This window comes from Triturus cristatus, chromosome 7 (genome assembly GCF_964204655.1).
Source record: "Triturus cristatus chromosome 7, aTriCri1.1, whole genome shotgun sequence".
Classification (NCBI taxonomy): Eukaryota; Metazoa; Chordata; class Amphibia; order Caudata; family Salamandridae; genus Triturus; species Triturus cristatus.
This window is the reverse complement of record NC_140590.1, coordinates 1,125,251,469-1,125,395,647: the sequence shown is the minus strand read 5'-3', so window position 1 is coordinate 1,125,395,647 and position 144,179 is coordinate 1,125,251,469. Positions and strand designations below refer to the sequence as shown.

General features: G+C 44.4%; 1 long non-coding RNA gene across 2 annotated transcripts; it reads left to right on the top strand.

Annotated features, from left to right (window-relative positions):
- Nucleotides 1–32,263: 32,263 nt before the first annotated feature.
- On the top strand, nt 32,264–134,041 carry LOC146811206 (uncharacterized). 2 transcript variants are annotated; one of them, XR_014965798.1, is made up of 4 exons: nt 32,264–32,283; nt 106,508–106,540; nt 106,701–106,733; nt 133,978–134,041. It is a non-coding gene; the product is annotated as an uncharacterized LOC146811206 (long non-coding RNA). The 2 variants fall into 2 exon arrangements; XR_014965797.1 differs by lacking the exon at nt 32,264–32,283 and adding an exon at nt 105,760–105,800.
- Nucleotides 134,042–144,179: the final 10,138 nt, after the last annotated feature.

Here is a 144,179-nt window from a genome sequence, read left to right as displayed (position 1 = left end):
GGGCTGGACTGTTCCCATGAGGCACAGGGTCAAGACTGATTTGCATATGGCTGGGTTCAAACTGGAATGGTATGGTGAGCAAAATAACGATGGATTTAGACAAAGATCTCTGTACTGGGGTGAAAGTACGACATTGTTCTTCATTCTGTCCATCAACTATTGTTTTTGCATTTGTCACCCCGAGTGGGACGGGTATGCTCAAACGTGAGTCCCGTTTTCTCCATGCCACTGGAATCAAGCTATCCTGGCTGAAGAGGGGTGAAACCCCGAAACCGGTCCTAGGATGCTTGGTTTCAGTCCAACTTGGCAGTTCGGGCTGGACTGTTCCCATGAGGCACAGGGTCATGACTGATTTGCATATGGCTGGGTTCAAACTGGAATGGCATGGTGAGCAAAAAAACGATGGATTTAGGCCCAGATCTCTGTACTGGGGTGAGTGTATGACATTGTTCTGCATTCTGTCCATCAACTGTTGTTTTTGCATTTGTCAGCCCGAGTGGGACGGGTATGCTCAGACGTGAGTCCCGTGCTCTCCATGCCACTGGAATCAAGCTATCCTGGCTGAAGTGGGGTGAAACCCCGAAACCGGTCCTAGGATGCTTAGTTTCAGTCCAGGGAGGACCTGGCTTGGCAGTTCGGGCTGGACTGTTCCCATGAGGCACAGGGTCAAGACTGATTTGCATATGGCTGGGTTCAACCTGAAATGGCATGGTGATCACAAAAACGATGGGTTTAGGCCCAGATCTCTGTACTGGGGTGAATGTATGACATTGTTCTGCATTCTGTCCATCAACTGTTGTTTTTGCATTTGTCACCCCGAGTGGGACGGGTCTGCTCGGACGTGAGTCCCGTGCTTTCCATGCCACTGGAATCAAGCTATCCTGGCTGAAGAGGGGTAAAACCCCGAAACCGGTCCTAGGATGCTTGGTTTCAGTCCAGGGAGGACCTGGCTTGGCAGTTTGGGCTGGACTGTTCCCATGAGGCACAGGGTCAAGACTGATTTGCATATGGCTGGGTTCAAACTGGAATGGCATGGTGAGCAAAATAACGATGGATTTAGACCCAGATCTCTGTACTGGGGTGAATGTATGACATTGTTCTTCATTCTGTCCATCAACTGTTGTTTTTGCATTTGTCACCCCGAGTGGGACCGGTATGCTCAAACGTGAGTCCCGTTTTCTCCATGCCACTGGAATCAAGCTATCCTGGCTGAAGAGGGGTGAAACCCCGAAACCGGTCCTAGGATGCTTGGTTTCAGTCCAACTTGGCAGTTCGGGCTGGACTGTTCCCATGAGGCACAGGGTCATGACTGATTTGCATATGGCTGGGTTCAAACTGGAATGGCATGGTGAGCAAAAAAACGATGGATTTAGGCCCAGATCTCTGTACTGGGGTGAGTGTATGACATTGTTCTGCATTCTGTCCATCAACTGTTGTTTTTGCATTTGTCACCCCGAGTGGGACGGGTATGCTCAGACGTGAGTCCCGTGCTCTCCATGCCACTGAAATCAAGCTATCCTGGCTGAAGAGGGGTGAAACCCCGAAACCGGTCCTAGGATGCTTAGTTTCAGTCCAGGGAGGACCTGGCTTGGCAGTTCGGGCTGGACTGTTCCCATGAGGCACAGGGTCAAGACTGATTTGCATATGGCTGGGTTCAAACTGGAATGGCATGGTGAGCAAAATAACGATGGATTTAGACCCAGATCTCTGTACTGGGGTGAATGTACGACATTGTTCTTCATTCTGTCCATCAACTGTTGTTTTTGCATTTGTCACCCCGAGTGGGACCGGTATGCTCAAACGTGAGTCCCGTTTTCTCCATGTCACTGGAATCAAGCTATCCTGGCTGAAGAGGGGTGAAACCCCGAAACCGGTCCTAGGATGCTTGGTTTCAGTCCAACTTGGCAGTTCGGGCTGGACTGTTCCCATGAGGCACAGGGTCATGACTGATTTGCATATGGCTGGGTTCAAACTGGAATGGCATGGTGAGCAAAAAAACGATGGATTTAGGCCCAGATCTCTGTACTGGGGTGAGTGTATGACATTGTTCTGCATTCTGTCCATCAACTGTTGTTTTTGCATTTGTCACCTCGAGTGGGACGGGTATGCTCAGACGTGAATCCCGTGCTCTCCATGCCACTGAAATCAAGCTATCCTGGCTGAAGAGGGGTGAAACCCCGAAACCGGTCCTAGGATTCTTAGTTTCAGTCCAGGGAGGACCTGGCTTGGCAGTTCGGGCTGGACTGTTCCCATGAGGCACAGGGTCAAGACTGATTTGCATATGGCTGGGTACAACCTGAAATGGCATGGTGATCAAAAAAACGATGGGTTTAGGCCCAGATCTGTGTACTGGGGTGAATGTATGACATTGTTCTGCATTCTGTCCATCAACTGTTGTTTTTGCATTTGTCACCCCGAGTGGGACGTATATTCTCAGACGTGAGTCCTGTGCTCTCCAAGCCACTGGAATCAAGCTATCCTGGCTAGGGAGGGGTGAAACCCCGAAACCGGCGCTAGGATGCTTGGTTTCAGTCCAGGGAGGACCTGGCTTGGCAGTTCGGGCTGGACTGTTCCCATGAGGCACAGGGTCAAGACTGATTTGCATATGGCTGGGTTCAAACTGGAATGGCATGGTGAGCAAAATAACGATGGATTTAGACCCAGATCTCTGTACTGGGGTGAATGTACGACATTGTTCTTCATTCTGTCCATCAACTGTTGTTTTTGCATTTGTCACCCTGAGTGGGACGGGTATGCTCAAACGTGAGTCCCGTTTTCTCCATGCCACTGGAATCAAGCTATCCTGGCTGAAGAGGGGTGAAACCCCGAAACCGGTCGTAGGATGCTTGGTTTCAGTCCAACTTGGCAGTTCGGGCTGGACTGTTCCCATGAGGCACAGGGTCATGACTGATTTGTACATGGCTGGGTTCAAACTAGAATGGCATGGTGAGCAAAAAAACGATGGATTTAGGCCCAGATCTCTGTACTGGGGTGAGTGTATGACATTGTTCTGCATTCTGTCCATCAACTGTTGTTTTTGCATTTGTCACCCCGAGTGGGACGGGTATGCTCAGACGCGAGTCCCGTGCTCTCCATGCCACTGGAATCATGCTATCCTGGCTGAAGAGGGGTGAAACCCCGAAACCGGTCCTAGGATGCTTAGTTTCAGTCCAGGGAGGACCTGGCTTGGCAGTTCGGGCTGGACTGTTCCCATGAGGCACAGGGTCAAGACTGATTTGCATATGGCTGGGTACAACCCGAAATGGCATGGTGATCAAAAAAACGATGGGTTTAGGCCCAGATCTCTGTACTGGGGTGAATGTATGACATTGTTCTGCATTCTGTCCATCAACTGTTGTTTTTGCATTTGTCACCACGAGTGGGACGTATATTCTCAGACGTGAGTCCTGTGCTCTCCATGCCACTGGAATCAAGCTATCCTGGCTGAAGAGGGGTGAAACCCCGAAACCGGCGCTAGGATACTTGGTTTCAGTCCAGGGAGGACCTGGCTTGGCAGTTCGGGCTGGACTGCTCCCATGAGGCACAGGGTCAAGACTGATTTGCATATGGCTAGGTTCAACCTGAAATGGCATGGTGATCAAAAAAACGATGGGTTTACGCCCAGATCTCTGTACTGGGGTGAATGTATGACATAGTTCTGCATTTTGTCCATCAACTGTTGTTTTTGCATTTGTCACCCCGAGTGGGACGTGTATGCTCAGACGTGAGTCCCGTGCTCTCCATGCCACTGGAATCAAGCTATCCTGGCTGAAGAGGGGTGAAACCCCGAAACCGGTCCTAGGATGCTTAGTTTCAGTCCAGGGAGGACCTGGCTTGGCAGTTCGGGCTGGACTGTTCCCATGAGGCACAGGGTCAAGACTGATTTGCATATGGCTGGGTTCAACCTGAAATGGCATGGTGATCAAAAAAACGATGGGTTTAGGCCCAGATCTCTGTACTGGGGTGAATGTATGACATTGTTCTGCATTCTGTCCATCAACTGTTGTTTTTGCATTTGTCACCCCGAGTGGGACGTATATTCTCAGACGTGAGTCCTGTGCTCTCCATGCCACTGGAATCAAGCTATCCTGGCTGAAGAGGGGTGAAACCCCGAAACCGGCGCTAGGATGCTTGGTTTCAGTCCAGGGAGGACCTGGCTTGGCAGTTCGGGCTGGACTGCTCCCATGAGGCACAGGGTCAAGACTGATTTGCATATGGCTAGGTTCAACCTGAAATGGCATGGTGAGCAAAAAAACAATGGGTTTACGCCCAGATCTCTGTACTGGGGTGAATGTATGACATAGTTCTGCATTTTGTCCATCAACTGTTGTTTTTGCATTTGTCACCCCGAGTGGAACGTGTATGCTCAGACGTGAGTCCCGTGCTCTCCATGCCACTGGAATCAAGCTATCCTGGCTGAAGAGGGGTGAAACCCCGAAACCTGTCCTAGCATGCTTGGTTTCAGTCCAGGGAGGACCTGGCTTGGCAGTTCGGGCTGGACTGTCCCCACGAGGCACAGGGTCAAGACTGATTTGCATATGGCTGGGTTGAAACTGGAATGGCATGGTGAGCAAAAAAACGATGGATTTAGGCCCAGATCTCTGTACTGGGGTGAATGTATGACATTGTTCTGCATTCTGTTCATCAACTGTTGTTTTTGCATTTGTCACCCCGAGTGGGACGGGTATGCTCAGACGTGAGTCCCGTGCTCTCCATGCCACTGGAATCAAGCTATCCTGGCTGAAGAGGGGTGAAACCCCGAAACCAGTCCTAGGATACTTGGTTTCAGTCCAGGGAGGACCTGGCTTGGCAGTTCGGGCTAGACTGTCCCCATGAGGCACAGGGTCAAGACTGATTTGCATATGGCTGGGTTCAAACTGGAATGGCATGGTGAGCAAAAAAACGATGGATTTAGGCCCACATCTCTGTACTGGGGTGAATGTATGACATTGTTCTGCATTATGTTCATCAACTGTTGTTTTTGCATTCATCACCCCGAGTGGGACAGGTATGCTCAGACGTGAGTCCCGTGCTCTCCATGCCACTGGAATCAAGCTATCCTGGCTGAAGAGGGGTGAAACCCTGAAACCGGTCCTAGGATGCTTGGTTTCAGTCCAGGGAGGACCTGGCTTGGCAGTTCGGGCTGGACTGTTCCCATGAGGCACAGGGTCAAGACTGATTTGCATATGGCTGGGCTCAAACTGGAATGGCATGGTGATCAAAAAAACGATGGATTTAGGCCCAGATCTCCATACTGGGGTGAATGTGTGACATTGTTCTGCATTCTGTCCATCAACTGTTGTTTTTGCATTTGTCACCCCGAGTGGGACGGGTATGCTCAGATGTGAGTCCCGTGCTCTCCATGCCACTTTTGCATTGATAATAAACTGAGCATCAGCTGTAGGCCGATAGTTATTCTGGCAAAAAGGGCATCCTCATCCGGGTAAAGTAAAATGGCTTTGGGACGATTCCCAATTAGGGGTACAGCCTTATCTCTATGTAATAAAAAATGCTCCACCCCATTGATGTATAATAAAAGCAAAAAGGCCGCAAAATACAACCTTGGCTTACCCTATGATTAGCTAATATCCGGGGAACACTGTCCCCTGTGGGCAAGAATGCACCCTCAGTGAGGCACCACAATGTCAGTGCCTGATCAAGATTAGTACTTTCTTTTCCACCCCATATTCTCCATAATAGGCAAAATTTGGAATGGTTGATCAGATCAAAGGCACAGGAGAAGTCCATAAAGGCTAGATCTAAGGCTCCTCTCCTGGCCCTGACATATTTACCAGTTAACAAATAAAGATTGAAACACTCCTCAAACATGCCTATACTGTAGTCAGGACCCGAACTAAACCTCTGATATGAAGTGATATTCTACCGCCCACTGTTCCAGATGTGATAATAAGAATCACCCCAAAATGTTAGCTGTAGAATCTGATAAATAAATTGGGTGGTAGCAGCTGCATTGCTTCCTATCACACGCCTGCCCTCTTATTACAGTTTTCCGTTCAGCAAAAATGACTTTGTACTTCTTTCTTGCCTTTTTAATCCTTAATGAAGATCTGGGATAAATGCTTGGAATTAGTGTTCGCCTCAAAATCTAAACAGTTAAACAGGGGAGCAAAACTACATACTTTTTAAAAATTATTTCAAATAAAAAATACTCAGGTCAACTTTGTCCCATTTTATCCTTACTGACTTATGTGCTATTTACCTAATTTGCCCAATCTTTTTTAAAGGGCATTTATTCTTCAAATTTATATTTAGGGAGATGACAAGTGGATTTTGGTCACTAACACAGTTGCTTAAAGTTGAATATGGGGTTCAGGGGAGACTTAAATGAAGTCTATAATACATCTTTACCATTACCATTAAAAGTTGGAATACGGGGAATTGCCCCATGTCCTATATCACTGGCTAATAATGATGAGTGACTAAAGTGTGATCAGTCCTGCTTCCTGGACAGTTGACCACCTGACCCCAGGGCTTTGGATCTCTGGTGCAGGAGAATACTGCTGAATTATTCCTAAGACACCTTGCACCAGTTCCGCTGCCGTTTTCACTTCCATTTTGTTCGAACTCGAGAGCAGAGCTTGGACCCTGAGCAGCATGCGGTGAGCCTCACCGTAATCCTTGGAAGCCTGCAGCTGCGGGCAGCATGCCGCCTTGGAGAGGACGCTCCGCACTCTCTGCTGGTCTCTCGCTGCTGGCACTGTTCTTCTGGGAGTCAGGCGAGAGTCGGACGCTGCAGGCCGGGCAAGGTGCGCTCTTGGTATCTCTCCCGACCCCTCTCCTCATGGGAGCAGCTGGGGGATGGCGTTGCTGGGGCGGCGGGACTGGATTGAGCCGAGCGCTGCTCCTGCTGCTGGCGTTGACATTGACCTGGGCATGCGTGCTGACGGCCCTGGGAGGGGCAAGCTCGGCAGGACCCATCAGAGTATCTGGAGACTGACGGAGTGGAGGAGGCTCCGTCATTGCTGCTGCACCGCAGGCAGTCTCAGCCCCAGCAAGGAAAGGCAGCCCCTGGGCGGGCCGGCAGGTAACTGGACCCCCTTCCTGAGACGCGATCTTGGCCTTCCCGCTCCCCTGCCCCTCTGCGCGCCCCTCACACGTCAGTGGCTCCTGGTGCCTGGTCCCTTCTTCGCTTTGCAGTGGGAGCTCTGTGCTTACGGGAGAGGAAGGTAGAGGAAATCACCAGGAGGCAAGGGGGGCTCAACAGAGCCACAGCCGCCTAGCCAACTAGCCACCATGACCCCACGGCCCCTGCCATGTTTCCCCTTGGGCTCAGAGGCCCCACACATCGCCTGGGGATACACTTTTCAGCCCAGACCGGGCCACAGTGGCCAGGACTGCCACCAGAGCATGAACGGAGCCAAGGGAGGCCCCCAGAAACAGCCCAACTCTCGAGGCATCCCCCACTTATCCCAGGGCTCTCAATACATCTGGGGCCAACAGGAGCAAGACGGGGTGTCAGCTGGGAAGTGTTCACAGGGGTGTGAGACCCCACAGGCAAGCCAAGTGAAACCAGTGAAACAGTTTCCACTGCCCCCAGATGAGCTGGACCTAGAATAGCGCAAGGCAAAGGGACCAGATGATTCCAAACAACCCGCGAAAGAACCCCGATAGCAGAGCAGCTTGGAGGAGAGCGACCACCATCGATAAAGAACGCAAAGAACGCAAACACCATGTATACTCCTGGAAGTTGGGATACAAGCTACCTTTCAAACTGGGGGATAGGCCTCAATTAGGAAAAATCAAACAAGCAAGCAGGACACAGGGCTGCAAAATGACAAAAAAGGGGCCAGGGCCCAAAACAGCCACTAGTAAAATGAACAGAGGAAGAACGCTGTTATAAAGACCTTGGAGACCCAAGCCTGCCATGAGTCCACCCCCCATCGCATACCCAAACGTTAACGCCACGTCAATCCACAAGTACTTCACCCCAACACCGGCCATGCCAAGTACACAAGCAAAAGGGGAGATATGCAGCAATGCCGCACCAACTGAACAACCGTTTGCAAACCAAGGAAACTACACAAAGCTACAGACAGAGGATGGCCAGAGTCAGGCTCCCCACTCGCAAACCTGCAAAAGGAAGGGAAGTGTGAGCTCTTTCTGTTCAATGAACAGCTGTGCAGACCATCACCTGACTCAGGAACTCCCACAGGGAGAGACAGGGCTGGGAAAATCTGAGGTCCTAGAAATATTGTCAGCATTGGACTCCCCAAAGGGGGAATACAAGTCAACCCCTCAAAAGAGAGACAGAAACCTTCACTACGATCTCTCCCTCCCACAAAGCTCAGCAGCATAGAAGCCCCTCACCTTCAATCAAAGCCTCAACCAAAGTTCACATTGTCTGGGTCCGAGAGATAACTCTTTCTCGGGGGACCAGACAACCCACCATTTATTGGGGGCAGCAAAGCTCACAGCACATTCTGGGTGCCCTCAGCAAAATTCTCTTCTATTTTCAATAAACACAACATTGTCAACTGCAATCAATTCCCTTACATGGCAAACACAAAAACTCAAAATCCAAATGGACACCATGCAGGCAATAGCAACGGCCATAACAAATACAGCAGCCAAAATGGATAATCTAGAGGGGAGTCTGAAAATGCTGAAGAAGCAGCACTCTGCGAGATGTTCCTGCCTTCCAACTGTTGAGAAGCTCAACTCACTGCAAGAAGTTTTTACATCGCTAGTCTCAGAGCTCAAACAAAGAAGATTATCGATCGTAGACCACCCGTACCACTGCACAGAGGAAAATAACCCAACTAAAGCAAAAAAAAGGACTGCACAAAAAGCTACGAATCAACGTGCCGAAGTTGGGCCCTCCACCAACTCCAACTATCAAGTTAATAACTCAACTGAAGGCCCAGACACGCCTCCAATGTCTTCACAGCTGGCAGCAGCAACAAGCTCAAATAAAATCCAATATGAATTGCCAAACACGGGCACAGTCGGGTCCTTCTGCCAAGGCCCAATGGAAAGCCCTAAAGGGAACAGTAAACTGCTTTCCAGAAGAGCGAAAAAATGCCTCAAGAAACAAACAAAAAACATCAAACTCAGGCGAGGTGCAAGAGAGCTACAGTTGAGCCTGGCAGCATCAGACAGTAACTTAGGCTGCAAAATGGACCCAAAGACTGATCAACAAGTGAAACTGCACAGGACACAGAAACTCTACCCAATCTTCCAAAATGCAAAGCTCATCACCAGCGAAGGGAATGCTGAGCTAACAACAGCAATGGAAGCACTTCCTCCTATAAACTTGCCCTGTGGTCCAGGCCGGGCAGACAAATGGCAAAAGCAAACTGCACACGAGACCGCCTTCCTCCACAAACAGACAGCAAACCACTAAAGCGCCACAGCCAGGAGCAAGCCAAGTCCCCATCCAAAATGGAAAACACAAGAATGCCTTCCACTCCACCAAACGGAGCAGGGGCACGAGACAACACAGCAGCCCAAATAGACAACAGAGCAAACATAACAAACAGCATTCGCCTGGAAATAAACCCAGGAATCATAAGGCCAAGGGATCCCGCCCAAAGGGAATCAGAAAACACCATCATAGTGTTCACACCTGAATACACATCCAGAGGAGGCTCAGACTTATTAAATAAGGGGCAAACATTTTACAAATCCTCTATCATATCCCAGAGGTGGTACATCTTACAATGCAAGACCTAACCCGAGTTCAATTTAAGGCGCTGAACACTAATGCAACAAGAGAATCTACAATACCAACATGGGAAACCAGTAAGACAGCCCAAAATCATGACAGAAAAGCCTCAGTTTGCAAAATGAGGGATTAATATACACGAACCCACAGTGGAAAAATACCCGCACATGCTAACAGGCCAACATAGTAGCAGGCAAATACAGTCACAGCGAAAGTCCATTCTAATAGGCACTTCTGAAGCCATCCATTCTATATCATTCTCAGACCTGAGAATACACTTCTCATCTACTTCAGGAGCTACTGAACGTAAATTCATTGAAAGTGGGAATGCCACAACGCACACACACATCCAGGATAGAGCAGTAACAACCTCACCACGGCAACAACCAAACTGCTCCTAGCGCAGAAAGATTCAACGAGCTTGCAAGTGGACTAAACAAAACAATAAAAATAATCTCATGGAACGTCTTCGGGCTTACAACTACGCTACAGAACAGGGACGCTTTTGAATTCCTACAGAAGGGGGACCTGCTGTGTCTCCAGGAAACCTGGTTACTTGCCCCCCTGCGTATACCAGGATTCGAGGAATTCCAACATCCAGCAAAAAAGTTCAATGTCTTCGGAAGGCCATCAGGGGGCCTATCCATATACGTAAACTTGGGTATCTCTATAACTTCGGTCAAATTGCCAATAAGTACGGGCATGGTTCAAGCATTATACTTGCAAGGCCTGAAACTGAACGGATCCTCCATAATGATCCTACTGCTGAACATCTATTTAAATTGCAAAGACAGCCCAAGATATGGAAAGATGAGAGAACTAGTCATTACATTAGAGGCATTGCTCGCTAATTACTCAAACTGCGGGATAATAATAGACGGCTAATACAATACGTATAACCTGGGGCTAGAAAAAGATGTCTCTTGTACCAGGGACTGCGCTGGTAATTTGTTTAACAGATTTCTAAACACCTACAGCCTAAGGTCTGTGCAAGAGGCACGTCTCGCAAACCACAACATGCAGAGAGACCCCCAGAGAAAACTCAAACCGACTATAGACTACATTTTCTTGAGCCACTGCCTCCACGAACAAGGAGTGGACTTTCAAAAGCCAGTACAATTAACTAGTGACCACCTTCTACTGTTCACCGTTATATCACTGCAAACGGTTACTTTTAGACACATCACACTTTTGGGTGCATCCAACGGGGATGAAATCCATACACTTCTAAGCCGACTGAAATGGAATAAAATCAACACATCCGGCCTGACAATTTGGAAAAAAAACTCAATAGCGACTACGCTGCAGGGAATATACCAGCGAAAAGGTCAAACCTGCTCCCAGAGCTGCACCGTTTACTGTTAGGCACAAAACCAGGAATCAGGAATCCACCCGAATTCAAGGAAAGGGTGTGCTGCCATTCCAACCCACGGTGAAAAGCAATCCAACAAAGTAAAAAGGCACTGGGCAAGCAACTACACGCGGGCGAGGGATAAAACCACTCTGCAGACATGACTGACAGCCAGGCACACGCACAAGAGAAACATATGGAACTTTAAAAGGCAACAAAAAGATTCTCAATGGCTGTACATCCATAGTCTTCTAATTCCAAGCAGACAAGCAGAATTCTGGCTATTCATCAACAATTCTGTCTGGACATGGCAACGATCAGCGAAACAGAGTTCCAGGGCACACATGGGTAAACCATGTGAAAACACTCTACTGCGACCCTTCTCACAACTTTCCTTTAGCCCACAAACGACCACACATGAGTATCAGTCCATATAAAAACACAGACAATAAAAAACGGGTAAATCAAATAAACATGGAGGAAGCAAGTGAATCCCTGGATGTTTACAATCGAGTGTAAAAATTTCTAAACAACATGAGAAGCAACGGTGCCCCGGGGCCCAATGCCCTCCCTGGACAATTGTTCAAGGAGGACATTGTTTTCTGGGCAACAATACTTACCCCATTATACAAGTTCTGCATGATTAACTCAATAGTCCCGGAAACCTGGAAAGGATCTCTGCTCCACCCAATACATAAAAAAGGCGATACTGGAGATCCCACGAACCACAGGATGATAGCCCTCCTAGACATCGAGGGAAAGGCATATGCAAACTTGCTTCTACAAGATTTACAAACTTGGGCTAACGAGGACGGAATATTACCTGTTTTTCAATCTGGCTTTAGGCCAGGAGCATCAACACTGGATAACATTCTAGCCCTAGCCTATCTGGTAGACCAGTCCACTTGGTAAAACCAGCGCCCCATCTTTGTCTACTTTGTTGATTACTCAGCGGCGTTTGACTGTGTAAACAGAAACCTACTTTGGCGAAAATTACAATATTGGGAGATTTCAAACAGGTTGCTGACTGCGATTAGAAAATATCAACAACAAACAAATATACCTACCTGGGGGCATGGATTATGAGCAACGGTAAGCCGACGGCACACATTGCAACTATAGAAGCTAAAGCCAAGGCGGTAACGTACGCCCTTTGTAAACTCAACTCAAAACTATGCAGTGCATCAACCGGACCTATCTGAAAGGTCATAAGAGCCACGCTAATCCCTTCAATCTCCTATGGGCAACTAGTATTTCCCGGGGCCCTAATCAATATCATGGAGACTGCCAACTGCTGTGCATTCAGATTTTCCAGATACCGGCCTATGCCAGAAATGCGCTAGTAAGGCTAGAATTTGGATTAAGCAAACAAATTTATGAATACTGGCAGCAGTCATCCATTATTATTGAGAGACATGCGCCCCCTCCCCCCCCCCACAGTCACAATGGCCCTGAAAGAAATTTTCACGAAAGGGAAAAACCCATAGGCAGACGCGTCATCAACTGCCCTTAAGGAGCTGCACCTAGACCTGTCTGATTGGGGCAATTTTATTCATCAACCAGAACTGCTTAAAACAAGTCAGAACACTATCAAAGCAAGATGACATAGAGACTATTGAGTCCTCCAGCAGCAATATTGTGATACTAGTCAGCTCTTATGAAAACAAATTAAGGCAGCCTTACCTTGATTGGGCACTGAACAAACAAATACTAAAGCAAATCATTTCAATCATGGCCATTTCACTAAAAGACATCAATACCCGCTGGAAACAACTAGAGGCGGTCACTCCTAGAGTTTATGGACTCATCCTGTACATTTTTCGAAGGGTCACGAATAAGATTGTTCATAGCCACGGCTGTAGAACAGTTTATGAAATGGAAAAGTGTTGATCTGTCATTGAAATAGTTGAAACAGGTTTTTCATAAACAAATCAATGCATTAAGAACATTTGAGGCAACCTGGGGCAAGTACCAGAAGGGTGAATTGTGAGCTATAAGAATTTCGATGTTTTGGGTTTCTGACAGCTAATGAAATTAATACCATATTATTCTTAAATTATGACTGATATACAGAGCTCAAGTAGTTAAGGGAATTTCCATACCGTTATCAGCTGTAAAGTTATTTTAATACCCTTTCTTATTTTGTATAGCTATTGTATTTCTTTTTAATATACTTTTGCTGTGTTCTGCTTTGGGTGCACTATTATGTAGTGTGTCCAGTGGAGATCATAACAGGGCACGTGAAACAATGTGCTTCTCCCAGAAGAGGTGCAAAGTTCGCATAGGGAAAGCATATCAAGACAGTGACAGAACCACCGTTTAGAACTGTGGCCAAATAACGCACTGACATGGGATCTGCCATGACTTGGCTTGATTTTCCTTGTGCCCATTTCTGTAATGCAGGCCAAGCTCATAGGCAAACGACTTGACCTCATTTGCATGTGGTCACACACCCATGCAAATCACGGAACTCTTTCTCTAGATCATGTCAGTGCACATTTAGAGTGGGATCAATCACTATTACGGATGGAGCTGAGTAGGTGATTTTAGCAGCTTTTGTAGCACTAAAGTGTCTTGGAGCACAAAATGTGGCAGAAATGCACATTCTGGGGCAATTTGTGTAATACCACTAAGTGATTTTCCACGAGGTTGTTTTGCATATACCAAATGTTCCACCAAAGTAAGTTTTGTTAACACTGGAAATGGTATTATTATTATTATTATTGTATTTATTATTATTATTAGTAGTAGTAGTAGTAGCAGTAGGAGTAGTCGTAGTAATAGTAATAGTAGTTGTAGTTGCATTTAGGGTATTTATTAGGTGCTTAACATAATCAAATTGACCCTCAAGACTCCATCTTATAAAGTTCCATTTGATATTTTTCAATAACCATTTAAGTATCTTGACATCACGTTATTCTCAAAGGTTTCCTAATGGGTGCTCCAAAGCAGGCCCCAAGATGTCGCAGCCTATATCCTTCAGTGGAGGCACATTTCTGTATGTGTGAAGGGCATGCAGTTTATTTCATAGGACTAGAGACCTTTTGTTGGAACGGATGGCTTGACATATCTGGGGGGATAATTCCAAATATTTCACACAATACAGGGCAGCAAACAATGTTTCTCTGCTGCATTGCATAAAATGGAGAAAGCAGAAATGTTCCACATTAACAAAAATGTGGAGAGATTTTGCTCTCTCCTTGCACTTGTGCACTGTGTGCTGCCTAGCACCAACACAGAAACACTTCCAGAAAAGTGTAAGGATGCCTCCATTATTAGAAGGATTGTCTTTGTGCTGAGCAGCTACGGCATGTCTGCAGCACGTAGCTGCTAGTGAGCTCTTGCTCCTTCCCCGGCCTTCAGACCACTCTTACTTCCTGATGGACGGCACGGCGGTGAGATCCTGAGGCATCAGTGGCGTGCCTCCCACAGGTTTCACTTCCCGAGGTCCGGCTGGCGATCACCGGGAGCTGGATTCCGCGCCTCCTTCCTGGCTCCTTGTGCCCAACATAAGGCTGATGGCTAGGGGCGGTGGTGGAGCCAATGAAGAATGGTTCAGCTTGGTGGGGAGGTGAGCCGGAGAAGTGCCGCGTCCATCGGAGAAAAGGAGGAGGTGAACTTCCCTGCAGTTTGCTGGCAGTGTGGGCAGCAGTTTGCGGGGGGGGGGGTGCTATGGACAAAGCCTTGACTTTCTTTGATGTTTGTTTTTGGCATCTGCAAGACCTGCGTGGCCAAGGTCCGAGAGGCTGAAAGGGAGAGGGGAGTGAGGGTTGCTCATCCCCCTAGAGTGCGGATGGACGTTCAGGGCCCTCCTCCTCCCCTCACTCATAATTCTGCCTTGAATTGTAGCTAAAGGAGTGGAACAAAGGAGTAGGGGAGGGGAAAGAAAGAATCAAAAAGGAATAAAAGAGGGCGAGAAATAACTAAATCTACCAGAAAATATATAAAAAGGTGGGCGGGACAACAGAGGACTGAGCACAGTTCCGGATTGGCCCTGATTGACCAAAGCTGGGTGTTGTTGTTGGAAGAGGTCCCTGCTTTCTAAGGAAAAAATGGGAAAGCAATTAAAATTGTCAAATTTAATGGGCAAGGTAGGCTTAGCTGCGAGCCTCAAAGCAAAAACGCGATTAGCTCAATCGAAAGCAGCATCAGCCGCGGCAAGAGTGGAGCACAATCTAAAAGCATGACCCGGCTCTATTATAAACTCTAGTTTTGAGAGCTCACAAGAGGAGTCGCCAGAACCTAGCCAAGACTTCGGAGCGAGGGATCCAGTCATAGAGAAAATAGCGCAAGGTGGGCCGGAGCAAGGAATAAGACCAGAGGAAGACCTGGGTCCTTATGACAAAATATCGGAAAATCATGATCCAACTGTCTGGGCTCGGAAGGGTGGAAAGAAAAACACTAAGGAGTATCCGCTATTTTTCAAAGGCAAAGCATCCCTGGCCACTCTGGATGCATCTGTGAGACTAGAAGTGCATCTTGATGAGACAGGAAACAGACCCTCTCAAAATGTGCAATCCCATGTGGGACAATCAGTTACTCTAGAAGGAAAGGGCAAACATAGCTCCCTTCAAAAGGACAACAACCTCTCCATGGACTTGCAGCCGCAGGATCTGTCATCTCCATAATTGCCACAGCCACAATTACAGTTGCCTCCATAGGGTTCGACACTCCCACAGCTGCTGCCACAACATCAGCCCCGGCAGTCAAATAAAGCAGGACCAGAAGTACCAGGGCAGCAAGCATGGATTCAGAAATAAATTGGAGGGCCCCAATGCAGACCGTCTGTACAACATCAAGAAGAAGGAACTCTCCCACAATGCAATATAAAAACCATGCTGAATCTCATTCTAGACGAGATAAGAGAGCTTAAGTCATCCTGATGTCACAGTTTTCACCCACCGGTTTGTTCCTTCCAGGGTGCTGACTGTTCCCGACTCCCTCCGGAAACTACCAGCACGGCAAGGAAGACCAACACTTACCGTCCTTACAGTTCCCTGGGGGAAGGGGGGAATGGGAGTGAGGGACAAAGAAAAAACAAGAGACTGGATTCTGCTGTTCACTCTTGTTGACGATGCCACTAGACTGTCTCTCAGGGTTAAGGATGTTCTGGATATCCGTGGATTTTTTGGCGCATGTATCTAGGGAACACATACAATGCACACTTACTACTGAAATACTATACAAGCATTTGAAGGAACTCTCACAATTATGTATGTAAACCTACCATGTTAATATAGTGCCTAACATAAGCCTCTTCTACTCAGAAGCGTCCACAGTGTAACTTCTTGTATATATGGATATGAACACCAGATTTACCTTTCTAAACGTAAAACAAAGAATAACTTTTACTTTATGATCCATTCACTATTTGCAAAGTTTCTATTTCACTAGATTTAAACAAGAAAATCTTTGTCATGCACATACCTTGCATTAGCTCGTGCTTGTTGTAAAGGGTTCTTCAACTGAAAGATAAATATTAACATAGACACAGCACAGAGCAATATTGTAAATTGGCAGTTCTGATTAACAGAAAGTAAATTGAAGGTTCATACAATCAGTGTTGCACTATAAGGCTTAATTCTTGAAAGTCTTTTGCAATGTCCTTTGTTTCGTAAAATGAAGTTCTTTTAACCCCTTCGATGCTCATGACGGAACGGTTCCGTCATGAGCATCGGTTGGGCTGTGCTCATGACGGAACCGCTCCGTCATGAGCACAGCCCCCAGGGGAAGCGCTGGCGCTCCCCCCCGGGGCATCGATAGTGCCCCCACAGAGGGTGGTGGCAGCGGAAGATCTTTCGCTGCCACCCCCGAGCCCCCCCACGCTTCCCCATGACGTCAGCGCACACAGCGCGCGCCGGCGTCTTCAGGAAGCGCTGGGATGCCTGGAAGCCATTTGTTTCCAGGCGTCCCTGGGAGGAGACGGTGAGTTTTGTGCTCTGGTGGGGCCGCGGGGGGGATTTTCAAAGTATTGAGGCATCGGGGGAGAGGAAAGAGTATTTCCTCTCCCCTGATGTCTCAATACAGGGCATTCCTGCTCCACGATCGCGCACAGCGTCGCGATCGTGGAGCAGGGATGCCCCACTAGACACCAGGGATGTGTGTTTCCGTATTTGGGGAGCGACCCCTTGGGCAAGGGTCGCTTCCTTTGCCCCCATAATAATTGGAAGTCTTTTCTGCCCCCTCTGGGGGCAGATCGGTTTATTTTTTTGCCGTTTCTGCTCCCAGGGGGGGGGCAGAAAAGCCCACTGGACACCAGGGATATAAATGTTATTGTAGGAAGCGACCCCTTGGGCAAGGGTCGCTTCCTTGGGCCCCTAATTTTTTTGAAGACTTTTCTGCCCCCTCTGGGGGCAGATCAGTTTAATTTTTTTGCCGTTTCCGCTCCCAGGGGGGGCAGAAAAGCCCACTAGACACCAGGGATCTGTTTGTTATTGTAGGAAGCGACCCCTTGGGCAAGGGTCGCTTCCTGGGCCCCCAACTTTTTTTGAAGACTTTTCTGCCCCCTCTGGGGGCAGATCGGTTTATTTTTTTGCCGTTTCTGCTCCCAGGGGGGGGGCAGAAAAGCCCACTGGACACCAGGGATATAAATGTTATTGTAGGAAGCGACCCCTTGGGCAAGGGTCGCTTCCTTGGGCCCCTAATTTTTTTGAAGACTTTTCTGCCCCCTCTGGGGGCAGATCAGTTTAATTTTTTTGCCGTTTCCGCTCCCAGGGGGGGCAGAAAAGCCCACTAGACACCAGGGATCTGTTTGTTATTGTAGGAAGCGACCCCTTGGGCAAGGGTCGCTTCCTGGGCCCCCAACTTTTTTTGAAGACTTTTCTGCCCCCTCTGGGGGCAGATCGGTTTATTTTTTTGCCGTTTCTGCTCCCAGGGGGGGGGCAGAAAAGCCCACTGGACACCAGGGATATAAATGTTATTGTAGGAAGCGACCCCTTGGGCAAGGGTCGCTTCCTTGGGCCCCTAATTTTTTGGAAGACTTTTCTGCCCCCTCTGGGGGCAGATCAGTTTAATTTTTTTGCCGTTTCCGCTCCCAGGGGGGGCAGAAAAGCCCACTAGACACCAGGGATCTGTTTGTTATTGTAGGAAGCGACCCCTTGGGCAAGGGTCGCTTCCTGGGCCCCCAACTTTTTTTGAAGACTTTTCTGCCCCCTCTGGGGGCAGATCGGTTTAATTTTGTTGCCGTTTCTGCTCCCAGGGGGGGCAGAAAAGCCCACTAGACCCCTCACTTCCAGGGTGCAATTTTTTATAATATGTATTTGGCTCACCCGCCCCGGGACTGAGTAGCCGCACCTGGCACACAATCCGATTGACCATTTGGGTAGTGACATAGCATGTTATAATGTTTATTGTTATATTTTTTGTGAATTGCAATTGTAATGTTTTTTTTTTTACTTTTTTGTTCTAGGTGAAGGCTTTTGCTCTTTTCAGTTTGCCGTTTTGTTCTGCTGTTTGATTAGTTTGGTAAGAGACTTTTTTTTGTACAATGTAAATGTGTTTGATTTCTCTCCCTGTTTTTTTTTTGCAAATGGTGTAATAATAGCAGTATGTTTGGTTTTTGAGTGTCAAAAACTTTTTGCATTGGTGCTCGATGTGTATTTTGTTGTCTTGTGAGTAATTTGTTTTTTTTTCTTCTTTCTAGTTGGATATCGTTGGTTTTTGCTGTGTCACTGCAGAGTTGGTTTCTGGTGAGTGCAGCTGTCTCTTGTAATTGAATTGTATAGTTTTTGAGTACATTGATCTTTGTGATAAAGGTACACATTTCTTTACTTACTTGGTTTGCACATTGTTGGTTGTTGTTGACTTGTTTGTGCAGTCTTCTATCTTAGTAAGTGTAATGGCTAACCGCAGGATTACTGCTCAGCAGGTTGTTGGTTTGCTGTTTGAGTCTTCCTCTGATATTGATTCAGAGACTGACTCTGCATCTGAGGGAGAGGAGGCAGGGGACGATTCTGGCAGTGAGTTGTCTCTCCGTATGGAGTCATCGGATGATGAAGATACTCTTAGTGCGGATGAAGTGCCTGTGTTAGCGGAGGAGACTGATGTGCCGATAGTGCGGCAAGAGGCATCTGGGCTGCAGCCTGGGGCTGCAAGGCTTCCCGTTGGTGTAGTGCGGCAAGAGGCTTCTGGGCTGCAGCCTGCGGCTGCAAGGCTTCCCATTGGTGTAGTGCGTCAAGAGGCATCTGGGCTGCAGGCTGGGGCTGCAAGGCTTCCCTTTGAAAGTGATGACCTCTGGGTTGCCCCTGGCATGGTGCAGCCGGCATTGCTAGAGTTTACTGGTGTTCCAGGGTCTAGAGTGAATACTGAAAACTTTTTGCCGGTAAATTTTTTTCAGTTGTTTATGGACGATGTGTTTTTTGCAGAGATTGTTGAGCAGACTAATTTGTATGCCGAACAGTTTTTGAGGGACAACTGTGCCAGTCTTAAGCCACACTCTAGAGCTACCCGGTGGACTCCCACAAATGTTGAAGAGATGAAGAAGTTCTTGGGTTTAACTTTTTTGATGGGCTTGCTAAGGAAGCCATCAATGTCTTCATATTGGTCTAGCAGTCCCTTGATGGCAACGTCTATTTTTCCGGCAGTCATGAGTCATGACAGGTATTTGCTTCTGCTTCGGATGATGCATTTTGTTGATAATGGTTTAGCGTTGCCACGAGATCACCCTGACTGTGACCGTCTTTTTAAGATTAGGCCTGTCCTTGATCACTTTGTTGATCGATTTTCTGAGATTTATGCCCCTGGGAAAGAAATTGCAGTGGATGAGTCTTTGGTGTTGTTCAAGGGCCGCTTGGTTTTTAGGCAATACATTCCTAGCTATGGAATAAAGCTGTATATGCTGTGTGACAGTAGGACTGGATATGTCTCTAATTTCAGGGTGTACACCGGTAAGGAATCTAGGTTTAACCTCCCTGGTTGTCCGTCCACTTTTGGAGTGACTGAGAAAATTGTTTGGGAACTTGGAAGAGGATTTTTTAACAAAGGCCGCCATTTATATGTAGATAACTTCTACACTGGTGTGCGGTTGTTCAGGGAATTGGCCAAAGTGGACACTCTTGCTTGTGGCACAATCCGATCTAACCGTAAAGGTTTCCCGAAAGAACTTGTTTGTCAAAAGCTTGTGCGGGGACAGTGCAGTGCGTTGCGTTGCCAGGAGCTTCTTGCTGTGAAGTTTACAGACAGGAGAGATGTCTACATGCTAACTACCATCCATGATGAAAGCACTGCACCTGTGACTGTTTGGGGTCAGGTCGCTGAAGTGTGCAAACCTGTGTGCATTTTAGACTATAATAGGCACAGGGGTGGTGTTGACAGAGTAGATCAGAGGTTGGAACCTTACACTGCTCTTCGTAAGGCTTACATTTGGTACAAGAAGTTGGCTATCCATCTTTTCCACTTGGCAATGTTTAATGCTTTTGTTGTGTTCCAGGATTCTTGCCCTGAGTCAAAGATGACTTTTGCTAAGTTTCAGGAGTCTGTAATAGGCAGCCTTGTTGTAGTGGAACAGGCAAGTGTTCCTAGAGTTGGACTGGTGGAGGATGTTGCTAGATTGAAAGAACGCCACTTTCCAGATCACATTCCTCCCACACCCGCAAAAGATTTTCCCAGTAGGAGATGTAGAGTCTGTTGGCGAAAAGGTTTGCGAAAGGAGAGTCATATGTACTGCCCCGACTGTCCTTCTCATCCTGCACTGTGTCTCTCTGCTTGTTTTAGAGCGTACCACACACGAAAGAATTTTTGGGAGGATTCTTGAGTGGTAAAGTGAACTGCCTGGTCTGTATTCTTTGGATAATTTGATTCTGTTTCAAGGTTGGTGTTAGTGCAATGTATTTAGTTGCTGATTTTCTGTTAGAAGATTTGTATCTATTTGCAATTTGTTTGTGTTTTTATTTTTTTCTAAAAAAATCCTAAATGTGATGGCGGTGTGTGTAGGCTTGCTCTTGGCTGTTGGTGTGTGTGGACTGGTGCGTGGCTGGTGGTGTGCGTGGACTGGAGCTTGGCTGGCAGTGTGCGTGGAATGGTGCTTGGCAGGCGGTGTGCATGGACTGGTACTTGGATGGCGGTGTGCGTGGACTGGTGGTGTGTGTGGACTGGTGCTTGGCTGGTGGTGTCCGTGGACTGGAGCTTGGCTGGTGGTGTGCGTGTACTGGAGCGTGGCTGGCGGTGTGCGTGGAATGGTGCTTGGCTGGCGGTGTGCGTGGACTGGTACTTGGCTGGCGGTGTGCGTGGACTGGTGGTGTGTGCGGACTGGTGCTTGGCTGGTGGTGTCCGTGGACTGGCGCTTGGCTAGCGGTGTGCGTGGACTGGTGTTTGGCTAGCGGTGTGTGTGGACTGGTGCTTGGCTGTGTGTGAGTAGTGACTTTCTGCTGGTCACTACACACACTGCTAGCTGAGTGCCACTCCACGCAATCCATCAGCCTGTGTAGTTGCTGTGTCTGGATTGTGGGCGTGTGAAAGTGATGGGCCCTTGAATGGCGCTGTGTGCTGGTGTGAGTTTTGTTATGTGATGGGCCCGCGGCTGACGGTGTGAATGGTTTTGTATGTCTCACACGTATGAAAGGTGTATGAATGGCCTGTAAAGAGGTTGGTGCCTTGTCGTGGCTTTACAGCTCACGAGCTGTGAGTCAATGGTTCAGTTTCTCGCCCTTTCAATTATTACCAGTGCATTTCATTTCTGTGAAATCACTTGCTAATACAATTGTATCTACTGAACCATCACTCACCCTCGTGCCAAATCCAACCAGTATGTGTGTGTGCTTGCGGATTAGATGGCTGTGCAGTAATATTTGTCTTTCTGAAGCAGGGTGTACCTTGTCCCTTTTTGGTGAATTTTGTTGCTTTTGTGCCTGGTGGTGCGAATGGTCTTGTTTGTATCACGTATGAAAGGTGTGTGAATGGCCTGTAAAGTGGTTGGTGCCTTGACGTGGCTTTACAGCTCACGAGCTGTGAGTCATTGGTTTGGTTTTTTGTGAATTTAATTATTGACAGTGCATTTCATTTTTGTGAAATCTCTTGTTAATAAAATTTAATACATTGAACCATGACTCGCCCTCGTGCCAAATCCAACCAGTATGTGTGTGTGTTTGAGGAATAGATGGTTGTGCAGGAATCTTTGTCTTTAGTTTCTCTGCCAAGGTACACTTTTCATGCAAGAATAACCCACCAACTGTAGATATTGTCGAAAACCCATGGGAGTTCATGGTGATGTCTCTCTTGTGAATTCAAATTTTTTTTTTATCCCCAATGTCCTGCAAACCTCAAAATGTCTGCCACATTTTCTTTGCAATATTATTCCAAAATTCTCACACTGTAGGAACAATAGATAATCTGGTTTTGCAAGGGGGGTCACTTTGGTTTTTGGCCCGGTGCTCGGCGGCCATCTAGGGAAACCTACCAAACCCACACATTTCTGAAAACTAGACACCCGGCGGCTTCCAAGGAAGTATGGCTTGCGTGGATCCCCCGACGTTTCCTTACCCAGAATCCCCTGCAAACCTCAATTTTTGCTGAAAAAATCACTTTTTTCACACATTTTGGGGTGGGAAAGTAGTGGCATCACCGGGCTCACACAAATTTACCACCACCCAGCCTTCCCCCAGGTCTCCCGGTAAAAATGGTGCCTCACTTGTGTGGGAGGCCCAAGTGCCCGCGGCAGGCAAGGGCCCAAAACATAGTGAGGCGACATCAAAATGGCCTATTGCAAAACCACCTGGTTTTGCAAGGGGGGTCACTTTGGTTTTTGGCCCGGTATGAGGTTCTGGACTTTTAAGAGTCCAGAGGTGTCAGGGAAACAACACCCAAAGACCCCTGAGTTCCTTCCTGCCTTGGTGCACAAATAAACAGAGACGCGGGCTTCTCGATGGTGGCGTCAGAGACCAAGATTTATTTACTGCAGGGACACAGAAGTCATAGGAACCACACAAAGGCAGAATCTACGAGACTGTTCGATTTGCAAAAAGTGGGTTGCACCTTAAATACATAAAATATGCCTTCAGGCAACATTACACGAATATCTTTCATGCCCAACCCAGTATCCCAAACAGACAATAAACATACACCAAACAATAATTAGTCGTAGGTTTTCAGTATTCGATCAAGTCCCTTTGTCAGTTTCCCATTCTTTGACCGATCGTCCCCATCATAAAAATCGTATCCTCCCCATTGTAAAAGCCCAGAAGGAGAGGAGCAGAGCCAGGTGTAGGAGATAGAAAAGTAGGATAGAGATGTTTATGGATCATTAACGGGCATGGCTACCGTCTTCGGCCTCTCAATCAGGACAATGGACACGAGAACCAGTATAGCAGGGCTGGCCTCAGGCAGGGGAGGCAGCTTGATTCTGCCTAGTCACGCAGCGTCAGCTTCCTCGGGCTCGGTCTTACGTGTCCTTAACAAGGTGATTCTGCCGGGGTCATTGCTCGTCCATTGACTATGTGAGGGCAAGAAACAAAATGGGTGCCGTATCTAAAATGGATGCCATGGCTTTACAACAGAATGCCCTATTTCTCAGTGAATTCATGCTCGTAGCGCAGCAAAAACACTGTCATATATTAAATGGATCATTTACGGTTCATTGATACCAAAATCGTGTCAGTACTACGATACCGAATACACGGGTTCGGATCGCTGTAGAACCTCAGGTGCTCGGCGGCCATCTACGGAAACCTACCAAACCCATGCATTTCTGAAAACTAGACACCCGGCGGCTTCCAGGGAGGTATGGCTTGTGTGGATCCCCCAACTTTTCCTTACCCAGAATCCCCTGCAAACCTCAATTTTTGCTGAAAAAATCACTTTTTTCACACATTTTGGGGTGGGAAAGTAGTGGCATCACCGGGCTCACACAAATTTACCACCACCCAGCGTTCCCCCAGGTCTCCCGGTAAAATTGGTGCCTCACTTCTGTGGGAGGCCCAAGTACCCGTGGCAGGCAAGGGCCTAAAACGTAGTGAGGCGACATCAAAATGGCCTATCGCAAAACCACCTGGTTTTGAAAGGGGGGTCACTTTGGTTTTTGGCCCGGTGCTCGGCGGCCATCTAGGGAAACCTACCAAACCCATGCATTTCTGAAAACTAGACACCCGGCGGCTTCCAGGGAGGTATGGCTTGTGTGGATCCCCCAACGTTTCCTTACCCAGAATCCCCTGCAAACCTCAATTTTTGCTGAAAAAATCACTTTTTTCACACATTTTGGGGTGGGAAAGTAGTGGCATCACTGGGCTCACACAAATTTACCACCACCCAGCGTTCCCCCAGGTCTCCCGGTAAAAATGGTGCCTCACTTGTGTGGGAGGGCCCAAGTACCCGCGGCAGGCAAGGGCCCAAAACGTAGTGAGGCGACATCAAAATGGCCTATTGCAAAACCACCTGGTTTTGCAAGGGGGGGTCACTTTGGTTTTTGGCCTGGTGCTCGGCGGCCATCTAGGGAAACCTACCAAACCCACGCATTTCTGAAAACTAGACACCCGGCGGCTTCCAGGGAGGTATGGCTTGCATGGATCCCCCAACGTTTCCTTTCCCAGAATCCCCTGCAAACCTCAATTTTTGCTGAAAAAATCACTTTTTTCACACATTTTGGGGTGGGAAAGTAGTGGCATCACCGGGCTCACACAAATTTACCACCCCCCAGTGTTCCCCCAGGTCTCCCGGTAAAAATGGTGCCTCACTTGTGTGGGAGGCCCAAGTACCCGCGGCAGGCAAGGGCCCAAAACGTAGTGAGGCGACATCAAAATGGCCTATGGCAAAACCACCTGGTTTTGCAAGGGTGGTCACTTTGGTTTTTGGCCCGGTGCTCGGCGGCCATCTAGGGAAACCTACCAAACCCACACATTTCTGAAAACTAGACACCCGGCGGCTTCCAGGGAGGTATGGCTTGCGTGGATCCCCCAACGTTTCCTTACCCAGAATCCCCTGCAAACCTCAATTTTTGCTGAAAAAAATCACTTTTTTCACACATTTTGGGGTGGCAAAGTAGTGGCATCACTGGGCTCACACAAATTTACCATTACCCAGCGTTCCCCCAGGTCTCCCGGTAAAAATGGTGCCTCACTTGTGTGGGAGGCCCAAGTACCCGCGGCAGGCAAGGGCCCAAAACGTAGTGAGGCGACATCAAAATGGCCTATCGCAAAACCACCTGGTTTTGCAAGGGGGGTCACTTTGGTTTTTGGCCCGGTGCTCGGCGGCCATCTAGGGAAACCTACCAAACCCACGCATTTCTGAAAACTAGACACCCAGCGGCTTCCAGGGAGGTATGGCTTGCGTGGATCCCCCAACGTTTCCTTACCCAGAATCCCCTGCAAACCTCAATTTTTGCTGAAAAAATCACTTTTTTCACACATTTTGGGGTGGGAAAGTAGTGGCATCACGGGGCTCACACAAATTTACCACCACCCAGCGTTCCCCCAGGTCTCCCGGTAAAAATGGTGCCTCACTTGTGTGGGAGGCCCAAGTACCCGCGGCAGGCAAGGGCCTAAAACGTAGTGAGGCGACATCAAAATGGCCTATCGCAAAACCACCTGGTTTTGCAAGGGGGGTCACTTTGGTTTTTGGCCCGGTGCTCGGCGGCCATCTAGGGAAACCTACCAAACCCATGCATTTCTGAAAACTAGACACCCAGCGGCTTCCAGGGAGGTATGGCTTGCGTGGGACATTTGGGATAGGCAATGTTGATGTCGCCTCAGGTTTCCCTAGATGGCCGCCGAGCACCAGGCCAAAAACCAAAGTGACCCCCCCTTGCAAAACCAGGTGGTTTTGCAATAGGCCATTTTGATGTCGCCTCACTACGTTTTGGGCCCTTGCCTGCCGCGGGTACTTGGGCCCTCCCACACAAGTGAGGCACCATTTTTACCGGGAGACCTGAGGGAACGCTGGGTGGTGGTAAATTTGTGTGAGCCCAGTGATGCCACTACTTTCCCACCCCAAAATGTGTGAAAAAAGTGATTTTTTCAGCAAAAATTGAGGTTTGCAGGGGATTCTGGGTAAGGAAACGTTGGGGGATCCACGCAAGCCATACCTCCCTGGAAGCCACCGGGTGTCTAGTTTTCAGAAATGCATGGGTTTGGTAGGTTTCCCTAGATGGCCGCCGAGCACCGGGCCAAAAACCAAAGTGACCCCCCTTGCAAAACCAGGTGGTTTTGCAATAGGCCATTTTGATGTCGCCTCACTACATTTTGGGCCCTTGCCTGCCGCGGGTACTTGGGCCTCCCACACAAGTGAGGCACCATTTTTACCGGGAGACCTGGGGGAACGCTGGGTGGTGGTAAATTTGTGTGAGCCCGGTGATGCCACTACTTTCCCACCCCAAAATGTGTGAAAAAAGTGATTTTTTCAGCAAAAATTGAGGTTTGCAGGGGATTCTGGGTAAGGAAACGTTGGGGGATCCACGCAAGCCATACCTCCCTGGAAGCCGCCGGGTGTCTAGTTTTCAGAAATGCGTGGGTTTTATGGGTTTCCCTAGATGGCCGCCGAGCACCGGGCCAAGAATCAAAGTGACCCCCCTTGCAAAACCAGGTGGTTTTGCCATAGGCCATTTTGATGTCGCCTCACTACGTTTTGGGCCCTTGCCTGCCGCGGGTACTTGGGCCTCCCACACAAGTGAGGCACCATTTTTACCAGGAGACCTGGGGGAACGCTGGGTGGTGGTAAATTTGTGTGAGCCCGGTGATGCCACTACTTTCCCACCCCAAAATGTGTGAAAAAAGTGATTTTTTCAGCAAAAATTGAGGTTTGCAGGGGATTCTGGGTAAGGAAACGTTGGGGGATCCACGCAAGCCATACCTCCCTGGAAGCCGCCGGGTGTCTAGTTTTCAGAAACATGTGGGTTTGGTAGGTTTCCCTAGATGGCCGCCGAGCACCGGGCCAAAAACCAAAGTGACCCCCCTTGCAAAACCAGGTGGTTTTGCGATAGGCCATTTTGATGTCGCCTCACTACGTTTTGGGCCCTTGCCTGCTGCGGGTACTTGGGCCTCCCACACAAGTGAGGCACCATTTTTACCGGGAGACCTGGGGGAACGCTGGGTGGTGGTAAATTTGTGTGAGCCCGGTGATGCCACTACTTTTCCACCCCAAAATGTGTGAAAAAAGTGATTTTTTCAGCAAAAATAGAGGTTTGCAGGGGATTCTGGGTAAGGAAACGTTGGGGGATCCATGCAAGCCATACCTCCCTGGAAGCCGACGGGTGTCTAGTTTTCAGAAATGCATGGGTTTGGTAGGTTTCCCTAGATGGCTGCCGAGCACCTGGCCAAAAACCAAAGTGACCCCCCTTGCAAAACCAGGTGGTTTTGCGATAGGCCATTTTGATGTCGCCTCACTACGTTTTGGGCCCTTGCCTGCCGCGGGTACTTGGGCCTCCCACACAAGTGAGGCACCATTTTTACCGGGAGACCTGGGGGAACGCTGGGTGGTGGTAAATTTGTGTGAGCCCGGTGATGCCACTACTTTCCCACCCCAAAATGTGTGAAAAAAGTGATTTTTTCAGCAAAAATTGAGGTTTGCAGGGGATTCTGGGTAAGGAAACGTTGGGGGATCCACGCAAGCCATACTTCCTTGGAAGCCGCCGGGTGTCTAGTTTTCAGAAATGTCTGGGTTTGGTAGGTTTCCCTAGGTGCCGGCAGGGCTAGAGTTAAAAAACTACAGCTAGTCACTTAGCCAAAAAAGGGTCATTTTTCACTGCAAAATTGAGGTGTGACCACCTTGCGTTTTGCGCCATTTCCTGTCACAGGCACCAGGCCGACCCGCACAAGTGAGGTACCATTTTTCTCGTATGACTTTGGGGAATGCGGGGTGGGTGGAAATTTGTGGATCCACGCAGATTCCAGAACTTTCCATCGGAGAAATGTGGGGAAAATGTGTTTTTTTGGTCATTTTTTTACGCTTGCAAGGGATTCTGGGTAACAGACCATGGTGGGAGGCAGTCAAGTCACCCCATCCTGGATTCCCCTGGGTGTCTAGTTTTCAAAAATGTATAGCTTTGCTAGGTTTCCCTAATTGCCGGCAGGGCTAGGGTTCAAAAACTACAGCTAGTCACTTTGCCAAAAAAGGGTCATTTTTCACTGCAAAATTGAGGTGTGACCACGTTGCGTTTTGCGCCGTTTCCTGTCGCGGGCACTAGGCCGACCCGCACAAGTGAGGTACTATTTTTCTCGTAGGACTTTGGGGAACGCGGGGTGGGTGGAAATTTGTGGATCCACGCAGATTCCAGAACTTTCCATCCCAGAAATGTGGGGAAAATGTGTTTTTTTTGTCATTTTTTTACGTTTGCAAGGGATTCTGGGTAACAGACCATGGTGGGAGGCAGTCAAGTCACCCCATCCTGGATTCCCCTGGGTGTCTAGTTTTTCAAAAATGTATAGGTTTGCTAGGTTTCCCTAGGTGCCGGCAGGGCTAGGGTTCAAAAACTACAGCTAGTCACTTTGCCAAAAAAGGGTCATTTTTCACTGCAAAATTGAGGTGTGACCACGTTGCGTTTTGCACCGTTTCCTGTCGCGGGCACTAGGCCGACCCTCACAAGTGAGGTACCATTTTTCTCGTAGGACTTTGGGGAACGCGGGGTGGGTGGAAATTTGTGGATCCACGCAGATTCCAGAACTTTCCATCCCAGAAATGTGGGGAAAATGTGTTTTTTTGTCTTTTTTTTACGTTTGCAAGGGATTCTGGGTAACAGACCATGGTGGGAGGCAGTCAAGTCACCCCATCCTGGATTCCCCTGGGTGTCTAGTTTTCAAAAATGTATAGGTTTGCTAGGTTTCCCTAAGTACCGACAGGGCTAGGGTTCAAAAACTACAGCTAGTCACTTTGCCAAAAAAGGGTCATTTTTCACTGCAAAATTGAGGTGTGACCACGTTGTGTTTTGCGCCGTTTCCTGTCGCGGGCACTAGGCCGACCCGCACAAGTGAGGTACCATTTTTCTCGTATGACTTTGGGGAATGCGGGGTGGGTGGAAATTTGTGGATCCACGCAGATTCCAGAACTTTCCATCCCAGAAAATTGGGGAAAATGTGTTTTTTTTGTCATTTTTTTACGTTTGCAAGGGATTCTGGGTAACAGACCATGGTGGGAGGCAGTCAAGTCACCCCATCCTGGATTCCCCTGGGTGTCTAGTTTTCAAAAATGTATAGCTTTGCTAGGTTTCCCTAATTGCCGGCAGGGCTAGGGTTCAAAAACTACAGCTAGTCACTTTGCCAAAAAAGGGTCATTTTTCACTGCAAAATTGAGGTGTGACCACGTTGCGTTTTGCGCCGTTTCCTGTCGCGGGCACTAGGCCGACCCGCACAAGTGAGGTACCATTTTTCTCGTAGGACTTTGGGGAACGCGGGGTGGGTGGAAATTTGTGGATCCACGCAGATTCCAGAACTTTCCATCCCAGAAATGTGGGGAAAATGTGTTTTTTTTGTCATTTTTTTACGTTTGCAAGGGATTCTGGGTAACAGACCATGGTGGGAGGCAGTCAAGTCACCCCATCCTGGATTCCCCTGGGTGTCTAGTTTTTCAAAAATGTATAGGTTTGCTAGGTTTCCCTAGGTGCCGGCAGGGCTAGGGTTCAAAAACTACAGCTAGTCACTTTGCCAAAAAAGGGTCATTTTTCACTGCAAAATTGAGGTGTGACCACGTTGCGTTTTGCACCGTTTCCTGTCGCGGGCACTAGGCCGACCCTCACAAGTGAGGTACCATTTTTCTCGTAGGACTTTGGGGAACGCGGGGTGGGTGGAAATTTGTGGATCCACGCAGATTCCAGAACTTTCCATCCCAGAAATGTGGGGAAAATGTGTTTTTTTGTCTTTTTTTTACGTTTGCAAGGGATTCTGGGTAACAGACCATGGTGGGAGGCAGTCAAGTCACCCCATCCTGGATTCCCCTGGGTGTCTAGTTTTCAAAAATGTATAGGTTTGCTAGGTTTCCCTAAGTGCCGACAGGGCTAGGGTTCAAAAACTACAGCTAGTCACTTTGCCAAAAAAGGGTCATTTTTCACTGCAAAATTGAGGTGTGACCACGTTGTGTTTTGCGCCGTTTCCTGTCGCGGGCACTAGGCCGACCCGCACAAGTGAGGTACCATTTTTCTCGTAGGACTTTGGGGAATGCGGGGTGGGTGGAAATTTGTGGATCCACGCAGATTCCAGAACTTTCCATCCCAGAAATGTGGGGAAAATTTGTTTTTTTGTCTTTTTTTACGTTTGCAAGGGATTCTGGGTAACAGACAATGGTGGGAGGCAGTCAAGTCACCCCATCCTGGATTCCCCTGGGTGTCTAGTTTTCAAAAATGTATAGGTTTGCTAGGTTTCCCTAAGTGCCGGCAGGGCTAGGGTTCAAAAACTACAGCTAGTCACTTTGCCAAAAAAGGGTCATTTTTCACTGCAAAATTTAGGTGTGACCACGTTGCGTTTTGCGCCGTTTCCTGTCGCGGGCACTAGGCCGACCCGCACAAGTGAGGTACCATTTTTCTCGTAGGACTATGGGGAACGCGGGGTGCGTGGAAATTTGTGGATCCACGCAGATTCCAGAACTTTCCATCCCAGAAATATGGGGAAAATGTGTTTTTTTTGTCATTTTTTTACGTTTGCAAGGGATTCTGGGTAACAGACCATGGTGGGAGGCATTCAAGTCACCCCATCCTGGATTCCCCTGCGTGTCTAATTTTCAAAAATGTATAGGTTTGCTAGGTTTCCCTAGGTGCCGGCAGGGCTAGGGTTCAAAAACCACAGCTAGACTCTTCGCAAAAAAAAGTGTAAATTTTCAGTGTGAAAATGTGGTGTGTTCAGCTTAGGTTTTGAGCCACTTCCTGTCGTGGGCACTATGCCTACCCACACAAGTGAGGTACCATTTTTATCGGGAGACTTAGGGTAGTTCAGATTTGTAAAGCAACTGTTATTACCTATTGATTTTGGATGCATTTCTCCCTTCCAAATGAAAGACATTGTGTAAAAAAAAAGTCATTTTGAAAAATGACCAATAATTGTCATGCAAGTATAAGTATTCCCAATTTCGAAAATGTGCAAATATGCACTGTTTCTAAACTTTGTAGTTTGTTCCCATTTCATAAATACATAGGTGTCTTTCGTACCGATTTTTCCATGTATACATTTTCCCACAATAATTGCTATAGACCCGGAACAAAAAAAAAATCCATTACAAAATGCTGCTCAGTTTTTTACTCTGGGTTCGTTGGGCTCTTGGTGAACCTACAAGTCCTATATATCCCCACAACCAGGAAGGTCCAGTGGATGTAACGGTTCATTGCTTTCTAAGAGATGAGTTACAGGTGAAAACGTTGACTCAAAAGGCTGCTTTTTTCAACTAATTTTTAATTTTTCCTATATTTAACTGTTAGTTTCTATAAAGAAACCTTGATGGATCTACACAAATGACCCCTTGCTGAATTCAGAATTTTGTCTACTTTTCAAAAATGTATAGCTGTCCAGGGTCCATTATTGTTTTTGTACCCATTTCTACCATTAACTGGAAGGAGGTTGAAAGCACAAAAAATCGCAAAAAGAGGGTATGTCCCAGAAAAATGCCAAAACTGTGTAAAAAATGTTCGTTTTCTGACAAAATTCTGTCATTCCCTAAAATCTGGAGAAATGGTGATTTCAGCCCCACAAACCCTTTTTTGATACCATTTGCAGAGAAAAACCCAGAAGCTTTCATTTGCAGCCCGTTTTTCCCATTTTTCACAAAAAAAACAAAATTTTGCTGTATTTTGACTAATTTCTGGGAACCCTCTAGGAGAATCCACAAACCCTGGGTACCTTTAGAATCCCCATGATGTTGGAAGAAAAGGACTTGGCGTGGATACCTAATGTGGTCAAAAAGTTACAGGGGCCTAAGCGCGCACTACCCCAAATAGCCCAAAAAAGGCTTAGCACAGGAGGGGGAAAGGCCTAGCAGCGAAGGGGTTAAGTTGCAGCAGATCGAGTGTCCTTTCACTCAAACATACCAAATCAGTCTTTACGTGCTCTAAATACCTTAAATAAGCCAGCCGCTTATTTATACACTAACCAGGCATTTATTTCCTCTTCTCTCGTGATTGTCCACGTTTTGTTAATGAAGAAAAATAAATGCAAAAGCTTACCGCAAGTCTTTCAATACTTTCTCTTTTGGGCCTGAAAAGGGGGTTGCCTAGCAACCGGAATAACCTTGCCTTTCCTTTTCTTTGTAGGAATGAAGCCAGGGACTGGAATCAAGAAGGGACAGGAAGCAGCAAAAGCCGGATGTGTTCTGAGAACAGCTTCGACAGGATGCCTTGCAGGACCGGAGTCAGGTAAGCTGTCTGGATGCATTGCCAATGCGACGAAACGAAGCGTTAGTTAGACACAAGTGCTTCCTTAAATAGCCTGGTGCTTACAAAGTTCTAGAAGACACGTGTGCACTGGGGAGCTGTTGACACGTGCGCTTGTCTTTCAATGTAACGGGGCACACCCTGCAGTATTAAACCTAACAAGCATTGGCCAATGCAAGAAAACTAACATTGGCAAAGCCAAGTGTGTACATAATTCAACAGTTTTGTCCATATTATAACCCAGATACTGATAATACATATTCAGGATATGATTCAGAACAGTTATGTGGAATCACAACATTTATGGGACATACTGGGAATACTGGCAAGCATTCCTTAAGGCATACAACAATTACAGAGAAACCAAACCCTGTACTAGGTGGGCATATCATGACAAAACAGCACAATTCCGTTTACCCATAACAGTCCCCCCCCCCAAAGGTCTTCTCAAGGGGCGGGGTTTAGCAGGATTTCGAGCATGAAAGAGCTTAACCAGTCGAGGGGCATGGACATGTGATTCTGGTTCCCATGATCTCTCCGAGTCATCATAACCTTTCCAGTCTATTAGATAATACAAGCAACCTTGTAAGCTTTTTGCATCCAAGACACGATGTACCTCATATTCTTCATGGTCACCAATAATCACCGGTGGGGGTTTTTGATCTTTTCGCGTAGATGGGTTATATGGTTTCATAAGGGATACATGAAAAACAGGGTGAATGGCATAGTCATCAGGGAGAGTGAGTTTCATGGACACTGGATTCAAAATCTTGTTGATGGGGAACGGGCCAATATATCTTGGTTTTAACTTCTTTGGGCCTTCCAATTGTATGTTTCTTGTGGATAACCAAACAAGGTCACCCACCTTGTAAGATGGTTCTGGAGTCCTGTGCTTGTCAGTAATCAATTTTGTATGCAGTTTGCTTTTAGCTAAACTTACTTTAGCTTTTTCTTGGAAATCCCGTAACTGTGTCAATCTGTCACTAACTGCTGGCATTGTGTCAGCAGGAGTGAGAAGAGTACTGGGTAGGGCTCGTGGATGTAAACCTGTCATAAAATAAAACGGGGAACATCCTAGTGCTGCATGAATGCTATTGTTATATGTAAACTCAGCAAGTGGAAGAACAGCATCCCACTGTGATCTTAGCGTAGTGGTCAGGCCCCTTAAACTCTACTCAAGATATTGATTTACTTTTTCTGTCTGACCATCTGTTTGAGGGTGACAAGCCGATGAGAGTGCGATTTCCATCCCTAAATGAGTACACAATTGTTTCCAAAATTTTGACACAAATTGGGGGCCCCTATCGGAAATAATCGTACTCGGAAGGCCGTGAAGTTTCACAATATTGTTAACAAAGATATCACTGAATTCACTAGCAGTTGGTATTTTTTTTAACGGAATTAAATGACTCATTTTAGACAAAAGGTCAACTACTACTAAGATTGTAGTGAAATTGGTAGACTTTGGGAGGTCAGTAATAAAATCTAAGCTAATCTTGTGCCAAGGAAGTGGTGGTATGGGTAGTGGCTGTAAAAGACCTGTTGGTGTTAAATGAGAGGCCTTTTGTCGGGCACAGACAGGACAGGCGTTTATGTAGTTTTGTACATCTTGTCTTAAATTTTCCCACCAGAAATTCCGTAGGCATAATTCCAATTTTTTAGTGATTCCAGGAAGTCCTGCGGTACTTGCTTCATGGGACCATTGTAACACCGGTTGCTGTAAGCTCTCGTGAGGAAGATACAGTGTTTTATCATGGACGAAATAACCATCATGGATTGTGTGTAGTCTATGCGACAACCATTTCTGTTGGTCTAAAGTCTGCACCTTTTGTTTTACTTCTTGAAGAAAAGAATTGGAGTGAATAACAGCCACTGTCTTTTCTGGAGGAATAATGTGTTGTGGATTTTTATTTTCCTCTTGCTGATTATCACCAATTAACCCAGACAATGTATCAGAGATCAATTGTTTTTGTCCTGGACGGTACGTTATTAAAAAATCAAATTCACTGAAGAACTGTAAACAGCGCATTTGTCTGGGAGTGAGAGCCTTAACAGAAGTAAAGAAATTAAGGTTTTTGTTGTCAGAGAAGATGGTGATGGTGTGTTTTGCCCCCAATAGATGATGACTCCATTCCGAAAATACTGCTTTAATTGCTAACAGTTCGCGTTCCGCAATCGTATAATTCTGTTCTGCAGGTAACAGTTTTCGTGAATAGAAGGCAATTGGATGTAGGTGACCCGTGAAGTCATCTTTTTGCATTAACACGCCTCCCAATGCACTTTGCGAAGCGTCCGCTTCCACAAAAAAGGGTCTGTCTGGGTCAGGATGAATTAAAACTGGTGCTGAGGTGAAGGCTTGTTTTAATTTTGAGAAAGCATTGTCAGCATCCGTAGTCCATTGAAACCGCTGCCCCTTGCGAAGCAACTGGGTAATAGGTGTCACTATGTCAGAGAATTTAGCAATAAAGCGCCTATAGAAGTTAGGAAAACCAAGTATCCATTGGGTGTCTTTGACTGAAGAGGGAATGGGCCAATTCAAAATAGCTTCGACTTTCTTTGGGTCCATTGTTATGCCCTCAGGAGAAAGCCAATACCCTAAAAATTCCACTCTTCTGGAGTTAAACTCACATTTCTCAAGTTTGGCATATAATGCATGGTCTCTCAAACGTTGTAATACACAACGGACATGCTGAACATGTTCTTGTTCTGATTTGGAAAATATAAGTATATCATCGATATACACGATGACGCAAATGTCAAGAAAATCATGAAGGACTTCATTTATGAAATATTGAAACGCAGCTGGGGCGTTACAGAGACCGAATGGCATTACCGTATATTCGAACAGACCGAATTTTGTCCGAAACGCGATCTTCCATTCGTCTCCCTCCTTAATGCGAATCAGGTGATATGCACCCCTTAGGTCCAGCTTGGTGTAAATGGTGGATCCCTTGACTTGGTCAATAGGACTGGGATTAGTGGCAATGGGTAGCGATTTTTAATTGTGGCTTTATTAATGGCGCGATAGTCAATGCACGCTCTGAGATCGCCAGATTTCTTTGCCACAAAAAAGAGTGGCGAAGAGACTGGGGACGTGGAATGTCGAATAAACCCGATTTCCAATAACTCGTCAAGGTATTTCTTTAGATATTGATTTTCTGGCTCAGTTAGAGCATAAATCCTGCTGCAGAGTAGGACTGCACCTGGAAATAAATCTATCCTGCAGTCATAGACTCTGTGAGGTTGTAGAGTGGTAGCTTGTACAGGATCAAACACATCAGCAAAATCTAAAAACTCTTTAGGCAACTGTGGGGACTCAAACTGCGATGCACCACATGTCATTTGATAAATTACATTTATTAAAATGCCATCTTCTTGATGCACTATCATCCAAGCTCCCTACAACGACTTCCGTTTTAATTAGGGCATGATCTGAAAGGACATTTAAAATATGTTCATATTTGCTAACTACAAGATTATGTGAGGTCAGAAAAAAGTCTATTCTTGATACTGAATCACATTTTGCTGAGTAACACAAGTACCCACGTTTAGCTGGATTGTTGAGTCGCCAATAGTCTACAATATCTAGATCAAGTTTACAGCTAGACAGGGCGATAGAGACTTGGGAATTATTTTGTTTTTGTTCTATCTTTGTTGAGTCAACTGAGGGATCCTGTAGAAAATTAAAATCACCTCCTCATATGATCTGACCTGGAATACCCAATAGAGCGTGCTTTAGTTGTAGAATGAGGAGTGGGCCAGTATAAGATCTAACTGATTTAGTTTTCCATGCGCAAATGTCCATCTTCCACCCAGATCTGAGTGTGAAACATTAACATAAAATTGAACATGCTTCCCTAAAAAAATACTCACTTCTCTCTGCGCAGAGCCCGAAACAGATGAACAATAAAAACCCGCCCAATTCTTAAGAATTTTCGGGGCATCTGATAAACTTTGGAAATGCGTCTCTTGAAAAAAGATAACATCGGTAAAAAGCCCTTTGAGCCAGCTCCCTACAGCATAGGCTTTACGTCTGTTGTTTAGGCCATTAGCATTAAAAGACAAAATTGTTCATTTATTCCTATTCAACATTCAACAATAAATGGGATTCATAAAGTGACTTGTGCCAGCTCTGAACGGGGCCAGAGGTTTAATATGATATTAATTATAACATATTGAACGTACCATCCTAGCCTTAACTCTGATCCTGATAGGGATATAACTTAAAATACATAGAAGTCCTTCGTATAAAATCCCTTTCTAGAAGTTAGGAAACTAAAAAATGCGAATTGTACAAAATGTGCATTGAGCAGCAGTTTTAGATAGCAGTTGAAACATAGCACTACAATAGCATAGATGCCTACTCTTTCTATAGGATAGCAAAAAGTGTGAATTGTGCAAATTATGCATTTGAGCAGCAGTTGTAGATAGCAGCTGAAACATAACACTACAATACCATAGGTGCCTAAGAGACATTCTTCATTTAACATATCTGGCAGCATAGAAAACTAATAAAAAACACTTCGAAGAAGCTAGTGTGCTAAAACATAAGCAGCAGATCATAATAGCAGCCGACATGTAAAGTGCAAAGAAGTATATATATACCTGAGAAAAAACATAAAGTGCCTAGTGCTCAATCTCCACCTAAAGTGCATACTGCGTTTCAGTAAAATTTACCCGTATATTGACAATTTCTCTGCCAAGTCTATTTATATTCTGAAACAATGATACTTTGCCTAAGAACTCTCTTTTTTCTGAATGCTTCACCCCCACTACCTCCCCCATGACCCACCCCTTGAAGGAAGAAAAACCCCGCTATTCCCACTATTCCCTCCTTCACCCTCTTTTTGCTGGATGCCATTTTGTTGCATCCTTTGCGTCTCCTGATTCACCTCCTACCCGCCCTAAAATGTCCTCAACTAGGAGATCTAATAACAGATCATATTATAATCCGATGCAAACTTTTGACTACAGAGTTCCTTTCAATATGCAGCACTCAGATCTTCCAAAAGGGTTTGTGCCTCTGATGTATCCGTAAAGACAAAACCTTTTCCTTTAGCCAGGACTTTTAGTTTAGATTGGTGTACAATTGATGCTTGTGCTCTTTTAGCCTTAAAGGAGTAAATCATTTTAATAAAATCCTCTAGTCTATGTGCTGAGGCTGCAGACATATCAGAAAAAAATTCTAAAATGTTGGATCTCAGAAGTGGAAAATGATCTCTTGGCTATTGCTGTATTTAAAAAAAAATCTTTAATTCTGTAGTCTGAGAAGTTCATTGGAATCGTACGTGGGTATTTGGCATTTAGATTTTTCTGTGCAGGAACTCTGTGTGCTCTGGTGACTGTGAGATCCCCTTGCAGCTATGGTATTACCTTTCTTAGGAGTGACTCAGAACACTTTACCATATCAGTGTTTTCCATGCCTTCCGGAATTCCGACCAAGCGCAGATTAGATCTTCTGTTATAGTTTTCAAGTCCTTGAAGTTTTTGCGCAAGTGTAGCGCATGGAGATCCTTATGCATAGCTGCGATATTGTCCTCTAGGTCTGAGACATGGTTCTCAACTACCATAATCCTTTTAGGGATGTTAAAAAAGTTTTCATAAAGCTTAGACAGCCTTTCATGTAACTGTGAGATTTCAAGCATTTGGGAAACTTTAAAATCTCTTAGTTCTTGTAAGTTGATTGTAAGCATGTTTTTTATTGAAGAATTTCCTTTAGTTTCCTCACCTGCTATTGCTTAGAATAGATCTAATTCTGATTCAGAAGAAGACTCAGACACTAATACTTCTGTCCTTGATTGAGTGTCGTTTGTTGCCCTTTCGGCGGGCTGTAGAAATTTTTGGTCTTCTTGGATAGAAGGAGGATTATCAGGGGTCAATTCTAAAGAGACTATTTCAGGTTGCAAATGTGAATAAGGCTGTAGATGAACTACCTAGACAGGTGGAGTAGGCTGAGCAGGATAGCATTGTAGAGTCTGCTGATCTGAGTGGCCTAATTGAGATTCAAGACTTGGGCTCTCAGAGCTAGAGTGTAGCATGTTTTTTGACTTGCCTTGTGTGGATAGATGCTTACTAAAAAGAGGATATTGCTTGGGACTGAACAGGTTGTCATCACCCCTGTTAGCTCTATCTCCTGTTCCGCAGTCTCCACCTATAGCCAGTGCATTTAAGTCTGCTGGGTCTGCTGGGTCCACTGAGTGTTCAAATGGGGTTTCATCCTCATCTGAGGGTTTGTAGATAGTATTCTGATCAGACTGTTTTTCTTTTTCAGCTAGAGCCTTTGCCTTAAGCTCCATTCTCTGCTTAGCATTCCTTTGCCCCCTCCGCATTCCTCGGGGGCAGGTGAAGGTGTTAACGCTGTTTGACCCAGCGGCCCGGAGAGCTCTTTCCCCTTCTCAGCTTTACTCGGTTTACCTCGCATTTTCCAGGTATGAACTTTCTCACTACCTTGCCTCTTTTCCCCCGACTTCTTCTCCTCGCCTCTTCCTCTTCCCCTTCCCTCAGCTCCTCTCTGCCACTGAAGACGGAGTACGCAGGATATAGAGGCCATGTGCAACAGGCTTTTCTGCAATCTACGCGTTAAAAGGGAAAGTATTGGACAATGAGCAGTGGACAGTAAAGCAGTCTTTTCTTTTTTTACAGCATAGGAGACAGGGGCAGTGGGGAAAAGCTTTTCAGCACACTGTACTTATGCAGGTGGTGGACAGCAGGCGAACAGCTGGTGCATGGCAGCCTTTCTTTCTTTTAATCAATATGTCACAGGCGTTTTGTGATGCTTTGGTGTTTTTGGCGCTTGGGACTAATCGTTTAAAGTTTTTACTACTTTGGTGTTTTTGGCTTTTTTTGGGGTGCGTTTGGCATTAGGGCGAGGCAGCAGGGACGCTAGAATTAAATCTTTAATTTGGCCCTTCATGCCTTTCACTTTTCTTGCGCCGAAGCTGGCCGAGACTCACTGGGTTTCTTATCCTCCAAACTTGCTGGTCCCGCAGCTCCCGCAACCCTTGCCGCTCACTGCTCGCTTGCTTTATTTGCTTAATAGTCCTTTCCAGGTGCTGCCGGTGTCCTTCGATCCCTTTTTCCTCCAACCTCGCTTGTTCACTTTGCTTTAATCGCTTCCGTTTAGGAATCGGAGTCATCGGAGCTTTGGAAACGCAGCGGCCATTCTTCTCCAGAGCGTCTCGTGGGCGGGGCATCAGTGAATCAGGTGATGCTGACGGCATCGTGTGTGGGTCACGTCAGTCTCATCCCCAAACTCCTGTACCATCCCCAAACTCCTGTACTATAAAGATTTTAAATATTTGAAATTCAGGACTAGCCAAAATGCTGAACCAAAAAGATTGTGCTAATGAAGCCCTGTTAATATAGATCTGTCTGTACTATAGCCCTTTTTGAAAGGAGCGGTTGAATTTTGTCGTCTATGAAATTGCTTCCTTATTGGGAAACAGAAGAGAAGTTGGGAGCATTCCCTGCCAGGGATGGAGTAAAACTCAAATCTGGACCGTCTGCAACACCTTAGGGTGTTGAATGATAATCTCCCAATTGTACAAATACAACTGTAATGGTTTCCCTACCAAGGCCCCAGAGGCTGGATTAACTCCTACCTGCATAAGTGGAATTGGCGGCATTGCTACCACCCCGATATCTGCCTCGCTAGGCATCATAATCAGCTCCTCTATTGTGGGTGGGGTAGAAGTTGGAGGAACCAGAGGGAGCACCTCTTGCCCTCTGATAGTAACCTCTGGAAGCCTGGTTGAATCCATGGCCTAGTGCTTGGCCTCAAAACCGCCTGGCCCTGACAAAAAGGCGACCCTGGAACACTTTCTTCATAGATGGCTGGGCCTTGTCCAAGGCAACACAAGTCCTTAGATCTTTTACACATTTTTCACCAAATAACAAGTCATTCACTATAGTGCTCACATTTGGGGAGGCCAACTCTGCCAGTTTCGGCTCAATCCTCATCAGAAACAATTTCCTATGCTTGGTGGACATAGCACAGTTATCATTGCTGAGGAGGCAAAATGCCCTTTGGGCCCATTTGAGGATTTTACTAATATTCAACAGTGAATGAGCTTCCTTCTCCTGAAAAGCCAGTTCAAAAACTTGTCTGAGAGGCCTGGAAAGGCCAAGCAATGTATCTTGCCATACAGGCCATGTCCTGTCTAGACCTATTTTGGCATCTGTCCCAAACTTCTTAAGGAAGGTCCCATGTTAGAATCTAATTCCGGCATTTCCACCACTTTGCCAACGAGAGATGGCCTAGGGCATTCCGACCTCAGTGCATGGCACACCTCACACTCAAAGCCATTGTGCAGCCTGTTCTAAATATAGTGCACCACCTCCATACAGGGCACCAATTCTGTGGATCTAGGATGAACAATATTTTCTAATAGCAGGTTCTTATGATCTATCTGTGGTAAAACAGCAGTGGCATGGTGCATCTTGTGTTTGCGTTTTTAATGCTGGCTGTGGATCATAATGGGGAATGTCCGGATCTGACGGTGGGGAAGAAGACGTAGAAGACAAGTTTGTCCGGGGGAAGTTGAACCCGCTTAGATACCTGAAGGACCCTTGGATGGAATGCTCCTATACTCAGGACAGAGGCCGCAATCTGAGAGCGGACGTCCGAAGTAGAAGAGGAAACCCTACCTGAGGCTCTTTGGGTGAAGCCCACATCATTGATCATAACATTGCCATAAATGGAGTCCCCAGGGTACCCTCACAACTCTTGCAGTACGTATTTGACTAGGGGTTGTGAGAAAGGCATCAAAGCCCTGATTAGGGCTCAATTAATGGAATCCTCCACTTGAGCATCAAGTGCTTCCACCAACCTCTCTTCCAAATGGAGCTCATAAGGAACTTATGTGTATTCAATATATCCTTCATCCTCATCAGTGTAGTACACCATGCTGTTTTGGGAAAAATGCAGTGAATGGCTGGGAGAAGTTCAGGGAGTGGTATAATCCCCAGAGAAGGTATATTAAATCCTAATAGGCATAAACCCAAAACCAAATGGCCCAAAAAACAGCCAAATTCAAGTGGATGGATCCACCTGCATTTATCCCTAGGGCAGAGCCCTTAATTCGTGCTTATTTACCCTGTCGGTCCTTCTCAGGGGACTGGAGTGTTGCACGCATTGTGCAAAGCCATTCGGATAGTCCGAGGACCTGGATTGGCTTTATGTGCATGTGCTAGCACAACAACAAAAAGAGGACTGTGCCAAGTGGACCTTCCTCTCTTATTCCCTGCTCCTGCTCCACACTGTAAGGTGCCAGGCAGTGTTAAAACAATGAGCCCTGAGGAGCACCATTCTGAGAGGTGGTTACAGTAGATAATTTTGGATAGGTATGTTTGTGACATGTAAGATTTATGAAGCCACGTGCCCCTCCTCGCTGAGACAGGCCGCATAGATTTACTATCCCCAGGAATAAGAAAATCTGCACATATGCCGTGGTGGGCAGGTAGAGAAGTCACCACCATGGTGTGGGATTGTTGACTGCCACATGGAGCTGGTAGTCCGGAGCAAAGGTAGGTATGTGGGAGGCAATATAGAGAGCAGAAAATGGGAGCAGGCATGGTACGTGCAACACCCACAATGTCGGCCAGCGTTAATTTTTGTGAAGGGGAAAGAGGGAGGGGACCGGGCTAGCAAGGCCTCACTGGGACAGGAATGAGCAATAAACCAGCAGGGACCATAGGAAGCATGTCCTTGCAGGCAGACATATAACTGAGAGGTGGCAGCAGGAACCACAGGAGATGTGGTCCCAGTAGTGATTGCAGAAGAAAGTATGGAGGCAATGCAGGTTGTGCCTAGGAATAAAGTGGCTGAGGGCCCAAAAAGGAGCATGGAAGTGGGGCAGTATACCTGGGAGGCAGGTAGAGAGAGGGCAATCAGGTGGTAGTTGAACTTTGCAACAGATAACACAAAGGGACAAAGGACAGATGCCGGAGCTGTGATGCTAGAATTGGGTGGGGGAGGAGGAGGAGGAGTTAAAGGTGGCAGATAGTTGAGTTTTCAGAAGGGCAGAGCAATGGCTAAAAATGCCTCTATTCAGGACTTATGGATGCAAGGGGGAATGGGGTATGGCACCGGTACAAAGGGGGGGCATTTCACAGTAGCTGGGAGGGGATGGCTGGGGCCACATGTTAAACTCACAATGGGAGCAGCCATGGCAGGAATGTGGGTGGTGGACCAGGAGCAGGATCAAGAAGGACAATGGAAATGACTGCCAGGTTAAATAAAGGGTCAGACAGGCAGGGATATTAACCCCAACATGCTGGGCCTTCCTTTCTCTTTGTAGGCACCAGCACACAGTGGTAGGGCGGACTCAGGAGAAGTGGGTGTGGCTCATCTACCCTGAGGTGAATAGAAGGTAGGGTCATAGGCTGCTAGCTGAATGATGGTTGGGGATTGTGCATCCACTGGCATATGAAAGTCTGGGGTGGCCTCAGTAGTTTGTTGGTCCGGATGGATTGGTGCAGTTCCCGGGGTTGAGGAGTGCAGCATGGATAGGCACAAACAAAAGGTACAGTCAGCAGGCCGCAATACAGCCCCCTGGCACAGTCTGGATTGCACAAGGAGACAGCAGCATGCAGGTTACAAGGCCGTGGACATGCAGGTGGTGTTGCATGCTTGTCACTTGAGTAGAGGGAGGAGGTCATGCAGCTGCATTATGACAAAATGAGCTTAGAAGAAGGTGAAGTGGTAGACGACAGTCCTCCTGGGCAGGAGGAAAATAATTGGTGGAAGGGCGGTGCATGCAGGGTGAGGGGAAATTAACACAATTGTAACTAGCGTTTTTCAGACAATGGTTCAGAGGGAACGTGGTGCTATGCTGCATGGTGATGGCCCTTCATGACTGGTTAGGTGAATGGATCCGGAGCAGCGGCCTACCTTACTACCCGGTAAGGTTGATGAACTCGCAGGTGCAGGGAGGTGCAGAGTCACAAGAGTGTTGACCTGCGTAGGTGCTGGAGCACAGGTATAGCGGGGAAGTGAGATGACAGAAAGGTTTATATGTTAAAGATGCAGGAGTTTGGAATAAAGGTGCAGACAACAAACAGTAGGAGTGGAACATTTCAAAACACGTCAGACAAACCGGTGAGGCAGGAGGAGACAGCACAGGCAGAGACACAAAATTGAGGGACAAGGGCAGTCAGGACAAGAGAGCACACAAACCAGAAGGGAAGAGAGGGCAGCAGCACCAAGACAAAGGAGACAGATAAGAGATGGGGATTGAGGAAAGCAAGGAACTCAAAATACAGCAATTGCTTTTTTGGTGTTGAAAGAGCCTCTGGGCGCCAATCTAATATTAGCAACCAAGGAGAGGATATGGAAGGGGAGAATGTTGAAATGATGACGATACTAAACAGCGATATCTGAGGTAAAGAAGGTTTCCAAGGAGGAAGAATATGAGTTGTCAAACCGGCTGTGAGTGCAGATGACAACAGAGAACTGGACGACAGGAATTTTAATTTTCGCAAGAGTATACTGCAATAAATTTAAAAAACGGTGTGTTTCATTGTTCAAATATATAGATGTGATCCGAAAGGCACAAATAAACTATAGGGGGTGCTCATGGGTTCAATCTGATGAGGGGTTCTGGGATCAGGATGGCGTGGGACACCAAAGCAAAGTGGGGTGAAATTTACAATGATCTGTGGCAACAGACAATGGGACCATCCAAGATCGGTAAAACCATATTTACAGCAAGTGGTTTTCCTTTTGTGTACCATCCCTTTCAGCCCTGTCCTACCCGAGAGGGGGTGGGAGTGACACCACAGAATCTGGGGGCACTCGAGACTTGTTGGGATTTCAAAAAAGGTTGCTGTGTAAGAGAATATTGCAAATGTCAGTATGTGTGCTCGAAGTGCACAGGTAGACAACCCCTGGTACAGCGCCATGGGGCTCGGGCAGCAGACATGGACAGCACACAGTACAGTGGACAACACAAGCAGGCAACACAGGTTTCCCTCTAAGAAATGCAGCTTGGGGCTTTCGGGAGGACGAGGCGCACAAGTATATATGGGCAAGGCCTGATACTCCAATTGATGTGGAGCGTTTGGGCTTTTGGGTGAGCAAATGTGACAACAGGCAGGATGCCATGCTGCTACTCAGGGGTTTTTGGGAGGGTTTCAGGCTGGGGCACAAGGACCTAAAGGTGTGTAGAATGGCCGGAAACCTGAAATCGGCACAAACACACAAGCAATAGGTAAGAGCAGAACTACAAAAGGAGGGAAGAATGATTGGCACCTTCAAAGAATTGCCTCAGCCGGATTGGATTTTATCACCTATTGGAGTGGTGCTGAAAAAGGATTCAGGCAGTATTGGCTCGTAAAACATCTGTCATGGCTGAGAGGGAACTCAGGCAATGATTTTAGGAGGCTGCATCAGTCTCTTATTCCTCAGTTGACTGAGCCATGGATTTTGTAGAAAGGGTAGGGCAGGGGGCCTAAGTGGCACAGTGCAATGTCATTGAGTCAGTTATTGCCTCTTACCAGTGCAACCGGAAGACTTTCATTTGTTTGGTACGCAGTTCAAAGGACAATGGTATGTGGATAAAGCATTACCCAAGGGATGTTCCATATCATGGGCATCGTTTGAGCATGTTGTATGCCATACAAGTCACTGAACTATGGTGGATTATCTGGATGATTTTATTTTTGTGTGGCTATGTGGTTCTGTGGACTGCCAGCAAATGTTGGCAAGTTTTGAAGAGCTCATGGGTGAGTTGGCAGTGCCATTGGCCTCGAAGAAGACAACAGGCCCAGTACAGTTCTGGGGCTGGCTTTCATCAGGACCAAGAAAGTGGAAGGTGAGAGGACAGGTCTAACAGAGTGTGTATAGCCGTCTATGTGAGGCGCACGCTAAGGCGCCTTAACTGGCAGAGGGGGTATTCCTCTTATTTCCAATCACCAAAGATTAATGGGACAGGCTCCATGAGTCAGGAGTAGGGGTATTCTGTCACAGCTACCATTTGTAGCTGACAGAGCTCATACCGCAAACCTGTGTGGCCTCTCTCCGACTTCGACCACGGAGTCGGAGAGAGGCCACACAGGTTTGCGGTATGAGCTCTGTCAGCTACAAATGGTAGCTGTGACAGCATACCCTACTCCTGACTCATGGAGCCTGTCCCATTAATCTTTGGTGATTGGAAATAAGAGGAATACCCCCTCTGCCAGTTAAGGCGCCTTAGCGTGCGCCTCACATAGACGGCTATACACACTCTGTTAGACCTGTCCTCTCACCTTCCACTTTCTTGGTCCTGATGAAAGCCAGCCCCAGTTTCCAGGCACTGGCTGAAATATGTTGACCCCACTGGATGGTGGCGGCCATTGATACCTCCTTAGCCATCCCCTGCCTCCTTTTAATGCTGCCCATGGTCCATTATGAAATAATTCTAATTGGTATTTGGGACCATAGGGACAGCTTTTAAATATACACGCACTACACCATCACTGCACACTCACCTTGACAATAAACCAGCTCCGATGCAATTGCAGGCGTCGCAGCACACTTGGGGTACATTCGGTACCCCAAGTGGGGGCCGATGAGGAAGCATGCCACCAACTAGGTTGGTGGGTGAGGCCTTTCTTCAAAACCTAAATGGTTTCCCTTGACTAAGAGACTATTCTGTTTCTTCATATCTACATACACATATCCCCCTCGACCGTGGGGCTAGTTCCTTTTGATTTTCCACATTCGTACTCAGGGGAATTGAACCAGCTTCCTTTTTTTCTCTCTCTCTCTTTAATTTATATGACCAGTACAGTACTCTCATTCCTAGAAATCCAACTGGATTCTAACTCTATGGAGGAAAAGTCGCAGAGGGACAACCAGATGCACATGCAATTACTATTGGATACAATGTTGGTAAAGAATAAGATGACAGTCAAGAAAGTACAGGTCTTGCTAGGACATTAAAAAAATGAACATGCAGAGAAGTGAGGGTAGGTAGGATGTTCTGCTAGAGATTGGGCAGGTCACTTTCAGGTGTTTTGCAATCACATCACCACATACAGTTGACAGTCGGCACAAAGGAGGATTTACACACCTGGCACAGGTTTCTGGCAGAGTTCAATGGCATACACATAGTGGTCCCAAAAGAGATTGAATGGGAGGTATTGATTTATAATTATGCAGTGGGGGCATGGGGTTTGGTTGTTACTGGCAGGACAGGTGCTGTGCCGAAGAATAGCCTGAAGGCTGGAAACAGGGGGGCGGGAGCATTGGTTTTCTGAAATTCTTCCCGCTGGTGTTGGTGGTGATGATATGGGGTCAAGAAGCAGCTCACAGGAAGGTCCTGATGAGTGTAGATAACATGGCAGTGGTTCATATTGTTAACAACAATCCACCAGAGATGTGAATGTTATCAAGCTGTTGCGGGTGTTTGAGCTGGTTTGTCTGAGACATGATTTGGCGTTCAGGGCTTAACACATTCCGGGGCTGGACAATAGCAATGTAGCTGCTTTGTATAGTTTGCAGTAGGATAGGTTCCATGTGCAGGTCACGGAGGCAGCCAAAGTCAAGACACCCATGCTGGTGGACATGTGGAACATAGGTGAAAAAAAATGCTTCAGTTGGTGGTTGGGTTGCTGGCGGAATCCACCAGTTGGTATTACAATCAAGCATGGGAGGAATTTATTACCAGGGGTGCACAAAAGACATTTGAGTGCTGGAACAGGGACAAGGATGTGGCCCAGTTTATATTAGCAATGACTGTCAATGGTCTTTCTCATGTCACGATTACAGGAAATTTGGGTGGGAAAGCATGTATAGGCACTTTCCTGTGTGGGAATGCTCCATTAGCTAGATAGTTAGGGAGGGGGAGATTAGAAGCTTGGGACAGAGAAGGAGGGGTAGTAGGACCAGGGCGAGGAAACCTCTGACAAGACACCTTTTGGCAATATATTGGGAGCACTGCCCACCATCTGCTATGGGAGAGAGGAGACGTTGTTCTTTGTAACTCTGATGTCATAGATGTTCTTTGGTGCCTTCAGGGTGTCAGAATTGGTGGGTTAGGAAAGAGGTCAAGGGTTTAGAATGGGGAGAAGTGGTCATAAGGACCCCCAAGAAAGACATCCTCATGCACCATTCCAAGACAGACTAAAGGTCCAGGGGAAAGACAGCGGTCTTGAAAGAATTCCCAGTTCCAGCATTATGCCCTGTTATCCTGGCCAAAGAAATGAAGGCAGCAATGGGGTACGTAGAGGGTGTGGTTTTTCAGTATACCAGCAGGACCAGGATCACCTTTCAACAGCTGTGTGTGCTAAGGAAAGCATTAACTAGTGTGGCAGAACCCCAAAAGATTATGGAACACGTTCTATCAGAATTGGGGTGGCCATGTATGCGGCAAGACTGGGTTGGGGCAGGGATGGTTTGATGCAGCTGGGCAGATGGTCATCGGAGTGCTTTAGAGATTGGTGGGGTGGGAGCAGTGAAAGGAGGGATATGTGGTGGCATCTGACATATTTTGTTTTTTCAGGTGCAGTGCCTGGTCCAGTAGCAGTCGACCTGTCCATTTGGATCATGGGACATTCTTTAATAAAATGGGCTGAGAGACATGAACTTCAAAAAGGTCAAGGCGTTAACCTTGGGTTCGATGACAGCTTGTTCAAGGTCACATGGCAGGGAAAAGTGGGGATGCCATGGTGAGAGTTACTGCATTATTTAAACAAAATGTTGAGGTGCCATAGATGTCCGGATGTGTTCATTATTTATTTAGGGGAAAACAACATTATGTTTTCGAAAGGGTTAGCGTTATTGAAAGAAATGAAGAAGGATATGTGGGAGATCAAACAACAATGGGCAGGATGTTAGGTGATCTGGACAGAATTAATTCTGAGAAGAGAGTGTAGGGGGGCAGACAACCTGCCACAAAAGATAAGGCTCGACACAAGGTGAACAGGGATATGAGGTTACAAAACAGAAGCAACAAGAATGACTGACCAAGGTCCAGCTCAACCAATACACAGGTATTAAAGACAATCTGTCAAATAGGTGCAAAAACACTTCCTACATCCGTCATCCAGAGATGTGAAATGAATCAAAACATAAGACCAAAGATGGAAGGTGCACTCATTGTATCTGGACACATTCAATCAAATAGTCCAAACGGTATAGTATTTCTCTTCTTTTTATTCTTGAAATTCTTTTCATTTCGATCATTCAGACACGAGCAATGTACAGCCAAAGCGTTTCGTTCCGTACAGGAACTTCATCAGGGCTCTTTCAAAGAGAGTAGAATATAGATGAGGTACTCCTAGGGCAGTATGTGCTCCTTTATGACTCGTTGCGTCACAAACAGAATTAATAGGCCATAGGAAAGTTATTTCATTCCTTGCGTATTATCATCCCATGTGTGAAATGATACAAATTGGACCCTCATACGATCCAAATGATGAGAAGCATTCAGAGTAGTAAAATTCCTATAGGACGTGCAGTATAAGCCTTGTATCCGGCGTTCGGTCCAAGCAGGGTAGCTGTCGAGTACTCGACAGCTACCCTGCTTGGACCGAACGCAACGTGACGCAACGAGTCATAAAGGAGCACATATGGAGAAGTGTGGCTCACTGGTTAGAGTTGCAGACCTGGAAGCAGAAGCAGACCTGGAAGCAGAGTTCAGCCTGGGACCAGGGTTCAATTCCCGGCTCGGCTGGGTCTTGAGTCCATAAATTGTCCATGGACTCGATAATTCTCGCTCCAGTGCATACTTGATTCATGGGTTCACACTCTGTGACTCTGGGCAATAGCTTGCTTAATCTCCACAATGGCCCCTCGCGGCGGGATGCCTGGCTTTCACCTTGTGGATGCCCTGCTGGGTTATCTCACAGGGGAATACCAGGACGGGTTCCCTAAGCAAGCGCTTAGAGACCGGTTGGTGATTTGCGCTATATAAATATCTGCACATTTACATTTACATTTACATACTGCCCTAGGAGTACCTCATCTATATTCTACTCTCTTTGAAAGAGCCCTGATGAAGTTCCTGTACGGAACAAAACGCGTTGGCTATACATTGCTCGTGTCTGAATGATCGAAATGAAAAGAATTTCAAGAATAAAAAGAAGAGAAATACTATACCGTTTGGACTATTTGATTGAATGTGTCCAGACACAATGAGTGCACCTTCCATCTTTGGTCTTAGGGATATGAGGTTATTTTATGGGGACAAGATTTCAGGAGAGTAGAACATCTGGATTTGAGGTATGATGTACCAGAATTATTTAGAGGGTGCGGAGTGCATTTGTCTTGCTACAAGATGGAGTTATATCTATGCCAGGAGCAAGCGGCTTTGGATTGAGCTCTGAACGTGCTTAGATGAAATAGTGGATCCTATTTGTGGGGTCAGAAAAGTCAGGGATACCTTAATTGAGTGGTGGTTGGGAGATAAGTTGCCATGGTTATTGATTCAGATTATTGTTGGGCAAATAGAGAAGCAGGAAAATGGCGCTGCCAATAAAATTACACCTGAAGGAAATAATAAATAAATGTGAAGATGTAGGATTTGTTAATAGTTAGATGTTAATAGATGGATTGAAACTCAATCAATCAATCAATCAAACAATCAATCAGGGTTCTTGTAAAGTGAGACTACTCACCCATAATGGCCTCAAGACGCGAAGTGGTAAGAGAGTTAAAGTTCAACAATTCAATAACAGGGTAGGAGTTAGATAGTTTGCAAGATGAATAAGTAAAGGAGGGTGCAAAGATTAGGGGTGGGGTAAGGAGTCATAGGTAACTGGTTGTATAGCGAGGTCTAGTTTTGTTAGGCAAGGACCAAGGGGCTTCTGGTTGTAATGCGTGCCTGTTTTGAATAAAGCAGCCTTTTACACACAATAAAGCACAATTGTGGTCTGTGCTGCTCCCTTTTTACCCAATATGAATGCTAATACTTAGAGTAAATTACTTGTGTTATATGGTGGCTGCTAAACCAAACTCGATGTATGTGATAATGAGATCTCATCTAAAAGTGAACCAATGTCTTAAGACAGCATATGACTGGGTGGAATGTTTATAAGACACATATCATTTCCAACTTGTTATTCAGACCATTCAGGAAAGACTGTCCAAATACTTAATCCAAAATGTTTCCCTCTGTGAGGGAGCCTTCTATATGTTAGTGTTTGGATTATTAACAATGATCTTTTTGATGACAGTAAAATGAGGATGGGCTGTGTTACAGTGGTGGTCCAACCAGTGAACTATAAAACTGCAATTTCTGTTCCTCAGGATCCCATAACAATTGATCTATTGCTTGGAATGAGGGGTGAGATTGATTATACCTTTTTCAAATGCCGCCAGCACCTGACCGTCCACTTGTTCAACTGAATCCCCTAGAAGACTACAATGCCTGCCCCTCTGTTGGAATGAAGGATCCAGAGATTCAGAGCCTATAGATATCTTACCACCACCCAAATTAAAACATCAGTGAATCAGCTGATTGATCCAGGCACTCCTCCTGATCACTACCCAAGAGATCAGAAGAGGAAAAAAAGCCTCTTGACCATCCCCCTATGGTCATCTGCTCCAAGCTGCCAGGGCACAGAACTGAGAAGCTTGAAGATGCTGTGATATAGATTGTGAGCTCAAAGTCGTGGGGGTACTGGCTTCAGAATGCAGAGGGTGCCCGCATCCAGCAGGAGCTTCTTGCAGATCACATAGAGGTGGTAAGATAAATAAAGAGGGAGCCAATGTATCACTGGAATATGTAGCTTCCTTAAGGCCAGGGCAAGAGGGGTTACTCACATATGCATCAGGCAGGCTGAATCACTTGCCCAGGGTTGCTGCAGCAGCATTCGGAGGCAGACCAGTTGTTAAAAATGCATCCATTGTGCACTGAGTATGGGGTAACCTAGTATAGTTTGCAGATCCTGTAATGCCAATCTCGTCTGAAGTGGATGAGCCCAATGGAACCTTTACTTTTTTCTCAGTGTTCGAAGAGGGAACAGAAGATGTGTGTGCTTTATCTCCTTTCAACCCACTGTGGTAGTCACCAAGCCATTGCCCCCTTAACCGGTATTAGGCGTATTTTCTCCAGCTTAGGGGAGGATTCAGAACCTGCTGTACAAAGTTTCTTTGTTTTTTTGTGGGCATCCTGACTGAGTTCCTTATAGTGCCTCTGCTGTGTCACTTCCTCTATGCCCAGGGCTTCCACCTCTGTGTGGCCTCTATTCTTACCACCCACATGCAAAGTATTCACCGCCAAGCTAAAAAATTTTAAACAGGCAGTCCTGTAGCAGAGGTAATGCATCTGGAAATTCAGACCTGCTATAATGTTGCCATGCAACCTGGAGGCAGAGCCAGTCCCCCTGTACCTTGGGGAGGGTGCCAACTGGACTTCCGGCACCAGGATGCAGAGCAGAGTTTCCGTTCTCCCTCCTTTGCCTACATGCAAGGCGAAATAGCCAAAACAGAAGAGGGCCAATAGCACGCCACCACACTCTAGTGCTGGTGTCTGAGCAAAAGTTAGTCAGCACCCAGTCACTGCTGGCTCCTGTCCTCACGGCAGCTAAGTCAAGCGAGATCTGCTGAAGACCAAAGGCAGAGGGAGGCTGAGGAATCCACTGGTAGAGAAGTGGTAATCTGGGGATTCAGGGTGGATTGATGGGTTAACTCAAGCCGGCATAGGTGAACCAGGCGGGATCTTGAGCGCCAGGCCTTAGCAGCAGTCTAACTGGAGGCCACAATCTTTTCTGCCCAAGTGTGACTGAGTTCACTTCACCGAATTGCTGTCCCCTCTGGGCAGATCTCTCATCTATGTCATCTTCATTTTCTGATTTGGATGTGGGGGGACACAAGGCTCCTGCCTCTGGAGGCTAGCTATCATCTTCTCCTGCAACACAGAGAGGACAATTGAAAGCACTAGCTTTGAAGGCCGCACATCTTAAAACTCAAGTGATTCTACCGAAGCTTTCTAAAAACATGGGTATTGTTCAGTCATGACTCAGAGTACTCTAAGCTTCCCAGTCAATTCTTCAGAAGGTAGTGGAAACTATTAGCTCGGAGCTTACCCAGCATGAAAGGCAGATCACTACTTTATCTTCAAGGGTGGAGGACTTGGAAAATCGGTCTTGTAGGAACAATTTGCAGGTGTTAGGGATTCCTGAGGGGGCTGAAGGGGATGATCCCTGAGGTTTCTTAGTTTCTCTGTTCCAAGAAGCCTTCCCTGCACTAAACAATTGGGATATGGATTGTTTGATCCAACGTGCACACCGTTTCCCTTTTCCACTTCCCAATAAGCCCTCCAGGTATCATCAGGCTATATTGATATACAGTGGCAATTTCATTCTTCGGCAAGAGATCTATAGAGTAGCCACTCCTAAGCAGAAGCATCAACATTTTTGTTCGATCAGATTTCTGCCACCAAACAGTCATGAGGCACTGACAACTCCAGAAGCACATGCCAGCACTACAGAAGCTTAGGGCCTGTGTCTCTTTTATGGAACCTGCAGCTCTGTGGATTCAGAAGGATGGCCACACCTTTTATTGTTATGATAGTGTAAAGGTCCATGAACTGCTAACTAAGTGGCAACCAGTGGGCTGAGGATATTCCATCTTGTTCTGCCCTTTTCTCTTCCTTTCCTTTTTCTTCCTTTCTTTTCACTGTCTCTCTCTCTCTTGTTGGGTTGAAAGGGCTCCTTCGGTATTTGCATTATGGTTTCTGTATGTCGGGGGCAGAAGAGTAAAGGAAGAGGAGGAGGGAGTAAAAGAGGGGGGAGGTTGAGGGAGATAAGAAAGAAAAAGAAAGAGAAATCTTAAGATTTAACAGGGAGAGGGATCACCCTTTCTGTGTAGGGAAACTTAAGTACAAGTCCTAGGGCAGTCAAGGCAGGGCTTTCTTTTTGGCTATTTATTTTTTTGTAGGGATTTTGGCCTTGGTCTGTCTCGTACTTCTTTCTTTGTTAGTTGGCTCTTTTCTATCCCTTAAATCTTCTCTTCAAGTGGTCCTCATCTTTAGATAATCCGTGGGGGTAGGGGCATGGACCCTTGGTATAGTGGGCATATAACTAGGGGGCAGGGGTGAAAGCTAGGGTGGGTTGGGGAGAGGGGTGGGGAAGAGGGGTCACTTTTTTGTCATGCTGAGTATGTGGGCCAACTTGTTTGGTAATTGACTTTGAGCAAGGCCACTTACAGCTATAAAAACTGTTATCAGAATATTTGCTTATATCTTTTTTTTACAAACTGTAAGGTGGTGGATTAGTTTGTGGATATTATGGACTAATAACAGCAGGTAGGATTATTGGTGGTCCTGTCCAACAGCTACATAGCCTCTCATATACTCTCATGGAACATTAATGGGGTTAAATCACTATGAAACCAGAAACGGATATGGGAGGAACTCAATATACTCCAGCCTCTAAATCTCTGTCTACAGGAGACTTATATGTCTCAGACGGAAGGCCTACTATTGAAATAGCTTGATTATCAGATGCTATCCCTCACTTTCTACTCTTCCGCTCAGAGGGAAGTCGCACAGTTCAGGATAGCAGGTGGGGGGTACTAAGGCAAAAGACAGATCTAGGGGGGTGTTGGTTTATAGCTACTATTCAGTAGGATAGTTAACAGCTCGCAATTTGTGTGCTATACGGCCCGGATACAGATGATCTACAGGTCTTTGACCCCCTCTCATCTGAACTTCATCTCTAGATCCCGCCCTATATCATCTGTGGTTATTTTATTGTGACACTATGTCCTAAAAAAGACATGGCATCCCAGCATGTATCCTCTGATCAGTTTTCTGGTGATCCTGCTCGGCGGGGCAAGTATCAGCTCCAAGGGGCAGTTCAGCAGTCACTCTCTTCAAATGCGTTCGTAGACTTTTGGCGGTTTAAGCATCCTCGGGATCCGGGGTTTACATTTTACTCTGTACCCCACAAAGCTTCGTCCAGCCTGGATATGTTTTTGGTTAGCAGTCATTTGGTTTCTTCCTCAAGTATTATACATAATGCGCGGGTCCTTTCAGATCATAAATCTCTGTCATTGTTTATGTCATTAGAAGTGGGCAATCAGACATTAGTTCCTCATTGGTGGAAATTTGAATGCAATCTTCTGTTGGAATATGGTTATGTTAGCTCTATTAATTCACATGTAAGTGAATTGCTTGAATTCAGTTTCAGATCAGCTCCACTCCAGGTGGTTTGGGATGCTCTTATGGCCTTGTTTTAAGGACAGACTCCAATTTGCCTCCCGTCGACATAAGGTTGAAATGACTGAGGAAATTGCAGCCAGGTAGTCTCTCAATGCTTTCGAAACTGATCTGAGTTATTGTCTGATGTTTGAGGATGGGCGACGGGCCACTCAGCTCTGGGAGCAGGCTACTATTCATAGAGCCTCTCTTAGAAAACAAATCTGCAATTGAGCAGTAAAATATGCCAGGGCTCAGCAGAAAATCTATTATGAAAAAAGTGAGGAACTGGGGTGTGTCTTATCATTTAGAGTAAGAAACAGATAGCTCAAATAATATTCAGCAGATCATGGATGAGACTGGGTCCTTAGAAACTGACCCTGAAGCAATCCTTCCCTGAGGGTATATCTTAATTTAACCAGCAGTATCTTGAATGCATGGCAATTTGTATCCAGTGATCCAAGTTAGAGTTACCCATCACACTTGGTGAGGTTAAAGACGCCATTACCTCTCTGACCAGATGCCATTAGCATTTTATGTTACCTTCTCGCAGTACATGACACCAGTTTGGAGGGATTTTCTTTAATTCTCAGAATTAGCTGGATATGATTCCTGAGTTGTGGAGGGAAACAAACATTATTACCTTCCCTAAAGTGGGCAAAGATTCCACACCTTGTGGGTCATACCGCCCTATCTCGCTACTCAATACTGATTCAAAGATTTATACATGCGTCCCCGCTAGGTTGCTGTATTTTTGCTGATTTGGTAGATCCTAACCAGCATTGTTTCATCCCAGGATGGGACACAACATCTCATGTCAATACTGCTATCATAGCACTGGGGTTATCTCCGGTTGGGGAGGGTCAATTGGAATGATATGTCTGTACGCAGGGAAGACCTTTTTTATAGGGTCTCCTGGCCCTTCCAATGGGGGATCATGGAGACCATATGCTTAGGATCAGTTTTTTTTCTCAGGAGTTAGACGTCTCTACTTGGGTCTCAAGTCTAGGTCATGTAGTGCGGGGCAATCAGATCTCATTGCTATACTCTGTGGGACGAGGCAGGGGTGTCCTCTCTCCACTCAGTTATTCACTCTTTCTATTGAACCATTTATTCACTCTCTAAAATGAACATTGGAGGTGTAACCCTTTAGACTTCATCATTTTGAGGGCAATATTTTAGCTTACATGGAAGACATTGCTGTTATGGCCCTACCCCGATTAAACGTCTATGTTAGACCTGGCACCATTGGCGTGGATCTCCTTTCCATTTTTCACTGTTTTCTCCTCTGGTTTTGCTGGTATTAGATGCTCTGGGTGCTGTGCCACTGCCATTCAGTGCCACAGCGTGAATGCTCCCTGTGTAAATATGACATGTGAATTGGTATATCTGTGATTGGCTTATTTGCTTTGCCTGTTAGTCCCTAGTAGCGTGGCCTGTGTGTGCCCAGGGCTGGTAAACCAAATGCTGCTGGTTGGCCTGCAGCACTGGTTTGCCCCACCCACAGAAGCAGCTTGTAAAGTGTATCTCAGACCTGCCACTGCAGAATCTGTGTGCAGTCCAGAACTGCCATCTTGGCTGTGAAGTGCACCCACTTCCCAGCCCCTGAACCTTCCCTTGGCATCATGTAAGTCACCCCTATGGTAGGGTGCATTGTATGTGTAAGGTAGGACATGCCCTGGTGTGTGTAGTATGTCCTGGTAGTGAATTACACCCAATTTCGGTAATTTCACTACTGTAAGGCTACCCGTTCTCCATAGGCCAGAATGGGCAGTTTGACTATTACACTCTATAGTCCTAACTGACCCCAGGAACATGGTAGGAAAACGAATTTAGTATGCCTGAGCTCAGAATATTAAAATACATTGTTTAGTGAAGTTTATTTTTATATTCTGTGTTTGAAAACGCCACTTTTAGAAAGTAGGTATTTTCTTGCCTTAGCCTTCCAGTGTGCTCTGCTGTTATGTGTATTGGCTGTCTGGTTTTGGAGGGACAGGGCAGGCTGAGTCAGACCTGGGTTGAATTGAGAGATCTGCATTTGGAGCATGGGAAAGGGTACCTCCTTGACCTGAATAGGGCTGTGCCTGACAAGGTGAATGCTGGCTCCACCTCCTACTGTGCGTCTGATGGCAGACCCCCTCTTTCTGAAAGGAAGGATGAAGCCTGGTAAACAAAGTGCTCCAGGACTGAGCAGAACTGGTTCTGGCTAGGTTCAGTGACTTGTAGCTTTTGAGAACAAAGACTTTTGGGGTATAAATACCTGTGCCAAAACCCCTACAATTTGTATTGCTCCTGGACCACAAGAAGAACCTCTGTCCGTGTAGCTGAAGGAATCTGCAGGAGGTGACTATCCTTGTGCTTGTGTGCTGTTTCTTGAATTGGCCTGCAGTGGTTACTACTGGACATGGAAGAGGAAGAAAAGGACTTTGAGAGAACTTTTTATTCATCTTGCTAAAGCAATCACCCAAGGGCTAGAAGAGAGCTAGCCTCCTGCTGAAGTCTCAGGCACATCAGACTTCACCACCAGCCTCCTGTTTCCTCCCAGCAAGGATTTCTATCTGCAGGAGAGGCTCCTGTGAGTTCCAGGGCCTCTAGTTCTACTACAGAGAAGAGAGTGCTGAAATCGTCTGCGAGCCGCCACAGCCGAAAGTGCTCGGAAAATCTTCGCGCTGCTGCCGCTGAGTGCTCGCAACCCAAGATCAACTCATTGCACGTTTGCGGGCCGCCAAGTGCTCGCTAAACCCGAAGATCGCCGCATCGTAATGTTTGCGAACCGCCAAACGCTCGCTAACCAAAGATCATCGCATCGAGTTCATCGCTTCACGACATAGCAGCACGGACGCCAGGTGTCCGCCATTTGCATCGCATCAGGATCATTGCTCCCTCGCAGAGCGCCATTTTCTCGCATCGCAACCTGATCGCACATGCAACAGGATCGTTGCATCGTCTCCTCCCTCGCGGCAAGGAGTCATCGCATCAACGTCCTAGCGTGCAGAAGTTTGTCGCTTTGTCCCCGCACGCTTCCGCAGATCAGCGCATCATCCTCCCTTGCGGCAAGGATTCAGCGCATCGCCGGCCTCGCGTGTGGAAAATCATCGCTACTGCTCCTTTGCGACATTTTGGTTGTTTTGCTACGAAATCCAGGTACTTTGTAAGTAAAAGGGTTGCAGAGACCACTGCTTTGAACTGAACGCCTCTTTGCACACTTTGAACTATTTTTGCAGCATTTCAAGAATAACCCTATTTTACAGTATTGTGGCTTTTTACCAGTATTGGTCTTGTGTTAAGTCTATATATAAAGATACTTATTTTTCTACAAATACTTGTGTGGTGTCCCTTTGTAGTGTTCTTCACTGTGTTACTGTGTATGGTCATAAATGCTTCTCACTGCCTCTGTGATAAGCCTTGCAACTCATGCTACGTTACCACAGGGTTGAGCAGGGGTTATCACAGGGTGTAGCCCCCTTACTCTGACTTAGGAAGAAGGGTCCCTACTTGGACAGTGGCCAGCCATTGCCAACTAGAGACCCCCATTTCTCACATTGGTGGTCAGCGATGAGGATATAGTGTACACTACTAGTGAGTGCAGACCATAACGCAACCACATACGTTTTGAGGTTTTTTTATTCTATTTTTGATTGATATTGCCAGTTATTGCTACAATGGGCAAGCCCAGATCCAATGCCTCAGAGGATCTCTCCTGGGAAGAAGAGAAATTAGAAACCTACAGTGACAAGCAGCTCAAATATTTCTGCTATCAATTCACAGTCCCTATCACAGGTCTCACTTGAAGCGAGAAGTATTAAAAGGTGCTGAAGGCCTGGCTAGAGGCCAGGGATGCCCCAAGGAATGTGGGAGAGCCTATGGAGGGGGAAGAGAATGCAGGAGAGCAGCAGGGTGAAGTAGTAGATTTGGTGGGAGATAAAGCAATTTCCAGCCCGGGCACTAGTGTGTCTGCAAGGGGTCTGTCCCCAGAAGAGATGGAGGACAGGGAGAGAGATAGGCGGCATAATATGGAGATGGCTAAGCTTAAAATGGATGGTCAGAGGGACCTAGAGAACAAGAAGTTGGAATTTGAGATTATGAAAATGAAACTTGAGCATGAGAGATTATTGAGGGAGTTGGAGATTAAGGCAAAGAGTGTAGAGATATCCGTCCCTCTGGTGACAGCATACCTGTAGTGCATACTGAGAGTAGAGTGTATATACCCAAGGACGTTATTAAGGATTTCCACAAAAGTGAAGATATTGGGCAATGGTTTGCCGCTTATGAATGAGCCATGGTGTCCCACTGGGTCCCTGGGAAGGATTGGGGAGCGGGGTTGTGGGGACGCTTTGTGAGTGAGGGGAGGGATACCTTGTTGGACCTGCCCCCAGAAAGTAGGATGGTTTATGACCATATGAAAGAAGCTTTGATTACCCGCTATGGTTTGACCCCTGAGATGTATAGTCAGAGATTTAGGACCTGCAAGAAGCTAGAGAGTACCATGTGGGTTGAATATGTGTCTTTTTTTTGCAGAGCAATGGAATGCTGGGTAAAAGGTAGCAAAGTAGAACCTTTTGAGCAGCTTTATGATTTGATTGCATAGGAGCATTTATCTAGTAACTGTTTTCCTGAGCTACGCCAGCACCTGATTAATTGCAAGCTAACTAACCCTAGGAAGCTTGCTGAGGAGGCCGACAGCTGGTTGAGCACCCGGGTTCGCAAGGATCCAGTGGGAGACTTTGCCAAAGGTGGGCAGGGTCCCCAGCAGAGAAGTGTTGCGGACAGGGGTAAACCAAGGGAAATCCAAAGAGGGCCCCAAAGTAATTCCCAAGGGAACCAAGCAGTGGTGTCCCAGCCTCCCCAAGAGAAGAAGCCAGTGCCCCCGACAGGTAGGCCTGTTCAGAGGGGGCCCCTTGTTATAAGTGTGGTCAAGTGGGCCACAGATTCTATGATCTCCAGTGTCCTCAGAGGGATACTAATGCACTGGGAGGGAAGGAGATGGGTGCCCAAGGTGGGTGGGATTCCGTAGAATTGACCCTTGTCTCATTAGGAGACTTTGAGATGGTCCCTAAGCCTGCACTGCCTGATAACACAAAAAATACAGGCAGTGGGTGACCATCAATGGCCATAGAGTGGAGGCTCTAAGGGACACAGGAGCCAGTGTAACTTCTGTTAGCTCCCGGTTGATGTCCAAAGAGCAGGTTGTGCCCCATGCATTCTACCCAGTAGTGTCTGCAGACAACTCAGAGAGCCAATGTGAGGTGGCTCAGGTTCCCTTTGAGTGGGGGGGGTCTCAGGAACTCTTCAGGTGGCTGTGAGGCCCGCCATGTCTGTAGACTGTCTGTTGGGCAATGATTTAGAGAACTCCCCGTGAGCTACGGTAGAGAGGAGATCTCACTTAGAAATGTAGGGTCTGCCTGAGTGGGCTTGTGCTACCACTCGGTCCATGGCAGCCAAGGAGGTTGTTGAGAAGGACCTGAAGCCTGAGAGTATGGCCCAGATCCCTGCCTTAGAGAGAAGGGGCAGGGGGTGCAGGAAGTCAGCCCCCTTGGTTCCCACGGCCCAGGAAGGAGCAGACCCTGAGGGTGATGCCCTGGAGCCTACCGGGGAGCAGAGTGCCAACCTGGGAGACCATCCTGAGCTGACCCATTGGCAGCAGGAAGGAGAGCCCACCAGGGAGGAATTTTGTGAGCAGCAAAGAGTTTGCCCTTCTCTTGAGGGTATGTGGTGACAGGCTGCAGCCCAGGCAGCAGATGACTTGTCTGGTACACATCTGATTTATTAGGAGAACAGTCTCCTGTATAGCGAACCTAAGGCTGCTGAGCCGGGGTCAGCCCGTGTGCTGGTGGTACCCGAGTGCTTCAGAGCCTTCCTACTGGGGTTGGCTCATGACATTCCATTGGCAGAACATCTGGGGCAGACCAAGACCTCTGAAAGGCTGGCTAACCTCTTTTATTGGCCCCAGATGCGCAAGAGCTCAGATACTTATTGCAGAACCAGTGAGACTTGCGAGGCAAGTGGGAAGAGTGGGGGGAAGATCAAGGCCCCACTCCAGCCCTTTCCAGTTGTTCGTACCCCATTCGAGCGAGTGGGCATTGACATTGTGGGGCCTCTGGACCCAAAGACAGCCATGGGCAACAGGTACATCCTGGTCTTGGTGAACCATGCCACCCGGTACCCTGAAGCCATCCCGCTCAGGACAGTGACGGCCCCCGTGATGGGACGTGCAGTGATGGGGATTTTCTCCTGTGTGGGGTACCCCAGAGAGGTGGTGTTTGACTGGGGGACCAACTTCATCTCCCAGTATATGAAGTCTCTGTGGAAGGAGTGTGGGGTAACTTAGACGCTCATCACTCCTTACCACCCCAAGTTAATGATCTGGTTGAAAGGTTCAACCGGACCTTGAAGGGCATGATTATGGGCCTAGAAGAGCCCATGAGGCGAAAGTGGGACATCCTCTTGCCATGCCTGTTGGTTGCCTACCGTGAGGTGCCACTGAAGTCCTTAGGGTTCAGTCCCTTGGAACTGCTCTATGGCCATCCGGTAAGAGGACCTCTGAGTCTGGTCAAGGAGGGCTGGGAGCAATCTCCCAGGAAACCTTCCCAGGATGTATTTTGCTACATGTTGGCCCTCAGGAACCAGACTCGGCGTTTCAGAAAAATTGCTTATGCAAATCTGGAAGCCAGCCAGGAGGAGATGAAACGTTGGCATGACCAGAAATCCACTCTAGTTGAGTTTCAGCCTGGTCAGAAGGTTTGGGTACTGGCCCCAGTGGAGCCTTGTGCGCTCCAAGATAAGTGGACCGGTCCATTTGAGGTGGTGGAGCGCAAAAGTCCAGTTACCTACTTGGTGGACTTTCAGTCTCCCAGGAAACCCTTGCGGGTCCTGCATGTGAATCGCCTGAAGCCCCACTTTGAGAGGTCTGAAGTGGGCATGCTTCTTGCCACAGATGCTGGGATGGAGGAGGAGAGTGAGCCTCTTCCTGACCTCCTGTGTGCAGGAGAGAAGGATGGGTCAGTGGAGGGAGTGGTCCTCTCCACCACACTGACCCCTGAGCAGCAGAGAGATTGTCAGCAGCTGTTGGGGCAATTTTCTGATTTGTTTTCCCTGGTGCCTGGTGTCACTGATTGGTGCGTCCATGAGGTAGACACCGGGGATAGTCCTGCTGTCAAGGCCAAGGCTTACAGAGTGACTGACAGGGTCAGGGCCAACATTAAGGAGGAGGTCTCCAAAATGTTGGCCCTAGGGGTGATTGAGTCCTCTAGCAGCCCCTGGTCCAGCCCCGTAGTCTTGGTACCAAAAGCTGCAGTGCCTGGTGCTACCCCTGAACGTAGGCTCTGTGTGGACTACCGAGGTCTCAATTCGGTCACGAAGACCGACGCGTACCCCATCCCCAGAGCTGATGAGCTCATAGATCGGTTAGGGACTGCCCGGTACATCACCACGTTTGATCTAACATCTGGTTATTGGCAGATCGCCTTAACTGATTGGGCGAAGGAGAGGTCAGCATTCTCCACACCAGATGGGCACTACCAGTTCCGTGTGATGCCCTTTGGGATAAAGAATACCCCTGCCACCTTTCAGAGGTTGGTCAACCAGGTGTTGGTTGGGCTGGAGGATTTCAGTGCCACCTACCTGGATGACATTGCAGTGTTTAGTTCCTCCTGGGAGGACCACTTGCACCACCTCTGGGAAGTGTTGATGGCGCTGCACAGAGCAGGCCTCACAATCAAGGCCAGCAAGTGACAGATTGGGCAGGGTTCTGTGGTGTATTTAGGACACCAGGTTGGGAGTGGTCAGGTGGCACCCCTGCAGCCCAAGATTGAAACCATCCTAGCTTGGGAGCCCCCAAGGACCTAGACCCAGGTGAGGGCCTTCTTAGGACTCACAGGTTACTACAGGAGGTTTGTCAAGGGGTATGGCAACATTGTAGCACCCTTGACTGAGCTGACTTTCAAGAAGCAGCCAAAGATTGTGAACTGGACTGACACCTGTCAGAAAGCTTTTGATGCCCTCAAGACTGCCATGTGTACAGCACCCGTACTCCTGGCGCCCAATTTTGCTAAGGAATTTATTGTCCAGACAGACGCTTCAGAGCATGGTGTGGGGGCTGTTCTGTCACAGATAAATGAGGATGGACTAGACCAACCTGTAGCCTTCATTAGTAGGAGGTTACTTCCACGGGAACAGAGGTGGAGTGCAATTGAGTGTGAGGCATTTGCTGTGGTCTGGGCACTGAAGAAGCTGAGGCCATACCTTTTTGGGACTCACTTCCGAGTTCAGACCACAGGCCCCTCAGATGGTTGATGCAGATGAGGGGTGAGAATCCCAAGTTGTTGAGGTGGTCCATTTCCCTATAGGGTATGGACTTCATGGTAGAACACTGCCCTGGTACAGAACACGCCAATGCCCATGGTCTGTCCAGATTTTTCCGCCTTAGTGATGAGAACTTCCAAGGGGATGGCTAGTTCTCCCCACATTTCAGCTGGAGGGGACACATGTTAGACCTGGCACCATTGGCGTGGGTCTCCCTTCCAGTTTTTCGCTGTTGTCTCCTATGTTTTTGCTGGTATTAGATGCTCTGGGTGCTGTGCCACTGCCATTCAGTGCCACAGCGCGAATGCGCCCTCTGTAAATATGACATGTGAATTGGTATATCTGTGATTGGCTTATTTGGTGTGCCCAGGGCTGGTAAACCAAATGCTGCTGGTGGGCCTGCAGCGCTGGTTCGCGCCACCCACAGAAGCAGCTTGTAAAGTGTATCTCAGAAATGCCACTGCAGAGTCTGTGTGCAGTCTAGAACTAACATCTTGGCTGTGAAGTGCACCCGCTTCCCACCCCCTGAACCCTCCCTTGGCATCATGTAAGTCACCCTTATGGTAGGGTGCATTGTATGTGTAAGGTAGGACATGCCCTGGTGTGTGTAGCTTGTCCTGGTAGTGAATTACACCCAATTTTGGTATTTTCACTACTGTAAGGCTACCTGTTCTCCATAGGCCAGAATGGGCAGTTTTACTATTACACTCTATATTCCTAACTGACCCTAGGAACATGGTAGATAAGCGAATTTAGTATGCCTGAGCTCAGAATATTAAAATACATCGGTTAGTGAAGTTTAGTTTTCTATTCGTCGGCCTCGCGTGTGGAAAATCATCGCTACAGCTCCTTTGCGACATTTTGGTTAATTTTGCTAGGAAATCCAGGTACTTTGTAAGTAAAAGGGTCGCAGAGACCACTGCTTTGAACTGAACCCCTCTTTGCACACTTTGAACTATTTTTGCAGCATTTCAAGAATAACCTTATTTTACAGTATTGTGGCTTTTTACCGGTATTGGTCTTGTGTTAAGTCTATATATAAAGATACTTATTTTTCTATAAATACTTGTGTGGTGTCCCTTTGTAGTGTTCTTCACAGTGTTACTGTGTATGGTCATAAATGCTTCACACACTGCCTCTGAGATAAGCCTAGCTGCTCGTGCTACGTTACCACAGGGTTGAGCAGGGGTTATCAACGGGTGTAGCCCCCTTACTCTGACTTAGGAAGAAGGGTCCCTACTTGGACAGTGGCCAGCCATTGCCAACTAGAAATCCCCATTGTTAACAGTCTACAAGCTCTGGTGGAGGCAGCTCGGTCATTTGGAGAAGTTGTCAGTTACAAGTTGAACCTGAAGAAGACACACATTTTATCCAATGTGGTCTCTCCAGATCAGGACAGGAGGTGGGTCCAATCTGTGGTATATCTTGGGGTTACCTTAACTCTCAACACTCCTGAAATTGTAAAAAATAACAACGGCAAACTGTTTCTTTTAACATTCAGGGAAGGTGTTTCTTAAATTGAATCTCATGCATTTGGGACTCATTGGATGCTGCAATCATATTAAAATGATTATTCTTCCTTGATATCTTTATTTTTTTGCTGAATTCCACTGTTCTTGCTACTTTTTCATGAAAGTGGAATCATTAAGGAAGAAGTTAATTTGATCTTATTGGAAGCCCCGGTGTAAAATCCAATTTTTACAACAGTCAAAGGAAGAGGAAGGGTTTCACATCCGGTCCTTAGGCTTTATTATTTGGCCTCTTTCTTCTTGCGACTTTGGTTAGTACTAGGGTAGGGGCACTGGCCACTAGGTCTTTTGTTTTGTGAGTTCCTTCTGTTGGGGGAATCGATCACTTCTGGCATGGGCAAAGTCAATACCATTTAATTCAAATGGACTCAGTTCAAGATGTTAAAAGTCTTTCATCCTATTTGGGATTACTTAAAGAGAATATGCCTTTGCATTACCCCTTCCAATCAGCTCCATATCTGGGCTGTAATCCTAACTATCTGGACTATAGTCAAGAGAGGTTCAGAGAGACTTGGGCAAAAGTCAATCTCCTGACCTTAGATCAACTTTTTCGATGACTCAGTCTTTTCATCATTTGGTAATCTACAGCAAGTGGTTCCTCTCCCTTCAACTGTCTTTTTTAGATATTTGAAAATGAATAATGTTCTTTTTAGTCTTAAAGTAGCTGATTTGAGTTGTGTGGATGGGCACTGTTTTGATCTTAGTAATGCTTCATCCGAGAGAAATACTGGGCTAGTTCATAAGCTAATTTAGCTTTCATTTCATAACCAGGTGGACGATGTGTTTCTGGAGAGGGCTCATTAGTGGAGTACTCAGCTCAACAGGGAAGTTGCATGTGCTGATCTAAGGTATAGCAATATGTTGTTTCATCAGCGTTGAATGTTTCTCGTATTAAGGTACACCATTTCAAATGTATGTCATAAGTCCGTGCAGGGTCCGTTGTCATTTTCCCTATGTTAGCAGACTGTCCTCTGCTTTGTACACATTACCTTACAGATATATTTTGTTTTATGCCACAATGCCCTTTTACACAAAACAGGCTTTTCTTTCCCTGGGATTCAGTCTGAACATGTAGATAAGGTCAAACAAGAAGGCCCCTTGGTATTCTGTTCTGGTCAGGCCCTAGCACCTAGACAAAACACGCAAATGCAGCTGTTATTTGGGAACACACACTTTTGTCTTATAGGTATGCACAGATATATAATACACACTTGGAGAGGGACCTTTCCAGGGCAAAGATCATGACATGCGTCTCGTAAGTAGAACTTTCATCTGTGTATACTAAGGTACGGGGTCTGCTGCTAACACCTAGAGATCTTCTGCTATATAATCATTTTTGCTTCTGTAGAAGGGGAGGGAGGATAGGCTACCCTGTTGCATATATTTACATCTCCATTTATTATTTACGGACTACTTGAATGCCTACCATATTTGTGTTAGGAATTTTCCTACTTGTTGTGGCATGTATATTGCATACCAGAGCACAATAGTTAAATAAACATTTTAAACTTTCCTCCTGTAACTTCCAGAACTTATTGTGGACTACTATCAGTATGTGAGCGAAAGGGTGTGCCCTGCAACTGCGATTCCTTAGCTAGTTGGGAGTGTTGTGTTCTGGGGTGTCTAATCACTGGTTCCTCTGTGTGTGTGTAGGAGGTCCAGTGAGACACTATATAGCTAGTCGGTCACTGGCTCATGGGGATTCAGGTGGTATGATGACTCAGTCCCTGCCTACTAAGGTCCCATAATGCCAAGCATAGATCTGTGACTCCTTTCAATAGTATTAATGACTGGTATAATACTCCTCTCTCTCTTTATACTGTAAAGAACTGACTGGATAGCCACTGCTTTTATTGGGGATGCACTGGTGCTGATGTGGCCCATGTCTTTGCTCAATTGTTCCTTTTACTTTTGTCGCCCTAAGTGGGAAGGGTATGGCCAGGCATATAACTCCTGTGCTCCCTGCGCTACTGGTTTCAAGCTAGCCTGGCTGATGAGGGATGATGCCCAAAACCGGTCCCAGGGTGCTTGTTTCCGGTCCAGGGAGGACCTTGTACTTCTCCCTCTTACTGTATCAGTTGATCTTCTATCCAATTAGTTAATGAAGACCACACCCTATTTCCCCAGCATCGCTTCTTACATCCCTTAATACAAATGTATTTCCCTATTGTATATAGCCAAGAATCTGGACATGCACATTGAAAATGTTGGCGGATCTGTTTTAAACCAATCCGATGCAAAGCATTGGTGAGCTACAGCCATAACAATAAATACCAGATTAGAGTCTCTCTTTAATATTACATTATCTTCTGCATTATCCACCAGTCCCCTAAACTCGGGCACCCTAACCCTATTTCATTCAACAGGAGCCACTCCCTAGCATTTAAAAAAACAACAGCTGTCCCCTGGGAAAATGATGGAGAGGAAAAAAAAGATACAATCATGTTTTATAATATATAATGCAGACACTTGAATGGAGATTTGATAATTATTCATAATAACACATTGATTAACTATCTTACCCCAGGCCCAAGAGCTCCTCTGTTTAACTTCTGAGATAACGAAGTAAAACTTATCCTTAATAACTACTTTAAGCTTAACTGGATTTAATAAAAAGGCCTGGGCAACCTTGTTTTGGAACAGAGGTATCAATTGTCAAAGCTGCCATCTCCTTTTAAGGGTAGCATGGTAGCAGTGCAGTCCTACAAAGAACTCATATCCCTTGCGGAAGGTTTACGGTCCGGGGAAGCCAAATCATGGAGGGCCTGGTGCAACAAAAAGTAATTAGGGAAATCAGACTGTCCTGGGCTTCAGTCCCTGTTGCCCACCTCAAAAATGCTGTTTGAAGAAAAACCTGTGAGTCCTCAGTACTTCTGTGTCTCAATTCCAAGTGGAGAGTTCTGAAAGGGTTCCTTGAGGAGTTACACAATAAATCTATGGAAAGCCACTACCTCCGGGCTCAAAATGTAATTGTTTGTTGCTGTCTGTTCTTGGACAGCTCAGCAAGCAGCAAGATTACAATAAACAATAACAGCCAGACTAGAGCCCCAGCATAGAGGGTATGGGTGAAGATTACTAGAAGAATTCTCCCAGCCCTTTGGAGATAGGAACATTTCGCTGGCACTTTCTAGATCGCCCCATGCCAGAATTCCAGACCTGCTGTATCCCGTTTCCATTCTAAGAAGGACAGTGGTCTGCTTTACACCAAAGACTGGCTTCTAGATGACACATACCCTCGGGTAAAAGGGGAGTTAGGCCAATCTGGGGATTCAAGCTAGTCTGGCTGATGAGTGGTAATACACCGAAACTGGTCCCAGGATGCATGTTTCCTTTCCAGGGAGATCCTAGTTTGGCAGTTTGGGCTGGGCTGTTCTCAAGGGTAGCAGGGTCAGGAGACTGATTTGAATATGCCTGGGTCCTAAATGGGGTGGCGTGATGAGCAAAAACAACAATGGATTTAACCCAGATCTGGGACTTAGGTTGAATGTTTAATTTGTTCTGCATTCTTTCTGTCATTTGTTCATTTGTTTGCTTTGTCACCCTAAGTGGGAATGGTCAGACCAGACGTAGGTCCTGTGACTCTAAGCAACAAAGTGCTCTGATTGTCATCTCTGTTGTACTGTGACTGGGGGTGAGTGTTTGAAAAGTTTCAGCACTCCATCCATCATCTCCTTGTGTTTGCTTTGTTCGCCCTCAGTTAGCAGGGAATGCCCAGATGTGGGTCCCTTGCTCACTTTGCCACTGAATTCAAGCTAGCCTGGCTGAAGAGGGCTGTTAGCCCGAAACCGGTCACAGGCTGCTTGTTTCCGCTCCAGGGAAGACATGGCTTGGCAGTTTGGGCTGGACTGTTCCCATGAGGCACAGGGTCAAGACTGATTTGAATATAGCTGTGTCGGAACTGGGGTGGCAAAGTGAGCTAAAGAATGATGATGGATTCAACCCAGATCTGTGACTGGGGGTGAGTGTTTGAAAAGTCTCAGCACTCCGTCCATCATCTCCTTGTGTTTGCTTTGTTCGCCCTAAGTTGGCAGGGTATACCCAGACGTGGGTCCTTTGCTCACTTTGCCACTGGATTCAAGCTAGCCTGGCTAAAGAGGGCTGTTAGCCCGAAACCGGTCCCTGGAGGCTTGTTTCTGGTCCAGGGAAGACATGGCTTGGCAGTTCGGACTGGACTTTTCCCATAAGGCACAGAGTCAAGACTAATTTGCATATAGCTGTGTCTGAACTGGGGTGGCAAAGTGAGCTAAAGAATGATGATGGATTCAACCCAGATCTGTGACTGGGGGTGATTGTTGGAAAAGTTTCAGCAATCAGTCCATCATTTCCATGTGTTTGCTTTGTTCGCCCTAAATTGGCAGGGTATGCCCAGATATGGGCCCCTTGCTCACTTTTTCACTGGATTGAAGCTAGCCTGGCTGAAGAGGGCTGTTAGCCTGAAACCAGTCACAGGATGCTTGTTTCCGGTCTAGGGAAGACATGGCTTGGCAGTTCGGGCTGGACTCTTCCCATAAGGCACAGGGATGTATGACGTTACAACGCATACTATTACAACGCATACCTTTACAACGCATTTTTTACAACGCAAACACTATTACAACGCATTATTTTACAACGAATACTGTTACAACGCAAAACTGAGTAAAATACTTAAAAATGCTTTTACAACGAAAACAATTACAACGCATACCATTACAACGCCCAATTAAATTTTTTTTTTATTAAAAGTACAATAAAATCTGGCACGGGATGCAGGGAAAATAGGGGTTTTAGGGTGGGGAAGTGTATTAAAATGTGGTGCAAAACTGAACGTAAATTAACTGAAATGCATTACAAAATGAATGCTCGAGTATTAAAATTAATACTCGAGTATTAAAAGTAATACTCCTATTTCCCAAAATAATCCGTTTTAACAAATTTAAAAGTGTTACACAAATAACGAATAATTAAACAACAGTTCATATACATGCAAATCATAATTATATCAGAAAATAAGTAAACGGATTAAAACACAAAACACATACACATAGTCGCCATTTTATCCATCCCACTTCTTTAACTTGTCCTACAACACTTTCTATGAAAACAATAGCAAAATACATGTTCCAAAATGGATGCCAAAACGGACCAAATAAATGAAAACAACACATCTTTTAATGCTTTTTTAAATTATCATTTTCCACAGCAAATAAAAGTATACTAAAAAACACAACGAACGCTGTTTTTAAAAAAATTATTAATGACACTGACTAAAACGTATAAATACCAGCAAGACACCATTTTACAATCAGTTGATTATCAACTACCAGAGAGACCAGACGCAAAAACCTGACCCTCTGACACCTAGACTGAGAGAACACCGCAATCCATTGGAGAAGCATTCTTTCTTTCCTACTACAAGTAAGTTATTATTATATTTTTAAGCCATGTTTTCTCCTAAATCATGTTTTATTTCCATCCAAACAGTGCAGCAAAAATAATTGTAATATTTTATAAAATGTACTCTAACAATTTTTTTTCTCTGAAGTAACTTTAATATATACGAACTTATAACATCTTTTTTTTTTCCTAAAACAGAAATTTGTTTTTCTATCAAAAGCAACATATCGTTTGCCAAATTTTTCTTCATCTCAACCTACTCGACTCACCTTTCTTAATGTGAAGGTAAATTAATTATTACTTCTTATATTTTTAATTTTGTTAATAAAAACATTAACTTTACCATTAGCAAAAGTGTTGGATGGTGTAGGGGTAAAAAATAATTTTTTAACTCATTGAAGGTGCATCATTAAGGAAAGTGTGGGATGGTGCAGGGGTAAAAATTAGTAATGTAACTCCAGGAAGGTTCAGCAGTAGGGAAAGTGTGGGATGGTGTATGGGTAATAATTATTATTCTTATTACCGGTAAGTGCAGCAGTAGGGAAATTGTTGGATGGTGTATGTGTAACAATTACTATTCTAACTCCAGGAAGGTGCAGCAGCAGGGAAAGTGTGGGATGGTGTATGGGTAATAATTACTATTCTAACTCCAGGAAGGTGCAGCATTAGGGACAGTGTGGGAAGGTGTAGGGGTATCCATTACTATTCTAAGTTCAGGAAGGTGCAGCATTATTGACAGTGTTGGATGTTTAGGGGTACAAATTATTTATCTAACTCAAGTTTGGTGCAGCACCAGGGAAAGTATGATATGTAATGTAGTTAGCCTTAAATAAAATGTCAGCTTTACAAAGAAGTTTTCAAATTTTGCATGTGTCACCAACGTTGTCAAAATTGTTTATTTCTTATTTATTTTTTATTTCATTTTCACAGACATTTGTTTGCAACTTTGACGAAAAGATCTGAAAAACCAATAACCAAAAACTCCAGCCAGCAGGCCAAAACCATAGCAGAAGCCAAACCAAGAAAGAAACACCAAAAACAAAAGGTATTTTAAATGAACACTGTTATAAATCCAACAATATAATAGACAAAGCTTTTAATTAATAATTAAAATAAAATCCCACAATGCAGAAAATATGTGTTTTAGTTGGAATAACTATTACTATTCTAACTCAAAGAAGGTGCAGCAGCAGGGGAAGGGAAGGATAGTGTAGGAGTAATAATTACTATTCTAACTCCATGAAGGTGCAGCAGTAGGGAAAGTGTGGGATGGTGTATGGGTAACAATTACTATTCTAACTCCAGGAAGGTGCAGCAGTAGGGAAAGTGTGGGATGGTGTAGGGGTAACAATTACTATTCTAACTCCAGGAAGGTGCAGCAGTAGGGAAAGTGTTGGATGGTGTAGGGGTAACAATTACTATTCTTACTCCAGGAAGGTGGAGGTGTAGGGAAAGTGAGGGATGGTGTAGGGGTATCCATTACTATTCTAAGTTCATGAAGGTGCAGCAGTAGGGTAAGTGTAGGATGTGTATTGGTACAAATTATTTATCTAACTAAAGTTTGGTGCAGCACCAGGGAAAGTATGATATGTAATGTAGTTAGACTTAAATAAAATGTGAGCTTTACAAAGAAGTTTTCAAAATTTGCATTTGTCACCAACGTTGTCAAAGTTGTTCATTTCTTATTTTTTTTTTCTTTCATTTTCACAGACAATTGTTTGCAACTTTGTCGAAAAGATCTGAAAAACCAATAACCAAAAACTCCAGCCAGCAGGCCAAAACCATAGCAGAAGCCAAACCAAGAAAGAGACTCCAAAAACAAAAGGTATTTTAAATGATCACTGTTATAAATCCAACAATATAATAGACAAAGCTTTTAATTTTTAATTAAAATAAAATCCCACAATGCAGAAAATATGGGTTGTTGTTGGAATAACTATTACTATTCTAACTCAAGGAAGGTTTCAGCAGTAGGGAAAGTGTGGGATGGTGTAGGGGTAACAATTACTATTCTAACTCCAGGAAGGTGCAGCAGTAGGGAAAGTGTTGGATGGTGTAGGGGTAACAATTACTATTCTTTCTCCAGGAAGGTGCAGCAGTAGGGTAAGTGTTGGATGGTGTAGGGGTAACAATTACTATTCTAACTCCAGGAAGGTGCAGCAGTAGGAAAAGTGTTGGATGGTGTAGGGGTAACAATAACTATTCTAACTCCAGGAAGGTGCAGCAGTAGGGAAAGTGTTGGATGGTGTAGGGGTAACAATTACTATTCTAACTCCAGGAAGGTGCAGCAGTAGGGAAAGTGTGGGATGGTGTAGGGGTAACAATTACTATTCTAACTCCAGGAAGGTGCAGCAGTAGGGAAAGTGTTGGATAGTGTAGGGGTTACAATTACTATTCTAAGTCCATGAAGGTGCAGCAGTAGGGAAAGTGTTGGATGGTGTAGAAGTATAAATTACAATTCTAACTCCAGGAAGGTGCAGCAGTAGGGTAAGTGTTGGATGGTGTAGGGGTAATAATTACTATTCTAACTCCAGGAAGGTGCAGCAGTAGGGAAGTGTGGGATGGTGTTGGAATAACTATTACTATTCTAACTCAAGGAAGGTTTCAGCAGTAGGGAACGTGTGGGATGGTGTAGGGGTAACAATTACTATTCTAACTCCAGGAAGGTGCAGCAGTAGGGAAAGTGTTGGATGGTGTATGGGTAACAATTACTATTCTTTCTCCAGGAAGGTGCAGCAGTAGGCTAACTGTTGGATGGTGTAGGGGTAACAATTACTATTCTAACTCCAGGAAGGTGCAGCAGTAGGGAAAGTGTTGGATGGTGTAGGGGTAACAATAACTATTCTAACTCCAGGAAGGTGCAGCAGTAGGGAAAGTGTTGGATGGTGTAGGGGTAACAATTACTATTCTAACTCCAGGAAGGTGCAGCAGTAGGGAAAGTGTGGGATGGTGTAGGGGTAACAATTACTATTCTAACTCCAGGAAGGTGCAGCAGTAGGGAAAGTGTTGGATGGTGTAGGGGTTACAATTACTATTCTAAGTCCATGAAGGTGCAGCAGTAGGGAAAGTGTTGGATGGTGTAGAAGTATAAATTACTATTCTAACTCCAGGAAGGTGCAGCAGTAGGGAAAGTGTGGGATGGTGTAGGGGTTACAATTACTATTCTAAGTCCATGAAGGTGCAGCAGTAGGGAAAGTGTTGGATGGTGTAGAAGTATAAATTACTATTCTAACTCCAGGAAGGTGCAGCAGTAGGGTAAGTGTTGGATGGTGTAGGGGTAACAATTACTATTCTAACTCCAGGAAGGTGCAGCAGTAGGGAAAGTGTTGGATGGTGTTTGGGTTAAATTTACTATTCTAACTCCAAGAAGGTGCAGCAGTAGGGAAAGTGTTGGATGGTGTAGATGTATAAATTACTATTCTAACTCCAGGAAGGTGCAGCATTAGAGAAAGTGTTGTATGTTGTAGGGGTTACAATTAGTAATCTAACTCCAGGAAGGTGCAGCAGTAGAGAAAGTGTGGCATGGTGTAGGGGTAACATTTGAGCTAGTGTATTTACTTGTACATCCTAATTTTTTTTTATTCTCTTCTCTTCACAGATAATGTCTACTCTTGAAGCAGCTAAATATATAAAATCCAGGAAAGGGAAAAATGTATTGAACCATGCAGGATACATATATAGTAAGGAAAGAATAAGTTTTCCTAGAAATCATTGGAGGTGTGTGCAATACTACTCTACCCATTGCAGTGGCAGAGCAGTTACACTTGATAATTTAGTTGTAAAAACAACAGAACATAACCACTCTGCCTCTGCAATGGAGGTAGAAATAAGAGAAACTGTAAATGAAATGAAAGCTATTGCAAGCACCTCCAATGATTCTACAGGATCCATTTTAAGAGAGGTTGCACAGCATGTCCCCAGTCATGTTGCTAGTAATATGCCTATAATTCCTAATTTGAGAAGAATTATTCAAAGACAAAAGCAGGCAAGTAACATCCAATTATCTACACCACATACTTTTTCTGATATTAGAATTCCACATGATCTTTCTATTTCTTTTGCTGATGAACCTTTCCTTCTGCATGATAACGAAAACCCTCAGAAACAAATTCTTATTTTTAGTACCCCACGTAACCTAGCAAAGTTAGAAAATAGTGAAATTTGGATGATGGATGGGACGTTTAAAAGTACACCCCATCCTTTCACTCAAATTTACACTATACATGCAAAAATTAACAATAATGTAATCCCCTTAGTATATAGTTTGCTACCTGATAAGACTTCTGCAACATACTCTGAACTTTTATCAGTTATTAAAAGTAAAACTTCTCAAAGTCCTAGGAAAATAATAATAGATTTTGAATTGAGCATGATCAATGTGATCACTAAAACGTACATGGATACCCAAATTCAGGGATGTTTTTTCCATTTTTCCCAGGCATTTTGGCGTAAATTACAAAAAACATCCCTAGTTGCAGAATACTGTCGAGATAGCAAACTACAGTTTGAATTAAAAAAATTAACAGCACTTTGTTTTGTTCCTCCCGATAGTGTGGACGAGTACTACACTGCTATTACAGAATCTGATTTTTTTACAAGTAATGAAGAAAAATTGGCACCCATCCTAAATTATTTCGAGGACACATGGATTGGGCACCTAAGCAGATCGGGTCGCAGGAGGAAGCCACGATTCCATGTGGAGTGGTGGAACTGTTACACGAGCTGTTTAGAGGGAGAAGCAAAAACAAATAATGCCATTGAGGGATGGCATAACTCCTTCAACCATACAATTGGCAAACCTCATCCTAATTTCTACTCTTTCTTGGAAACTTTGAAGAAGGAGCAAAGTTTTCAAGAAATGAGACTTTCCCAAACACTTGCTGGTAGTCTAAACCCACGAGTAACTCTAAAAACAAAGGAAATGTCTGAGAGACTATTGGCTATATTACAACAATTTACGTTGTGTGTGGCTCTAGACTACCTGGAAAATCTTGCTAACATTCTTTCTTTTTAAAAATACTTATCTACTTACTCTCCTGCTTTGCTAAAAAATTAAATAACCTTTAATAACAATTGGCATACAAAACTTTCTCAAACATTATTTCAAAATTACGAGTCGGGTCTACTAATTTTTCCCTTTTTTTTTTCCAATCTTCATTTTTTTCCAAACAACCAAAGTATCCAAAAAGACTTTCCTATAATATTTTTCCAACTTTCCAATGATCAATAGCAAGATATTAATTTGTATTAAACTTCCAAAATGAGTACCACTCAAAAATTCCAAAATATCTCTACCTATTCAAATTTTCAAATGTCAATCAATTTTTCGAAATGCACATTGCTGCATAAACAACAATTAAAAATCAAACTTTTTTTCTCAAATTATGAATACGCAAAATTGCCCATGCACCACCCATAGAATGTCCCATTGATGCTAAGTAATGCAAATCAACTAGTTTCGCAGTGGGAAATAAATTGGGAAAACATATTTAGCGTTATTTTTTCACTTTTGTGAAATGGTGCAATGGTGCAAAATCTTAGTAAATGTTCCCCCAAGTCCCCCAAGTCCCTAAACTAATACATTCTCAATCTTTGCTCATTTCACAGATTAACATGAGGTGTTTCGCTTTACTTCAGGTCTCAACTGATGCACTGATTATCTGCCGAGGAATTTGGCAAGCCTGTCTTCAAGAGTTCAAGACAACACTTGTAATTGTGTTTATTTAGGAGTATCATGAGAGAAGCTATCATTCTAGTCCTATTCATAGCCTCTCTGCTATCCTCAGGACCACATTTGCCATTAGCCTCAACCAGTGGTTCTTATCTCCTAACTTAACAGCACAACCTGGAAGAAGATAATTCTGTCCTTCAGCCTACTATAGCTGGATGATAAATACAGGATCAAGATGCTTAGTACAGTAAATTTGGTCCAGGTAAATTGTGAAAACCTCCCTCCTGTTGCTCAGGATTATTTACTTAAAGAACAGCAAATACATAGTTGGATAAATCTGAGGGCATTACTCTTGATGAGGATTCCGTCACTTGAGTGTGTACACGTGTGTGTGAAATTAAAATGGAATACTGCATTGTGACGTGGCTCAGTTAGGCCCGGGGAGAAACGCTGCCATTTTAACATGCAAACATTTCCTAAGTTGCCTTCTCTTTCACATAATGACTTTTAACACACATTTGCGTGTGTGACAGTGCAGGATTGGTTTATCTGAAACTAAGTTGCTTTCAAATTCCACTTCAGAGCAACACTATCACAACTCCTTGAATATCCTGTACATTGTGCAAATGTAGCTGTTTGTTATTCATCCATGACGTGACGTAGCTATCAATGGAAGATAAACAATGGAGGAGTGTCTAAGGTCTTGGCTGGGAGCAAGGATGCTTTTTGTTATAAACAAACAAGCATTTCTGGGTTGGGGCAGAGAAGCATTTGCTGTCATTCTGAGGTCACTACACGCTGAAACCTCAGCCATGCTTCTTGCTGATCCCTCTGCGAGGAGGGATAACCAACCTGTGAACAAGATGGGGAACTACATTCTGTCATTTCATTTAATGGGGGTTAGATCATTCAATAAGGGATTTCTGGCAGAAAACACATATACACGCTAGGCCTTTAGGTCGGGAATGCAGAGTAGGTGTACGCTATATACTGTTTATATATGCTTGCATATATCCATTGCTTTAGCAAGATGGTAAACTTATTTATTTTTGTCACTGTTCTTATACTGCTAATTACTTTTAACTGCTTCTGTCTATTGATCATTGCAGCAAACATATTCTCTACAAGAATCCTAATTGTTCAATAAATATCGAAAATGCTGTCTGTGTATTTCTTATAAATTTCTCTGAGTAGTAAGGGTTGTCATGTTTGGTGGTTGCCAAAGGAATTTGCTTCCTGTCTAGATTTAGGGGTGCTTATCTTGGCACTGTGAGCTAGCTGGTTCTAGGATAACATCTCCTGCGAGATGCTAGGAATCAATCTGGCATCATCCCTACGTTTATGTTGCATAACAAACATGTAGTTACTACTGGAAACTGGAAAGTACACAACAGCATGTCTGCGGTGAAGAGAGTATCAAGGAAGTCTAGTTGGAGTAGGACACTATTTCCACAAATATCTCTAATAATTTAGAATAACCACCACAACGCTTCCTTGTTTATTTCTAGTTAAAAAAATGCTTGTCAACAAGTGTACATGCTAGAATATACTGCTGTTTCCAACACCTGCTTGTCAGAACAAAGATGCCTGCTAATAATGCAGAAATTGTAAAGCATGGTGGGAAGTAATTTATGTTTTATTAAATACATATATACTAATATTGTTCATGCTCTCTGTTTATTGCCAGCTCACAGCAACCACTTCTTAAACTTCTTAGAACACATATATCAACATAGAACCAGCATCCACCTTCCCTTCTTTGGTTTCTGCCTAAAGAAGAGGTTAGTTTCTTCTCCTTTGAGACACTGATTGCGTCAGACGTGAGCACAAAATTGAAATAATATATACAATTGTAGAAATGATGTTAAAGGGGTATGCTACTTGATGGTATAGATGTAAAGAATAAAGTGCATCATTAAGGTCTCATTTTAATATTTTGGTCAAATAATATTCATTTATGACACTCCTCTCTTATGGAGTCTGTCTGAATTTTAATGTAAACAGTTTTAGAGTTTTCACTCTGGAGAACACTCTAATAATAGTGTCAGAGGCCTTTTGCTATTATTGCACTTCAATGTCAAGGTGGGTCATATTCACTGTGTCATCAAAAAGGAATTCCTGATCATTATCTATTAATACAATTGATAGCAGAGGCTTATGTAGTTGAAATGCATACACTCCTTGTGATCTTGGATATCGAATGTACTATCCTTCCACAGAGAAGAAGTTGATAATAGCCATTTACAATCTGCTAAACTCGCCATGTTCTTCTTGGATGGAATGGTTTCAATCAACATACCTTATTATTTGCTGGAGAAAATCAACACATTCATATTGTGTGCAATAACTTAATACCATTTACACTTGTTTATACTTTCTGCTGATAAATAACAAAGAGAAGTCAAAAATTGGGTTGCATTACTACTTTATTCAGAAGAGTCACAAAGGACAGCATGATCCTAAAAGGGTTCTAAATAGAGAGACCAGCTTTCTCGGCACATAAAAATCAAAAATAGTCCCTTGTGTGAAGATTTGACAAACAGAGGATTCATCCACCACCATCTCTGTGGTGTCCTTCAAGTCGTGCCGAGGTTGGGGCTGGAGATCTGCAGAAACAGAAACATATGGGATGTGAGTGACTAGGATTAGGACTATAATATACCAAACAACTAGTAGAAAGAAGAATGCAATAGCTCAATGAAGAAAGAAATATATACATCTAAAGAATTATCAATCATTGTCCAGAGATAACCTATGGCTGGTTGCTCGGTTGTAGCCATGGCCCAGTGGTGCCCTCTGCTCACACAATCGCATTTTGTGATATTTAATGCCATGCTCGGTGCTGGTAAGATTGCATGTGAAAAATTGAAGCAACGGATTCACGAAATCGAGGATGTTCATGTGCAAGGTAAATTCTACCTTAAAAGCTGTGTTTATTGGCTGATGGAGGTTGCTGATTTTCACTTGGTATCAAGTGCTAAAGGCTCTGAGGTGTCAATAATTGGGACAGCAACAAGAGGCCACCTTAAAGACAACAGACTGCATAGGTTGGCTCAGGACTTGCTACATATCTTTCGCTGCCTTAGCTCTGTGCCTGGCATCTGTATTATTCAGTCCATGAGAGGAGCCCAACGAATGGATATTATCAGTCTTGTCAGCAGTCCTCAGCTTCACATTGCGGCAAGTTGCCCAAATTGTTCCGTCTTTTTTTTCATTTTAGCTGGGCAGTGAACATTATCAGCGTATCAGCCACTTTAGGCATAATACTTAAAGAGATGTTGGCAACACTGGGGATACAATTTATAGGGGCCCCTAGTTCTTCTCTGTCATTGCCCTCATAGGTTTCACTGGAGCAGCCTCCATACTGGATTGCTCATCAGTGGTAAGTCTTTTGAGAGACAGTACATCCTGACCATACACTGTACCCAGTCTCTCTTCTACCAACGTTAATTCTTTGGTAATTGTCCCCATAGTACTAATCAGGTAATTCGTAATGGAGGCTGTTAACATCCTCACTCTGTCTTTACCCCACCCCCCTGTGATGGAAATAGATTTCCTCTTATGAACACTCTCTGTGTTCCTCTTTGCTTTCAAACACTATTATTGTGGAATTGCTAACTCTGGCCGAGAAAGTTAGCCCAACCAGGCCTCATCCGTGCTATGACAGATACAGAACAGGCTTGTTCTTGGCTCAGGCCCGCCCCTTAGTAGTGGGTGTGCTACAAGCACAGCAGGCTGCCTCTCCAACAGTCATCCCTCAGGAGCAGCAGGAATCATGGGCCTTGAAGTCTGCTTTGTCCCTCACTCAATTAGTGTTAGATGTAAAAACCGAGTAAAAATGTCAAACCGAGGTCACCTGCTAAATGGTCAAGTGTATAAGATGAACAATTACACTTCTTACACATAGGAATAGCACAGTACTCAGTGACAATAATAGTTTGGATCACATGGTTCCAAAATAGTTTTTCTGTTTAAAACCGTTTGGCTCAAAACCTCTGATAATCTCTTTCCCATTGTGTCAATTACTTTCCTGCTCCATCAACCAAGGACCTTCACCCACGTTGTTATTATAATTTAACTAAAAAATACATTAATAAAAGAATGAACGCCAACCAATTCACCCAGAATCCTCTTGCTTCCTAATTCTTTGCGGTCCTTTTCCACCAGATCCTCCTTCCTTCTCATTTGTTAATTAAATTATTAAACACAAGGGACTACTTAAGAGTTAACTTGACAAATGTAAACCCATTGATTCTCCATAGGATTTCTAAATCTGCATTGGCAGATTATCTTCCCACTGTTAATCAACCTGCAAAATGTCTGCTGATTTACGAATAACCTGGTGCGAGTGATTGACCTCGAGTAATATCCACTGGCTTAGAGTTCTAAAGTGACAGGATTAACTCATGCGTGAATCAGTTTTTTTTACCACCTGCTTTTAATTATTCACTAAATTCCCTTTTCTTCATCTTTTTGAGCATTTCATCATTCTATTAATACATTAAAAAAATGTTTTTTCCCAAATATTTGACTTTTACTTATTATTTTATACACCACGTTCTTCAACCCTTTATTATCACTGTAGTTGACTCACTTGGAGTGTAGGTGTCTCCCACAGTAATTTACCTCTAAAATAAATAAATGGACCAGATCACAAAGCAATTTTGACTGGGTCTATCAATGCCTTGTCCTTGGTGGTAATTAACCGCCATATTTTGAAAGCAGATTACTGGAGGTGGAACTGTGTGACAAGAATGTTTGTGCATATTAATTATGTTTTTTTTAATGTGATATGGATGTGGGCTTCTGTTCTTTGTGCTGCTTTATTTTTGTACTGCTTTGTTGTGGTGTGAGGCTGTGTTTGTTATGTTGCTTCGTGTATGTTTTTTTTTGTTTTGTTTTATTGTTTACTTTACCCAGCGCTTAGAACTACAATTCCCAACAGCCTCAGAACCAGGAAGTAGACGTCTACTTAAAGACGTCACGCACGGCATGAGGCGTGCGTTATTACATTTCCTGGAACTGGTGAGGAAGAGGGGAGAGTCCAGACACCACGGAGGGTGGCTTGCAGTAATCGGCAACTCCAGGAGCGAGTACCGGACACGGAAGGTGAGGATTCCCTTCAGCTACTCGACTGAGAGTGTGCCGGCTAGGTACTCCGAGTTGTCTTTTCCTTGCCCCGTGCTCGGCGGAGCACGAACCACGCGCTGCTCAGAGGAGCGGTGAACTGAACACAGCACACACAGAGGTGCCTATCTTGATCCCGTGCTCGGCGGAGCGCGAACCACGCACTGCTCGGAGGAGCGGTGAACTGAACTCGGCACACGCAGAGGTGCCTATCTTGATCCCGTGCTCGGCGGAGCACGAACGATGCGCTGCTCGGAGGAGCGGTGAACTGAACTCGGCACACACAGAGGTGCCTATCTTGATCCCGTGCTTGGCGGAGCATGAACCACGCGCTGCTCGGAAGAGCGGTGAACTGAACTCGGCACACACAGAGGTGCCTATCTTGATTCCATGCTCAGGCGGAGCTTGAACCAAGCACTGCTCGGAGGAGGGGAGCACTCTATGAGGGTTGTTGGCTCGGATGAGCATCAGGCCTTGGCATTCGGAGAAACATAACTTTTGGGAACAGTACTGGAAAGGACATATACAGGCTGCCTGTTGTGGATTTCTCCTTCTAGTGAACATTAGCGTGTTGATACTCACCGGAGTGAGGGAGCGCTACGTCGTGTTGGCCTTAGGCGGTGGTGTACTCACCGTGGAAGCCATCCTTTGTTACCTTTGTTACTTTTGTGGCGTTTACATCACGGAGTGGAAATACGGTCTGAGGGAAGACTGTCTCTCCTCCTTTAGTAGCTCCTTATAATCCAAAGAGGATAGTTCTTCTGGGCCACGCAAGGAGTGTCTGTTGACGTTGGTCTTCATATGTGTTGCATGGAGGAGAACCGCTGAAACTATTGGTTTGGATGACCGATGCAGGAGCAACGGGTAATTCTGCTTCCTAGTGAGACCTACATGAGAGTAGACATTTACCATAGGAACTGTTGTTGATTGAGTCTTATTTTGTCTTTCAGATCCTTGTCCCAGCTGTCCCTTCTCTTTTCTCCCTTCTTTCCCTCGCCTGATCACCTTTGGGCTCCATAACCTGTGGTTGGAGCCCGGGGATATCGGGAGGTGGACTTGTATTACATCGCCCGGATCCTGAGGAGTACCATAATCCTAACAAGTACCTACCTCTAAAGTTCCTGTGTCAGAAAACCATATATCATTGTATACGGTGGTAAAATAGCACTGTTACAGCTCCTTCAACTATTTAAGACACTTAAATATGTAGAGACGTGGTGGTTGCCGTGCTAACTTTATGTGATATGCCCGCTCCAAAATCCCAAAGTTATTTCATTTATCTTAGACTGAACCTCTTTATTGGAGTCAATTTTTACCTGTTCTGCATTTTGCTACTGTAATGAAATGTGGTCTTAGCCTGCTCTTTTGGCCGCATGTGGAAACATCAATTTACTAAAACCGTTATTTAACCATATTTGAATATTGACCTTATTTTTTTATCTATCATCAATGAATTTCCCCATCTACCCATAGTCATAATTGTTATTGTGGAGATTGGATTTGCAGAGCTTTACAGTTCCAACTTTGCCATTAATTGCATCAATTCAATCAATACTTCATTGATTTTAAAGTCAATTATTTTATTCATTAATTCATTATTCCATACAGTTGTCTTTTAATCAGGAAGTCAGTTACCTATAATCTCCAAAGGCCAGCCTCAATTCACCTCTCTCTGGCTACTCTCTATATCACTGGTACCATGACATGCTGTACCATTTACAATGCAATAGAGGAAAACACTTCTTTTTATGATTCTTCTCATTATAGATTTTACATATTTTCTGTTGGAAAAAAAACACCCATATCTTATGTAAATATCACCGTCTTCTCAGCAATGACTCTCGAATGGGGAATTCTCCTTAGCACTCTTTCACTGTTGGTTTCCATTCACACAGGCTGATAAATGGATGCTCAGACCTCCCTAATTCATTTACCACCAGGGTAGACCCGCCTCTCCCAGTATTACAAAGTGGAGAGAATCACACAGGTAGGTACTACATGTACATAATTCATATTTATTTAAATGTTTTTATTGTCAATTTCCCTCTTGATTACTTATTGTTTGCATATTCCTTCACATTAATGACACTCACAAGCAGGTCCAATTTACCTTTATTTCTATAGTTAGTGCAGGTGTGGTTATATCTGGTTAAGCCTTTTGTCCAACAATGTCTTTGGGAGAACGTAAAAAGAAGCGGTAGGTTTAAGAGCCTGCACCTCTCTATAAGAATATGAGAGCAAGTCACTGAGAGGTCATGACACAAATCCTATGTGAAATACCCTAAAAGTTGAAGAGAAAAAGTGTTCTGCATACTTATGGTGCGCTATGGTCACACTCCTTTTGTCTGTTGGCCAAGCCTAGAAGCACACTATAAGAAGTTTAACGAGGAAAACATAATTTCATAAAACAGCACACATGGTATTTCTAATTGTAATTTGAATACAATTCAATCTGGCAATGAACTACTATGAATTAACCAATAAAAATTAATAACAAACTAAAAAAGTAATTGATAAAAAGGCTGATTCTTACCTCTTACTACTAAAGGGAATAAAAAAATAACGAGAATGATTAAATAAACCATATTCAGTAATATAGAATCAATATTTAATCCCACTCTGCTAAACATGTATGAACTCTGTGAGTATGAAGGAACACAATAAAACACAGAAATACATCCATTCCAAAGATAAGAGCATCATTAGTTCCAAAGACAGAAACCTTTACACACATGCGAAAATACGTCACGAGACAATCTAGTCACAGGTGTGGGCTGTTCTGAATGGGAATGCTTTGTAACGTGGGTTAACATCCAAACACCTGCTAGTTTGCTCACATTTTCAAACTTTATCTCGGCCCATTCTCACCTAGTATATTTGTTTAATCAAGGGTATGGCCAAGAGTACTATCAGAAATCTGTGATGGTCCCAGTTTCACTGTTTTATTCTGTAAATGGAAAAACATGCAAAATGTATCCTGTATTAAAAAAACGAAAATTACAGGAGCAAATGTATAATTTATTTGAAAACTCAGGTCCCAAGGCTCTGCATTCCTCCTTGGAAACTCCCTATTTGAAAATATTTGGTGCAATTTTGGTGGTCACAAAATACATCAATGTATTTGACAACTTCACAAATGTTGTATCTACATGAGTGTCATTATTACTATTCAGCCCAAGTGCTGAACATGTCCTATTTGCTTAATCTTCACTGAATTAGGACGTAAGGGTAAATTCTAGACCTTCACATAGTTGTCATTAGTTGCAGATGACAATTGTGTGGGTGACCTCTTTTGTGTGGATTCAAGATTTTGCCATACAGCTACAGGCGGTAAATTACATTAGATGTACAGTTTCTTTAGATTACCTTTATGTCATGGTATTTTGCACCTTATTTTTGCATTTAGGGATGTGTAATGTTTAGGGGTGTTTTGCAGTTTTGAGGAATCGGGGATGGCTAGTTTTTAGTGGAGAAAAGGAATGTTAGGGTTTATGGATAACTAGTGTTAATGGGTAAAACATGTTTTTTTAGAGTGGAGGGAGGGGTAGTTCTTAGGGGTACTAAGGAGTTTCTAAGGTGCAGTGATGGGTAGTGTTTAGGGGTAGTAAGCATTTTTTTAAGTTGAGAGATGACTAGTGTTTGTGGTAATAATACATTTTTATGGGTCCGCAATGGGTAGTGTTCATTGGTAGTAAGAGGAATTCATGGTTCTGCAATGGGTAGTGTTTAGGAGTAGGAAGGGTGTTTAAAGCTCGGGTGACTCAGAGGAACACTAGACGTCCTCAGTGGGGAAAATTGGTCTGGCCATTGCTTCGAGAACTGGCCTAGGAAAGAGTCCCCAATTGTCTCTGTGGACTTCGCAACCCTGTTCTCCTGACACTGGTAATAGAGGAGGAATTCAAGGCATTGTGAGTGAGCTGTGATAGGACATCAAAGACAGCCATGCGTGAAACTCAACTAAAGCCCATGTAGTTTAACCCATTGGGATGGGATTTTACTCTCCCCATGTACGGGAGGTCAGGCATAAACAGGTGAGGGTCCTGCAACAATTGATCAGTGGTTGACCTTAGGGGACTAATGGTGCAAAGAACACTGTGACAGCCCAAACGTGCTTGATGCTCAAGTGACTCTCATGGAAGAAACTTTCACAGTGTTCCCCCACTACATATGCAGAAGAGGCTGGAGAAAGGAAGACTTCTCTCTCTGTCACCCCCACACAGCAAGATAGATCAGTCTCCCCCCCACGGGCTTCCCCTCTTCCAGTCAAACTCGATGGGGCAAAAAAGGTTCCAGGAGCTCAGACCTGGAGCCAAACTCTGCAACACCAGACACGAAAGCACTTTTCACAGAAGCAGAGGCTAGCAGCTCTGCCTATGGTCGCCCTCGGAAGGCACACAGACAACCAGGCTGGATTACACAAGCCTTTAAACCTCTACCTAGACAAATGGAACTAAACATCCAGGTACTTGACACCAAGTAAGGGACACTACATCAGCACATCTGCCATTTGCCACACACCACTACTGTTGCACATCAAATTATCTGCCTGAGCAGCAGCCGAGAATCATGCCCCTGGGCTGCAGGAGGCAACTCATGTGACTACTGGGATAAAGGGGAAGAAGCCTGAGCAGTAGGGGGAGCCTGACCCTCAAAGGGACAATCTCATGAAACCTATGGTGTTTGCACCCAGTAGCTTTAAGAAGAAAAGTGTTTCCTTTAAGATAAGCCATGGGTTTCCTCATGGGGTGGCTACTTCTGATCAAGCTTTCCTGCCTTCCACCATCGGCCCCATTTTAATTTGTTTGCAAATTGAGTCAGGGCTGGATCAGGCATACACTCCACAGGTAGTAGAGTCTTTCAGGGGCCCAACCAGGTAGGGCACTATAGTTCAGTTTCCAAGGATTATGCAAGGTGTGGGTGGGTTAGGACTTGTGAGAGACTTTCTATCACAATGGTACACTCCAAGGCCCAGGCTCAACAGTTAGGGTACTCATCACATGACTCATCTGACAGATTGCTCTACCAAGCTCATCCTTCACCTCACATGACCTGGTTTTTAGGCGTCTGACATGTCCTCTTGGGTAGGAACCCTTCCTGTGCCCAGTCCTCACCCAAGCATCCAGTAGTCACAGGCTGCTCCACTGGCTAGCATGCACAAGCAAGGCCACACCATGCACCTGTGTTCAATCTGAGAGACAGCTGAAGTTGGACCTGCGTCTTCTTGGTGCTTTGCCAGGGCAGTTACAGACACCAGCAGGGCTGATCCAAAGACTTTACAAATCCATCCAATTTTGAGTAGTAATGGGCAGTGTGTACACAAGGCGTGGACATAATCAACACAAGCTGATGACCTGTATTTACTGGGAAATCTTCATTCTAAGGACATTATTGCCATCCCCAATCCCTATCACAAATGGAGTTTAGCAGGTAACCCACACATGTCAGCAAAGATCAGAAAAAGTCTGCTCTGTTCATGTTTAATGGCTACTTATGTGTGGCACCAGTGTAGCATTAATTTACAGGTAGTGCACTTTACTAGGGACTTATAAGTAAATTCAATTTGCCAATTGTAGATACATCAATCAAAACAGGTTTAGTGGAGAACCACATGCACCTTAGGGTCAAAGTGCTCAGAGTCCTAAGGTCAATAAAAAGAATCCAGCAAAGGAAAACAGGAAATAGTTTAGAGAAAGACCACTGTCAGGCTGGCAGCTCTAACAGAGTCTTTTAAAAAAAATCATTCTTGTCAAATGCTTTCATTTTGTTTTGTCTTGTACAGGTCCAATTTTGTACTTTTATGTGCAATACACATGTCCTTGATCATCTCTCTTCATCATTGCCCAAGTTTAAAAAAGGAATGAAGTTGATTTAGAGTTTCCATAATTTATATGAGCAGTCTGCTTTGAACACTCAAATCTTTTCGTCGTAAATGCATCAGACCTGCAAGACACTAAGTCAAGAGTATCAGGGGGTTCAAGAGGTTTGAGATTAGGTCAGGCCAAATAAAAAGTAAAAATAAGAAAACAATTTGGAATTGTGCGTTACACTTGTTACACAAAGTTCTTAAAATTACATCATTATGCCACTTTGCGTAATTACACGCCATTCATGGTAAAACTTTACTGTAAACATGTGAACAACAGAATGTGAGTGGCTGTTGTTTGTGGTACTTTTTTTTAATATGGGTCCTTGTACCAACAATTGACCGGAGAATGCTTTTCACACTGCCATATAGTCAGAAATGACAGATTTAAAGTTTACATAGTTACTCACAATTTTGGTAAAGTTTCACCTAATTATGCAAAAGCATATGATGTTAATTTCACACTTCCATCCCTTCTTGGAACTGGATATGTAGGAGTTCACCTTTTGGTGGACAATCAGCTCAATCCCAGGATTCATCTATGAGGTTTTTAATTGCAGTAACTTTGATATAAGCTATTAGTTCTGGAATTACCATTTTTGCTGGCACCATAATTGCCCTCCAATGGATCCTTACTAAAGGATTTGAAGTGCAGTCATCCCAATTTTCACTGATTTGGTAATTTAAGCTCCTGCTGACTTCCTAGAATGTGCTGGACATTTCTCAGGTTCCTTCTTTATAATCAAACCCTAATCCCACCTTACATGGGGCCAACATGGTCACCATGGTAGGAACAGAGAACACCAGCTAAAATTAATAGGGTTGACTTCGGGACGTACCATCACAGGTACGGGAGAGTGCAATTGCCCAAGGATATCTAGAGTCACAAAGCAGCCATGCTAGCCCAGATTTGTCTTTGTCTGACAAATGCACGCTTCCCGGGAGGTCAGTGCTCCTTAGCATGTGTTAGCTCCGGAATTACCAAAGCTTTCTATCCAAGTAATATATGGAGTGATCAAAGGAATCATAACTGATTTAATGAGCTGTTTGAAATTTGACCATACTGACAGTGTGAACAAACGGTTTTACATTTTAAAAATTGCACTGAAATATATTTCTATTACATGTTTAATTTTATACCTAACCATGTTTTTTATATGTTTTATCAATCTTTGTAATGGCTTTAATTAGCAAAGCAAAAACAAATAAACTTGAAACTTAAAACTTGACTGTGTGCACTTACTCAATCATGGTTCAATCTTTGAGACAAGTGTATGCTGCTCGAGGCATAGCCGCATCTACTGGAAGGAGCTACATGCCTCTCCCAGACTGACCTTCTTACTCTTGTAAACCCTTGGGCCCTGACTGTCTAGAGGGGCTATGAAGAAAGGGTGATTGCACACTCACCGGTAGCCCAGTCTGCTTTTCAATGCTTTTCAATGACAGAAGGGAAATGCAGGCCAAGGTGAATCCCGATCAAGACTTAGGAGTTCTTGCAATCTAACCGAAATTGCTGGTGGGACACACTACTGGAAAGTCATTTTAGCTGCTGCAGAAATGCGCATGGTGAAGAAAATCAAAAGTGTGGCATTCATGGCCTTGATCACCGGGCACTGTCAAAAGCTAGCATCGCCAGACCCCATCCACTTTGGTCAGGTCACTAGGAGCCAATCTGTCAGGCTGTATGACCTTCACTGCTGGGTGGTTAGCCCCTCTGAAAACGCACATGCTTGAATAAGACATTCCCAGCAAAGTGGCATTTCTTAGCTTGAAGCAACAGCCAAGGCTGGACAAACAATCCCTCCGTAAACAGACCAAACATGCCTAATCAATGAGAGTATGTTAACCAAAATGTCACTACTTCGACACATGCCAAATAACTCCAGAAAGGTATACTCACTTCCATTCTTACAGCCTGGATCATTGTTCACATTGGTAGGGACAATGAACTTTTTAAGCATTACCCTTCTTCATAGCTCCAGTTGGATTTAACACTTAAGCATAACACTTTCACCCCATATTGAAAATGTGGGCCGATCATTGCTAGGCAAGCTGATACAACAAGCCTTAGAGAGGGACACCTGTGTTCCTCATTGAATTTGTGATCCCACATACTGAAGACAATGCTCTTGCTTTTAGAAGATTGATATATTCTTCCCACCACAATTTTTCCTCAAACCACATCCCAAGATATTTTTATTTACTAACTGTCTATATTCTTTAGTCTCCTAATTACAAATCATAATTTGTATTCCCTTTTCCAAATGTCAGAACCTTGGTCTTATCCATCTTTACTATCAATTGCTTTTCATTACAAGAAGCATTGAATGACGCTAATTTCCTTTGGAGGTCTAATTCTGACATATCCATGATGACAAGATCACCCGCATATAAGAGACATGGGACATGCGTGTCATTCATTTTTGGACTCATGCCCTGAATGCTGATGGGGCAACTGATCGATCTGCTAAAAATGTAGAGAATTACAAGGGAGCCAACAAGCAGCCTAGTCTCAGACCGTTCTTGATTGTTATTTTACTGGCCAGTATTCTTTCTGCATCTATTACCACAGATTCCCAATTCTGCCTGTGTAGTTCTTGCAGAATTAAGAGAAGCCATTTTGGGATTTTTTATTATATAAAGGGTTTACCATATTTGTATGATCCACCAAGTCAAAAGGAGCACAAAAGGCTGTAGGAGCAGACCAAGGTTCCCCTTTGTTCCACTGACTTTTACGCTCCTGCAAATAGAATAAAGCAGTGATTTATTGTTTAGTGGCCTTCTTTGAAACCTCCCTCTTCTAAGGGGATTATATTCCTTGTATCTGTCCACTCTTTTTGCAGGCTCAATGCATATTTGTGAAACTAGCTTTACCCCCGCATCTAGTAAACTAATCAGTCTATAGTTTTGGGGTATAGTGGCATCATTCTTTGTATGATCAGGTCTTATAATTGCATCCTTCCAGTTTTCTAGGAACAGACCTGTCAGTAGCATTTTGTCAAACACTAAATAATATAATTTCACTCAGAAGTCCATGTTTGCTTGAAATATCACTACTGGAAGGTTATCTGGTCCCGATGGCTCTAGTCAAATTGTTTTACTTTATTGGTTCCTTAATAATCTTAATGGAGAACTGGGTTTTGATGTCCTTACCTACAATAAATCTTTCCTCCTGTGGTGCATGTGTATAACTATTACTGTAAATTTCCTCCAGATAACTTACCCATTCCGCCTCCCTTAACAAGTAGCGCATTTTCCCTTTCTCATTTCCTTTGTTGCATGAGCTGCCAGAGGTTTATACAATTTTCTTTTCCATCACCTAGGGCATATCTTTCGAACACTTACCATAGTAAGCCTTTTTCTTGTTACTAGTTTTCTCTTATAATCCCTTTTTGCTGCACATAGAACGATTTTTGACTCATAATCGTATTTTTCTTAATTTATCTCTCTCATTTTGTATCTGTTTTTTAGGCTTCTGCATTCCCTATTAAACCATATCTGGTGCTTTCTTGTGTAGGTGAAGCCTCCCTTATCTTGCTGATATTGTATGCTGATGATACATCAATCTATATTGGCTCACTCTTGCAAGGGTCTAATTTATGATTAAAATCACCCTTTAGTAGCAATACATATGAGCAGTACTTTGCTCACATCTTTACCTCGTCTTCTCTAAACAATGTTAGCTGAACTCCATAACCTTAAAACGTAACTGGTTGAAAACACACATTATTTACAATTATATACTCCCAAAGCAAAAAGTTTTTAAACAACTGAAATAAGCATACAAAAATCGAGTTATCCTTTGCAATTATCTCAGTCACTTTGAATGCCAGTTTAGTAGAAAACAACCCCCCCCGAAGGCTCACCTGAGCCCAATTTCGTTGTTTTTTTGCTAACCTGTAGTAACCTATCAATTAGAGGTGGGTCTTCACACAGCCAAATTTCCTGAAAACACTTGATCTCATAAAGATCCAAAATCTCTTTTTAAACTTCTAAATGCAATAATTTCCTGAAACTATATATTCCCTGATTGAAAGAACAGGTTGTGTGAAGAACGTTTGTCTTAATCTATTTTGCTCATATACCCCTGGTCTGTTTCCTCTAAGGATGCTAGATCAGCTTATTGATTCTCGTCCACATAGCTATCCCTGCCAGCACTGTCTGTTGGAACCGTTACTCTCAGGGAGCCCTTATTTCCACTATCTACCTGTTTTATATTCCAACATTTATCTGATAGCTTTACTTGGTTTTTCCCCAGCCCATCATGTTGTTGTAGGAAACAATTATTCCACTGTTCACTCTTAGCTACTTCCTTCATGGACACAAATTTGATACCTTGTTTTAAGATCTCCTACTCTTTATTTTCCAAGGCTAACTGTACAATTTCTGCAAAGAGTAAGAACTTAGTGACCTCTTTCCCTGCTATGTCAAAAGTACGTTTGTGTACACCTGTGTAGTATTTTGTTGTGTAGTGATGTTTTCTGTTATTTTTTGCACTGCTGTGTTTTTGGGCTGCATTATTACAAAGTGATTTAGTTGTGTTGCTCTGGAGTTGTTGTGTTGTGTTCTGTTTTCACTCTTTTGTTTTGGTTAGCCTTTTTGTGTTTTATGTTATTATGTTACTACATGTATTTTATGTTGTATATTTTTGATAGAGATTGTGTCTTAACTCAGCACTCCTTGTGCTGACTTTGGGGCAGATATAGTAACTTTTAGCAGAACGCATTGCAGCAATCAATGTTGCTGTAGTGATTTGCATGTGGGAGAACTACTTCTCTCTGCCCCTCTGCTATTGCACAAACAAGCTTTCTAACCCTACAAAAATGGTGGAAATATGTGTGTATGTGCTGTCCAGCATAGGTTTTGTACTATATGTAGACCCTTACAGTAAACAATTGTATGCCTCGACAATTTTCTAAATATTTACACATTGAACAGATGCTTTACAGTGCCACATGTATGTACACAATATGTGAAATGATTGTAGAGATAAAAATATTTCTCCAACTTTGCATGAGCCTCTTCTAAGGGTAACTTTTTAATGAAAATCTTGTCTGTCAATTTTAATTGTTCTTTGTTGGGACATCCAAGTGCAAGTGTAATGACCCCTTTTCTGTCACAAAAAATAAATTAGCTGGTAAGTAAATACCCTTTAGAGACTTTGTGTTGCTTTCCATTCATGAGCAATTTCTGGGGATGAAAAGTCTTGATAAATCTGCCATGTTTTGTGATGCAGCCCTTAGTGTGAATATGAACCACCTTATATGCAATACAAGTAGTCAATGTGCTCAGCCCAAAGAGGCCCAGTGTGGTTGCAACCAACTCATGGTTCTGGGTGAAATGTTAAGGACCAGTTGCTTTTTTTGAATCTCTCTCTGCCGCCTCTAAGTCACTGTGGTTTTATATTTCATTGATGCCATGCAATTCTATCAGTCATTGGCTGTCTCCGGCCACATGTACTGTTTGGTCACATACAGCATTTACTGTCCACGTGCGTCAGCAGCAGGAAATGTCCAGGCTGTATGCCCCCTCTAATCTATTGTCCCCTGTGTCTGTTTTGACACAAAGGACGGACATCAACACTAACATCAATGGGTAAGAGGAAAGCTAACAAGCAACAGACAGGGGGAAATAGTTAATACCCTGGGCTGCAAATGTACTGTCAAAGGAGATCGAGTTGACTGAGGGTAGGAGGGTAGGAGAGGTGTCCATCTAACTGTTGTTACCCTGACTGCCGACTTATTACTTCAATCTGAGTTAGTAGAGAACATGGGCCCTCTCACAATTTCTAGGAGCCTTTCAAAGATTCCTTTTGAAGCTGGGTCATCCCCATTAATAGAACCATCAGTTAAAAGAAAAAAGGGTGGCATAAAGCCCAAGGCGATGAAGGTTTCCAAAGTGCCTAAAGTCCATAAAGTGCCCAAGACAATGGCCACAGAACTGCCTGGAAAACAAAGTTCCCCTAATTGTAATTACGATCTGTGTGTAAGATTGGAAAATTCGTAAATTACATCTGAGAATACCAAAAGTCATAAATTACGTTTGTGAATACCAAAAGTCTTAAAGTTAGACTTTTGTCTCAGATTATCTTTGTGAATCGGCCCATAGTCTTTTACCTATATTTTTTGGTTTTGAGTGTAGTGGATTTATGTATGTGGACATGCCCCATTATTTTGGAATTTGCATAAGTTAGTGGTTTAGGACGGTGAAAGAGGGTGTTTCATTTGCTATTGGCTGGCTCCACCCGTAGGGGCTAAAGGAGAGTGTTGGCAAATCAAAGGCCTATAAGATTTCAAACTAATGTTAGTTCACTTGGACCCTCAGAATCTCTCACCCAGACAGGTAGCAGGAAATGCTAATAATACTAAATGCTCCAGTTTTGGCAAGATAATTCTGATTTCCCGCCTGGTATCCTGAATACAAAAATGGTGGCAGTCAAGGCATTACTTATTCGGATTGAGCCTCTCTCCATAGTTCTGCTCTATGGAACCATTTAACTGACAACTAAAAATTCCCTTCCTCTCATACATGTCAGATAGATATTTCAAATAAAATGAAAAATGAAGGCTTTCATGCCGACACCTATGAAAGCCAAATCATAGAAAACGTTTATAAAATTAAGGTACACAAATTGTTGTTGATAAATTACTAAACAGAGCAACTTGAGCATCAAATAGATAAATCACTGATATGTTAAAGAATATTATACATGCACTATAAATCTAATGTCATGAGTTAAAATATGATTTCAAGTATCGATTCCTTGAAAATTAGGCAGTTCGCATGCCTTCCTCCACACGGTTGCCAATAAGGCACGCTCGTTTGTATGTAGTCACAATTTTAGAAAATACCCACCATAAAATTATAATTGCCAGGGACACTTTCACAGGCAAGCAAGGCAGCGCGCTACTGTGATAGGGGTGAGGCCTGGACTGAACGGGTTGGAGGCAGGGCTGTCACTGTTTAGTGGTCTATGCAGGAGTAAGCCACATCTCTCAGGTAGGGAAAACCTCAGCACTCTAGACCAGCAGTGTTAATGTCATCCTCTGACTGCCACCTGCTCTCTATCCTGGAGCAGCTGCAGTAAAGGCTGTGAGCTGTGCAGAGCTTCCTGTCTGTGGCTCTGCTCATCGTCAACGTGCACAAGGGTGACCTCTATACTTGCGGCGTTTGGGACAAGCTGGTGTGTAGCTCTCCAGAGGCTGTGCTGGCCACTTTTACTGAGCACCACTCTCCAGAGCAGCTGAATCACACGGATCCCACTAGGACCTGGGGTAAGTGCTGATGGGGTGAAAAAACTGTTTGAAATGGGCAGGAAGGATGTAGAAAAAGACCCACCTGTGCACACAGCGTACATCATGCTCTTCCAGACCATGTCATATCACTTCCTGTAACTGGGTCATAACAACTGCAAGCTTTGCAAAGAACACTTACACCTCTAAGAAAGAATTACATCTGCAATAGTTCCTGTACACCCTTTCGATGCGGCCATACGTGCTGGAATCAGTCGCCATGCCGTGTTCCAATGCCTCCAGAGCAGAGCATGATGGTAGCATGTCCGCCTCTCCAGTTAAAGAAACAAGCACAATCCCCCTTAAAAAGGAAGCCAAATACCTACATTCTTACCAAAGAAGCCGAACTGACAGGCGACATCGAACTTTTGCAGAGAGACAAATAAAAGAAAACAAGCAACAAAGCAGGAAATGCAGGAGGTAGAACTAACACAACTGTGGCATTTATAGGAGATGGGAGGGAGGAATGCTATATGCAAATGTAAGCAGCTATGACACCAAAGCTGAACATGGGCAAACAGTAACAGAGCAGGAAACCAAGAAAAAAATAATCCCCCAAGGAACAGCTAAAGAACAATAGCTTAATGAGACTGTACTTAGTCCCTGATCTGTGGGAGGACCGTAAGAGAAAAAGGAGGGATAAAGAGGAAGGACTGACTACTAGCAAGCAAGGATTTTAAAAGGAGCCTGACATATACAAATGAAAACAACAGCAAGCAATGGGAGGGGTTCGAACTCCACAAAGCATGTACAAGAGTTCCCTAAGCGACAGCACAAACGCTGTCTAGGCTTCGCCTAAAAAACTGTACCCAGCTCTGCGCTGAGCCATCAAAGCCCCTTACGACATACCCTAGACACATAAAACATCATCAGACAAAAATGATTTGTGATCCGTCACTATCCTTTAAGGGAACCAGAGTGTCAACAATGAATTTTAGACTGTTTCAGAACAGATACAAGGTGAAGGGCCGGTTGCTTGCACTTATTCCTGCAAGCTGACACCTCTGATTCATTTTACATGTAATGGCAACCTGTCATTTTAACAGCCATTAACGATGTGCGAGCATAGGTACTGATTTTTCACTGACAACTGCCAGTGATTTGCTGTCGACAATGTTTACTACATTTTTCTATTATCTCTAAATCATGCTTCAGAACCATACCTATGAGAAATAATCAAACCAATGTAACATATGAATGCTGTCTGATTATCAGAAAAACACGCTATTCGTAACAAGATACTATGTGTATTAAAAACACTTTTGTCAGCTACCACTGTTACCAAATAATAACTTTAGTAGAAAGTGAGAGACGACCTGTGCAGTATTTAAATATCGTACATTAAACATGCAGGCAGAGAGTTAAGGGGTTATGGAAATAGCGGTCAGTCTTTGGAAAGTAAGAAGAGAGCCATACAATTCTAATTTATATAATCTAATCACCAGTATTTTATGTTGGAAATCAGTTAGTTGGTTGCCTGATAACAGAGCACATACGCATTCACTATGATGCAATTAAAAAAGCAAAATGAAATAAACACTCATGGGAAAGAAATAGAATGTTTGGAAAGCTTATAAACAATATGTAATCTTAGCGAGTAAGAAATAAAAAGTTGTTCTTACTTTAAGGATATGCTAAAGGCAAGAAATGCAAGCAATGACAAATTTAGCTTACAAATATTTTCAGAAAGAATCACATTACAAACCCTCCTTCTTTGGTATAATTTAGTCCATGGACTATTGAAAGCGCTCATTAAAAAGACAAACATGGTTCGAATTTGAGTTTTATTTCAAATACATACCAGCAAACTATGTAATCAAGCTGTAAATAATGCTACTGCCTTACCCAGGTCAACCTCATGGATATAGGCCCTTATAACAGTAATGTAATGTATGCTGCAGTACGAAATGGCTGCGTGCCGTACCATGGTTTCAAAGTTTACTCCCTTTAATTATTTCTAGAAAAACAGAAAGAGGCAGGGCAAAGATGCCATTTTTAGGATGTCATCATCTTCGGTTCCTGAGGCCACGTCTTCCTTCATATTTAGTGCTCCGTTGTAATCAAACTGAACAACCTAAGGAAACTGCTCATAGTGTGATTTGGGGTTTCTAATGAACCCTTTTGTCTGTGATTTGACTTCAGTTGGTGGTGCGACTCTGATTTTGTAGTTCAGTGCAAGCCAAGAGCGATAAGAATGTAAATTTAATTAACTGTAAATGATTAAAAAGTATAGGAATGTTGTTCCTCAGCTTTTAGTAAAGTATATTCACATTTTTTTTATTCAGTTTGTGAAGCATGTATTTCCATTTCTTCTTTAAAAACACAATTGTGTTTCTATTCAAATACAGAATGGGGCATATATTTGTAGAGGATAGAAGCGTTAGTTACATATTTAGATATGTGTGCATGTATACATAAAAAAACACAAGTGTGTCCACATGCATGGTAATGGCGATAGAGATTTTGGCTATTCCCATCACTGAGTCCCAGAATAAACAAAATGGGGTGATACATGTACATTACTTTCCACCTAGTCCAGCTGCATGTTAAAAGAGAGGCATTCCATTCTTACTCAATTCAGTTCAGCACTACAGTTTTGGAACTCCAAACTGTTTAAATTGGTGTGCCAAGAAATGCTGAATTTCGCATCCAGCATTAGTAAGTAATATATGATGCAAACAGTAATGTAATTAATGCTGTCATTTGTGATATCATCTGTAATATTCTAAGCGGGGATTGGCTAATGCGGTGATGCTCAATATAACTGGCAAATGTATGTATTTTAGAGTTAAAACCAAACTTTATTGCTCCTTCAAAAGCCCAGAAATAAATACTCACAGAGAACTTACATTTTACCTTATCAGAACATTACAAAATGTGGCTTGTGTTTCAGTTTATGTGCTTTTCACCTATGACAGACTGGGTTGAGCTTGTGTTGTGGACACTGGCTGCTGCCACCTACTGGTAAGCTGGGCAAATGGGAGGTGGGTGCCAGTGAATGCAGGCACATTACATGAACTAAATTGCCGACACACAGTACATTATCATAACTTTAAAACTGTAATGTAGTGCATGTTGGCAATTAAATTCAAAACATTAACATCAAAACATTAAAAACAGAAAAGAAAAGAAAACGTACCCTGTGGCACTTCCACGCTTTTGTCCGATGTCCTTCATTCCTCCAGCGGAGGTTCCATGCAACTCTCCTAACCAATCCTGGCACTGCTTTCAGGCAGAACGTGAACAGCGCCATGATTGGTTGGAGCAGGCTCTCTCAGTGCTCTGAAGAGCACTGGAGGCCTGTGCTCGGTCTCAACTCAGCTGTCCAAGACAGCTGGTTTGAGAGGTTTAAAGTGCGCATGTCTGGCTGGCTGTCGCAAAACGCCCGGCCAAAGGGATATGCGCATTTTTAAACATAAGTGCCCTGCTCATGACTTCTTTCTGCTGCTGCCAGTCAGCACCTGCCCCGCCCTGTCCTGACGCTCGGTTCGGGATGGGGTTATTGAAAAATAGAATGGTAATACATTAACTGTAGTACCGTTTTATTTTTTATCTCTGGAGCATGGGCGGGGCATTTCAATTAGCGGTGCGACTCTCCTCCGCCTTAATGGAGGAGCCAACCCTGGTTGTGGAAGACATTTTCTCGTTTGCCTTTCCACATCTTGCATCAACCAGAGATTTGTCCCTGGTGTATATTTTCCCAAAACACACTGGTGAGTAAATGCATGAAATGTCACAATTTTATGAAAGTTTTGCAAAATTATCTATATAGCCCACATCTAACCTTATATTGAAGTTATTAAGTGAAGTTGTGTTTTTAAGTAATTGTTTTTTGTTTTATAAGTACTTAACCATAACTATCATTTAACAACGTATTTTTCAGTAAAAGCTTGTTTCATTTATCATCTACACACCCAGTCTCATCCCACACAAACCAGAAGACCATGGCCTTTAGCTAGTCAAAACAGGGTCTTTGCACATGTCCTGGATTTTAGCCTGGTACTACACATCTCCGCCTACCCATCACAATTTAACTTGTCTTTCGACTGTGTTCAGGGACCTCTTGGCACAAAAGGCCTGTCTACATGGCTGTGTGTCTACATCTATCACACTCATAATAGAGGCACATGTCACTCTGTCTTGCCATCAAACATTTCATCCCAGCTAATTCAGCTGAGATCCTTGTGTGCACGGCCTGTTCTCATCCAAAAGTGTAAGAGGGGTCTAAAGAGCATTCATCTTCAAAAAATGTTTATGTCATTTGACACATCAGCTTGAAATTTGGAAAACAGCTCTGTGCAGATTCATTAACCTTCACCACGGATATAAGAAAAACAAAGAGTTCTTGAGAGTAGACTAACTTTGTTTCACCTTCCCTTTTTTTATTAAAACTAGTGCCTAAGAGATCAAGGTGCCAAACGTGGACATCTAGTCTTGCAAGACAGGGTCAAAGTCCAAAAATATGTCCAATTGTGATTGAGGGCAGTTCGGATACAAGAAGTGGATTTGACCCAGGCAGCACTTACCTTCAGACTTAGAAATATTTCTGAAAAGCATTAGCTGAGAAGGTAAATTTCAGCTGTGTAAGGCTGCAGGAGGTGTTCAAGAAGGGAGCGCTGTCTTCGGATAAACTTGGGTCACAGCCGCAGTAAAGATTTCAACTTTAGAAATTAGTCGCTGAAATATAAGTCAAAAATATCCAGCGGGACAACACAGAGGGTTGTAGTCGAAGACAATCCCACCGGCCAGGTACTCCTTTGGCAAAAGACTGCTGAAACAAATTTGCTGCTGTGGAGCAGAATTTAGCGGTAGAAGCCAAAAAGTCAATCTGACCGATGATACACCATGGGCAGATTTGCAAGCAGGATGGTACTGGTCTCTTCCTGGTTCTTAGAGCAGTTTTAAGTTCCCAGCTTTGGATTTTGGCTACCTGGGCACGTTTAGCACCACAACCAAGGGGCCAGGACTGGTTTGGCACCTCTTGGGGTTTAAAGACTCATTTAGGGTGGGTAAAGATGTGGCTTCAAGACGGTGGGGGGCATTTTTATCCCTGAGGCTCAGATCAGGAGGCCAGCAAACTAGCCCTTTAGAGACACTCTAGTGGTCCTAGGTTCAAGGCCAGTCCTCTACCCCAGGCAAGAGGGAACTGGGCAGAAAGGCAGCAAACCAGCAAGACAGCAGCAGGTCAGCAGTCCAGCACAGTGACAGTCCTTTCAGCAGCACAGCAGTCCTTTCTCCTGGCAGAGTATCCACAGGTACGGAAGTGTACTAAAGAGTTGGTGTCTGAGGTCCTACTTTTATACCCTGGTGCCCTGGTTCTGAAAGGTGGTAGAAGCTTGTAGATGCATGGAGTTTGCTGACTCCCCTGTCTTAGCTTCAAACTGGCTGCAGTGTCAATGTAGGGTTATTAGGACCTTTGAGTGGAGGTACAGCATACCACATTCATCTGCAAGAGGGGCTGGGCTCAGCCCCGCTGCCCTTCCTGCCAATGGATGGACCCTTGAGGTACATGTAATCTATTGTGTGACTGTCTGGGAGGAATTCATAAATTCTAACAGCCAGTTATACCCTGTCATTCGACCCGAGGCAGGATACAGGTACAACATGACCTATGGGTACCATGACATGTAAAACTTAATCGTGCATGTCCGAGCTTTAAATTGCATGCCACCCTCCACTATGGGCTACATAAAGGTGTGTTCAAGGCTTGGCAAGGGGGATTTATTGTCAAGTTGACACGGCAGTTCAAAACTGCATTCAGGCTGCAGTGGCAGGCCTTGGACATCTTTCCAAATGTTTGTTTATTGGGTGACACAATATGTGCTGCAGGAGCACTGGTAGCATTTAATTTACAGGTACTGGATATTTGGTATACCACTCTGCAAGGTACTTACATGTAAATTAAATATGCCAATTGGGTATAAGCCAATTTAACCATGTTTTAGGAGAGTGAGTACAATCACTTTAGCTCTGGTTAGCAGTGGAAAAGTGCACAGAGGGTTCATCTGTTCGAAAGTGGTTTATTTGTAGTGATGAGTAGTGAGTTACCTCTAGTAATAAGGCAGAAAAAACACAATCAGGGTCCCAATAAATGAATCCCTTGCTCAACCCTTGGTAGCTGGCGACGTGTAGGCAGGCTTAACTTACGAGGCAGGTGTGCAAAGCATTTAAAAGCACCAATTTATTAAATAAGTAAGACTCAACACACAAGAAAAATCCAACACACATTCTACAAGATTTACTATATTGTTCTGAACTAATAGACACCAAACTAACATAAATCCAATGTAGGGAACGAGAGATGTGAATTTTTAAAGATAAAAAGTTAAACTAGCGCTTAGAAGCTAATAGTGCGCAAAGGGTTAAAAAAGGTTGTGCTGGTTGTGGCAAAGACTACAGAACTTTACACTTCCTTGCAGAAGTGTTTCTTGATTGAGGAAAGCGGTCCACAGAACCAGGCAAGGGCACAGCGCCCCTGTTTTCCTCTTGGGATCTGGGACAACATCTCCCAGTATGTGCCTGGTCAGCCTATGAGGCATTTTACAAAAGCTGCTACCAACTTCTGTAACTTCTTCCGGAAGGTCTCCTTGGGGGTTCAAAGTGTCCACACCACCAATTCAGGGGTCTAGAATCTCTGAGATGGTCTTTGGGATGTTGGCACTTCAATTCCCACAATGCAACTGGTCAAATCCTTAAAAGTCCACTGTACATACTACAGGAAGGGGACTTCTTGATGGAGATGATGCAGGTGGGCTCAGTTGACCCGTAGCTTGTCAGAAGTTCACTCCTTAATCCTTCTTGAAGCAATGCAAAGCAGTTGGAGCTGCAGAACCAGAATTTGCAGCAGGTGCAATCCTTCAGAGTGCAGCATTTTCGGGTGCAGATCAGGTTTCTAGCAGAGCAGCCCTTCTTCTCTTTGTAGTTTCAGGCAGCAGATCTGATTTGCTTGGCAACTCTTCCATATTTATGCAGTGTTCCTGGGCGTCAAGCAGGGGGGTACCCCTGACCAATGTGAAGCAGGCACTACCTTCAGGTATGACCACTTTTTCCAAAGTGTGGCATATTCTTGCCCCACAAAGCACTATTCTTCCAAAATCCAAGATGGAGAAAGTCTCTCCTTGGAGGTTTGATTAAGCTAAGCCAACCCAATGGCGTGACTAATATTCCATAACACTCCCCTTCCAGCTGTAGATCTCCTCCCACAGGAAATTCATTGCCTCTCTAGCTGTCTAATTAGCACCTCATTAAGACCGCTTAGCTCAGCCTAGCCGAGGCTGGCCAATTAGGAGAGGGCAGCTGAAAGGCTGAACTCTGGCTTACAGAAAAGTAAGATCTACAACTTCTTTTCTGTTATAGTTATTATAAATCTAATAGTGACAACTTGTTGGAATTATCATAACTATCATTTTAAGTCTTTGACATGAATGAAATATTCCACTGTTAGCCTATGGCGCTAATTATCTACAATGGGGGAAAAACAAAATTGACAGTTTTTCCCTCACCAGGGCTTATACACATTTTTTATACTGTCCCTGCTTATAGTTTTAAGGCAAGTCAAGTCAATCCACTTTATTCGATTAATTAAAATCATAAAAGTACAATACACAACATACACGGACAATAAATACAAACATTCAGACAAAATACATAAAACAATCACTCTTATAAAATTCATTGTATCCAAAAATCTCAAACTTTTTGATTTGCATATATAATAACAAAAGAATTTAGACAGTATTCAACAGTGTTTTTTTATATTTCTCTTAAGCCTCACAGCAGCAACCAAAAAGCACGCAATGTTAAAATTATCCCAGGGATTGCTCAATGTCTGCAGATAAAGTAGCGCTGGTCTGACCTGCAGAAAACCCCTTCCTCTCAGGATGGGGATTAAATACTTCATGCGAATATCAATGTAAAAATGACTAAACATCATAAAATGAAGAGTATCCTGGGGGGAATAATTGTCACGTTGACAAGGGTCTGCATTCTTAGGTTTACACCACTCCTGGAAGTCTCCTAATAAAAAAAGAACCAAATTAAAACAGAACCTAGTTAGGAGCCAATGATGGAAGGGCTTATTTACTGTTACCAGATAAGGTTCAATAAGGATATTAGTTTTTGTTAAAAAATGGGCCCTAACTAAGGGTTTACGTAACTCATATTCTTCCCGCTCCAAAGACAATAGGTTCTTAAAATTTGTTTTCACCCACAACACATCCTCCTTCCGGATCTTTTCAGGGACTTCAAATAGCTCTGGCCGCCCTATTTTAGTCAGCATACATTTAACATAAGACAGCCACTTAATCTTATTGGAGTTATCTAATTTAACACAGTCTCATAAGATCTGGTGATTCAGGGTCAATTCAGGGTTTAACCAGGTTTTGAGCCAGCAGAGCAACGGGGCTGTATCAGAAATGTAACCTATCCCCAATTCCTGGTGTATAGAGAAGGTTGGGGTAGATTGTGGTAGAGACAAAAGGCTATGTAGAAATTTATTTTCTGCTGTTTGAATACCAGCCTGCTCTTTAAAACCCCATATAGAGGAGCCATAGTCCGCAATCGCCAGGCACTTTGGTCTATACATTTTAATATACTCTCAATGGGTCGGGCCCCCAACCGCTGTGCAAACCCTAATAGACCTAAAGAAGATCGGATGACTGCATTCTTTTTCATTTTCTGTTGGGGTATCCAAGACCTATCATCAAAAACAACCCCTAAGTAAGTAAAAGAAGAGACCGCAGTCACTTCCAGCCCATTACAATAAAAAGATTTAGATTTTCTTGCTCTAAGACCAGATAATATAATGTGAGACTTTCCGATATTTACTACCAAATCCAACAACTGCATGTGGGCCCCAAAGGCGTCTAAGTGCCGCTGGAGGCTCACCGCAGTACGTGCTAAAAGGACAGCGTCATCCGCATATAGGAGAACCGGGATAGGACAGTCTCCTACACGCGAGATATCCAGGGACGCTGCCAATAATGACTTGTCCAGGTCGTTAATATAAAGTGTAAAAAGCAGGGGCTCCAGAATACACCCCTGATGGATGCCACTGGCAACATTTTTGTTATAATCACTTTTCCTAGTATTGTAACAGAAGAGTCGATCAGGGATATTGGTCTATAATACCGCGGATCCCCTCTCTGACCCTTTTTAAAGATCGGTATAATGATCGATTGGGACTATGATACAGGGAACCCTAATAAACCAGAGGTATTAAAGACGTTTGCCAGGATTCTCGCCAAAAATTTGGGTTTCCCTATCACGGGGTAAACTTTTCAGTGCTAAAGTAAGGGAGCGGTGAGCACGCGAACATTTGTCATCAAACGATTTTATACCTCGTAAGCTCTTTGTTTGGTATTAACGGTTAAATCACAAGCTATCTGTCTACAGATACCATCAAAAGCTCTAAGTACAGCATCCTGCGGGCTAGAGAGGTCATTTGTGATCCATGCCAGAACGATGATCCAGAGACCCGGAGATCCCGAAGGGACTCCCTTATCAGTCGGCTATCGTACAGCATGTTCAATGGCATTTGTAATATGGTAGGCAAGATATCGGTCACATTTGTGACAGACTATCCCATTTGCCAAATTCTAAATTAGGCCCAAAGTCCTCTGTTATGCGCACATCACTACTGGGAACAAAAGTCTAGAAGTCACATCATTCTTTTTGATGCTTGTATACGGATTTCATTATTATTTAAAGTCCATTATGTAAAGTGCATTAAACTGCATGCTTTTGCAAAACATTGTATTAGTCTCAACCTTTTGCATTACATATTATTCAGTATGGGCATTCTGCTTGTGAGGGAATAATTAAACAGACAATAATGTGGTCATTTTGGTCCAGTCCTAGCACTTGTATTAAGACTTAAATTTAGAAAACACAACCCTTAACTTTTCTTATAACATTACACATTTATGTAAAAGTGTGTGATGGTCAGAATCGCCGAATTCATCAAGGTATCGAATATACATTTGTATGTTTATGGCTACGAGTTGCCTTCATATCCTGACATTTGAACATGCCCCTTTCAGATATGTATTTGCAGTCCTATGTTGAGCATGGATGTGTAATACATTCCTCTTCATTGAAAACTCACCTTTGTTCTTTGCAAAATGTGAATTTACGTTCAGAAAAGAAATTATTTACAGATAATATAATGTCAATGTAGCAAATCTGCTCCCATGTAGTCGGGCCATAGAATGTTAGCCCTGCTTCATGAACCTGCGACTGAAAAGTCTCACGATGAATCACCTGCATAAACTTTCACATATAAAGAATAGTTGCAACTTTTCATGTGGAACAGTGGTTTTCAATCAGAAATCTCCTAATGGGAACGTGCCTGCCAAACGTTTGTGAGTACTCACAACGCTTCAAGGACATTCATTTGGTAGAAACTCCTTGGCCTTGATGAACCATAACATTTCTTAATGAGCAGAGTTATTCCTACAGGACATTCTGCCTCACTGGAGGAATTTAAGTATGCGCAACCCCATGCGTGAGTACAAGTGAATATTTTTACTCATAAATGACGGTTTGTCCACATTCAAGTGTCACATTCACAGAAATACCTGAACCTGCAAACAGGCCTCCATAATGGGGCCAAGATCATAGAGAGGGGTAAATACCACTGCTGAATATATAGAAACCCCACTCTTGTCATTTACATGGTATCTATCTCCTGATAGGTTTCGCAATTTGTCACTCTCACTTTGTCAATGCTGATATGTTACTTGCAAAGGGTGGCGTTTGAACTTTAGCAGGTGGGTGCAACTTTGATTTAAAATATGTTCATAGATCAGTGGAATATGCATTCTGCTCTGATGGAAATTAAATGGTGCAAAAATCTGCAAACAAAGACTGCTCTCATTATGCCATTCGCTTTCTTCCTGCACATTCACAGTAACCAAATTTATCACAAATGGCAAAATTTTCCTAACAACATGTAATCATGCAATGTGGCATAATAGTTCACATTTGGGTATAAAAAATGACATGAAATTTTGCTAATTATGCCAGTGCAACAACAATTCCATCTGAGCCTTGAGAGGTGGCCATCCTTCATGTTTTGAAGTGAGCAACATTCTTCTCTGCTAAAATTGTTTTCCGGTCATTTTTCTGTGGTAATTAATAGAGTAGTGTTAATCACAGTGAAACAAATGCTCATTGCTACATATGATTCTCACAGGACAGACCACCTTACAGCACTTAATAAAATTTTGCAACACAGGTTTTGTTCTCCCTTCTAATTCAGACTTTTTTACCTCCTCCAGGGTGGTGCGGAGCATTTGCTCACCGGAATCGTGGTACAAATTTAAATCATATTCTATAGGTGCATTAGGGATTATTTTGAAGAAATTATATTTCCATGCTTGAGTTGTATTTGACCATATCTGTTGCATGTTTTTTTTTTTAAACTTATTTTTATTGGATTTTAGTTGCAGCCATGCATACATAAAAGAACGACAGAACCAGGATAAATAGACACAATAAGGGACAGTCATTAATTCTCAGTACATGTCATACCCCCCCCCTTTCCGACTGCTTATTCATTTCCATTTCGACAGTAGGCGATACACATGGATTCCCTCGGTATGCATTCCAATGCGACCATTTCCTATCCCACTTCTTGGGCCATCCCCGAGCCTTCAAAACTGCGGTCTCCGCTAGCATGCATCTGTCCATCTCGTTAGCCCACATGGTGACGCTTGGTGGGTTTACCCCCCCCATCCTCTAGCCAATTCTCTCTCCACCAGTGTATACCCCAGGGTTGTGAAGTGCTGCTCAGTTTCCGTGAGGTCAGTTTCCTCCTCTGTTGCAAGTTTTGAAGTGTGTCACAATCTACCCTGCCACTACTGTTCTTCATCATAAATACAATAACTGAAAAGTTGACTCTACTGCAACACAACATGCATGTGTGGGCCCATAAGATACCAAATTCCAGTGGTGCAGAAAGGGTGCCATAGGCCCACATGCAAGGATTGAAATCAAACCCCAAAATCTCAATTGTTTAGTAAAAACAATCATGTCTGAGATGCATTGGGCCCCTTAAGCCACTGCAACTGCTGTCCCATTGATGTCTATTCCTCTGCCAAAGTCCCTCCCAAACCAATTCCCGATAGCAGATATTACAGTGTATCAGCCATCTGCTCAGTTATTCTTTATTTTGTCTTGCAGGGTGGTGCTGCTAATGTGTTAGGTGGAGTTGCGGTAAACATTACCTTGAATGAGCACAGGCGAGGGAGCCTGCAAGAAACAGATAGCCCCATTTGATTGATTCTGACTGATAATGCAATCATGTTTTACAATATTCCACCCCTTCCTCCCAGTATTGCTGTTTTCACTTTTCCCTGCAGAATAGGCCGGTTACACCTCACCAATATAAACATCATATTTAGATTTATGTCACAATCTATGCTGCTGCTACTGTTCACCATTTTCAGTATCCTTTGGACCTGCTGCCAGGGGCGGAGCTTTGGGGGGAGGAGGGGGGTGTATTTGTAGTATATAATTGGGTATAGATGCTTTCAGTCTGGTATGGTGAAGTCACTGTCAAATTTAAGCCTGGATCTTTACATGCCCACACTGACAAACACACGCTGACATTCTCCCTCTCTCTGTCTCTAGTCTCTGCCCTAAAACTTGGTTAGTTTGAAAACTATTGTGTTTTAAGTACACCTAAAAATGCTCTCTTTCCATTGGCTCTGAAGCCCCCCTGTTCTGCTTCTCATAATGTATTTTAACAAGATATGCCAGCATGATTGTTAGGAAATCTGAAGATACCCCACCCCAACCTTACTGTCTGCTGCACCTTTGATAGGTATGTCACTGCTAAAGTCCCGCCAACATATATTGTCTGCAGAAGACTTAACAATGTGTCTCATTCCCTGCTAACCTGATGTGTATTTGTTCCCCAGGGCGGTATTGGAAATGCACTAACCGGACTTGTGGTAAGCTTTAGCTCTGATTCTATATCGTTGAAGTGTGAAGGGGAACTCCTGCTGAAAACTGTTGGTCTCACATATGGATTGCTTTTGATCTATAAATGAATCATATTTTATAGTATTACACCTTCCTCTCTACTAATGCTGTCCTCTATTTGTCCTCTAGAAAGGTGTTACGAACATAGGAGCCGGAGCTACAGTAAGGAAAATATATATACATCTATATCATATAAATTATACATTTATATTACTCATGTCTTTTCATTGTACAAAAATTATGAGTAAGGGCTGTTGATAGCATATTTCCATTGAGATAGGGCTTCACGACTCTTGGTTGTTACATGACATTTTATCCACTAGTTTTAGAAGATGTCACCATCCCTTTTACAAAAAATCAGCTCTGTTTGGTGACAAGGATAGTGGTTTAAATACAACAGTGTTTGTTTACTAAATTAAAAAGATAAAACTACATTAGTGGTGATTCCTGTGATTTTAGTTAAAGTCAAAGTTTCCGTGTTTCAAGTTCAGGAGTATTGAGACCACTTAATGGCAGATCAATAAGCTGCTGCTCAAGTTCATAGCTAAAGGTGTGACTATACCGTACATATATATGCACACTGTGTCATCCCATTCCTGTATCTATGTCAATTCTCTTAGTGAGCCAATCAGTTGAAAAGAGTAATACGATATTAAAGGCAGAAGAGCATGGGATAAGAGGTAATGATTTCATACTGGTAGGTGGAGATCACACCTGCTAGTAAGGGATGCAAACAGATGTCTAAAACCAGTTTCCCGGAAAGGGAAATTGCATTGGTGTACCAGTCTTTAGGAAAAAGTGTCCATATGAGGTTTGTGTGATGGAACATCGCATGCCTATACAACTCATGCCTTACCACGCGCTCTTTACCATGACCGTGTCTTTACGACACATGCCTTTACCACGCATGCCTTAACCACGCAATTTTATGGTAAATACATGACTGGTAGAGGGACATGTGTGGTAAAGATCACACTCCTGCCCCTCTGCCCTAATCCCTAAAAATTGCCCCCTACCGTCTAATCTATCCATCCCAGGCATATGAACTACCCTGATGTCTATCCTGATTCTTAAAATCCAACCCCCATCCCTCAAAATACTACTTCAACTTCAGCCCCCTCCTTGAGCCCTAAAAACATCCCCACCCTCTTACACCTTCCCCACCTCCCCCTGCCCCTTGCCCAACTGCCCCCTCGAACTGTAAACTGCCCCTTTCCTGTCCCCTGGCCTGAGCCCTAAAACCCAGCCTCCTAAAAAGTACTCCAAAACCAGCCACCCTCCCTGAGCCCTAAAACCAGTCCTACCACCTTAAACCTACCCCCGCCTGCCCCCTGCACCAGCCCAACGGCCCCCCAGCCTATAAACATTCCCTTTTCTGTCCCCTACCCTGAGCCCTAAAACTCATGACCCCCAGCCGTGAAAACTACCAGACCCCCAAGCCCCCAAAACTATCCTAGCCCCCATAACTACCCCCATCCCCTACAAACTACCCCCACACCAAAACCCCACTTACCTCACCGCCTTGCAATCCTTCCTCTTCCTGCTTCCTGCTCTTCGGCCAGCTAGCCAGCAACTTGACGACACATATGCGTGGTTAAGGCATATGCGCTGTCAAGGCATATGTGTGGTTAAGGCAAGCATGGTAGGGCTTGCAATGTCAGAACAGACGTGGCTGAGGCCGCTGTGTTTCAACTGTTTCTCTCATAAGGGTAATCTTTCGAATCAGACACGAAGACCGCAACTGGACCACGTCGGATGCAACATTAAGACCCACCGGAGTCTCAAGGAGGACAATAAGCCTCGAGCGGTTGGGCGTCGAGTTGGTATTTCCACTCGGTATCACGAATCACAGTTAAAGGAAAAAGATTAGAAACGATTGGTTGGAGCTACATCTAAAGCGAGAACGTAACAATACAGACTGATACGTCTTTCTAGATCTTCAGAACTATCGGGAGATCGCGGTTCAATTGGAGAATACCACCGGTCACGCCTATGTAAATTATACCCGACTCCCTAATTATAATAAGGGATAGCAACGTAAGAAAATAGGAGACAACCACATTTTCTGTCTTGATAAAGATGGCAGTATCAGTATAAAAGCCATCGAAACGCGTCGACGCCAACATCTTTGGAAACACAATCCCATAACCAGCACAGAATAACGAGCATATAATTGAAAATATTATTTTCTGTATTGCTGAGTCCAATGGATGTGTAGCAGTAAAGAACATAAATGGTGTCTTACTTTCATGTTTGTCTCCATGATGCTGGTCATCATTCTTGGATGTCTGTAATTGTGTAAATTTTGGAATTTTATGGATGTTTTTAATGTTGATTGTGTTTTTAACATGTTTGTTTATGATGAAATTGTATTATGACTAGACTTTCTAAGATTATAGAAAGATTTCTGTGACAATAAAATCATTTTTAATAAATTAAGATAAGTTTAGAAAAAACGTTTTTTGCTCTAGATAAGTAAGCGCAAGCAAGGGAATTATTCCTTTTTCTCTCATAAGGACACCCTAGGAAATTTACCATCACTGTAGGAACATATTTTAAAACAACAATGGATACCACTCACACATCAACTGACAGAGCCATGCAGTCAGGTACACACCCACTCACATGCCTATAGAGCCACTCAGACATCCACTCACACAGTGATACAGTCACACAGCCACTCAGATGACACTTTAGAAATATTATTACTCATCAGTAGTAGAGCGAGTATAGTAATTTAACGTATAGGGTAGATTAGTATTTATCTTTAAGTATCAGAAATGTTAACAAAACACTTACACATACTAGATGATGCCAGCAGTGATGTCATTTGAGATGTCATCAGTGATGTCACTGATCATGTCATGAGTGATGTACTAGGCGAGATCATAAGAAGTGCAGTGCGGGGGCATAAGTTATAGTTAGCTCAGGTAAATATAAATGCTGAATATCCATGGTTTTTTGCGTGTAACATCTGAGTCTAACTATAAAGTCCCAGTAGCATTTTTCTTTTACTGAATTTCTAAGGTTTTTTAAATTCTATTTCCTAACTATAACAACACTGTAATCTTTGATTTTATAAGTGAATTTTGAAGGATTGTTACATTTTATTTCCTATCCATAATGTCCCTGTAAACATTGTTTTTCAACTGAATTTCAAAGGTTTAAAAAAAAATGTATTTCCTAACAGTATCCTGTAACATTTGAGAGTATGTGTGTGAGTGGCTGTATAGGTCGGTGGCACATGGTTGATGGGATTAAATGCAGGAGTTAGAAGAGATTAATTATGATTAGGTTGCAGAGGTATGACTTTCAGCAGAAGGAGGGAAGATTGTGATCTTGTAAATGAGTTGGGAGAAATTTGATGAAATAGAGAATAGTCAAACATGCATTTGTCATAGTAGGTTGTCCTCAGGCAGAGGAGGCATGCAGAGCCTGGAAGGGATGAAGAGAGACATTTGAAAGAGAGAAGAAAAAAGGAGAGGCGGCAAACAGAATTTTAATCGAAGGAAGTTTTTAAATGCCGGATTTAAGGACTGTAGTGAATATTTTTGAGACAGCATGCTGTTTGAGGATGCAAGGATGTATAAAGAAGCAACATTATTTACTTGTGAAGATTGTGCTATATCAGAAATTTTTAATAGGTACTAGAAGCAGGTAAAACCATCTCTTTGTTGCTACACTACTGCTAGACAAATGATCCAGCCAGGTCAGTTTATGAGCTCAAGGGCTGAAATTGAAAAGTGAAAGATAATGGCTGGATGCATATTTCGAGAAAATACCTTGGAAATAATGTACACATTGAAAAATACATCCTGCCTTTCATCCACAGGTTCGAATCAGAGTATTAATTATACAGCAGAGTTGGAAACATTTAAATACCTCTGGTTTGCATTGGCACGAGATGGAAGATGAGAATAGCTTCCCAAAGAGTGGAAGTGTATTACCTGCATTACAATGGCTGGAGGGCAGGGAATGCAAATACTGGTATGAGTGAGGGGGAGATGTAACGGCTCCCTTTACAAATTTAATGAACACTTTTGTTAGCAAATGGCTGCTGGTTAAACTTCTGAAGCACTGTCCTTTTTTAAGATGCTGTTGGTGAGTAGGGGTGGAGCTGCAGGTTGAATGGGGCCCTGAAGCTGAACTCAGACAAAATGGAGGTCCTCATCCTCGGCCCCACCCCCTCAGCCTGGGACGACTCCTGGTGGCTGACCGCACTGGGAGTAGCACCAAGACCCACCGACCAGGCACGCAACCTGGGGTTTATCCTCGACTCAACACTCTCCATGGCCAAGCAAGTCAACGCCGTCTCATCCTCCTGCTTCAACGCCGTCTGCATGCTCTACATGTGGATCCCCCGAAACAAGAAGAACGGTCACCCAGGCCCTCGTCAGCAGCAGGCTGGACTACAAAAACACCCTCTACGCAGGAGCCTCGGCCAAACTCCTGAAATGACTACAACACATACAGAACGCCTCTGCACGCCTGATCCTCGACATCCCTCGCCACTTCCACATTGCACCCCACCTGATAGACCTGCACTGGCTTCCTGTCAACAAGAGAATCACCTTCAAGCTCCTCACACACGCACACAAGGCACTCCACAACACCTGACCAGCACACCTCAACAGATGACTCACCTTCTACACCCCTAACCGCCAGCTCCGCTCCGCCGACATCGCCCTCACCACCGTCCCCCGCATCCAAAGAGCGACCACCAGCGGCAGATCGTTCTACCACCTCGAAGCCAAGACCTGGAACACCCTCCCCATCCTCCTATGGCAGACCCAAGACCTACTAACCTTCAGGAGGCTACTCAAGACCTGGCTATTCGAGCAGTAGCATCACCCCTCCCCCCAGCACCTCACAGGTGAGTAGTGCACTTGGCATATTTCTTGATTGATTGATTAGGTGAAACCAAGCATTTGTCTACCTTTTGTTTGTTTTGCATTTGTTTATTCACATTGTTGCACATACAATGATAACATACATATTGATCAATGTCAGTAGATGACCTGCATGTGATACAACTTTACAACAACAGAACAACTAACTTACAGGACAGAAAGTCGAAGAAGAGATCGAGCCAGCGAGTTTTATTGCACTTTACATTATACATGTCTATATGATTATGCTTCTACACATTTTGCTTTATTTAACTATCACAACAAAAGCAACATTTGTGTATACTGTTATTTAGGACCTTTTGTGTAGAGTAATGTTAATTTAGGTACTTGACTCCACCATATCAGGACCAGTACTATCAGTATCTTCAGTTTGTTATGTGCATATCCATTCCAGGATTGGACCCAATATATCTTTTAGCCTTGAGGCAGGGGGCATAAGTTCCCAATATAGGGCATGTTGGGTCTGGCAGTAGGCAATGTCCTGCAACCAGGCTTTAATCGATGGTGCCTTGGTCTTCCCCCAGTGCATAGCCACTCGTATCCTTGCCAGGAGTAGGAGCATTGCATGTAGTTTCCGTGTGCTCACCGGAGTATATTTCACGTATCCCAGTAAGCCTGTGAAAGGTGTAGGGTCTATCAGAGTTCCTATTGATTCCCCAATCATGCCGTAGATATCAACCCAGTATTTTGCTACAGGTGGGCAAGTCCAGGCCAGATGCAGAAAAGACGCTGGCTCAGCCCTGCATCTCCAACAGCTAGCATCAGGCCTAAGTCCCATGCAGTTTAGCTCCATCGGTGTCCTACAGAATCTATGTAGGAACTTAAAATGTATTAGCTTTAGCCTGTAATTGGGAGAGAGCACACGTAGTTGGGAGCAGCAGAACTACCACTGCTCTTCCAAGTTTGGAGGATTTATTTCAGTGTTCCATTCCATCAGTGATTTTGGGAACAGTACCAGAGCAGTGTTTTGCATGTTGCTATAACATCTTGTGATAAGTTTGAGTGGAGTTGGGCCAGTCAGCAAATGTTCAAGTGCATGTAGCTTAGGTGGGGGCCTTAGGAAGGTGGTGTTTGCTTGTTGGCAGGCCTTGTATATTCGATGATATAGAAACAACTATTCTTGTTTTGCCAGTAAGGGGCGAAATGTATTCTCAGGATATAGATCTGCAAATGTGTGTTTACCCCTAGCCCACACCCCAGCACCACACTTACCCGTCCTCCACTGGGGGGATACATCGGTTATGCAGCACCGGTATAGAGGGTGCATATAGGACCTCTAATTTGGCTCAGTTTCCCAGTCCTTCCCAGCCCCATCTTAGTGACTCAACTGTGTCAATCTAATTATGTGGTCTTCTATATGGTTGGCATATAGCAACTGATAGTGGCGTGGGTGCAGCTTTATCTTGCTCAACTGCAAAATTCGGCTGAAACGGTACAGGGTGGACCCAATAATGGAGGAACTGAGCTTGGGTGCACTATGTATATGACGGAATGGTTGGTGCCTTCAGCCCTCCCTGTGTCAAGGGAAGCATCAGTAGTTCACATGAGACCCAAGCTTGTTTTCCAACTCAGATCAATGACGTTAATAGGGACCAAAGTGTCTTGAAGAAAGTCTGTGTTAGTGTAAGTGGAATATTTATAAATAGATATAAAAATTTAGGCAAAATACCAATTTTAGATATTGCTATACGGCCGGCCAAAGACAAAGGTAGTCTATTCCAAGTAACTCTCTTGCCCTCTAGCCATATCACTACACTGCCATAGTTCATGACACACCGTTCTTGAATATCGCTGCTCAGCCATATTCCCAAATATCAAACAGGTCCTTCAGCCCATTTCAGAGGGTACTCCGTTTGACAGGGCTTGGTGTTTCTCGTGAGTGTGAATAGAACCGACTTTGTCCAATTTATTTGTATACCTGCTAGTCCCCCAAATTTTAGGATTTTCCCCAGCACTGGGTTTAAATTGTCTGCATGTCAATAATAAACATTGTGATATCATCTGAGTATAGTGATACGATGATTCCCCTGGTGGAGAAACCCAGTCCCCTGTCCTCGTGGTGCTGTGTCAATCTAACAGCTAATTGCTCCATAGCGGTTGCAAACAACAGGGGGGACAAGGGGCAACCCTGTCGTGTACCTCGGGCGATTGGTATCTTCGAAGAGACCAATCCATTTAATCTAAGTCTAGCAGAGGGACTTGTATACAGTAACTTGATCTGGTTAATGTATGTTGGGCTAAATCCTAATCTTGCTAATATAGTAAAAATATATTGCCACTCTAGCGAGTCAAAGGCCTTGGTGGCATCTAAAAGCGCCACCAAGGCTTGTGTTTGGGGATTTAAATAATGCAGTACTGCGAAAAAGGTGCATAGATTGTGTTCTGTAGCTCTACCTGGGATGAAACCCAATTGATCGGGACTGAAGATCCAGGGAGGTAGGGGCTGCATTCTGTTTGCCAATAATTTAGCATACATTTTGGTATTGGTATTAATTAAAGCTAGAGGGTGATATGAGGCTCTTTTATTGGGCGGTTTCCTTGGCTTGAGTAGTAATAATATGATTGCTTCTCTCATTGTGGGGGGTAGAATCCCAGTTTCCTGCACTTGTCCTTACAGCGTCAGGAGCTGGGGGGCTAACAGGTCTACGTAGTTTTTATACAATGCAGCTGTGAGGCTGTCCGACCCCGGGGCTTTATCCGAGGGCAGGCTGTTTATTACTTGTTTTACATCTTGTACAGTGTAAGGCTCATCCAGGTAGGCCCAGTGCCGCTTGCTCAACCACAGAAGCTCAATTGAATCTAAATAGGTCAGCACCTCCACCGGTATTGTACGTGAGGAGGAGTGATATAATGTGATGTCAAATTTTGTAACTTGGTCTAAAATTTTTGCGGGCCTCTGACCTCAATGTGGTTATCATCCAGTATCTCGGATTTGAACATAGCATTACCAGGTGGGCACAGCATATGAGCTAGAGTTTTACTGGGTCTGTCTCCCTCGCCATATCATCTAGCCTGTGCATATTTCCCCCAAAATTTCACCTCTCTGGGTGCCTCTGCTTCGTATTCAGAAATTAGCTCCCTAATGTCTCTTGGAGTTTTAGTTCTCCCGTTCTGTAATACTGTAGTTCCAGCGTTCTTATGTTAGATTCTAGTTTTTGGAGGGTCAGCCTAATTGATTTTAATATCCCACCCTGTCTGGAAATACACTGCCCTCGTTTAACCGCCTTGAAGGCCTCCCATAAAGTAGCTTGGGATTGCACCGTTCCTGCGTTTGTGTCGAAATAATCTTCTATATCCCCTATGATTTGTTCCCTGAAGATGGTATCAGTTAGCGCATGAGAAGGGAATCTCCAATTATTAACCTTAGGGAGACCCTCGGGCATGGTCAGTCGCAACAAGTCAGAAGCGTGATCCGACAAGGTTCGGGATAGGTGTCTGACCTCTGTCGTCCAAGCTGCTATGTCTGGTGACACCAACCAGTAGTCTAAGCATGACCAGGTATTATCATGTGCTGATATACATGTGCCCTTAGATGTATCCGGATGCCTGTGTCTCCAAATATCGAATAAATGTCCCTCTGTTATTAAGGCGTTAAGTGTCTCGTTAGATCTTGGGTGTAGTCTGCGAGCCCCTCCCCTCCTGTCCATATGGTTATCTATTAGAGCGTTGAAGTCTCTGCCCCATATGACTGTGTCATGTCCTACCAGGGTGATTTTAGCCCACACAGTTTGAAAGAAATCTGGTGAGGCAACATTTGGGCCATATATAGCAGTGAGTGTAACTTTTGTCGCACCTAGCCTCCCACCCAGGACCACATATCTGCCCTCTGGGTCTGTATGTGTCCAATATTTGCCAAGTCGGATCAATATGGACATCCCTCTAGCAAAGTTAGAATAGATAGAAGAGTTGATTGAGCTCCAGCACTTGTTATTTAGCTTAGTTTGCGTAATGCTGCTTAAGTGCGTTTCTTGTATAAAGCATATATCTATGTTGTGTCTTGTCAAGTAAGCGGGTACCAGTCTGATTTTATGGTGGTTATTTACTCCTCTGATGTTCCAAGTAAGTAGATTAAGGGTCGTCATGGATGAGCGGCTTTAGCATTAGGTGAAGAATCTAGTGTGCCTATTGTCTCTGGGTAGTTACAATAACGATTCTTGTTGATGTGACCTAGTGGTATATGAAACGGTGAACCCAGTGTAAAATTCAAGCTTGTATTTATCCTCTACTGGATTCCTACTCTAGATTTAATTATCATTTTCTTACTGTCCTGTATAACTTTATTAACATTACCATTCCTACCTCCGCAAACAACAACCCCACAAACAGGTTGAGTATACGACCCCCCCATCTTTTAAACTAAAGTAGGATCCCCAATCAAGGGCCCTGCAAACTTCAATGGGAGATCTCCCTTGGGGCATAGATGCACCAGCGTACAACCCCGCATTGTAGCGGGGTGGCCACACAGGTGTTTGAGAGCCTACCTGCAATATAACGCAAAATGTAAATGGCAGTACCGGCTAGTGGCCGACTATACATTATTCTAACATTTTAGAAATATTTGCAACTGAGCAATAGCAGAAATAGATTTATAGCAAGTTAGTGACAATTTAGCAATAGGCGCCAGGCTACACGATTCAGTCATTATCACTAATTCTGACATCAGGTGATGCAGCCACAGCTGCTCTGGTCACTTTCTTCTGGCCCCCAACATGTTTTGCGTACTTCATGGATGATTTTGCGTCTTTAAAATGGTGCACTGAACCCTTGTGCAATATTTTTAGTTTTTCCGGGTACAGAAGAGCATGGGTTATCTCTGCTTATTTCAGGAGACGCTTAACTGCCACAAATTCCCTCCTGGCTGCCTGGACCGCCAGGCTGAAGTCCGGGAACATGGAGATGTTGTTACCCTTGTAATCAATGATGCCTCGTTCTCTGGCTGTGTTCTGTGCCAAATAGGTCTCATAGCAAATGTTTCCATCTTGGAGATCGCCGTAGTTTCCGGAATGCCTATTAGACGTAGATTGTTTCGGTGAGATCTCGCTTCAAGATCATCATTCTTGACTCTGATTACATTAAGTTGTTTGTCCATGGAAAGCAGCTGTTCCTTGGCTTCAAGTTGGAATTTGTGCACCTCCGTTGCGTGAGTGTCTGATAGGTCTAATTGGGTCTAATGGGAGTCTACTTGTTTCTTGACCTGATCCATTTCCGAGGTAAGAAGATCGAGTTTATTGTCTATTGTTTTTAGGCTAGATTTCATGTCTAAAAGTAGGGATCTAAGGTCCTCGTTTCCACCCACTGCCCCATTCTGAGCACCCTGGTCAGTTTCCGCATCTGTATCTGCATCCAACTGGCGAGTGAGTCTTTTATTTTCAAAGGCTAGCTTTGTTTGCTTGGTATCATGTTTTCTCATGGCGCCAGGAGGAAGGGGAGCAGATCTCAGGCATGTCCACATTGGGCTTAGGACTTCGTGTCGCTCAATTCTGCCTCCTCTCCAGACCAATATGACTTGACAATTCCTTTACGGGCCCCTGCAGGCAGATCTTGATTTAGGGCCTTCTGTAATACGTCACTACTTGTTTCTGTGTTGGCAGTGTTGATGTTTTAAATCCACACTTTGGGCCTATATGACACGTCCTGCTCCCAGCCCCAATATTCACTCCTGTATCTCTACACGCCCGGCGGGGGCAACAGAGCAGCAGTTTATGCACTTCCCCATGGCGGCGCACCCAACAGTCACAATGATCCCGCCCGAGGGGACAACAGCAGCGATTACCGACAGTGAGAGCAGCCTCCTGCCCGGGCCCCAGGACGCATGCAGCAGTCAAATGCAGTGACTGCTGCGAGCGCGTATCGTCGGTGGAATTCAGTCCCAGGACCTCACTGGCACTCTCAGCAGCTCCTTACTGGACCTCTGATGCAATCTTCGACTTATTCAGCGCACACAGGTAGGCACCCAGTCCGCATCAGCATTTGGTGAAATTAGGTCGCTACCGCCAGGGCTCGCCGCAAGAGTCACTTCATGTCCCCTGGCAGGCCACGTGCCTCCCCAGGACTCCGCCAGGGCCGGTCAGTTGTTTAGCGGCCAAATTTCAGCAGCTGTCTCCACTCTCCCTTCAGAGGCTCACTCTGCAGACTCAACGTTCCTGCCCGGTGGGAGACCACAGCAGGGCTCGCTGACATTGGGAGCAGCCTCCCACCTGGGCCCTAGGACACATGCAGAGCAACAGCAGTCAAATGCGGCGGCCGCGGTGAACGCGCACAGTCTGGTGAAAAACGGTCGCAGGACCTCTCTGGCACTCTCAGCCGCTCCTTACCGGACTTCAGATGCAGTCTGCGGCCTATTAAGCGCACACAGGTAGGCGCCTAGTCATTTGGCGATATTAGGCCTCTACCTCTGGGTCTCTCCGCAGTAGTCACTGCTCGTCCTCAGGTAGGCCACACGCCTCCCCTGGGCTCCGGCAGGGCCAGTTAGTTGTTAAGCGGCCTTATTTCAATAACAGTTGCAGCTGTCATGGGTGGGCACTCACCTGCGCCCACCCAGTCATCTTTACAACAGGATATTCATGCCCCGCCTTGGCGTCATAGCGGCAACGCATCTGCCTATTTCTTCTGAGTACGTAGGCCAGTCGGGGGTTGCGCTCTGATTACAGACAATTGTGCAGTCGCTCCTCAATTATACGTGCCGCAGCCGGTTCCGGCCTTTGTTGCTGATGTAAGCTTCACATCCAGAGCAGTTTTAGGCTCCCAGTTTATTAGGATTGTGATGAATTATTTTGCGGCCAGCAGAGACTCTCAAAGAGCGTCTATCTTGCTGCTCGGCTGGCCACACCCCCAAGCATTTGTCTACCTTAATTACACTTCAGTGCAGAGCTGCCACACCTCTTTGTGCCTCTATTGTGAGCAATCCAGTCTGGAGACTGCCCTGCTGTGAGGGGCATCACTACACAAATGCTGGTTCTGAAGCGCAGCCTGGAAGACATTTGAAATGTAAATGTAGTGAAATTTCCCTTTCCTTATCAGGAAAAGTAGCTGTCACAGTCCTCCTGTTTTTGCAGGTATGGGCAATTTTAAAGGCAGGAAAATATTTGTGAATTTGCTTCGACGGCATGTAGGTGTGTGTTTGTACAGCATCCTGTGTGAAAGTACGTCTGTACTTCTATTGTTTCTTACAATTTAGCCGCTGGATGGAACCCTCCCACTGCAGTGCGTGTCCTACCTGTCGCTGACAATTCCATTTGCAGTCATGAAGGCAGCCATCCTGAATCTCATTAGGAGGGGCAGTCTGCCTCTGCCCATTCTCGTCTCCCGCCTGACCTGTAGTGGAGTTACAGCCTTCAATTCCCCAGATAGTCTCCTTTTAATCCTGCCTCAAAAAACTGAAACTATGTGTATGTTCCGATCTTTCATTTGGGAAACTAGACATCAACACAAATGCCCTTTTGCTAAATATAGCTCAAAGCAGAACATTTACAGAATCAGATGAATACATTGTATTAGCACAAACACCCGTGCCATTTGCAGTGGCTACTTTTCTGAAGCCTTCTTAGATCAGGAGGCATGTCATTGGGTTGCGGATTGGGTGTCCAAACCCATGTCCAATCTACAGTTGCAGGACTAATCCCAAAAAGCCAAGTAAGCATTTATTTGTTCGGAAGCCAATGATCTGACTAGATTTGAAATTGATGACAATAAAACCTTCTGTGTTCAGTGCCTCAAGGCCATAAAACATCTTGCAAGCGCTGCGGCTACCCACCATTTATTATCTCCAGTATTCTATAATCTCTGCTCTTCTGAAGTGATAGAACGTGACCTGTTTTGTCATACTAAAACGTTTTGCTAAGGCACCAAACACCATTCAGTCTGTAATGTGCGCTGAATGTAAATGAGCTTCACTATCTCAAAAGCACCATTATTATGAGCCCCAGGAACCCTCTTAACTTGCACAGTTTGGTGGGGGAGGAGTAAAGTTAGACACTGGACACTGCAGACTGCAGCCTCAGCTGTCGGTGTCTTATGGGAGATGAGCAGGCTCTGCATTCTTAGACAGTCTGAATGAAGTTGGTGAAAGTAAGAAATGTTTCCTGGACATGAACAAAGTATGGATGTCTGTGGTGCCATCACCAATTTTTTACTAAGGACTCCAAGAAACAAATAACAAAAAACTGGTCTTTCTGGGAAGGTCCTTGTGAAGCCTATAGGAAAGAATTTTACAACCCCACTTACCTGCCTCTGAAAGACTCCAGTGGGCTGCACTGTTCTTAGAGGAGTTCCCTTCTTTATCTTTTTGCATTTTAACTTGTAACATGCCTTTGTCTATGTGGTAATAAAGGTGGAGCACAGAAAAGAAAAGCGATAAATGTCCTACCTTACAGCACAAGATCCTCCTCTTTGTATCTGGAGGCAGAAGCTTCAGCCTGTAGGCTATCTGGTGTAACAGCATGAGATGAGGCACCGTTCTCAATCAGAGACTATTTCCAAAAATGTTGTTTCTCCGTCCCCAGGCTGTGTGCTCCCTCACAGTATGGGTCTGCAAGAGAGGCTATGCTGGGTCCCTAGCTACACTGCCAATCACCGTTGTGCGTCAGTGCAATGAAGGTAATATGAAGCCTCATTTTGTGAGAGAGAAAGGAATTCATGGGCACACACAGTAACAACTTACTTGGGAGGAAAAAAAAAATGGCTAGCACAGCTAAAACTTCCTTTCTGAGAAAGGATTACAAGCAAAGTACGCACACTGATGCCATTCACGCGAGAGAAAGGAGTATATTCATATGCACAACAAACAGCCTACATGGAAGAATAAAAGGGGTGCATACACGTACAGTAGCCCTCACATGGGCTGCATCTAGCCAGTGTACTTGTATATAAAAAAAACAGCGGAGGTGGTGGCCTCTGGGGCACAAAAGAGCCTTAGGAGGAGGCCCCCATTTGCCCCCCTCCTTTTAATTTTGCATTGCCACCAACCACCGGGAACTGGCCCACCCGGAGCGCTATCCTGTGAATTCATGAATCTATCACAAGTTTCACTGCAAAAATGTAAAGAAATGAAGTTATTTATTCCTGACGGGCCCCAGCATCAGACCTAGGGTATATGGGTATTCCTACCCTGCCCCTTCTCTTTTTGTAAGCTCTTTGCTTGGGACTTGGCTAATTACGAGTCCTAAGATGGCTGCCGGCACTTTCTGATGGAAGTGGTGGCACCCAATCAGGTCTCTGCATGAGATAGGGGGATTCGCTGAGCGGTCGCTTCCCTAGAGATACAAATTTGGTTTCCTTTCAATTAATCTACTGAACAGATTTACACAAAAAAACAAAAAGGCCCCTTATGGACCAAGAGATACCTTTCTGCCAAAGTTGGTGTAATTCCGTTCAGTGGTTTGGGTTGTAGTCGTGGTCAAAATTCCTATTAACATGTGAAGTGCACTTTTGTGACCCCTACTTTCTCTCAGCCTCCGCTTGACAGATCACCCCCAAACTTACCATACCCAACTAGAATCACTGGTGGACTTTAAAAACAAATCGTGAATATTCCACAAATGGCACTAAATATATTGGCAAGTCAAAAAGCGCTTTTCTTATGGAAACTAAGGGTCTCATTTTGAGTTTGACTGTAAGGGAACTGCCATTGAAACCGGAAACCCCGCTACCTAGTTGGCGGTCTGCCCCCCATATTAAGATGTTGGCGGTTTGTAGAACAAAGGACCGCCAGAGCACCGCTGCCACCACCAGCCATTCACCGTCTGCCTTGCCGGCGGTAGGGTGAATGCAGCTGTTAGAGGGTGGTTATGACAAGCTCACCACCATCGGAATTACGAGTTGGTTTTCTGTCGAGCCGACCATGGCAGGAAGACTGCCTGCTTTGAGTAGGCAGAATCGAAGGAATTGGGGTGCATACTCACCCATTTCATTTTCTTCTCCTCAGTCTCCCACACAGCTCCCTTCCTCCAGGGCTCCCTTTCACAGCAGCATCTTGACCCCAAAGAAAATGACCCTGTTGGTGCCGAAGTCCAGGTAAGTCAGTTTTTCAGTATTTTTCCATTGACTGGACTGGGCACATATGATCCGGACCCCAGCAATAGGAAAGTAGTGGTAGTAGGTATTTTTTCATATGTCATGCATTTGTGTACATTTAACACTTGTGCAACCAAAATATACCCAAATACATCAACACATATAAAAGAATATTCCCTGCCATCAAAAACACAGCTGCTGGCCGAGCAAGAACATCCTAATACGGCGGACAGGAGACTGCAGCGGTGGCAGTATGGTGGTAAGACAGCCAAACTTATAATCAGGCTCTATGTCTTAACTATAACTACCTACTGATGACCCCCAGTCCCCCAGTAGGTAATACATATAAATACTATAGTACTATATATATATATAATTAGGACCTTGTTGCTATTCAAAAAGCGTTTTTTTCCCCAATAACTTTTGCGTCGTTTCACGAAGCTTTGCGAATTTTTCAAAACTAGTGTAGCGTTCCGGTCAGCTCCTGTCTTGAAAGTTTTGGGGTGATTCTTCAAGTGGGGGCCCAGAAAAAAGGGGGTCCCAAAACACGTTTTCCCCATGTAAATTTCCATAGGATACTTTAGACAAAGCTAGAGCCCAAACTGCTAAACAGAATTACACCAAATTTGGCGAAAAGTTAGTCCTTGGTTCAGAAAGAGCCCTTTTTGTTAAATGGTGTAGAACCGTTGAGTAGTTGCTGAAAAATTAAAGAAAGAAAACATTCATATATCTGAGCACCGAGGAGGGTTCGCGAACCCTCCCAGGCACGAGCTTCTCTCTGATTGGCTGCTAACACTCCAAACCAGGAAGTAGACCTGAGTTACAAGAAAACAGTGAAAAAGAAGTTAAAAAAGAAGAAAAGGAAGCAGGGTAGAAACACCCTGACCCCCTAGGCCTGCTCAGGGGGTCCCACAAGGACCCCTAGGGCCCCAAAAATATTTTTTTAAATAGTTTCGGTGGAATTGACGTTGGGGGTTGCGAATCCAACTAAACTTTTTTTTTAAAATGAAGTGCAGACTCCCGTGCTTCATTTTAATGAGGCCCCCAGGCGGGCCATGTCCCGGGGGCAATCCCAGAATGAAAAAGCAACCTCAGTATTTGGACCCTTGCAGAGCAAGCACAGTACTCAATAACTGCCAACTTATCAGTATAGCGAAGATGACCTGCCCGCAGTAGGATCCTGGGCTGCTTGTGGTAGACATTGAATGTGTTGAGCGGTTAGTGCATCACTAATGCTGTTGAAAGGTAGCTCACTCAAAACTGTGTTTCAACCCTGCTGCTTGGATGTGATAACAGTGAAAAAGCACTTGAGTGCTGAGGAGGGACACCTGGCAAGGCCCGGGAATTAGCTGGTATGTAGAGAGGGCATCAGAGAAGAACCTGTCTGTGTTGCGCTGCGGGTGGGAGCCCGCACGAAGCAGCTCTCGGCGGGGGCTCCACCAACATTTGCAAACACCAGTGAACCACTCCAGCCCCCGCCTCGCGCTAACCATTGCCTCTCAGCGCTGAGGTATCACGCGCTTTCCGGACGCGTGGCTGGTGAGTACAGGTGCATGGAGGGGCTGCAGGGCTGAGCACGCCCTTCCACCAGCCAGGGAGGAGGTAGCGCACCAGCGCCAGAAGCAAAGGCTGTGGTCCGAGATGGCTTCCCTGAGCCTCAGCTTCTTCCGCAAGAAGAGCATCAGCAGGAATGCGACAGTGGAGTGGAAGAACCTGATCACAGTGTGCAGGTAAATCCTGGGGCAAGGTTAGCTGCGGGGCGGCGGGCAGTGTGGGGCGCACAGCTGTGGGTGGGCAGCAGAGGTTACCGTGACTGCTCGCAGCAGCGCTCCCTTCTTCTTCTCAGAAGCGCCACTCTGTCTGGAGATGACTTCATGTTTGCGCTCTTCTATCTGTACAGATTGATGTGAACAGGCTTTACCATAACTCAGAGTCTGCGAGCAGTGTTGAGGGGTAATGTCACCCGAGCTTGCAAGCTTCTGGTGCTTGCCGTGGCAGAATGTGCAGGGGCATGAGGGACGTGTAGAGGTATTATGAGTAAGAGTGCGAGTTGAAGGTGCGTACAGAGTGAGGAGTATGAGGGACATGTAGCGGCAGTGTGAGTGCTAGGGGCCGGTGCATGGAGTGTGTGCAGGTGTAGAGGCAGTGTGCGAGGGGAAGGTGCATACAGTGTGAGGGAAACGTAGAGGCAGTTTGTGGCAGGTGTGCGAGGGGCAGGTGCATGCAGTGTGAGGAAAACATAAAGGCTGTTTGTGGCAGGTGTGTGAGGGCAGTTGCATGCAGTGTGAGGGAGATGTAAAGGCAGTGTGAGCTGGTGTGCGAGGGCAGGTACATGCAGTGTGAGGGAGATGTGGAGGCAGTGTGAGCAGGTGTGCGAGGGTCAGGTGCATGCAGTGTGAGGGAGGTATAGAGGCAGTGTGAGCAGGTGTGCAAGTGGCAGGTGCATGCAGTGTGAGGGAGTTGTAGAGGCAGTGTGAACAGGTGTGTGAGGGGCAGGTGCATGCAGTATGAGGGAGGTATAAAGGCAGTGTGTTTAAGGAGTTAGGGGCAGGTAGAGGCAGTACGAGGGTGTGTGACAAGGGTATACAGAGAGAAGCACGAGTAGAGGCAATGTAGGTAGTGGTGCTTAGGGTATGTATGGAGATAATGTGGGAAAGTGTGTGGGACATCTGCAGAAACAGCATGTGTAGACGTGTGTAAGAGACTGGAGTGTACAAAGGGCACAGCTTCCAGGAGCCTCCAGATCCTTCAGTGGCCCTCATTCGGCCAAGGCCAATGATTATCTGTGCGATATGGGAGACTAAGGGGGCCTTCTTCACATTCTGCAGGGTTTGCTCTCATTGTGTGTTACTCTCCTGACAGTATGGAGCGTGAGATCTGAAATGCTCAGCATGCTCAAAGCAAGAGGGTGCATGTGTGAAGACTGCATATGTGTTAGGGGGCATGAGTGAAGACTGCATGTGTGTCAGGGGGGCATGTGTGAAGACTGAATGTGTATCAGGGGGCATGTGTGAAGATTGCATGTGTCAGGGGGCATGCGTGAAGACTGCATGTGTGTCAGGGGGCATGTGTAAAAACTGCATGTGTGTCTGGAGGGCATGTTGAGGGACTGCATGTGTGTCTGGGGGCATGTCGAGAGACTGCATGTGTGTCTGGGGGGCATGTAGAGAGAATGCATGTGTGTCAGGGGCAAGTGTGCAGAGAAAAACTTGTTGCGTAGACTGGTCATTTGAGATATTGTACAGTAATTTCTATTCCGGTACACATTGCATTTAGGAGTTTTCACAGCTAACGACACTCCTCTGGTTTTTGTACAATAAACTTCAGCAGGCTTACTGATCAACATGTGGATTTTGGTTCTGTAAGAATCAACATCTGCACATTAGTATCTGGTAAGGGGACAAACGCGTAATTGAGAGGGATATGTCAGACCTGATACACATCAACCCAGCATTGTTGGATATTATTGAGTAGAATAAATATCAGCCCAGCCACCTGGCCAGGTGGAGTGAGGGGCATCTGAGATGCACTTATGAAAGCAGAAAAACTAACGTACAATGGAATTTCTGCATTTGCAAGTTTGATGCTTACAGGGTTTTCACTGTTTCTTGGTGATGCGCCTGCAGAAGTGTCCTCCACAGGCTGCGCTCCATTGTGGAAACGCATACATTTGCTGTGGTAGAAAGCAGGAGTATTTATTTTATTTTGCCCATTAGTTGACTGGAGTAGATACCTGTCCTAACAGAAGTTGTGTGCATAGTTGGAAATGCAGTGCCAAAGACCAGAACACAGCATTGCTCGGTAACTCAAAGAAATTGTGGTGATAGAGGCCAGGTGGGTGATCTCCAGATACATGCTCTACAAGACAAACAACGTAATAAGGGCATTCTGGCTAACCAATGAGCATTGTAGTATTCTCATATCCTTTAATGGGCCCCTAAAGAACTTTATGTGTGGGAGGTGTTGGTAGATGTGTTGACTAAGATTGTCATTAGGTATATATTTGTGCAATGCAGTATTTGTGGGAAGAGGAGAGAGATTATTCTGGCATTATCATTCTTGAACCAGGTGGACATGATTTGAGTTTGTTACCTAGGTGAGGGAGGGGATGGCTTGAAGCTAGAATGAATGTTTCAATGAAGTGTCAGAGAGCTTGAAATATATGAATTTAGGAGGAGCAAAGGGGGATTTGAGTAAGCAGGTAAAGGTTGGCTGAGTGTAATGGAAGGCATTGCCTCATAAATTGTGAGGGGTAGGATGGAGATGTACTGTTCATGGCTTGAGACACCAGGTTGGATTCTTTTTACTGTACCATGCAAGTGATTTGTCTGCCATCTGTCCACTTACTTGATGTTGGTGTGATGAGGATTGTGTGTGTCTTGGCAGACGTTGAAGATTCATGTTGAAATAATGTATAATATGATTAGGGAGAAAAAAATGAATATGTGAAAATTCCACCAGTAGGGAATTGTGGTGGTCCAGCCTACTGGAGACCACTATATTTATCAGTAGCAAGTTAGCATAAAAAAGGAGATATTGGAAAATGTTCTCGTTATTGAGCAGTGAAGGTATGACTCTGTTAAGGTTCTTGTGGAGAATGATGCCAGTCTCTATTTGACGTTAAATTGTACTCCAAGGTTCCTGGATGTTGTCAAGATGTCAGTCAAGTGCATAGGAGGCTGATCTAGCTGGGAAGTAGAGGATCTTGGTGGAGTTGAGCACTAGGGAGGAGAGTGCTTTTTATGTAAAGTAGTAAAGACAAGGGCTTTATAGGAAGAAAAGCAGTAACATGTGGATATGTGTTGTCTACAGATGTGATATGAAACTAATTTCAGTAATGACTTAACCAAAGGAGAGATCGTTCATGGATGCCAGCTGGGTTATTGCGCCTGCTGCGGAGGTGCTGATACAACCGCAGATTGGAATCCAGCCAACTTGCCATTCTGTGGCGGCTCACGAAGCACCAAAGTGCTTTAGTGCTAACGTCAGCTCTCAGCGCATTGAGATACCGTTCTGTTGGCGCTATATAAATTGTTTAAAAGTTAGTGGTTGTCTGCCACAGGATCAGTTTCTGACCTGGAAGTTGTGGAAAGTGCCCCAGGGCTGTGTTTTCTCGGCTCTTTCTAGCTAAGATGATAAATGGTGTCAGTGCGTGAGGGGGTGGCGCTGAAGATGCTTCCAGCCCCTGGAGTCATCAGGTAGCTAGCTGCAGGAGAGATAAGAAATGGAGCGACGTCCGCGCAGTGCACAAAGGCGGTGGATGAAGAATTTCCCCCGGGTACCCTGGCGGGAGGCGGGTGGGGGGAGGGAAGGTCAGTCGCTGGTGAGGGTGTGCAGTAGCTGTTGTGGGAGGTCTGGGCACAGCAGCATCCCTCCAGGCCAAGCACCGGAGACAGTAGCTTCTCTTGGACCAGCTGCTGGTAAGGGATGGATGGGCAGAGGGGAGGCAGCGTGGGAGGGGAAGATGAAAGAGGCTGGGCATGGGCGGGGGAAGGAAGTCGAGACACAGAGTACACAGTGAAAGAGGGGAGAGGTAGGGGTGAGCGAGCTGAGAAGAGGAGGAACGTAGGAAGAAGTGTGTGTGCAGGGGGGTTGTTAAAATAGGGGTGGCGTTGAGAGAAGAGGAAAACACAAAGAAATCTAAAATTCAAAAACAAAATAAAAGGATTGTGGATGCTAGTACGCCTGTCTTTTAAATTATTGCCTCCTAAGAAATAATGAGTCTAGGCTTTCAAAAAGTCATCATGCTAGCACTCTGTTGCCCAACTTAGCGCTCATGCATTCATCCATCCATTGACTCATTTGTGCATTCCCACCCTCATACAGCAACAGAAAGTTTCCAGACAGACTCCACAACTTATGCAAGATAAATTGAAAGAATATACATAGGAAAAACATGAGCTTTCAATAAATACAAATAAACCTATCTGCAGGTAGGCATCTTACAATGGTTTTGTGCATGGTGTTTGATAGTTTTGAAGTTCCTTCATGGCTGCCACCAGAGCTTTAAGAGGGCAGAGTAACTCTGAGTCTCAGACCTGGTAGTGATTAAACGCTAACATGGAAATGGGTCCTCACTGGGGCCTTTAGGTATGCCCTTATCTTTACAGACAAAAACACTGATCAATTTCTGGGCAATTAATTTAAAACATGGTATTGTAATCGAAGTCAGCAACTTATTTCCTGTTTTTTGATATTTTACATATTTTACTTTATCGTCCATTCACTACAAGTTTTTGTTATTTTTTATGTTATGTTTCTGTAGTTTTTTAAAGTATAATACTCTGTATATTGTAAACTTTGAGCTGAGTTGCATCTGTATGTTTATAATGGACTACGATTGATAGTTTTGCAGTTGAGGCTGAGGAAAGTGTGAGTTCCTCACAGGGGCTGTAAGTGGGTGAAAAGGTGCTCACAATACATGGACATCCAATCCTTGGCCTCTCTGCAGAGAGCAAATATTATTAGTCACGTATGTCTGTTGCATAACCGTGATTCTTTGCAACTTGTGTGAAGGAGATAAACAAAGGTCAAAATATGGGCAAATACAGTGCCTAGAGGTGAGTGGGGGCTATTTGTATGTGTGTGGTGGGATGGTAAAGTGATAGAGACTGAAGAAGTATACAGGCAGAGTAGAGTGAAAGGATGGTGTTGAAGAGGAAAGAGATAGGGTGTAAGATGTGCACATGGGGATTTCTAAGGATTTGAAGAGAAAAAGGGCACGAGTGTCTAACAGACTGCATAGGAATGAGTTGTGAAAGGAAGATCAGTCAGACCCATAATTACAAAGGCCACTCTCCTTTACGAAACTCCACCTCATTTTTCACCACATAAAGCCCTGGCCACCACGAACCAATGTGTTGATCATCTTGGAATGGTAAAACAGTGTAATTATGGATAATACCATACCATGACGGCTGCCTGGACTAAAGGCTGTGGCTTCGCAGGATGCGATGCACGGCAGATTAAATAAATTGCAGGCAAGCGGCCTTCAGCGCTCTCTGGGGAGCTATAGTGTGCTCTAAAGACAATTACAATAAAAGGGTGAGAAGGAAAGAAACCATTGGTAAAATTGGAAAACTGGACAACTGGCCCACCAGTCCTGTCCCTGAAGTTTTCTTATTTTCAAGTGGATGTGCCTATGATCAGAAAAGTGCTGGGACTCATTTGGTACCAAAACCAGTGTCTGAAATCAGCGACCCATTGCCCCACACTGAATGGCATCATGGCTACAAACAGAGAGCTTCAGCCAATGGCTCTCTTGCACTGGTTTTATTGCTCTGGAAGTGGCAGTATTTTTCTGATCTAATTTCTTTCCTTCTCCTATTTTCTAAATGTGTATTTATATACATCTCTCTCTCTCTTTCTCTCTCTCGCTCTCTCTCTCTCTCTCTCTCTATATATATATATATATATATATATATTCACTAAAAAAAACATAGGTCTCAGGGAGGTTATAGTTAGAAATTAGCATTTAAATAACCTTTGAAATTCACTAAATAAACCATAGGTTTCAGGGATGTTATAGTTAGAAATTAGCATTTAAAAAACATTTGAAACTCACTGAAAAAACCATAGGTTTCAGGCACATTATAGTTAGAAATTAGCATTTAATAAACCTTAGAAATTCACTGAAAAAACCATAGGTTTCAGGGATGTTATATTTAGTTGGACATTTTACTCGTACAAAACCAGAGAAATTTTTCCGTTATACTTAATAGAGCTAACTATAACTCGCGCCCCGCAATGCACTGCTGATGATGTCACATATTAAATCACTCATGACATGGTCAGTGACATCACTCATGACATCACTCATGACATTTCAAATGACATCACTGATGACATCATCCATGTGATAGTCTGATGCACCTCCTCAAACCCTAATAAAATCTTTGATACGCCCACTCCAAAATACAGACTACAATATCAAAACCATAGACACTCCAACACCAATAACTACATACCCACTCACTGATTCTTAGGTCTACATACCAACCTACTCACTCACCCATACAGTCACTCATACTTTCAGTCACTCATCAGTACAGGACTATCATATGCACTCATACACCTATATCGACACTCACACACTGCCACTCATCCATAGAGTTACTCAGACACCTAGTCAGTCATGCAAATAATTAATCACACTCCCATTTACTCACCTATACAGTTATACACACACTACCTCACTTACTCAAACAGATATTAACACATACTTATGCTCTTATACAATTACTGATACAAGCACACATCCATACAGCCACTCTCACATTCACTCACTCTCACTTATAGTCATTTATATATTCCAACACTCACATATTCTGCCTTTCACATATGTAATTACTCACACATGTACCACTGAGCCATTCATTTAGTCACCAACACACCCATCCACATGCTCACATACTCATACAGTCCATCACAGATGCACTCTTGAATCCATACACCCAGTTGATCACCCACTCACACATCTATGTACAGATTCACCCGCCACCCACACAAACACTCAGGCACCCATACATATACTTAGACAACCAATCAATTACCCATATATACACTCATGTAGCTATTCACCAACGCATGCAGCTGCTTATACACCAACTGACAGACTGATACAGACATTTACACACTTTACTCACTAACCCATGCATTCAGTAAGATACGCTTAATCAGTCACTTATACAATCAGTCATGCACCTACTAAATCATCCATTCAGACACTTATACACCCACTCATTCTTCAATACACCTTAGCATATATATATATATGTATTTGGCATGTGAACAAGGGCTTTTGAGCCCGAAACGCGTCATGTTTTGCTGAGAACTGGTCGAATAAATACTCTTGCCTGAAGTTTCCTGTGGTCCGTCTCTCCTTCTTCGCCGTCCGTTCGGAGGTTGTGGGAGTTTCCGGTATCTCATATATATATATATATATATATATATATATATATATATATATATATAAAACATATTTAAACTTTAAAGAAACACACATTCACTGGATGATGTCATCAGTGATGTCATATGTGATGGCATCAGTGATGCCATTTGAGATGTCATCAGTGATGTCATCAGTGATGTCACTGACCATGTCATGAGTGATGTAGTATGTGACGTCATCAGCAGTGCATTGCGGGGGTGTGAGTTATAGTTAGCTCTACTACCTATAATGGCCGAATTTCTTTGGTTTTGTATGAGTGAAATATCCAACTAACTATATAACGTCCCTAAAACCTATGGCATTTCGATGGCATAACCACCTTGCTCACAAAGCGTAGACGCCATTACAAAGTTACTTTATACTGCCATGGGTACCACGCACATAGGCACGGGTTGAAAAGAAATACTTCCATTTTCTTTGTTCTCTTATTAAATACAAAACAAAATTGCATAACGTATACACATATGCTACCTGTGCAATTACTGTATATTCCTTCCTTATAAAATTATCGAAATTGATTTTATACATTATATAAAATAGAAATTGAAATACATTTTACTAAAGACAGGATTTATGTCGCACACACATATATGCATATATATATATATAGAGAGAGAGAGACAAAGAGAGAGAGATAATATATAGACATATAGATATATATTCATATAGATATAGGTAAAGATATATATTTCTGTCAAATTTAGTAGAATACCTTACAGCTGTTTTTCTATATTGCTTTAGAAAATTGAGATGGAGCTTCACTGATGTGCTCTTCTGACGGCCCAATGGAGTGAGAAATTTCTACAGTTTGGCAATTCGACTGCCCACCAGATTCAGAGTCAAATGGACAGTTTTCACTGTCTCTAACCACCAAGTAAAGCTTGGTAATAAGTGGCAGTGATAACTGCAAAATGACCCCCGTAGCATAGGACACAACTCCCAACGTGCGGTAGACAAAATTCTGCTTTGAGATTTCTTTTTTGAAAAAACTAAAACATGTAAAAAGTTTAATGAAGAATAACATAATTTTAATACTGTAACAGGGACTGCTGCCACAGCAGTTCTTGACAATGTTAAGAAATGCCTGCTGGGCTGGCGGACACCTCTAAACTTGGTGGGCAGAGGACCCTCGCTATGGTAGGTGCAATGTAGTCTGTTATACCAATGGATTCATCTCTGTCCGCAAAATTCTGGCCCTTTGTGGATGTGACTCTGTTCATCATTTCACTTATAAACAGAATAAAAATAATGTAATTAAAATAATATGTTGTTCATCTAAACAAGATTGATGTCAAGTACTGCATCATCCAGTGGCCTTTTCAAATGAGTGAGGTCTCTTGTAGCACATGAATACACACTTATTGGACAAGAGCTCAAGAGATCCTCACTCTAGTTGTGGACTGACTATCCAGTAGAAGGGCAATTTTATAGAGTTTGTGATGCAGCGCTGTGCAGCTAATCACCTTGCTGCGCCACACCAGAGGTAAAGGGTGGAAACGCACAGTATTCATCCAATACAGCGCAATTCTATCCTTACCCATTGTACTGGTGCTGTTTTGTCTGCCAAGCGCCAATGCTGGCACCTTTCCACCATAGTGCTAGGGTGCCTTTGTTGCATGCAGAAGAGTTTTTGTGCACCTTCCTACACACAAACAATTCTGAGAGTTTTTTCATCAACAGAATTACACCGAGTTTGAAAGGAAGGTAGATTTTGATTCACAGATCATGCTTTCAGTTATCCGGTATAAGTCTGTTAAGTAGTTGTTGTGAAAATTAAGGAAATTCTAATTTGTTTATCAGTGATTGCGACTAATTCACGACAATTTCATGATTAATCACAAATCCTTAAGCCAACAGTCGAGGATCCAATCACAGACCCACTCAAAACTCATACACCCATTCAAGGAGCCACTGAGTCATTCATTAATCCTCTGACAGACCTACTCAAACACTCACAAGTCTAGTTACAGACCCACTCTGAGACTGACGCTCCCACTCACAAATGTGCTCAGACACTCATGAATCCACTTGTAGATCCTCTGAGACACTTATAAACCCAGTTCAGATCCACTCAGCCACTCATGCACCCATTTTTCCGTCCAGTGGTTCGAGCTGCAGGCGTGTCTTAAGACTCAATGGGAATTAACATGGGAAACCTACTTTTCGTAACCTTCCTTTTTCTCAGCCCCTGCTTGATGAAACACCCCAAATTGTTCCATGCTCAACCAGAATTACAACAGACATTTTTTGTAAAATGTTGTGAAGATTCTTCAAGCGGTGCCAAAGATATAGCTAAGTCAAAAAATGCTTTTTCTATAGAAACATGGTCCTATTGCATTCTGCAGTACACATAGAAAGAGGAACAAACAAGGAGATATAAAGCTATTTCTCCTCATTGCACCTCAGCTGGAGAGGCATAAGACTTTGGTGCATTCCCAGGTTTACAAGTCCTTGTAAATCTGGGAATGCGTGAAAAAACATGAGAGTTGTTTGGTAGCATCCACCGCAATGCCCATGGAACGCACAGATTATGACAACGCAACGATGTGTGCGGCGTTGCCCAACTCCAGATTTTTTAACTATTCACAACAATGCAAAGTGGTTTTTCGTGGCTTCATAAATCTTACTTGGAGCAATGCGTCACAGATGTATGACTTTACGCTTTAAAACATGATGCAAGCCTCTCATAAATATGCCCCAAACTTTTTCAGGGGACCTGTATAAGTGTCAGAAGAGTCCATTATATGGCATCAAGTTTAACTTGAGTAGCACTTAATGAATAATATTTCTTCTTTTAAAAATCTAAACGCCTCCAGATCTTCTGAAGGACAATAGGATCATTTTGTTTGGCTTTATTGCTATTATTTCCTTTCCTAGGCTTTTGCTCTTATTATCACAAAATGGTTACTTTGATTTCCATGTAGGAAAATGGGCTACTATTTAAAGACCAGTTCTTTTCTAGTACCAAAACTGCTATGTGCAAGGCACCAGCACAAAATGCACTCACCATGGAACAAGATATAAGGAAGATTCAAAATGAAGGTCTACACAGGCCTTGTAAGAATAATAAAGTGTGGTCTAATAGAGTACATCAATTGCTCCTCTGTGTTTAATACTGAATACTTTCAGATTCTTGGTCTCTTAATCAGTGAGATTTAAAGTATAAAAGAGAAAAATGTCAAAATTCAAGGTTTGTTAAGGCCTGTTGAGATGGTGGATACAGGAAAGGGTGCTAATGGTGCTTTGGTGAACCTCTCACAAAGTACATACAGAAAGGAAGAGGACCAAAGAGTATCATCTTTAATGAAAGAGCAGCAACAGTGTAATGATATTTTATGCTGCAAGGAATAGGTCTGTGTGTCCCACTTTGGAAACTGCTTCTATGATGGGAATACATTTTGAAAGCCACACTTAATATGACGATAATTCTTTAAATGAAGTGTAAGGAAAACAAAGATTGTGTCTGTTTTATAATAGATTTCACAAGTAAGGATTTCTGTCAATGACCCTGATCTCTTAATATTTCCATTTACAGGGTGGTCACAGTGGAGGCTTCTTGGTAAAATAAACGTTTCTTTTAACCATATTTCCAAAATTATTTATGTCTGTGAAGTGACATTGATTCTAACTTGTTCCTTTACTTTTCCTTCTGCAGAGCTTCTGAGTGCCGGTAAAAAACCTTTATTTTACTATGTGTATTACAATGCACTGTTTAAGGTAGCATCCATATTCACTGGTTTAAATCCAGAGCTGGAGCGGGTATTGTTTTCACTTTGCTGAGCTCTGTTCACAGTACCACTTGATTGAAGAAAAACACATTTCAATACAGCCTGTATGAATTAATGTCACTGGATCCATGGATGTGATGTGACACAGTTCTGGACTTTAACAATTCAGAGCAAGAAACAATCCTCTCACCCAATCCACAATAATCTACATTTAGTGTAAACTTTGTGGTCTCCTAGAAGATTACTCTTAACTTACTTTAGATGCATTTCCCAAGCACATGCTAATATTGAGGTGATATGTTCATAGTGGTGATAGAGTATTGTTTTTCATCTGCAATGAGCTTCGCTGTTACTAGTGGTGTTATTCACCTTGAATATAAACACTGCTTCCACATTTACAAAGTCAACTATTGTATACCTTCATTATATTGAACTGGTTGCACCCAATGTGTATGTACCATTGAATTTGTATAGATACGTTTTATATTCTAAGAATTCTTTGCCACGGAAAAAAAGATTACAGCCCTTTTCAGCCATGTGGCTCAGTGCACAGATGTTCTAAGGAGGAGCCAGAAAATATATGGGCCACTGTGAAATATTTGTGTGGACAACAGCAGGTGTTGATGAAACATCAGTCTGTGGAACTAATTAGGAGTAATATGGTACTGGAATGGATTTAGCACGTGGTTAATTCACGTCATAGCACCATTACAAAGTAGTAAAATCAGTTTCGATCCATGGCATGGGTAATAACGATTTGAGAGCAATTTGTTTAGTTATAACATCATATGGAAGTCGCAACTGCATGGGTTATTTCTCTGACCAGGTGGTAAATGTATGCAGGATCTCATACATGGGGTGGGAAGTGGGTGAAGGTGGTGGATAGATTGGATGGGATTTTCTTTCTAACAAGGGACAACATGTATGTTTCCCCTCATAGAGAAAAAGGGGAATGTGACTTGGCTACTACAGAAAAATTCTCATGATATTTTTCAGGTCAGTTTTACATGCTGCAAAAATCAGGTCAAGCTCTTCCACATCGGGTATCACTAAATGTGGGAAAACCTAACCTGTTTTAATAAGGTGGAGCGAAATTAATGAATAAAGCATGCATTAAATGTGTTCCTCCTTACTTGTATTCAGGTCCGATGTCTCTTAAGTTTTAAGCAACTTTGAGTACTACATAACCATTAGGTTTTCTGGCCTTTCAGAGAGGATCTGGGCAGCAGACATAGCCCACATGTCAATTGTTATGTATTTTGTAAATTAATTGGATATTTTAAACAAGATTACATAGCATATGTGATATATATATATATAATTTAATTTAAATAGAAAAAAGTGTTTTGAGTGTAACCCTGGGCATAGTGGGCGTAGTGGGGCTACGTGGAACATCGCGTAGTGTGGCCAAATCTATGCACACTCACGCGCTCCGCATAGCCCCACTACGCACCGCCCGCCTCCCGCCTGCCCTCCTTTTAAAATAAGTTAAACTATGATAAAAAAATAAAATAAAATGCCTTACCTGCAGCGCGGCGTCCCGGGGCTCCCTCTTCCTCGTTGACAACTTCTTTTCTCGCAAGAAATGCGCATGCGCCGGCGTCCGCGCATGCGCATTTGTGAAAAGAAGTTGTCGTCAACGAGGAAGAGGGAGCCCCGGGACGCCGCGCAGGTAAGGCATTTTATTGTATTTTTTTATCATAGTTTACCTTATTTTAAAAGGAGGGCGGGCGGGAGCCGGGCGGTGGGCGGCACGCAGCTCTGCTTCACCCTGACATGTGCGTAGCGCTGCCTGCTACGCCTAGTTCGTAAACTGCGAAGCAGGCAGCATTATGTACACTCCGTGGGCGAAGCGGAGAACTACCCCCGGGCTTATGTGAGTGCAGTTATTTCAGTACAGCATTTTAGGGTTTGGTTTGTCTTTAGTAAAACGTGATGTAAATGTTTAAATATGATGTTCAGAAGGCGGCGTTTCAGTGAATGCTGTTGTTTTGATGTTTTAAGATGTGCATTGTGAATTGTAAAGCTAGACGTTTTTGGAAATGCATTCAAGGAGGAACAGCTAACAATGGGCCTTAAGAGCAATTGGATATTTCAGGGCTTTTATGAAGACTCAGATTTAAAAAAGTACTGTAGTAAAGTTTAGAAGTGTGGATTAGACAGTAATTGTCTAAAATCACTGGTATGCTAACAGTTGAGGGGAAAAAAATCATAGACAAGGCCTGCAGTTGGATATAATCCATACTTCAAGGAGTTTTGGTATACCTGAAATAATGGGAAAAAGGTATGTGTTTGACATCACCCCTATAATAAAAAATATTTTAAAACTACTGCGTTTTGTGCAATAAAGCAACAAAAACTAGCTAAATGTTTATCAATGTTTTTGGTCGTAGGTGCTCTCTAAAGAGCATCAAAATGTTTTGGTATGGGAGTGTTAGAATACACACACAGACACACACACGTACAAAAATGTAAATGCTGGTTGACGAAGGAGGCAATGAGAACTGACTGATGCTGAAATTGTTGGTGTTTCATTGAGTAGTTTCTTTAGGTATGTATGTACTTCTATTATTTCACACAAATCAATTATTTGGTATTTTCTGTAATTTCCTTTTAGTAACGCCTGGCCGGGTATCTACATCACCTGGAAGATTCTGAACAGAATTGAATGTTAATTGCTTGATTCTTCTCTTTCCTGGCTCTTAATTCAAGGACTCAGCTTCCAGATTCAGATATGCTTGTGATTGACCAACATTCTACTGTGGTCCTGCTGTCTCATCCAAATAATGTGTAATAAAATAGCTAATGCATCCCACTTTCTCTGTGTCCCTGGTGTTGATTGGGTCCTCTGTGGCTTGGTGATGCTTTATAGGGTTAGAGAGCAAGATCTGAAAACACCAGACATCTATTGAGAACAGAGTACCCTTGCGACGCACCATAACTTGTATCGCACTAAATGAGCATGTCCACTAGGCAACGCCAGGTCATGTTTGACACCTGCTATTCTGACATTTTACTATTTTACTAGTATGTTAAGGTCCAAACCCATAGCGCCAATAAACTACAATCACCATGATGCACAATGTTCTGAACTACAAGGCCTGAAATGGATGGAAGTGTCACACACTACTTGGGGTACTTATGAATGCGATCTATAATGCTAGTTGGAAAATTGAACCTTGGTGTCAAAATGCTGTGCTGCGAAATGAGTTGAGCTGTTTCAACATCATCATAAGACTTTATTTCGATAATCCAAGATCATAAATGTGCAAATACAAACAAAACCAATTGGTACTATAGATGCCATATACATACATCACAAAATTTCCAAAGTGCAAAACATTATGCACTAAAGTCCAAATTTTTCACATAACCCATCAGCAGATTCTCTATTTCCACTAAACACGGGACACATCCTGCTGTTCCTGGGGTACCTTATACGCTAGCCTGTCCAGATGTTTGAATAATAAAGTGTAGAACTAGTGTCCTCACCAGGATCTTTTCCACCCAAATGGAAGTGCAAATAGTAAATTCTAAAGACTTAGTAGATAACTGTGAATTCTAAAGACTTAGGGCCTCATTTATGGCATTTTGACAAAGGGCAGCGCAACAAAGCAGCTTGCTGCACTGCTCTACGCCAAAGTGAAAGAGCAGGCATGCACTGTATTTAAGCAATACAGTGCATTCCTGTCTTTTCTGCCTGCACTGGTGTCATTTTGGCAGCCTAGTGTCAACGTATGCACCGTTTGAACATGGTGAAAGGGGGCTTCCATTGCAGGCAGGATTGTTTTTGTGAAGGAAGAGGCACCTTCATGCACAAAAAACAATCCTATGAGTCATTTCTTGTTTCTATATGTGCTGCAGAATGCTGCACACATGGAAAGACTAAAGCATTAGGAGAAATTAACATATTTCTCCTGGTTACGACTCATCTCGGGAGGACTCCTGATTTGAAGCTTTGACCGGTTTACATCAATTTGTAAATATGGGGCAGTGTGAAATTCCAAAGGTGTTGCGCGAGAAAACCCTCTGGGTGCACTGTATGGTGACACAGAGATTTGAGTTGCATCCCCTTACTCATGATTTATGAGGCCACTCAAAACCATGCAGGGTGGCTTTGCATGGCTTCATAAATCTTTATGAGAGCCCTGCGTCATGCACTATAGGTGGTGCAAAAGTGACACAACGCTTTTATAAATACGCACCTTAATGTGCAATTTTCAGATTTTTCTGTGCAAGTGTTAGAATAAAAGGGCTAGTACGTCTAACACCCACATATGGGTTCAAAGCAATAAACATGTGTATACATAACAAAGTAGCAGTGGGCCATATCCATTTGCGAGGGTTTCATCAAATTGGCTCTTTGGCTAGTGTATATCATGTACCTATACATCTGAGTTGAAGCACTGCTAAAATATGTATGAATTAAAGATCTATCTTATATACATGGATAAATATCAGGGGTTAAATTTCATGATGAACTATCTACTTGCAGTTCAGTTTAAATTAAGAGTGAAATGGAGAAGAACTCATCTGATCCTTGTTACATAACTACCTTAACAATTCCTAGTTGGTTGCTTGGGTACACTTTGAATGCCAGATCCAGGCAACCATAAGGTATTTTGAAACAGCAAATACCACCAACCTAGAGGAATCTCTCCTTAAAATCCTAAGTGCCCCCAGGTGACGTCTAGGGCCAAGATTATTACACAATGGCAGTAGCCATTTTGTCCTCTGGGAACCATGAGCATGGAAATAAAATATATACATGTATGAGGTTTATTCTCCAATAGCCCTCCACATACTGGGCACTTTTTCCCCACACCTTGGTCACAGACCTACTTTGCACAGAAGACTCTCATTGGGAGGAACGGGTACCCTAATTGTACAAACAGTTTCTGAGCTGGGGGGGGGGGGATGGGTTGAGTGTAATTTCATCACTTGTCCTTTCATACATAAGGAGCATTTTAAAGTTAGTAAATTCATTAGTTAAGATGCCTCTATTACTGCACATTGTCTCTGTAGAAATGTACTTACAATATGCTACTTTGATTGCCGTTTCTTAAATGACACCCTTTCTCTTTCCCACCCCAGACTTGCATGTTCTCGCAATTTTAGAGGTAATGATGGATTGCACTAGACATTGTTCTCACTTTGTAGTTCTCCATAAAAGGGCTTACTCATCGCCCTCATGAAATGCATGCCATAGTAAATGCATACCACCATCAAAGGGAGATCAGTACACTTTACAAAGTTATTGCAACAAATAAGGTTTTAAGGAAAGAGTGAAAAGCATTCAGCACTAGAGAGCCAAACAAAGAGAAAAACGACTGCAGTGGAGCAAACCTTGTGTGACTAAGGGCCTGATTTTGAATTCAGTGGCCAGGTTACCCCGCCACAAAGGAGATACATACCTGGTCTGTTTTATTGCGAGTGCATTAGATCCAAGGGTACTTGCAGTATGGTGGATGGGATATCCATCATGTTTGTGACGTCGTTGCCTGCCCACCAAATTCTAAACCAGATTTATCAAGGTTTAGCATCACCATAATGCTAAGCAAGAGGGTGCAAGGTTGACGCAGAACCTACATGAGATTTATCAAGCCACGCAAGGCCACATTGTGTACCGCGGAGTGGCTTAATAAATCTACAGTAACGCAACAGAGCGCAAATTTCTGTGTTGCATTACTCTGCCGCAGGAAGGAATTCCATGGGTGAAGCATGGGTGTTCCGATGAATCCATCCACGGATTTTAGCACATTCCCAGATTTACTATAAATGGTAGACCTGGAAATGTGTTGAAATACTACACCACCCCAGGTGAGGCGCAACGAGGAGAAATATCTTTATTTCTCCTCATTTTCCCTCATTCTGCAGCGCACACAGAAAGAGGAAAATGTCTCTCAAAATAGTTCTTGTGCAGGAAGGTGTCCCTTCCTGCACAAAAACAATCCTTCCTACAACGCAGGCACCCTTTCATCATGATGCAGAGGTGCCTGCATTGACGTTAGGCAGCCAAAAGTGCCCCAGTGTTAGGGAAGAACAGGTATGTGGCATATACTGCTAAATATGGCACATTCCTGCCCTTTACATTTCAAGCAGCACAGCAAGGTAGTTAGCTGTGGTGCGCTGCATAAGAAAGGTAAATATGGTCCTAAATGTATTGCTATTCACTATATTGGGGTAATTTTGCTTTGGGATAATCACTATGAAGGCACTGTTCCGGGGTGGGTATGGTCATGAATCAACCAAAGTCCAGCCCAATGTTAAGAGGGTGAACAAAGAAGAGATGGGGTCTAGGGTAAGGTACTAGAGATGGGGGGAGACAACAAAGTGTCTCTTGTTGCCCTCACACACCCCGAAGGATGTCATGCTTCATCATCGGGCGTGTGCTCCTCGTCGGGCCGGCGGTGCAATGCCCTACGGGTCCCCCGAAGGGTCTCTTTGGCGGAGATCTTTTTAGAGAGCTGCCGATGGGTGCATGCGGGTATGTGGAGGGAAAGTACCGGGATAAGTGGTGGGGGTAGTGTGTGCAAAAAAGGGATAAAAATACCTAAGGGTTACCTTAGGGAGTATTTTAATAAAGAGGTACCCTTGGTACAATAAAAAACCGTAAGTTAATCGTTACCTTTCAAGACGTAATGTGTCTAAGGTAGCTGGCAAAAATGGTCGACATGTTTCGCGCCTTAAGTGGTCAAAGCGATCCCTGGCGTTTCATCAGGACCAGTAAAAGTGGGTGATGTGAAGAGGGTGCACAGACTAAGTGTAGTGGGAGGGGTAATAATCACCCTCTCACTGGGCACAAGGGGGGTTTTAGTGTCTCCTATCCAGGTTGTGTGTGATAAAGGAGTCTGTTATGCCCCCTTTGCAATAGACCTAGACCAAAAAGAAATAATAGAGATAACACAAACAGGGGTTAAAATACACATGCGGAAGTGCCATCTCGTTCGGCATATGTAGGCAGGGGTGGAATACACACACTGCTGGAAGACAGTCATACTTTCACACACCAGTGGCACAAGTTCTCTTGATCTTGGTAGAACGAGCAGTTGTAGGTGATATCCCATGTTAGCCATATATGATAAGTATCGGGGCCCGGGGGGGGGAAAGGAGGGTCCCAGAGTCCAGCAATAGTGGGGCTGGGTGACCACTGCCTCCCACGGGCATCCTCAACCTTCACAAGGCCAGACAGTAGGTTCACCAATCATGTAGCGACAGACGAAAGCCACAAAGGAAATAATGTTGCTACAATAGTGGCTTCACAAGCAATCCCGCAAGTTCATTGCGGGACAACCAAGGGGGTATTCTTACCTAAAAAGGGAGTTGGGGTTACTCCTTGAGTTTAAGCGGCGTAGGAGGCCCACACCATCTAGGGCTGATAGCCGGTGGTGGCAGGTATCAGCAAGGAGCCGGCCAAGAAGGGGGAGGAAAGAATTGTCAGTGGTAGAGCATTAGAAACACTGCATACATCTATTTGTGGCGCACTGTAGAGACCTACGTTTAGACGAAGAGTGTGGTTGCCTCGAGAGATACTCACGGGTTACTCAGGTGACGGCACTGGAAACCTGCCCGGTCCAGACGCCAGCTCGAAGGTAGGCAAGTGGGCCGGACCCGTGTTTTTAAAGTGTGAGGCCCAGGTACGTGGGAGGTGCCTGTTTCCGGTTTCGCAAACAACGCTTAGTCAGTGAACCCGGAGCTGTTCATGCGTGAAGGATTCCCGGGTCTCAGTGTTCTCTCGCGCATGCGTGTCTCGGCGTTCGCGCATGCGTGGTGTGAATAGTGCTTAACTTTGCGCATGCGGGACATGAAGGGACTCCTGTGTTACTATATCGGGGCAAAAAAAGCGGGGGGTTCAAACATAACTGTATGTGGTGTATGTATGCATCAGCAGTCATCGTGTATCCCCAGTTTCACAGAGAAGGAAAAACCTCATAAATGGTATGAAAGCGTGATGTTAGTAACACGCCCTAGACAAAGGGGTGGTATCCGTGAGGTGTCCAGGCGCCTAGGTGTTTGAAGAGTTCCAGTCTCCAATTATTGAGGTTATTCTAATAGCTCCAAAGCAGACAAACTTGTATCGTAGCACGTGGCAAAGTATGGCTAGTAAAAGACCGTCCTGAGTGGCATCATAGGTGGTCTGAACACAGGTTGCTATCTTAAGGTTCAGTTTAGTACCTCAAAGAAGGCAGAGTGGTAGGTGGGCAGATAGCCACACCCATACATAGTGTGCTTAGATATTGCCTTTTACAGTTCAGACCATGGAATATTGTCATTAAGTCCCTGGGTATCCGTGTGTAGGCGGTGAACCCAGCGTTGTTCCCGCCTAAAGAGGGAATCACTGGTCCAGATGGTATTGGATTCCAGGATGGTCCAATGGATTGCCTCACAGGGGTGACCCTTCTCCAAGAAGTGGTTTGTCAGTTTAGTGGCTGAGCGAGCTCGCCTGACAGTGCTTTTGTGTTCACTAATCCTTATCTTGATGGGTCTGGTGGTCATTCCAACGTAGTACAGATCGCATGGACACGAAATCAGGTATATGCAATTAGTTGTATTACAATTGGTGTGTCTACGTTGTTCCCATTTCAGATTGCCCAGTTGTAAGGATTTGGTGTGTCGTGTGGAGGCACAAGCACTGCATGTGCCGCACGGATAGTGGCCTTTGACTGCTGGGAGGTCCCACAGGGTGTTCTCTTTTCTCATCTGTTTGGGACGTGGTCGTGTGTTGATCAGCTGGTCTCTAAGGTTTTCAGTTCTTTTGAAAGCGAAGCAAGGTGTCGGGATGTCAAGGCATATGAGGGGTGGGTGCCTATCACTCCCAGCAGTGCCCAGACATATGAGGGGTGTGTGCCTATCACTCCCAGCAGTGCCCAGACATATGAGGGGTGGGTGCAGAGGACTCCTAGCAGTGCCCAGACATATGAGGGGTGGGTGCCGAGGACTCCCAGCAGTGCCCAGACATATGAGGGGTGGGTGCCTATCACTCCCAGCAGTGCCCAGACATATGAGGGGTGGGTGCAGAGGACTCCCAGCAGTGCCCAGACACATGAGGGGTGGGTGACTATCACTACCAGCGGTGCCCAGACATATGAGGGGTGTGTGCCTATCACTCCCAGCAGTGCCCAGACATATGAGGGGTGGGTGCCTATCACTCCCAGCAGTGCCCAGACATATGATGGGTGGGTGCAGAGGACTCCCAGCAGTGCCCAGACATATGAGGGGTGGGTGCAGATGACCCCCAGCAGTGCCCAGACATATGAGGGGTGGGTGCAGAGGACTCCCAGCAGTGCCCAGACATATGAGGGGTGGGTGCCTATCACTCCCAGCAGTGCCCAGACATATGAGGGGTGGGTGCAGAGGACCCCCAGCAGTGCCCAGACATATGAGGGGTGTGTGCCTATCACTCCCATCAGTGCCCAGACATATGAGGGGTGGGTGCAGAGGACCCCCTGCAGTGCCCAGACATATGAGGGGTGGGTGCAGAGGACTCCCAGCAGTGCCCAGACATATGAGGGGTGGGTGCCTATCACTCCCAGCAGTGCCCAGACATATGAGGGGTGTGTGCCTATCACTCCCAGTAGTGCCCAGACATATGAGGGGTGTGTGCCTATCACTCCCAGCAGTGCCCAGACATATGAGGGGTGTGTGCCTATCACTCCCAGCAGTGCCCAGACATATGAGGGGTGGGTGCAGAGGACTCCCAGCAGTACCCAGACAAATGAGGGGTGGGTGCAGAGGCCTCCCAGCAGTGGACAGAGACATGAGGGTGTGTACATCATCCTCCCATTAGCAAAACTCCATGGGTGCATGAAGGCATCCACAATGTGAGACTATGTTGATAGTGCCATGACAACACATCACTGACAGCAGTGTCCCACTCCCATGAGAATGGATGTCCTGATGAATACAAGCCCCAGCTAGGCCCGCAAGAGACAAGGGTTCGCTCTTCTGTAACGAAATCTATAAGGAAGTTGGCACGGAAACTGCAAAGTACAAAAACAACGTTTATTAA